Genomic DNA, 144179 nt, shown 5'->3' on the forward strand with positions numbered 1-144179 from the left:
CTTGCTCAAGCAGGAGGCACAGCACACAGCAAAGGGGCAGTACTTCTCCTTCAGTTTCTCCAGCTCTTCTTCTTGGCAAAGGTTCCTCTTGATTTCCAGAAGTAATGTAAAAGTCTGGGTTCTGGGCCAAACATTTTATATTCCATTTCTCTTTGTTCTCTGGTGTCAGAGAGGCTCTGTGCTCAGCCAAATCCAGTTCTGTCCTTTCTGGTGCAGCTGCCTGGCAGGGGGTGGAGACAGCATTATGTAAGGCAGGCCAGGACTATTCAGGTGAAAGGAAATATCCTACAGCTACTCTAAATGCAGCCCAGGTCTATTCAGCCCAGCCCTGACTCATCCAGGAAAGCTCAGACACACCTCAATCCCCCAGTGGCTTTCTACAATGAATGCACTTCCCCAGCCCCTGTCACTACGAAGCCAGACTTCTAATCCACAAGCCAGTAGAGGCATGCAGGATGGCTAAGCTAGAAAATACCTGCCTTCTAAAAGAGGTATTTTCAAACGCAGAATGTAAACACCATCCTTACTGAAAGATGCATTGTTGTATTCTGAGTTCAGTCATACTAAACTTTACCTTCCCATCTGGTCCCAATGGGAAGTTATATTTATAAAATCTTATAAATAATCTCCCGTTCTATCCTATTGGATAGATAACCTTTCAATATTGAAAAACAAAATTCTCTGTAGTTCACTACCAGGACATGTTACACAAATCAGTACATGTCCTACCTTTTACATACACCACCGTGCCCACAGGGGCACCTGGGGCCTACCTTAGGGGTGACTCACAAGTAAGAAAAGGGAAGGCTGGAGACTATTTGCCAATGTCACTGTAGTGGGGCTACATCTAGCCCCGAACAATCGCACAGCTAAATGTGCACAGTTGCATAATGTTCTACTGATTTTTTCAAAGTTCATCCATTTCACTCCATAATTTTCCAATTTTATCATTCTTATTCTTCTCTTATAATTCGAGTCCACACGCTAAGTGTATATGCTGTTTTCGAGTTTTTACTGTTCAATCCATGTCTATCCGGACTTTAAGAATGAGCAGGACTAGAGCATAAATTCATTTCAGGCAGCATTTATTTAAAAAAATACCCAATGCATTTCGGGCTCAACGCCCTTCTTCGGGGGTCTCTGTGAACAAATAAAAATAACCACAATCACTAAATAAGATATCCACTTCAATATGGCATTACCAATTACTGACCCAATTTGATTAAAACTATTGCACGATTCCAGTAAACATTTATACATTTGAAAGGGCTGTGCGCCACAAATCAATACATTACAAGAGTCCCTGAGTATCAGGCGGTATCATTAATTTGCTCCTCCCTGTTTCATTAATTGTCACATTCCCATTTTATGAACAGTCGAAACCTCCCCCTCTCCCAGTTTATCACGTTCAAGTTTCTCACAATGCCTTTCAAATAATCCCTGAAAATGTATCACTGATGTGCCCCTTCGAGACCTTTTCGTGTTCAAAACTCTCTGCATGCACCCTTTCTTGAGTAATGAGCCGTGTAGAGCAGTAGAAAATTATGCAACTGTGCACATTTAGCTGTGCGATTGTTCGGGGCTAGATGTAGCCCCACTACAGTGAAGTTTAACTTTAGTGCCATTAGGGCATGGCACCAGTCTCAATCGGCACGCAAGCCTTAGATAAAAAGAGACAAGTTCGAGAAATTGGATTAAGAGGTGTGCATCCTGTCCCCCCATTTACAGTGCTATTTGCCAATGTCAACATTGCAGTACAGACTGTGCACAGACACTGCAATGGCAGGTCTGAGACCCCTTTTCAAGGATGCTTGTGTGGGTGGCACAATCAGTGCTGCAGGCCCACTAGCAGCATTTGACTTATCATCTCTAGTCACAGACTTATAAGAACCCCATGTGTCTGATCTGAGTCTGGAGTTGCTGTTACATGCATTGTGCTTGGAATGTGTGGGCCAAAAGCACCTAGTAAAAGTCATGCACTATTGAGGAATAACAGTTCTTTGGAAACCAGCTGTAAAACTATCCTTGTGTATGTCAAGGAAGGTCAGACTTGTGTAGAATGCAGTAGCTCAGAATTGCTTGCTTCAAGGACACTGATCTACTAGTGGACACTTTGCACTTGAAAGCATAGACTTCCTCATCAATATAGTATTGTATTGTATTGTATTAGGCATTTGTAAAGCGCGTGGCTACCCGTAGGCGTCCCAGCGCTGGGGAATATGAAGGAAGAAAATGAATAGACAGGTTTTCAGTTGTTTGCGGAATTTTAGATGATCATGCTCCCTCCGTAGGTGGATTGGGAGGGCGTTCCATAATTTTGGATGCATTGAGTGAAAAGAGCTTACCTCCGCTCCTGGCCTTTTTTATTCTGGGGATGGTTGCAAGGTGGAGCTCGTTGAAGCAAAGTGCCCTGTTGGCCCTGTAAGGGGTGATCATGTCCCTGATGATTTGGGGTCCTTGTTTGTTCAGGGGTTTATGTGCAATGCAGAGGGCTTTCAAGTTAATTCTCTGCTGGACTGGTAACCAGTGCAGAAAATGTAGGGCTGGCTTTGCTGAGCAGTGAGCGGGGGTGTTGGTAAGCAGCCTTGCGCCCCAATTCTGAATGATTTGTAGCTTGAAATTGACTTCTTTGGGGGCACCTAAATATAGGGCATTACCATATTCCAGTCTGGATAGGATGAGGGTCTGGGTGACTAGTCTTTTTGCGAGCGGGGGGAGAAGGGGAATGACTTTCTGATTGATTCTGATCAGACCATAACATGAGGCGGCTGTCTTCCTAGCCTGGGTTTTGAAGGTGAGGTTCTTCCCTATCCATATTCCTAGGCTGTTTTGGGGGTAGGTGGTAATCCCATTGAGAGTGGCCAGAGCTTGTTTAGATCGGTGCTCAAACGGTCGCCTAAAATCATGAGTTTGTTCTCTTCGTTAAGCCTCAACTGGGAGAGATCCATCCATTTCACGACTTCCTTCAGGCAGGATTAGAGGTCCTAGGTTTGTTAGCTGGGGTGGCTCAGGGCTACTACCAATTGCGTATCGTCAGCATAGGTCACCATTTGGATTCCGAATGGGGACACTATCTCTGCCAATGGGACCATATAAATATTAAAAGGGTGGGACTAAGAGAGGAGCCCTGGGGTACTCCACACCCTAATGGCAAATGTTGTGACACGTGATTGTCTAGGAAGACCTGGAAGGACCTACCCTCAAGGAAGGTCTGCAGCCATTTTAGGGCTGTCCCAGACACTCCTGCCCTCTTGAGGCGGTTAACCAGGAGGGAGTGGTTGACTGTGTCGAAGGCCACGCTTAGGTCTAAGAGGATGACTGCGGCTGTGCCTCCTGCGCCCAGGATTTTCCTAGTTTCCTCCACCACTGTACCTGGCCGGGACAAAAGCCGGTTTGAGAGGGCTGGAGGACGACATTTTTTTCAAGAAAAGAAGAGAGGACACGATTGATGTGTTTCTCTGTTATTTTGCTGATGCATGGCAGTAGAGAGATGGGTCGAAAGTTGGCCAGATCTGTGGGGTCCAGATTCAGTTTTTTCAGGAGGGTGCGGACCATTGCTTTTTTCCACTCATTGGGAACCGTACCAGAGTTAAGGGAGGTATTAATAAGCTCAGTGGCCAAAGGGGCAATGGTAGATCCCGCCAATGCCAGGATATTGGGGGGAGCAGGGTCTAGGGGCGAGCCACTTTTTAGAGAGGATAATAAGGTAAGGAAGGAGTCGTGGGTGAGGAATGCACTACACGACCACTGACAAGAAAATAAACGGAAACTTTTTGAGGTAAGGGGCTACCCTCGACGCCCGATTTCTATATGTTCCTGGAACATTAATGGATTAGGAAAAAAAATCAAAAACGCGGAAGTAGAATCCTTGTCTACTCACTATCAAATCATATGTTTACAGGAGACATGGGAAACGGACGCTTTCTTTCTACAAAATTACAAAGGATACTACGTACCAGCCATTAGATATTCCAAATTTGGACGTCCTTGTGGGGGTCTGGCAATATTCATTGGGGCTGACTTGCAAACTTTGCATAAACAGCTGGATACAAATAACGCAAATATACAAGCAGTTAAGGTAACATTTGCAACCGGTGAGCAAAAAAGCAGGAATACATTAATAATACTTAACATATATATCCCACCAAACCAGTCATCTCGCAAGAACATAAGCGTCGCAATAGTAACATTTCTACTGGAACAAATAGTACTTGACGCGTCTGTGAATATTCTAGCTACAGGGGACTTTAATATAAACTTGCTGATTCAAATGACACGGGACGATTTTATCTACTCTCAAAATTATGAATGGTCAATCCCTGAACAAGTTTTAGACCTCAGCATAAATACCAAACAAAACCCAATCGGAAAAAAACTACTGATGGACCTGGAAGCCATGGGTCTCCGAGCACTAAATGGCAGGTTCCCAACCGATCAGCCCGCTGGATGGTCATTCCGCAACCATGAATCAAAATCAAGAATAGACTTTACATTACTTTCAATAGACATTTTTGATAAAATTGGTTCCTATAGATTAAAACAAGTTATCGAGAGTGACCACAGCCAGCAAATATTGGAAATTTATTTGGAACTGCCAAAAAACCATACCTATTTAACTACACAAGGTCAGATCTGTACAATTAACCATAGGAAACTCATTTGGAAACCGGATAAAAAATATGTGGTGGAAAAAAAAGCCCAAAAATTGGTACAAGAATGCTTTAAGGATCATCCGAACGAGTCTATACTTATGCATTGGGAACAGTTCACCCAGAAAGTAGTTGAATTGGATGAAAGTACTCCGACCTGCAGGAAATCCAACCAAAGGAGGAAAACAAATAGAGATACTAATATTAATCTTCCGTATACCATTAAAAAAGTTAGGCGAACTCGCAACACACTGAGGAAACAGCTAACTAGGTTACCAGCTAACGAGGAAGTTAGAAACCAACTTAAAAGTGCGAACAGTACTTTGAGGAAATTACTGTGGTCTGAAAAAAACCTAAGGCAGCAGGTCTTGTGGGCAAAACTCTATCACGCAAGTAACCAAGCGAATTCCAGAGAATTTTGGAAAATAATTAATGCCATAAACAGACCTAACAATCATGTGATAGCGTCACCAATATCAGAGGAGGACTGGGTAAAATTCCTAAAAAAGACCTTATATGTCGAAGAAGATCTCTGCTCTCAGGATGTCAATCATAAAGGGATCACTGAGAGGGAACAGGAAATTGATCTGGAGAAAAACTTCACAGAGTGCGAGGTAGCCAATTTAATAAAGAGACAAAAAGACGGAGCACCGGGACCAAACGGTATTCCATTTGCAGTCTATAAAGAGGACCCTGCCCTATGGGCTACCTATCTGACAATGGTATTTAACGAAGTTATCCAATCAGGGCACATACCGGTATCCTGGAGAGGGTCACTAATATCACCAATCTACAAAAAGGGTAATTGGCAACTACCTGAGAACTATCGTTTGATCACTCTCCAGGACACGGATGCCAAGCTATTTGCGGGCCTCTTATTATTATCTCTCTCTAATTGGGTCAAAGAAAAGCTAATATTACCCCCAAATCAAACCGGGTTCATTAAAGGCTTAGGAACCTCTACTAACATTTTAATCCTATCAGTTTTAACGGATAAAGCACTTTTAGCTAAACAGTCCCTCTATTTTTGTTTTGTTGATTTTAGATCGGCCTTCGATCTTGTTAATAGGTCCCTACTATGGAGAAAACTTGTTGATTATGGTATCCCGGGCTCATTACTGACCCTCATCAAACTACTGTACTCTGAAACCTGGGTCAGGGTGCGGCTCGGTGACGGCCGATCACTATCTAAAAAAATACCGGTGACACGTGGTCTCAAGCAGGGTTGTGTCCTTGCACCATTACTTTTTAACTTATTCATAGCCGACCTCTCTGAATCATTGAATGAAGTTAACTCACATCCACCGAGGCTAGCGGGAAAACAAATGTCGAATTTGCTATATGCAGACGACGTGGTGTTGATGAGCCACACAAAAGTAGGACTGCAAAGACTGATTGACCGATCACTCAAGTATGCAAAGGATAACCAAATGGTAATAAATGAGTCAAAAACAAAAATAATGGTAGTCACACGGAGCAGAAGACAAAAAAATAAATGGATGCTGGGACAAACCCAATTAGAACAAGTTGATAGCTATCGGTATCTTGGTGTCCTATTTAACGAGAGCAGAAGTTTTCTCCCCCAAAAGAAGGATATCTCTAAAAAATCATATCTGCCAAACTACTACCAACTCTAACATATGGTGCCGAAGTCCTAAATGGGAAGGATGCGGAGCTAATTAACAATGCAGTGGCAAAAACATATAAAATTCTTTTCAACCTACCATGTAACGCTTCACAGGCACAAATAAGGCTGGAGTTTGGGATAAATAATCAGCTGTATGCCCGGCAAGGCCAAATTTTAAAAGTATGGAACCGGGTAAAAAATGACCAGGTTAATCAATTGTCACAAACATTATGGAAAGAAGTAAGAGACAATAGGAAACTTCAAGCCTGGGTATACTTAAACAAAGCAAAAGAAGATTTTGGATTAACATCAATTTGGGAAAATACTATCACCCAGGAAAGTTTTAAAAAAACAATTTATAAGCTGGTCATTCATTTATCACTGCTAAAAGACAAAGAACTACTTGTAAAAAGAAAACACTCCTGGCCAATTGTAAACGATTATAAGAAAAAACAAGTCCAGAAGTATCTAGAAACTCCTTGGTCTGTCCAAAGTAAGCGAACATTTATTAGTGTGCGCTTTGGTCTATGGCCAGGTTTGTGTCATCTTCCACCGTGGAAGTTAAATGAAGGAAATATGATCTGTAGATTGTGTAAAGGAGGCCAAGAAGATATGTTGCATCTTTTATGTTTGTGTCCTGCTATAGAAGTAGAAAGGAAAGTAATCCTCAGGCGGTTATTCAATGCTAGAGGTGTAAGAACTTGTAGACAAGCTCTAATGGCGTGCTTAAGCACGAACGATCTACTAATGAACTCCGCTTTTGTAAAATTTTTATCTGTGATTACAAAAGGCCTTAAGGCAAATCTTATTTAGAGTTTAGCTTTTTAGAAGATTAGTAAAATTATCTGTTTATGCTCTTAAACTTTTTATTGTTGAAGCTATTTTTTTTTTTTGTTTGTTTTGTTTCTTTTTTCTTTTAAAGTGTACTTTTTTGTAAGATTTTAATTAATCAAACAAATAAACTTAAACTTGAAACTTGAGTCGTGGGTGAGAGGGAGAAATGACCCCTGTTACAATTGGTTACAATGGCCTTTAAAGATTTTTAGAGTATACTGTACTACATCATTATTTGTACACCCCACAGGAGGTCTTCATTAAATGTCACAGCTGTGAAAGTATGAAATATAAAGTTCCACATAAAGCTATCCTGAATGTACGTGTGGGATCCAGAGAGGGTCTAGCGTTTGCTTTTCTTTGGCATTGCCCTCAAGCCAAGGTTTTGTGAATACTTTCTCTCAGATGCAAGGTGCCAGATATATTTCTGAGGTTGGTTTTCTTTCACGGTTAGCACTTCTACAACCAACATTTCTTTATTTTACCCATCCTGGACTCTTATGAGTTTCTGGGTAGTCTGTACAAGATAGCATATGAGTGCTACCAACAAGACTATTTCTAAACAACAAGGATGTTCTATGTCTCTCAAACTAGGTATTTATAGATTAATCAAAGTATGGTCTTCCCAGTCCTGCACAAAAGCTAGCCCTGTTTGACAATAGCTACTATGACCTTGAAATTGGACAGGATAGCACCATACAAAAGCGAACATAACATTTGAAATTCTTCTTTCTACTCACAGCCTGCTCATATGGACGCTTTAGAACCTTTAGAACCTTTCATAGTTAAAACGCAAGCAGTGAAAGCATGGAAACCTTTTGATAACAACTCCAGAAATGTGCCATTGGTCCCAGAGAAGAGAAGTGAGGTGTCTGAAATTACCACGGTATGTATTCTATAAGCACGTCACATGCAGCCATTTTACAAGCATTCGTATTGAACCTAATGCCTATCTTCCTCTTCATGTTTGTTTTTCTTCCTGGTCAAGTTAAGCAATAACAAAAGTAGAAACGAATTAATAACTTAATATCCTCTTGGTAATACTTCCTTTAGGTAAGTTCTAATAAAAAAGAATAACTGAAATGAATGTCAATGAAAAGAGCTCATTCCTATAATTCGGTACATTTCAATGTAGCAATGTGGGAATGTTATGCAGCCAAGGAATATCTTTCCACACAGAAGTGTGCAGTCAATGCTCAGCAAGACCCAGAGGGTCCATGACTTTTGGAGCACCAGAAAGAAGGCACCCAAAAAAAGAAGGAATAACTAAGTTTACAGATGCCACAGGATCGTTAAAGATGTTAATTTGTTCATGAGAAGATCCTAGCATCCAACAGCTTCCCATAGGGAGCAGCAACTCAATCTAACAGAACCATACACCAAGCATTCCACTCCACCATCCCAAAGTTGGAATCATAAAAATATTGCAGCTCTTTTCACAACACAACAAATCCCCTTTCCTTAGTGAAACAAACTAGAACAGCATTCAACATGCATCCATAACGGCATCCATAACGAATTTATTTTACAAAACGTGACATACATACATATGGGGTGACGTTCAGTTATAGTTGTTTAAGGTGCTGCCAATAAGGTCTTCATGATGACATCATGCGAATTTTCAAGCTTTCCAGTCTTCACTACGTTCTAACACAATAGCGCCCATTGCCTTGATTATTGTGCGTGGCTCGGACCGTTTTGATTCTCTTTTTCTTCCAGATTTTTCGTGCGCACAAAATCATTCTGTTCGGACCCACATCCGGATACTCCGTCAAATCTCGTGCGATAGTTAGTCCCTTGACACTCATGCACTTTCTCAATCAACTTCTACAAATCAAACTGCTTGCTGCTTCTCACCGTGGCGCATCCACTCCAGATAAACGTTTGTACAAGGATCTGTGCCTTTAACTGAGAGATGGTGCCTTCCACGTGACACTCAAGGCCATTGTTCTATAGTTCCACAATGCTTTATGGGTTTCTTTCTTTCTTGCATTGATTCTTTATCCCTTAATTAATAAGAATCGTTGCAATTAAAAGATTAAAACACAAGGATAAAAAGAAGCACAGTTCTCAGTTTATTTAGACAAAATGCGACTGAAAAAGAATGTTACTGTGGTTACATATAAACGTCTCTTTTAAGCAGATATCATGTATGCTTAGAAATGATAACGTATTATCATTACATTCCCAAAAATATACAGTGAAAACTAGTAATAAACATTATATTAAATCGTGCAAATATGCAATAAAACGCAGTGTGCACAAACTGAATCATTACATGCCAATGTGCAAATGAGCGATGAGGTGTCATTGGATGATTAAAACCTGTTATCTAAAGTTGACCTAAGTCTAAAAATTTTAAGCAAAAGGTTGCATTGTGCAAATATTCAAAAAGAAACAGTGCATCAGTACTTTAACATATTTCCTATAGGGCCAATTTACAATTGTAATTTGGACACTAAGGGCCAGATGTAGGAAGGCTATTACCGGTCGGTAACGGCCTAAATTAACAAATTTCGGCCGTTACCGACCGGTAATAGGCTTTTCTGATGTAGGGGCTGATAATAAGGATTCAGTAATTTACCGAATCGGTAATTTAAGGAATCGGTAAATTACTGATTTCTTAAATACCGTCTCTGTAAATTACTGAATTCCTAATGTAGGGAGCACTTAAATGAGTGCTTATTCCATGTTAGGATTCGTTATTTACCACCAACTACCACCAACTATAAGTTGGTGGTAACTAACGAAAAAAAAAAAGCAATTTTATACAAATTGCTTCAGTGCCATGTTGGAGACATACATGCCCTTAGGGCATTTATGTCTGCAACATATGCACCCATACACAATTGAGGGGTGCAACAGGGTGTCAAAGTGATACCCTGCCACCCTTCAATGTTTTCCCCCAATTACTGAATCGGTATTTAATTGTCACATATAAGTTGTGTCCACTACACCACTCACTGTCTCTTCACTTTGGGTTAAGACACGTTTCTGTTAAGGCTTGATGACACCAATGATGAGAACAGGGCCATCCTGGTGAGTCCCATTGGTGGTACGCCCGTGAGGTGTCATCTCGCTTTTCCCACTTTTCCTGTCGTCTCTTAAAGTGTTTGTGGGTCTTGTGTTGTTTTAATGTGTGTAGATCAGAGCTGGGCTAATTTTATAAAGGCAATAGACTGAGACAGCTTGTAAATCTCTAAAATTAGAGACTTCCTGGTGTACCTGTTGTTTAACCAGTGATGTCCGCAGATCAGTAGATGAGAACTGCCTTGTAAACTAGGACATTTGTTGTGTGATGATGAAAGCCAGTGTACCAAATTCCAAAGCTTTGCATCCACGTTGGGTACAATGGGCCACATCCTGGAGGTCTCTGGATGTCACATTTATCTATGATTCCGCTTTGCAAACTCAGGAGTACTTGCAGTACGAATTTGTTCATCCAGCTCCTATGACTATGTGCCCTCTTGAGGATTTCCATTGTATCATCTACACTGACGGATCAGTGCAACCGGCGACGGTTTCAAAGCATGCGTATTCAGCGGCCTGCGCAATAGTGGTTGGTACTATGGTCAATGGAGAGTTCAAATCCGATGTCATACATACACAGACATTAGGGGACTGTACCACCCAATTGGTAGAGCTACGTCCTCTGGTGCTTGCACTGGAGTACACTGACCCTTGTGTGACTACTCCTATTCTGAGTGACTCTACTACTGTGTTTAGTCTTACAATGACAATGTATTTATTTGGACTCAGAATGACTATCGTGATTCCAAAGGTATCACGATTAAACACAAAATGCTATGGGTTTGAGTCGCAGAACTTAAAGACCCTCTGCCTCTAGTGTTTGTAATTCATACTCTTGGTCACCAACGCGTTGGGGTACATGCTGGGTGTAACTGTCTTGCTGATGAAGCAGCCAAGACTGCAGTTGCGACATTTGTAGTAGCTGCAGTTATACATTCCAAAGGTAAGATTGACGATAACATCTTGGCAGCTATTGCTGCAACAGAGAAGGGAAGTAATTACTCTAGAGGTTTCCCTTCTAAATACTTTCATCTTTTAAGTCCTGATAAAGTTTCCTATGTGAGAATTAACGACGTTGGTGACAGGTTAATTCCCAACGCGGACCGCAGGCAAGCCTTGATTACAACAGCTCACGAGGGTTTGGCCTCGGCTCACGCCGGTGTGTCAGCTACTGTATCTCTCTTACAACAGCATTACTGGTGGCTCAGATTGTACAAACATATACGTGATTATGTCCTTCATTGTGATATATGCCAGCAGATGAAACCTTAAACTGCTGCGCGCCTGCCCCAGACACAGTTGTACATATCTAATAAACCGCTTGGGTGTGTTTATTTAGTTGACTGCGGTCCTTTCTCCTCTGATACTGCGTATACGTACATCTTAGTTGCAGTTGATTCGTGCACACACTTTGGGTGTGGCCACACCTAAGTGCTAATGCCCGCACTGTCATCCGGGATTTGCGTGTCTTTGTGGAATTTTTGCATGTGGCACCTTTTATTCGGACCAGGGTCCAGCATTCGCCTCTAAGGCTCACAAGGATGCCATGGGTTCATTAGAGGTCCAAGTCAAATTTTCGTCTCCATACAGGCCTGAGGGCAATAGTGTTGTGGAGCAGATGAACTGTGACTTAAACAATCTTTGATAGCTAGGGTTTTAGGTACTGGCAGGAACTGGCTGGCCCATCTCTATAGCGTTCAGCGTGCACTTAATAATATCCCTAGAAAGTCTCCAGGTGGGCGAACCCCATACAAAATGTTCTTTTGCATCAAAATGTTTTTTGCAGACCTTGAGGGTCTAGACATCCTTTGACGTAGATGAACATTCTGCTGTTTTACAGAACCTACAAAAGTCCAGACACAGTCTTGCAAAGGAACACTTGCCCTCCACATCTGATGCTGCTCTTCAGATTCCGGTACTTGGCTGGCTACCCCGAGTCCGTGACCTGGTCCGTGAGAAGGTGGAGAACAAGAAGGAGTTTGGCCCCTCATGTCGTTCACCAGTTCCTGTGCTAGGTGTGCAGGGTACAAGAGCAGTTATTTTACCTCCACTTCCTGGTTTGCAAGGAAAACAGGTACATCTCCATTGACAATGTCAAATTACAGTGAGTGGCCGATTCTTCTTAGTATGACTCGAACGGTCTCTTGTCCAGCAACGCTGAGAAATTCTGTTTTGGCTCTGGCGAGTAACACCAGTCCTGACATTGCCATTGAGATGCATAAAGTAACAAATCCTTTATTGAATCCACAGGCTGGTGATCCCCTTGATGATACTGAGTATACCTATCCCACAGATTTGTCGATGCCTGATTTGCAAACATCTGCAGTTAACCAGTCAAGCTTTTCATTTGACACTGACTCTACTACATCAAATTCCCCATGGAAAATTTCGATTTTTGCTGTTTGGTTTAAAAAAAAAAAATGATACCCCTATGGACTTACATTTGGCTGGTACTTTTTTCTTTTTGTTGGTTCATGTCAATTGGATTTGTGATATATTTATTCAGTTTGGTAAATGGACACTATGTTAAAGAAAGAACTTCAATTATACTAATTGATGGAACTTTGGCAACCCACTTCCTCATCTCAGATTATGAAGAGGGACCCGACTTTTGTTAACAATACAATTTGGCCCATTTTAGATGGGATTGTATGAGATGCTGTTAAATTTCAGATACAGGACCCCACAGAGGTTATAAATGTTCCCAATGTACTACGTGTTTCAATGGAGGATGTGGTTAAACAAAATATATGATCTGATGATTGGGATGTCCAGGGCTTAGAGGCTCTGTTTTCTGATTTGAAATATTATGCTGCTTTTGATGCTGAAGATTTATACTTGAAATCAGCCTACTATGCTGATTTATTTTGCTACCAAAATGATGGCAATCATACATAAAGCAGACACATTTAGAAATGTGGTTAATTCCACATAATGGGAACATTGTCCGGCTCCCATAGAAGGCAGCTCAAAACCACTTTTGAAAAAGTTTACATATTTTACTGATTTTAATCAATCAAATCCTGACTCGTTTTATTTTAAGATGACTAATAAGTCCTATTCCAGAGATAGATCTACCCACACAAAATTACTATATTCTAAGTCCTTTCTTGACCAATCAGCAATAGGGGGCTATGATCTGTGGAGAGATACTATTGATCTGTTTGGGGTACTAAAGGTTAGCAGGTACAGGGCATTGAAGCTTTGCATTGTGCATTCCTCAACCCGAACCATATGTTGTTTTTTAATTCAACTATTTCACAAACCACTTGCTTTGGATTGGCTATGTCTAAAACATTAAATCTTCCTTCTCCTCCGGTTTTGGGAGAATACACTACATGGTACAATCACACGATTTGTCCCTTAGTGAATTACAGTTTCTGTGGCTAAATTCCTCTTTTAACATTTCCAGTTTTGATTCCCAAGGTTGGCTGTTATGGCAAAAAAGGTCTAATTTATGCCAACATAGTTTTCTGGGTCTGGCCCCTGGCTATACACAGGTGAGGGTGGATCCCCGTTTTGAAAGTGGCCATACTGTTACTACCAATTCGGTAGGCAAATTATGTCAAAAATTGGCTCAAACATTCCACTGTAGCATCAGTTAAACTCCATATGTCAAAATTAACTGAAGATGTTGATCTAAATGATTTTGTTAAAGGCCCTGCAGCAGGCAGGTCAAAAAGATGGCTTTTTGGTTTATATGCTATTTACAGCGAAGTTTGGAAACTATCTCAAATAGAAGCAGCTTCTAGATTACGTGCAATCGGCCAGGCTAATTTAGAAAAAGGGCTTGCAGTTGTTGATAACAGCATTAACACCCTTTCTTCCCGAATTTACACATTGGATAATATTGTTTCATCTGTTATTGATATCGTACAGTATGAAGTGTCTGTTTTGTTTCACGGTCAAAATCAATTTTGTTCCATAATGCAATTTGCTTGGACATTACGAACGTTAAAGGCTGGTAAAGTGCTTTGGGACTAGTGAATACCTCCTCTCTATTTTTACCATTTAATCTGACTGTGAAACAATAATTCATGTATATGAAGGATGCTGCGTATTCACTTTTGCATATTGAAAAATTAGAACCATTGCCTTTTTCTGTTGCCGAATATAATTCCGCTGTATGGCTCATTCAAGGGTTAATAACGTTGCCTTTTCCACTATTTAAATTCGATTCATGTATGAAACACTATGCCATAGGCAGATATGAACCTTTGGGTAGTGCTTATCGCCATGAAGTTTGGTTGTCTGACATTCACCTATAGGTGCCTGAGGGAGGGTAAATAAGTTTATTTAAAGGGTGAAGACTGTACTTCAACACCTGACCACTCATTTGTTTGCAGGAACATTCAATTGCATGGCTCTTGCAATTCTGACACACCAAATTTAGCATGCATTTTAAAAGGAAATCCTGTCCAGGCCATAACTCCAACTTTCACGTTGCTAGCAAACGGTAGTTATTTGCTTTTAAATAATGAAGATTGCTGTGGTATGCTGGCAGGGATTCCGTACATTGTGACTGTCTCCCAACATGTAGTTTTTTGCAAAAATGTGCTGTTCCCTCCTCCGCATGGGAAGCTCGATGTCTCCATCTGGACTTCCATTCCGACCTTGAAAGCATAGTTCAACAAAATGAGTCGAATAAGGTCTCTTTTGTCTCAAAAAGAAATCACCCTTACTTCTTCGTGTGAAACATTTATCCTTCATGTGGCAAACACTCGCACCGAAGTGCATGCCCTTTTGAATACTGATCTCCCCCTGCATTTCGGTGCCTTCATCACACTATCTTCAATGCCTCATCGACCACAAGTGTGGCACACTTTTTTAAAACTGTACGGTCTGGCCTTGTGACCTCATTCCAAACTATGGGCCTCATTAGGATGGCAGATGGACCTGCGTCCGTCCGCCACCCCTGAGGTGGAGGGACCGTCCGCAGTGGCAGCGGCGGTCCCTCCGGTGCAATTAGGATGTGACCGCCACCCTGGCTATCACATCCTGTATCTTTTAACCTTGCGGCGGGTGCTGCTTGAAGCAGCAGCCGCCGCAAGGTTAAAAATGCATGTTTCACATTTACATGCACAAAGCTGCAGGCCCCGCGCGGTGCCTGCCGCTTTGTGCATGTAAATGTGGGGGGTACCATAGGTACCCCCCATGTGCACCCCCCACCCCCGTCACCCTGGGGGCCCGCAACGGGCCCCCAAACACCAAAGACCACATGCTTTTCCACGGCGGAAAAGCCGCCGTGGAAAAGCATGTGCCGATGCACATCCTAATTTGGCTGACGGTGTCTTGCAGACACCGCCACCAAATGGTCCTCCAAAACCCTCGGATCGGCGGCGGATGGACCTGCCATCCGCCGCTGGTCCGTACGCCATCCTAATCTGGCGGTGGATGTATTCTGTGGCCGGGGCGGTGAATCCGCATCCTCCGCCGGCCCGGATGATGCAGATTCACCGCCATCCTATTGAGGCCCTATATTTGGTGTGTTGCCGGCATTTTTGCATTCTATTTTTTCCAGCCTCTTCGGCGGTTTACCGTTTATTCTTGCCTTGCTGCCGGTTTACTGCTGTTAATTTGCTTGCTCAAAAATGGCTGCACAATCTGTCAAACGACAACCTGCTCCGGCTGCTCCAGCTTCGTAATCGGATGTTTGAATACTATGGAGTGTTACCGCTGGCTACTCTGAGTGTTGCGTATGGATTATCTTTCCGGTTTCCGTACTTTACATGTGTGCAGCCTATCTTCCATTGCCTGGATTGCAATTTTGAATGGGCTCTGGATTTGTGTCTCTGCAACAAGGTGTCTCCTAACCCGGATTATGATCTAGTAATGGGTCCCTTAGTTGCTCATGAGTTAGACAGTTCTGGTATTGGAATAATAGACTGTGCAGCGGCACATGGAGTCCCAGGTAATTGGAATATATAGACTGCAGCCCATGACTTTCTGGCACGCAGTTATCTCAAACAACACCCGAATAGTCCTCTGATTGTGCTAGAGGCTCCAGCTGTCGAAGACCATGTATGTTCCTTCCCATTATTAAACTGGATGGTTGAAATGTTTTCGGATGAGAACAATGACTTCCTTTTGGAAGCAGTTCCAACGTACTGTGCCTATACGCTTTTGGATTGAAGTGACATAATTCCAGCTTCAACCTCGTACTGGGCTTGTGATTTTTTAATTCATTTTTCACTCTATTCACGTTCTGTACTTTGTACACTATACAGCTCTGGCTTGGTGTTGAGTTAAAAAAGGTTTTTTTGGTTACTAATTCAGAATTTTACTCCCAATTTTCCAGTTTGGCAAATTCTTTACTTGATTCTGTCTCACTGGAACTTGAACTCTGGGTTTTAAATTGCCCCGTTCTGTGCATGTTCCTATCAAGGGAGGGTGTAGTGAAGGCAGGGCCCTGCTTGCCCTCATTGCTATGTTAGCATAGGCTTATTAGAAGTTCAAACGCCATTTTACCTTTTTGCTGCTTTTGCACAAAGCACTACATGTAACTGTTGTTGTAAGTTAGGATACGTGACATTCTTCACATGAGAATGGCTTGTTTTCAAATATCCCTAGACCTACATATCGACCTTAATTAGCACAGTGAGTGCTGAAGCCTCCAAGGTTATCCAATATTAGGTGTTGATCGGATCATGCCCTATACATAACATGCACGCAGCTGCATCTAGCTGAAATTCTCGTGTCTTTAATATCACACTGCATGCATGATTTAGACACTTGGAGAAAATCCGTTTCTAGAGAGAAAGAGAGCTTTTGCAGATCCTGATGTGATTCATCTCTGCAGATCTTGGAGGTATGGGGTTCCCATTAAAGCCTAAGAGACCTATTAATATTATATAAAACATAGCTCCTAGCTAGGGAGGATGGCATACATTATAGGACCTGTTTCCACTATCATTATATTATGATTTCTCCTTTTGTGTTTTATGGAATTGTAACAATGATGATTGCATTATTTTTAATCATATGCCTGCTTATGTTAGCAAAAATACTGCATCTTAAAGTACATCGCAAAATTAAATTTTGAACTTTATTGTGTATCTTTTTTACCCATGTTGTGGACTGGTATGAGAATATAACGAAAGAGTGTCCTTGATTCCCACCATTCCTGAGTGTACCCTAAGTCGCATGTTCTGGGTTGTCTAATCATTGGTACCTTTGCTATAGGACGAAGAGAAACACTGATGCTAGTCGGTTAAGGGGTTCTAGGCACTGAGGTGAGTTTTTGGTCCACCACAGTTCACAGCGGTCGTGTGCTCAGTTCTGTGTAGGAGCTGAATCCCTGCAACAATGGTGCGCTGTAAGGGTGGCATGAATCTAGAAATGTGCCTGTGCCCAGGATGCTGACAACTTAGGATTGCTATTAGAGGTAGATGTTCCACTTGTCACCACTGATATGTTCACAGGTGCCACAGTATAGTTAAAGATGATGATTTACTCAGGCGATGAGCACAAACTCCAACGGCTTCCCTGAGTCAGCAGTAACTGACTCCAAAAGAACCCCACACCAAACGTCCACCCTACCATTCCAAAATTGGCATCATAACAATATTCCAGCTCTACTCTAACCACAACACAAGAATGACCCTAGAATATTTACCCAATCATGTTGAATCATGAAACAGCAACCCAAACTTTATGCCAAAACCTAGCCCTAAGTTGAAGCTCAATTTATTTGCATGATCCAAGGTTACGCTTTATTTATATGACTCTGTCCTGATTAAATAGCAAAGTCCTGGAGGAAAGATGGATCAAACACCTCAGAACAACATAGAGAATCAAATTCAAATGACTCTGTCAAAGTTCAAAGTAATGGCATTGGCACCAACCTAAAAAAAAGTCTTGGTCAGAAATATTCATGTTAAATATTGAGAGTTATTGAGTACTGGAGTATTGGCTTAAGAGGTGAGTTTTCAGATATTTCTCTAACTGGAGGTGTGAATTCCCCAGTGCATAGGCACCATGATGGTGTTTTAGATTCTGGGCAATTTGCAGGACAGAGCTTGGTGACTAGATGTTTCTTCTTCCCGTTCCTCACTTCTAGTCCCGAGATGCTGCTGCTCCTGCAATACTGAGTTTCTAATTGAGGTATTGGTGGTGTGTTGGTTTTGAGGGTCATCTAGATGATGCATATTGATTTGAATGCAATTAAGCTAAGGTTGGAGTAGATGCCCCTGCGTTTGGCAGAATTTTTCCTAGCTGTGCAGGTTACCTGTCCGGAGTCATTTTCAACAGCCAATATTCTACTAATTGTTACTTACTGTCGCTAAGTACAAATTCAGTCTTGCTGGCATTCAGTTTAGGAAATTAATTGGATAGCTGTGTTTTGACAGTGGAGAGGAAGTCGTTTAGCTATTTCAAGTCTTTGCCAGATACGTTGCACAGGTGTGGTGGGTTGTCATCTCCGTATTGTTGGATATTGGTCTTCTTGTCAGCTAGCAAGAATCACAGGGACTGCATGAAAAGGTTAAAGATTACTGGTGGAAGAATGGGGCTTTGGGTTACACTTTCAAGACTGATATTGTGAGTCACTTTAGTAATGTTCTGTAAAAAGTCATTCTGGAGTTGTATAGACTTTTTTATTGTTAATCTGTAATAGGGTTGAGTGGGCTCAATACGCTGGGTTCTGATGTCAGGAACACTCAAGCGGGTTTGTCAGACTTTGAGATTGGTGACTGAGTGGCTTATATCTCTTGCCTTTCCAAAAATTTGCAGATGAGTGATGGTTGGCTGCAAAGGTGAGATATGCTTCAGCTCTTGTGTTAGACCAAGTTTTCCAGACCTTGGGAGCAAAGATTGGTGGACCTCAAACTGCTTTCCTTTTTAGGAAGTCTGATGAGGTCATTCATTGGCTGTAAGAGTAGGAGTACTTCATGCCAGCCTACACTGCCTCCTGGGCACATGATTACATTTGCCTGGACTTATGAGCAGGGTGCATTGTTGGAACTTGGGAACAGGAATTGGTGGTCTATGAACTGATTTCCTTGGTCAGATATCAGAGGAGGTTGATGATTGACTCAAAATTAGTGCGAGTTCGGATTGGTGCTATTGTTAAGATTTGCTGAACCTCTGACACAGTGATTTGTATCATAGAATGCTTTTCATGGCAGTCTGTCAGAGGGGATTACTGGCTGACTGTGTGGATTGATAGGCTCATGGTAGGATGCGATTTCTTCTGGGGTTGGCTGTAGATAACGTGTTTTCTGAAAAAGGTAATGCTCATCATACAAAATTTGAGGAAAGAATGTTTGAGAGGCTACATGTAGCAAAAAGAAGCATGTCAGAGAAAAACAGTTTATATTGCATTATGAAATGCAATAATCAATATAGTAATAATGACCATGCAGACGACTACCATTGTACAAGAAGCTAAATTCAGCCTTTAAAAATATGTTATATTCCACTAAAGAAGGCCAAGCACTGGATTAACTGAGAACGCCTCAAGAAAAAAAAACTGAGAGCAAGGAGCTTCAGAGGGCTCTCATTGGGGCTTCTTTGAGCTTATCAGCATGGACCAACTGGTGTCTAGAGCCCTGCCCAGGCGGTGCCAGGCATTCATGCAGGCTTTTTGGGCATCCCACTGCAGCGTATGTGAGCTTCATCCCGCAGGGAAGCATAAGACTTCTCCTCAGTCTACCACCACCCTGAACTGTATGCGGATGGCGTCTCCGGCTTGTGAGTGGAGCACTGGCCTTGGGGAGGTGGGGTACGGTGGCAGGCCCAGGCATCTACACAGGTTTCACAGAGCTTTCCCTGGACATTTGCAGCACGTTGAGACCCTTATGGGTGAGTAGTCCTGATTAACAAGCATGTGACTTATAGATTGGTGTGTTGGTACCATGAGCAGCTGGGACCTGAACCTTGGCCTTGGGGAGAATGGCCAATGCATTTATGCAGTTATCGTTAAACTTTCAAGTGAGAGCAGACAGTTACTGGGTCTCTGGTACAGGAGGCGGGGTGTGGGGATTAGGCACCATACATTCATGTCAGTTTCATGTGGCTCATTCTGCAAGCTTGTCTGAGCTCAATGCCCCAGAGAACCATGATAGTCCTGCCTATTCTGAAGGCACTCTTCGGAATGCATAAGGAACAAAACTCTTGCCAGTGTCTGAAACCATTGCTACGTAGCCTGTCCCCAGGCATTCTCACCGGTTTACTGGAGCTCTCACTAGGGCACCTTCGTTTTGGTTGGCCCAGAGTTGTTCAGTTCCTGGAGCTCTGGCATGAGGGGTCAGGTCCCAGGCATTCATGCAAGCTACAGAGACCTCTCACCGGGACTTGTTCGAGGAAGTTGTACTCTGCCACTTCTGGGCTAGGGTCCATTGATGCTTGTGTCCTTCTTGGAATCCAGGCCAAGTTAGCTCAGCTATGCTAATCTCCCTGCACCCTTTGGGTCTACCCAAGAAGTGAGTTCTCTTGGTTGTTTAGCTGCCATGAACTGGGGGCTTATGGAGGAGAGGCAATGTGAGTCAGTCACGCCAGCTGGCATTCCAGCCATCTGCTATGCCATCTTCCAACAAGATGGCTCTGGCTAGCCACCAACCAAATGGACCGGGCTAGCTGTCGACCAGTTTGCCCAGGGTAGCAGCCAAACAGATAGCCCAAGCCAGCTGGCAACCAGGTAGACCAGACCAGTTGCCAGCCAGATAGCACACACCAGTTTGCAACCAAATAGCACAGCCAGTGCCAAAGTGCCTAGGCTCACTGGAGTTGGCAGTGAGCGGAGCCTGTCACGCTGTAGTGGGAAGCCAGAACGTCTAAGTCCCAAAGCCATACAGCCAATGTCCATCTTGCCTCCTGGCACATTTTCAAGTCCAATTCAGCTATCTGCTTATCGTCCTGACCTGTAAGGAATGTGCCTCCAACTCATCATCTCCTACTGTGGGGGGAGGTGGAGTCCCACTTACCATGTGACACACACAGTTGACCTCCCTCAGTCCAGCACCCTGTCCTTTCCACTGGTAGCAGATGGATGCTGGTGCAGCTGCCTGCAAACACAAAATCTTTGCTTATATAATGACTTTCAACAGATTGCAGCAAGGCTCTGTAAGTTATGAAATTCTAATCCTGAATCAGGGTGCTTGTGAATGATTCAGCATTAGGGGGCAAAGAAAATGCAGTGCACTAGGGACAGTGAAAGTGACCTCTTCATTCTGAGCTGCAGTCCCCAAGCAAGCAGTATTTACCCCTCAGATGGAGTTTCCAGTCCTTTTTGCACTGTATTCCTAACTAACCGACTCCAAGAAGAACTGATGCTACCACACCAGGGGCCACTACTACCCAAACACAATCCATTTGGGGTGAAGGAGATGCTTCCATTAGATCAGAGGTCTTCAAACTGTTGGGTGCGCCCCCCGAGGGGGGTGTGGATGGGTTGCCAGGGGGGCGCAAATGCCTCTGCAAGTACATGTAAACGAGGATGGCCTGGAAGTGCGGCGATGTTGATTTGCTGTATTTTCCGGCTGTCTTCATTTACTCCGAGACCTTGAAATGAGAACTGAGATCAGAGTGCTGTGGGGGCGGGGGTCAAAGAGGCTGCTAAATAAAGTGTTTTGACAGTCATGTAAGTGTCCCATTATTTTGCCACGTACATGTGCTTACCAAATACTATACAATACAAGGTTGTTATTTTGTCTTCATTTTCACATTTCATTATTTTGTCTAGCTTGTGCTTTTGAAATTGCGTTCAATTTGGAAGGCTCTATGGGTATTTCCAAGTTTAACTTGAATTCTTTATCTGAGTCTCCCACAATCACTCCTGTACAATCAGCAAAAGTTCCTATTTCTGCAAGAAAAGAAAACTTGTTTTATTATTTGCCGGTTAGATTTCCTGCTAAGGATCCGAGATAAAAGGCACAGTTCTCAAAAAGAATTAAACGGGAGCTAATTAAGAAAGGCACATTATACTTGTGTGGTGACAAAATGAACAACTTAGGTGATACACAAACTTTAACATTTGCATAGTCAATAGTTGGTTTATGGTGTCAAATGTACATGGACATATTTTTAAATCACACAGAATATTTGAATTTTGTCCTATACAGAGGTCTTCAAACTGTGGGGCCCGCCTCCTGGGGCGGGCCCCACAGTGATGTTATTTGCTGCATTTCCAGGCTTTCTTCATTTACTCAAGGCCCTTGAAGTGAGAACTGTGATCAGAGTGCAGTGGGCCAAAGAGGTTGCTAAAAAAAAAGTAAAACATATGTGTTTTGTGTTTTCACAGTCATGTAAACGCAGTAAGAACTTAATTGAAAAAAAAATGCAAGTTAAACTAGCTGGTGATAAATCTACTCTTTTAGATTATGAAAACCTCAGTTAGTAACTACGATCACTCCAGATGTCTGTGTGTGTTAAAGCTGAGCGGCACATAATTGATAATACTTGTTTTTGTTAGATGCACTTGTTTTATAAGTCTCATATTTTGAGGTTTATGAGCTATTGAAAAAGTACTCCTGAAATCATCTCACACGCCAGCATGCAGCCATCTACCTTCCGCACCCCCAATCCTTTCCATAAAGTTTTGGAGGGGGGGCCCGATGTCAAAACATTTTGCTTAAGCGGGCTCGGAGCAAAAAAGTTTGAACACCTCTGCATTAGATGGAATTGGGCCCTGTGAGTGACCATGGGAGCTGTGCTTCTGTATACTTGATTTACCTCAACTGCTGCTGGGCAAGAACTGAGCACCCTTTTCCATTCACTTGTAATTATGGAATTCTTATTAGTTTCTTTTCCTTTGCTTAACAATATATATATAACTGCAGCGGGTTGTCACATGTTATGTTATGTTATGTTAAATGTGTTTATATAGCGCATGGCTGCCCTAGCAGCAGGGTGTCCCAGCGCTTGCAGACATGCCATCTGGAGGAGCGCAGTAGGAAAAGAGAGGAATGAACATATTATCAGGCAGCAGAAGGGCTGATCATCCTAAATGGAGGCGAACAACCAGGTTTTAATTTGTTTCAGAAAGAGCCGATGGTCCTGTGTGGCGCGGGCCTCAAGGGGGATGGAGTTCCAAAGAGTCGGGGCCATGGACTTAAAGGACCGACCACCTGCTCTGCTCTTGCGCACCCTAATGGTTCATGCAAGGTGGAGGTCTGCAGAGCGTAAGGCACGTATGGGGACGTAGAAAGAAGAGAGTCCCTGCAATATTTGGGGGCCTTGGCCATGTACGATTTTATGGGTTAGTTAGAGGGTTTTAAATTGGATTCTTTGTTTCACGGGCAGCCAATGCAACCGGCGTAAAATGTGTGAGGTGTGGCAGTGTTTGGGTAGTGCAAAGAGAGTGCGGGCAGCTGCGTTTTGGACCCTTTGAAGTTTTTTAGTGACCGTTAGGTTGGTACCAAGCATTAGGTCATTACAGTAATCCAGATGGGATATGACCAGGGACTGGACTATTACCTGGCAGGTGGGTGGATCGAAGAAGCCCAGAATGGGCTGAGGGAGCGTAGGCGGCCGAAGCAAGTGCCAGCGACCATTTTTGCGTGAGATCCAAAGGAAAGTGAGTTGTCCATTAGGACCCCCAGATTTTTAACTTCCTTCTTCGGGATCGGGGTGAGCCCATCGTCGGGGGCCACCACTGGTCATCCCGCTTCTGTGAGTCAAGGCCAATCATCTGATCGAAGGAGTAGTTGGATGCTAAATCTTAAAGAACCACAGAAACGTCCGGATGCATTGGGTCTGTCCAGGTAGAGAGGTCTCTTAGGCGCTGTAGCAGCATTCTATTCCCCAGATAAGAGACTGAAACTGTGTGTTGGGAATGAGAACCTCACTTGCAGAAATAGTTTGGCCTTGCAGTCCTACATGAGTAAGGGTCGGCTGCGATGGTGTGGGCGGGCAACCTTGGAACATTACAGACAGTCATGCACAGGCTGTCGCCAAATACCTTGGGGTTTCATGCCTGGCACAGTCTGAGCACCTGCCTTTCCAACCAAAGGGAGGCCAGGTATGCCAATGGCATACCTCAATAGCAGGATCATGGGTCCTGTGATGGACCATCGTGTCTAAGTAGGCTTCGGCAACATTTAAATTATGCAGTTTAATTCACACTAATACAGCTTGCTTTGTTCATTATCGTAATACGAGTTGAGTGGCACACTGCTAAAAGTCAAAGGCAACTTTGTGTTTAACCATTAGTGGTTCAGGAGAGAAAGGAGGAAGGCAGTGCCTTCCATTCCCAAATGCTTGATGTACCATCCTAACTCCCCACTCTGCATACCACACAGGCAAGTGGCTTCTACCACAGCAGATCCAGGCAGCTCAACCACAGGCTCACTAGGACAGGCACATAGACTCATAGGCAGGACTGCATGAGTTTCAAACTGTAGCCTGGCCACACGCACCAGGTACCTGGTAATGAGGGAGGGTCATACCAGATGCACTTCGGTTGGTCACCACTCTACCATGGCTGGTGGAAGCCAGATCTCAACCCCTACGTGTTTAACATCCATTGTGTGTGAAGTAGACCTAAAGGAAAGGACCTCTGGCCAGAAAGCACTTTATAAAACAGTTTCCTACTATCTCTAGTAATTGGTCTGCACCATACCTATCTTTATACCTATATTATAGTCAGCCTCCCAATTTTGGTATAGGTTGATTAGTTACCACAGTCTACTTTAGTATGTATGCCAAACCATGTATCTTCCCTGCATACCTCAAATAAGCTTTGCAGTTAAATATCAGCTCTCAAGCTTTCTCCCTGAGCAACCAGTCTTCATGTGTGCCCCAACTTAATTCTTGCGTCTTTTCACCTTCTTCCTCAAAGATTCTCTTTTGAAGCAGGGATGAGGAGTTGTGTGTGCAGTTTCTTGCATCAATATTGCTGAGTGAGCAATGCGTAATTTGAACTGGCTAGTGCTGATTATAAAAACAGCACTCCGCCTATCAGAAACCCTACAGGTCGAGATCCAACAGACAGAAGCTCATTTCAAAGCTACGATAACTGGATATAAAAAAAAGTTGGACGAAATTAATAGAGACCTTGTAGAATACAAAGATAATCTGATGCAAGCAAAACTAACGAAATTCCAAAAAGATCTAAAGAAATTTAAATTTGAAAGTATTTACCCCTACTCTGATCCCAACTACAGTGCACCAAAAAAGGACACTAACAAATCTGACGACTCAGACAGCCACTCATCCAGTGGGAGCCCTACGAGCAACCAGAGCCCAAAACAAAGAGGACGCAGAGGGGGTAGAGGCAGATTTAATTACCCTACACAACAACCGAGATGGCAGAATTATGGACAACCAAACAATGGTCCACCACCTTTGTTTTACCAACAACCCCAGTTCCCGATGATGAACTGGAACCCCTATATGCAACCCCTTTTTCCCCAAAACCACCCTCCCATGCCTTTTTTAGGGAGAGGCGGGCGGGGACGGGGACGGAGCAGAGGGTACACACAAGTGACCTGGGAGGACGAAGACGCAGTGGGGAAACACACCCGCAGCCGGACAGCAACAGCCAGCACAAGTGCAATCTAAGTCTTGTAACAAACCTCTCAAAGAAAGTTCTCACACCAGACGAAACGAAAGTCCTGGAGAGAGGTTTGGGTTTTGTCCCTACTTCACGTCCGGATAAATTTCGACTCCATTGCGAGCTCGCACAGTTCTTTAGGAAACTTAAACTCAAGGCGTTTTTTGAGTCCAAAGAGCAGTCTGAAATCAACGAACAGGAGTTTGACACAACATTCAGACCAAAATCAACCTTCATGCCACCACCACATACTGTACCAGCAGCGATCACGGCTTTTGAACAGGCGGTTACAAAAGATCTGGAAGCCCTTGAAAATCCCAAACGGTTCAACAACTTCTCGGCGGCAGAACATAAAGCCCTTGAGAACTTGAAAAATGACAAAGACATTGTCATTAAACCCGCTGACAAGGGTGGTGGGATTGTCATCCAGGATACTGAGGATTACGACAAAGTCTGTCTAACTCTTCTGAATGACAGGACGAACTATACCCTTCTTACCACAGACCCTACTGCTGAAATGAAAGCACGAATATCTACACTTGTACGAGAGGCTGAGCTGAATGAACATATCTCACCTCATGAGGCGGCATACCTTATGGCAGGGGGTCCAACGATCCCGTATTTTTATACATTGCCAAAAACACACAAAAATGTATCACCGCCACCAGGACGCCCCATAGTGTCTGGTATTGGCTCAGTATTGGAACCTCTATCCACCTTCTGCGACCATTATCTAAAGCCAATAGTGCAAAACTCCAGCACCTACCTTAAGGACACAAAAAGCCTTCTCAGGCTATTGAATGACATCTCTTTTGAACCAGACTCTGTCATTCTGGTCACAATGGACATAGAGAGTCTGTACACCAGTATCCCGCAGGAAGAAACACGACGGGTACTGGCACAAGCACTGGACACAGTGACTTGGGAATACGTCACGCCAAAGGCTTTCATCTTACAATGTGCAAGGATGGCACTTAAAGAAAATTACTTTGAGTATAAAGGGCAACTGTACCTTCAATGCACGGGGACCTCAATGGGCAGCACCTTCGCTCCTAGCGTAGCGGGGTTGTACGTATACGATTTTGAGACCAAACATATCCTACCCACATCCAACCCTTTTGCCTCCTCCATAGGATTATGGAGGAGGTACATTGATGACATTCTCATACTATGGACGGGTACTGAAAACAATCTGATTGAATTCCTGAGCTGGGTCAATACCCTTGACCCTTATCTAAAATTCACTCACAAATACAACAAGGAACAAATAGTTTTCTTGGACGTAGTGATAAAGATCGAGGGAACATCTCTCACCACTGTGACCCATCACAAACCTACGGCAAGGAACAACCTTCTGCAATTCAGCAGCTTCCATCCAAGGCCACTGCGTGAAAACCTGCCCTATGGGCAATACCTCCGTTTAAGAAGAAATTGCAGCAGCACTACAGACTATAAGACACAGGCTAAGGACCTAACTGTCAAACTGAAACAAAGAGGCTACCCTCAAGGAATCCTCAATAAAGGACAGACCAGGGCCCGTAACCAGCCTCGGGAAGCCCTCCTTGAAGAGAATGTGAAAATTGACACTGATGTCCCATTAACTTGTGTTACTACATATAGCACGCTTTCAGACAATGTCAAAAAATCAATAAATAAGAACTGGAGAACTATCACCAGTAGCATTGGTGACTGGGAAAAACCACTTTTTTCCTTCAAAAAGGGCAGAAGTCTCAAGGATGCCCTGGTCCACACTAGGCCTTTAAAATGCCCATCATCACTTACCAGATCCGTCACTGAACCATGGCATTTACCCCCCATTACTGGCCATTTTCCATGCACAGACTGCAGTGTCATTTAACCACCCACACTAAACAGTTAAATCTGGAACCGGGCAAAGTATGGATCCAAAAATCCCATACCAACTGTAACTCCATGAACGTTATATACTTGATTACCTGCCCGTGTGCCAAGAGATATGTGGGCATGACAACCCGGAAAGTCAAGACACGCATTGGCGAACATCGCAGTAATGTTCGCTGTAAGAAAGTAACCACCAAACTTAGCGAACACTTTCTGCAGGCTAATCATACTCCCAATGATATGACCTGGACAGTAATAGAACAGGTCAATAACCCCAGGAACAGAGAGAACATCCTGTTTGAAAAGGAGCAACGCTGGGTCTATAGACTCAATACACATATCCAAGGACTAAATGATCAAATACCTTGGGCTAGCGTTCTGAAACAGTAATATTGACCAGCAGTGACTCTTTTTTCTGATGGGACACCACTCCAGATCATTGTCCTAAATGTGTGATAATAAGAACCTCCTCGTTGCAGCTCCAACAATATAAAAACGATGCACCACTAGTAGTAACTCCTTGGACACACTACCTATGGGGGACGTTTACCTTTATGCCTTATTTATGTGACCTATTATCGGCTAGTGAATCAGCCTAATGAGCCATGACCTTGCACATTAATACCAAAGTCCGCGTTATAAAAACGGACCCAAGGATCAAGAACGGACCAGCTGATCCTTGGAGGCTTGCGTGCCAAGCCTCGTTGTATACACAACCTGTGACTCTATCCCTGTGCGCGCATGCGCACCATGCATGTATTCCAAGCCTCACTTTCACGCAGAAAGACGCGAGCGATCCGCTCGCAGCAACGCGGGGCTTGCTTCCCAAGCCTCGTCTTCGAACAAACGCTTCCTATTGGCAGACGCCTCGACGCCTCCCCCTCTTAGCGCCGGGCTCGCCCCTTGCTCGCGATCCACGAGATCCAGCGGGGGACAGCTAGGTGCCGAGTGGGTGCCGAGCGTTGCGGGCGTAAGACCAACCTTTTGGACATCCTAACAAGCTAAGTGTTTGTGTGTGAAATTCTGCCAGATTCCTTGAACTCTCCGTATGTTTGTGTGTTTTTACCTTGATAGGGTGTGCCATTGTCGCTCCCACCCCCCCCCCTGAATCTATGGGGCGTGGTTCACATTGAGTACAAGTGAGGATTGTTTCGCTTATATTTCCATTATTTCACTATTATTTCACTATTTTGCGTGCCGATTTAAAGCTCCCTAATTCACGGCCAGCGGGGCTACGCATAACGACTACGTAGCTCCGTTTCCTACGCAACACCACGGGGATTACTTCTCCGCCTCCTTACTATAGGTAATGTTATAAATACGGACAGCCGCCTGGCTTCCCACACGGATGGACTTAGCACTGCAAGCCTCCATTTACATTACCTCACAATTGCGCAACGCCTTGTGTCAGATCACTTGACTCTGGCTCTAGTTGAGGCCCATCACCATGGCTCTTGGGCACAACCTTTAGTCTACAACGCAATCCATCACGGCCACGGCCATTGATAGGTTTGTTAGCACGTATCACGCCACACCACAGTCCAATGGCAACAAAACTTGATCAATAATGACTATCTGTTCTTGTTTTTATGTTTTGTGTGTTTTCTGTTTGTCTACTTACAGACTTCTGGGCTCCTCGCAATAGAGGCAAAATCCCCCAGCCTTTTGGTTTGTACTTTTAAACGCACCTCTTTTTACACATAGTGCTACTTTTTAACTTTCACTGCCTACGGCAGGGTAGGCCTTAGCGCGCCTATACCTGCTGAGGTAACACTCGCTTACTGGTCCTGACGAAAGCCCTGTAAATTCACACACTTAAAGGGCAGAAACATGTTGACCTTCCCCTAACAGGGAAACACCAGTATTTCTTTTGGATAGTTTCCCTGCACATAGTCTTTAATTTTATTATGTCAAGTTGACCAGTGAATAAATGATTTTTTGGGACAACCTCTGACATTTCTAACCACACTTTTTTTCACTCTTCACTCTCACAATACCTGCTCCGCAGTCTCCTGGCGTCGTAGCACACTGGGGAGGTACTCGATCTCCCCAGTGGACCCGATGATGAAGCATGTCACCACTAGGGTGAGTGAGGGTTTCCTGAAAAAATCATGTATTTTTTCTTGAAAGTTGGTCCAGTCCTTTGACCAACCACAGCTGGCCTCATATTCTTACGTGCTATCTCCACTATATAAAACGCCTTACTGACGGACACTCTTCCTTTGTTTATGTACTTACTGATTGGGGACTAAGAGTGCCCTTGAACCCTGTCTCTCCTTTTGTTGACGGGTAATTTGAACCACACCTCTGAAACTAGTCTTCCTTGAAAGCCATGGCTAAACACACAGCAACAGAATCAACAGGCATTGGTAAATGCATTAGGTTTCTCCTATGTGATTAATAAGCTGTTTTTGTTGTAAGTTGTAGCTTGCTGAGATGTTGTACAGTATACGGGGAAGAAAGTCTATTAAAGTGTTATAACTTGTTTATGTACAAAGAAGCAATATATTGTGCTGTTACTAGTAGTACATTGTGGGTCAGTAATAGAATTTTGAAAAATTAAATAAAAGAGCAAATGGTAGAATTAATTGATGTAACAGCAATAGTATGTGTTTTGAGGAGTTCTGAAAACTTTTAGACCTGGTGTCACTGCACCTGCTGCACCATTCAAAGCTTGCCCCTAGTGCCTGCAAGACAACTTCATTTGTGTATGCCTGACTAGCAGTAAAATATACCCATATTTGGTGTTTAGAGGAGTTATGACAACTTTTGGTTCTGGTGTCATTGCACCTGCTGCACCATTATGACTGCCTGTTTAGTAGTAAAATAATGCCATAGTTGGTGTTTAGAGGGGTTCCTAGAGCTTTTGGACCCGGTGTCACTGCAATTGCTGCACCATTGAAATCGTGACCCAAGTGCCTGCAAGGTAACTGCACTTGTGACTGCTTATTTAGTAGGTAAATATAGAAGTATGTGGTGTTTAGAGGAGTTCTGACAACTTTTGGCCCTGGTGCCACTACACCTGCAGCACCATTGAAATAATGGCCCTAGCACCTGCTAGATAACTGCACTTGTGACAGCCTGTTTAGTAGACAAATTTAGCAGTATTCTGCGTTTAGTGGGGTCTCTAAAGCTTTTGGCCCAGGCTACTGCACCTGTTGCACCATTCAAATCAAGTTCCTTTTAACTGCAATATAACTGCTGTTGTGTCTGCCTGTATAGTAGTAAAATATACCATTTATTAGGTGTTTAGAGGAGTTCATACAACTTTGGGCCCTGTGCCACTGCACCTGCTGCACCATTCAAATCACAACCCCGTTGTCCCCTAGATAACTGCAATTGGGACTGCCTGTTTGGTAGTAAAATATAGCAATATTAGGTGCTTGGTGGGGTGCCTAGAGAGTCCTAGCACCCGCCGCACCATTTAAATCATGACCTTATTGCCTGCTAGATAACTGCACTTGTGACTGTCTTGTTTAGTAGTAAAACTTAGCAATAATCTGAGTATAGTGGGGTTCCTATAACTTTTGGTTCCAGTGCCACTGCGCCTGCTGCACCATTCAAATCTAGTCCCTTTTAACTGCAAGGCAGCTGCAATTGCCTGTTTATTAGTCATATGTAACAATTTTAAGTGTTTAGAGGAGTTCTGACAACTTTTGGGCCCAGTGCCACTACACCTGCTGCACATTCAAATCATGACGCTAGTGCCTGAAATATAACTACCCTTGGGACTGCCGGTTTAGTTATAAAATATAGCAATAATCGGTGTTTAGTGGTGTGCCTAGAGCTTTTGTTATGTATTTATTTTATTTATGTATAAAGTTTTCTATAGCGCAAACATGATCCCGAAGGCTATCGGAGTACTTTACAAAGAATCGAAGGGAGGACATAAGTCCAATATAGACATCAAGTAAGAATACACAATAGGAATAATCACATAGTTCCCAGACAATCGAATCAGGGTATCCATACAATAAACAGGAATATAGCGGGCTAGGAGGGGGGACACATAATGCTGTAAAGGAGAGCAGCATCAAATGAGGTACAATGGTTGTATCAATGGATCAATTAATTCGAGCAGGAAAAACCTAGACCAAATTAAGGTAAGAATGTGTTCCTTAGGAATCTTTTAGCTTCAAATTTGAAAGCAGTCGTTGAAGAGATTCTGCGTATATCCGGTGGAAGGGAGTTCCATGTCTTTGGGACATCTCTGGAGAAGGCTTGGTGACAAGATCTCTTTTTGTCTGCACTTCTCGAGGTTCTTCCACCACAGGATAATTCAAGCTTTTGCAATAGGTACCTGAGTGTTTTGAAATGCAGAGCTTTGTGCGCCTGAATGGCAATCTTTTTTTATTTTTTTATTGTTCAGTTCATAGCGTCAACACAAGAATTTTACATCTTGCATAAATAACAAAATAATCATTGTGCTGCAGTGAAAACAACACAAAAAACAAGACAATACTGAAAATGAATTGGCTAAACAAAGATACTCAAGATGTAGTTATTAATCCTCCATATGCTGTATCATGGGCTGCCAAATCTGGATCCCTAGTTGTTTTTTCTTCAGTGCCTTAAGTTGATAAAGATTCAAATCTGTATAGAAAGCATTATAAAACTTCGCTCGCCACATTTCATTAGAAGGTGTCTCCGGTTTCAACCACCTTGAAGTGATACATAAGCGAGCTACTGCCATAGCCATAAAAAAAAGAATCTATATGGGTGGTGCAGTTGACATGCATTACCACTTCTACATAGCCCAAGTAGCAACATCTCTTTAGATACCATGACATTTACATTAGTGAGATGCCACAAAAACTGTTCAATTGATGAAAAGAAAGGTGCTAACATATTGCAGTCATAAAATATATGTACTATGTTAGCCTGCAGTATATGACACCTAAAACAGTTCCCTGCTTGGGCATTGCCCCACGTCATCATATGGGCAGGTGTATAATACAGATTAAATAACGTTTTATAATGCTGGGATTGTAGGTTGGCAGTAAAAATAACTGTGGAAGCCAAATCAATGGATTCTTGAACAAACGAGCCAGCAGTACAGAACCTGGTACACCATTTCGCGTCATGTGCTGCGATGTCGTTACGTTGTGTTGCAAGCAAGATGTTATACAGTGTCCCAATCCTGGCATGTTTGGACATAGCTTCAAATAAATCATTAACTGCTATAGGGGTTATTTCATGGTGTTTGGAAAAAAAATCCCTTAACTGCAAATATTTTAAAAAATCGTTCTGCAAGATTACATATTTATCCCTTAACTCCGTAAATGACAGCATGATACCCCCGATTGAAAACATTCCCAACTCATCGAATCCCTTTCTCCCACCATATCTTCATTTTAGCATCCCAAAATATTAGTGGAAGTAATTCTGTGGAATCGAATGGGGTATAATAATTAATTCTATTAAGAGACATGACCGTGCGCACCCATCTCAGTCATTTAAATGCAGCGAGTACGGTCTTAAATCTAGTTTTTTAATAATAACTCTGCTCAAAGATTTAAGCAATAAATGTCCCGAGTAATCCCCTAATAACATCAAGTAAATATTGGGGGTTTCAAACGGCCTTATCTCGTCCCCGGTTACCAAAATATCAATATTTTGTAAAAGACAAGCCCCCTCTAGAGAGTGGTAGCGTCATATATTTTGAGGCCCGCCGGGCCTTCTTCCATCCCCAGATGAACCTATTGGTAATAGATTGTAGTATCATTAATTGCTTATGTGACAGCTCTAGTGGTACTGTCCGAAAGAAATAAAGTACCCGAGGTAGTATACACATCTTCAATACATTCCGTCGCCCAACCAAAGATAAGTGTAAACATTCAACCTTTTCGAGTTGCCTTTTAACCGAGCCTATTATATCCACCCAGTTAACAGCTACAATTTCTTGAAGGGACATCCTAATCTTAATCCCCAAATATCGGGCCTCTTGTGTCACTCGCTTATCGCAGGGGCATAATCCTGGAGTGCAAACGACCTGGATCTTTGAAAGATCTAACTTATACCCAGATGATTTTCCAAACTCAGAAGTCACATGTTCAATTTCCAATAACGCTCTCTCCAGGTCAGATGTAGTTATTGGTATGTGTGGTCAGCATAGGCTAAGACACGCACACAATGATTCCCCACCACCATTGATTGTATATTCTGCGAAGTTTCAAGAATACGCAACAGGGGTTCAATATGCATCGCAAACAATAGCGGTAAACATGGGCATCCTTGCCTAGTGCCACGTGTGATGTATACGTGAGCAGATTCATGACCCATCGCGCAGATCTTCGCCCTAGGTCTCTTATACATAGTCTGGAGAGTGAGCAACAACTGAGGCCCAAACCCCATTTTACGCATAACTGCCCAGAGAAAAGCCCAGGTGACACGATCTAACACTTTTTCAGCGTGTAAGAAGATTAAACCAATATTTTTAGGAAACACTGCAGCATAGTCAAGCACGGCCACAACTCTAGGCAAATGATTGTAAATGTAAATGTATTGCGACTTACATAGCGCACGTATCACCCGAAGGCATCAAGGCGCTTGCCTTGGGAACCCGTCCTGGCTTTTTCCCTGTGAGATAACCCCTACTGGGCATCCCCAAGGTGAAAGCCAGGCATCTGGCAGCGGGTGGGCCGCTGTAGTGGAGATTAAGCAAGCTATTGCCCAGAGTTGCAGCGTGGGACCCCATGATTAGAGTAGGCACCGAGGCGAGAATTATCGAGTCCGTGGACATTTTGGGCTCAGGACCCTGCCGCGTCGGGAATTGAACCCTGGTCCAGGGCCAGACCTCTGCATCAGGGTCTGCCGCTCTAATCAGTGAGCCACACTCCTCCATTAACGGTACCTCTCCCAGGTAATGAACCATGTTGATGGCGGGACACCAAAAAAGGGACGATTTGCACTAACCGGGTTGCTAAAATAGAGTGTACCCTGGCATCGGCATTTATTAACGATATAGACCTATAAGAGCCGGCCAATTCAGTAGGCTTATCTTTCTTCTTAAAAACAACTATATTTGCATCGTCCCAAGATGCAGGGGGGTTGCCTATCTGGGCCGCAATAAAGGTAGCCAACATATCGTCTTTTATTACCGGAAATACGATATACCTCGATATACCTCTAAAGGTAGTTTATCAGGTCCGGCCGCTTTCCCGGGTGCCAAGTCCTCAAGTGCAGACTGTAATTCTATTATAGTGATAGGCGCCTCTAGCTCCTCTATTATCATGTCGCCCACCTCGGGTAAATCTACACTTGACTAGTATTGTTCCATCACCTCTTGGGGTACAGCGTCTTGAGTATACAGTTCCTTGTAATATTGGTGGAATATCTCCATTATACCCTCTATAGAGGCCACTAAGCGACCCTGATTATCCAACAGGCCCTCAATTCTCTGAGACACTTGTCAGCCCCGGAGTCTTTGAGCAAGACATCTGCCCATGGATTCTCCATACTCGTACCATTCAGTTTTATAAATTTTTTACTGGATTGCTATATTCTCCCTCCAGACACCATTAATCTGTGCCTTATAACAAGCAATCTTTGTCTGAGCAGTCTGGCTATCACTATTAGTGCGAATTACTGAAATTAATTCACGTTCAGCCGTTTTTAAATCTAAAATCAAATTCTCTATAAGTTCTTTCTTTTTACGCTGTTGAGTCCAGCCATAGCTAAGCGTTTCCCCCCGAATGCCGGCCTTAAAGCAGTTTCATACCATTGCTTGAAGAGCAGTACCCCTATTATATTCCAGAAATTGTTTGGCCCATAATTGAATATGGCATATATAATCCTCCTCTATTAACAATTTTTTAGAAAAAGTAAATGAACGTTGTGTCCGTACCAAATTAAACGCAGGAGGTCCATAACTACAGGGCCATGATCTGATGTTATACGTGGTGTGACCTGCATCTTGGCCTGGACCATTAAAAATCTAGGTACAAAAATATAGTCTAACCGAACAAACTTATTATGGGGAAAAGAAAAAAAAGTATAACCCGGGTCCCCCGGAATTAACCAATGGCCATGCTGACTCAGTAGTTGATGAAGCGCAAAGAACACTTTTGGTTTCCGACCTTTATAATTAATAAATTGATAATCCCAAGTAAATACCTCGCCATGTATATTAAAATCCCCTGCTAATACCAGGGGGGTATCCCACAGAGCGAGCTCAACATGCAAAAAAATCCCAAATCTGCACTTCATCAAGATTGGACCCATACACCATACAAACTGTAAGTTTGTTACCTCCTATTATGCATTCTACAATAGCCCAAAGGCCAAAATGATGCACCTTAGTTTTTCCAGCCACTACTAGTGCTTGACGGCCCAGAATTGCAACACCTCAATTCATTGTAACTAGTCTAGATGCGGCTAGCAGTGAATATCCCAATTCAGTTAATACTTTCCGGTTCCCCCAGGGTATATGGGTTTCCTGAAGACAAATGATTTCAGGGTTAATTAATTGTATCTCCTCCCTCACCCGTCTCTGTTTCGTCACATTGTTCAGGCCACATAGGTTAAATGTGCAAATCCGTAAATTATTATTAGCCATTATCATCATCATCAAATCGATGGTCGTCGCAAAATTCACAAAATAAGATTACTCTTGAATCCCTACAGCAGCCGCTATGAACTGATTTTTTACCCTTTTCACTCGAACCCCCGTGCCCTCGTCTCATTACCCCCAAAAACCAACACCCCCTCCCGAGAAGCCCTCCCCACCCCACACAACACCATCCCCCATAACTAAGGCAATGGGGCCTAGCGCCCCTTGATGACTTTGAGCATCTCTCTGAAAGCTCAGACCGTCCCATAACTCCAAAAAATTATTACAATAATATTAATGAATCCATCCATCCATAACAATGTAATAGGCCTTTAAGGCAAAAAGACTACAAATATTCTTTAGCGGAGGCCTCGGACGTGAATTAGCGAGTCTGGCCCTTGTTCACTATCTTGAGCGTTGCCGGTTGCAAAAGGAAGGCCTGCAGGCCCCTAGATTGAGATTGTGCAATTAGCTGGCGCAACTATCTGGGCGAACAAAGAATTGTATCCCTTTACCAGACCGCTTTTTTCCGGTCGCGCAAGGTCATACAGAACCTGTCTTGCCAGAAAGTTATTCAGTGAGATTATTATGGCAAGAAGGTGCCCAACCTGTCCTGCTTGCACATTCCTTGCTGGCCGTTGACGAAATGGAAAGCGGCGTGCTCGTTGGACTTCTTGAGCCCAATTCCATTCTTTAACATCCGGAAAAGCCTCCTCGAACAGCTCAATTATAAATTTGCGGACATCCTGACTTTCAAGGCCTTCAGGAACACCAAGGACCCGCAAGTTATTGTGCCCCAATCGATTCTCTAAATCAGCAAGCTTATTATGAACATCCTCCTTGCCGGCCTTAATGTCAGCAACTTCCTCCCTCTGGCTTGTCATTTGATCTTCAAGCACAGACATACGTCCTTCAGCTTCCGTCATGCAATCGGTGAACTCATTGCAGGATTTAGTCAGGCGATGCTTATTATTTTGCAGCTTACGACAAGCTGTGTGTGTCTTTAAATGCTCTGCACGTGCCTCAAGCCTATTGTCGGTGATAGCTCTATAGATTGCTTCGAGTGACACAGGACGCGTTTGTTCCAAAGCAAGACCACCAGTGAATGGCAATCTTTAACTGAATTCGAGCTTCGTAAGGCATCCATTTGAGAGATTTTAGGATTGGGGATGTGCACTCATTTTGATTGATACATGTGACCAGTCTGGATGCAGCATTCAGTGATGCCCTTAGTGGAGCCAGGGTGTATTTGGGAAGACCACAGAGCGTAGCGCTGCCATAGTCTAGTCTCGGCAAGACCAGTGTTTGAACCACCTTCTTGAAATGGTTTGATATTTCGAAGTGTCCCCATCAGGTGATTAGCTCGCTTACACACATTGCTGATATGATTTCTCATATTCAAGTGCTTGTCCAGGGTGATACTGAGAGATTTGGCTGAGAGGAATGCAGTTGAAAGCAGTGAGGTGATTCCACCAAAGGTTTAGCTTGGGGATGTGGTTCAGAGAAGAGATGAGAAGAAATTCAGTTTTGGAGGTGTTGAGTAGCAGATGGTTCTGAGTTAACTCATTTTGAGTAGACGTTAAGGGTAGTGTTGAGTGAGATGATGTTCTCCATGGATGAGATTTTCAAATAAAGTTGTGTGTCGTCCGCATACAATGAGAGCCGATTCGGTACTGTGCCCTTTCAGAAAGCCGGATTGATACTGGTCAAGGAGTTGACAATTCTCTATGTCGGCACAAAGTTGGGATTGTACGCATTTTTCTAGTGGTTTGGCTAGGGTGGGGATGTTGAAGATAGGGCGGAAATATTGAGGTCGGTTGTATCTGCGTTAGTTTTTTTTAATATATAGGTGACATCTGAGCTGCTTTTAGGCAGTTTGGGGTCGTGCCTTGTGATATAGAAGCATTTACAATCCTTGTCCAGGTGGGGATGAGTACATTCTTGATTTCCTTGAAGATGGCTGGGGCAACGGGTCACTGAAGTGGTTAGATAGGTTGATATTCTGAAGAATCTTGATGATGTCTTTTTCACTGAATGCGGTAAAGGTGCCCCATGACGTGTTGTTCTTAGTGTTCAGGCAGATATGTTTGCGATTTTCTAAGAGGCCAAGGGGTGGTGTGGACCCAGAGGATGACAGTAGAGCCTTCTTAGATGCGAGGTCAATGGAGATGAGTCTTGATTTTTCAGTGAAGAAAGCAGCAGGTTTATCGCATGAGGGTGGGCTGCCTCTGGCATCAGGGTGGTTTGGACCTACCACTGATTGCTGTTTGACCAATTCGAAAAGTTTCTTGGGTGCCACTGTACATGCTGCACCATTGGCAGCATGACCCTGTTGTCTGCACGGTAATTGGGCTTGTGACTGCGTGTTTAGTTTTAAATGTTAGCTATAATCTGGGTTTAGGGGGGTCCCTGGAGCGTTGGCCCCGGTGCCACTGCACCTGCTGCGCTACTCAAATTTAGCCCCTTTTAACTACATGGTGACTGCCTTTTTAGTAGTGAAATATAGCAATATTATGTGTTTAGAGGAGTTCTGACAACTTTGGGGCCCAGTGCTACTGCACCTGCTGCACCATTCAAATCATGACCCTGTTTTCTGTAATGTAACTGCACTTGTTGCTGCCTGTTTAGTAGCAAAATATAGAATAGCTCTTGTATAATCACTTTATTTTTAACATGCAATGTTCATTACAACAATTAGAATTTGAACATAATGCCAAATAGATTAAGTTGAAAAAATCTATCCGATAATGCCTAGCAAGTGCAAAGAAAGGTACTGAGGCATGAATAGGAAATACCACAAACATTCTAAGGCCAAAGCATCTACTTTACACAAGTAACTAATAAACAGCAAGCACTCCAGCATACTGTGAACAGCTTTAGTTAGAAGTATCATGAATGCGTGCAGCCAGGGGAAGTTAACAAAAAAAACATTTCCACACAACAGCGAATGCGTACAGTAATTTGGCCAGGTGAGCTGATAAGAGCCCCCTTTTAAGATATATTAAATATAAGGGATTTCACAAGTGTTGTGCAGGCAAAACCTAATAAATACAAGAGATTTCACAAGTACAGCGCTGTGCTGTGCAGGTGAAATCTAAAAATAAGGCAAGTAATTAGTACGGAGTGCCTACAATAATAAATATGGAAACAAGTAAAATAATGGTGGCACCTTGCTTTAGGGTGCCTGGCAAAGAAGCAAATTTAGATCCAGCAAGGCATACCAAAACCTGTTCACTGTCCTCTCATTTACTTACTTGTTCTAACCCAGTGCTTAAAATGTGTGTTCCCTTTAGTTTCTTGACTCCATCCGCAATGATGGTTTTGCTTTAGGGGATGATCAGCAGACATAAACCCTCATATGGACAACACGACGCAATGACTTATTGTTAAAATGACTGACAATAAAATATAAAGGAAATTCTAATATCCACTTTACCTCTCTATTAAAAAAAAAGTATTTGACTATCATATCATTTGCAGCAAAAGGGTAGAATTATTCTAAACACAGTGAGGTTGGCCCATTAAATTTGATTTAAAAAAAATTCCCAATTACTGGTGGTTTATGCCCACAAATTGTTTATCAAAGTTTGTTGCAATTAAAAGCAAAACTACTAAATCTCAGGCTAAACTCTGTAGGTGTTCTTAAATCCATAGATTTAAAATCATTACAGCAAAGAGCTTGGCGCTGTTGGTTGTTTCCTCACATTCTTTTCCTGGGGTCTTACAGTCCAGCCTACGTGGCATAGTCTCCATTTAAGTGGAGCCCCCTATTTTAGCATAAAGTATCTTCTGGGCGCCAGGGTCGGTTTCTCTTACCCATTTTCTTCTGGTGCAGTGGGCATCCCAGGGGTGCTCCTTTCTAGGTTTGGTGGGATCATCATTGGTTTGTGGAACTAAGGTGCAGTACATGTGGAAGTCTCACACCAGGTGTACGGCTGCCATGGTGAGTCTCTGGAGGTCGCAATAGGAGTGGGTGCTTCTAGCACTGGCCCTTTTTCGGGCTCTGGCAAGCAGTTGTCACAGACTGGCTACGTGGTTTTAGTGAGCTTGGTTATATCAGTCCAATGAGTCTCTGTTCAGAACTGCTGAGACCTGCCCAGGGCGGAGAAGTTGGCCGTACTGTGTTGCAGGAGTAGGGCTTCGGCAGTGATAGCACACTTCGTGATGCTATCCAGAGGCACTTAGGCAGTGATGTGATCAGCGCTGAGTTCTTTGGCGTTACGGCTGCCAGGTGCAAACTTCAGGTTTGGAGGCCTCGAAGCAACAGCCTCACTCTCCCAAGTAGTGCTCCCTTACCATTGGTGGGTGTTTTAAATTCTGCACGATCATTCCAGATATTTGATTTAGCCTTTTTGCTGAACCCTATATTTGCTGGCTACAGAACACTGTGTACTTTATCCCAGCTAAGCAGTGGGAAAGTATTCCTCCTTTTAACATGATGAAATTGGTATACACCTGATTCATTTATTTCATTGTCTACTAATACCTAGTATATGGCATCAAATGTACTCAGGGCCGGTAAATCAAATGCTACCATTGAATGGCAGCACGTGTTGTTCTGTCCACTGCAGTGACACTGTAAAGCACAACCCCAAGCCCACCAGTAGCCCAGCTGTGCAATCTGTAATTGAAATTAGACCTGTCAATATTACTCTTTTTGACAGGTCTAACACTTCCATTTAAATATTTATGAGTCACCCCAAATTACACCTTTTTGCATAGGGCATGGAGCATGGCATTTAAAAGTAGGGCATGTAAAAGGTTAATGTCAAACGTCCTTACAGTAAAAATAGCCTTCAAGGTATTTTCACAGTAAAAGGGCGGGCTGTTATATTTGCCTACCAAACAACTACAAATGTAATTTCTGGACTTATGATAATATATATTACAAGCCCAATGTTCTGGTGAAGTTGGATTTGTAATAGCTGTTTATGAAAGATTTATTTTAGAAACTCACCTGTGCCCTGCCTGAAGTTCCTGGAAGCTAAATCTACATTCTGCTCTCCAGTATTTATGTTATGTTATGTGAAGTGTATTTTTATTGTGCACGCTCACCAATGAAGGTACCCTGGTGCTTTGACAGGTTTGTGAGGCTAGCCTCAGGGGGACCTACTCAAAGAGCTAGATCTTTAGATAGCTGCTAAATTCAAGAAGGGAGGAAGAGGCTCTAATGTGGTGTTGGAAGTTGTTACACACTTTAGGAGAAATGTGGAAGAATGCACAATGTCCTGATCTTTTTTCTATGTATGGGCATGTGCTAGTGAGAGTCCAGATGAGCAGAGGTACCTGGATGGTTGATGAAACTGCACATGGCTGTTCATGTAGGCTGGGCCTGTGTTGTGTACTGCTTTGTATGTGTGTGTGAGGAGCTTGTAATGTGCGCATCAGTGGAGTTCACTCACGTGTGGTGTGATGTAAGACTGGCTAGGAGGTTGAAGAGCAAACTTTCTTCTAAGTCCTAAGGTAAACGATGACCGGGCCCAGGCAACTCTTTGTATCCGACCCACGCTCCTTCGCGTTTGGCCATATTTTTTTTACTGTGACCCGGTCTCATGCGACTATATGGCCACGGTTGGCACTTTGATCTTTTAGGTGCTAGATTTTCCTTAAAACGTAAACAATTAGTATTATTCCAGTTCTACTGATTGCACTTTTAGAATTTTGTTGTCCAATAATATATTCAAATGTCTATTTTTCTAAATTGATGTGGAATTTTTTGTGTTGCATTTTCACTTCATTACTATTTGTGTGATGCATAACTTCATTTCACGTTGCCTCTAATCTAAGCCTGACTACATTTGTGCCACACTACCAGAGGGTTAAGCACAAGATAATTTAGTGACTTTTTGTGTTTCAGCCTGGCAGGAATTGTGGCTGTTGCTTGAGCAGGATTAACCAACAACTCAGTTTTTCATAGCCAGCAGATTCATTTTATATTCTCTCTTGCTCAGACAGGACTCCTTTGTTCTTAAGACAAGTGAGAAAATCCTCCTCCAGATTGGATTTCAGATGATGTTCCCTCATATTTTGAAAGCTGGTAGATACCAGTCCTGATTCAACAGCAGTACTCTTGGTAGTCTGGGCACACCCTGAATCAGCAAAAAACCTTTATTGGATTTCTGAACATCTCTTTCCCCTTTTTAGTGTCTGAGTTCCCTCTGTCAAGTTTGCAGATTGTCAGAAATATACTTCAGCTGTCTTGGAAAGTAACATCACCTCTATCCCGTGGCACATGAACAAAATGAAACCAACAGGAAAGAGTCTCTCTGGTTCTGGAAGTCAAAAATCTCCAGTACGACAGGCAGGAGACTGTAGCCGACGAGAGTTTCACAAGACCTGCTACACCTTTGGCAAAGGACCCCTGAACAGGATATGCTGTTGTGGAGAAGAAGGTAGTTGGCACTGCCATGAAGTTAGGCCAACCAGCAACTTGGGTGGATAGATAAGCAAGTTGGTCCTGGTCTTCCCTCATTTGGGTCCACTAGAATGCATGCACATGTCCGGGCACACTTGTAAACAGTGCTAGTGCTCAGTGACAGTGTTTCACAGCAGCAGGGCTTTGGGTGAATCGATGTCAATCCACTATAAACTCAGGAGTTTTGTGATGCTGAAAAGGGCCTCCACTAGGCAAGACCAATCCCCTGAAGTTTGCCCCAAGGATACAGGGTGTTGGAATGGCCAGGTGAGGGGTAGAGTAATGGAAATAGAAAAAGCTGGGACATGAGGTCTGAAAAGGCAAGAACATGCGAGCTCAAATTTTAAAAAGTATATGTTCCTATCCCTTCCACTTTCTTTAAAAAAACATAGAATCCCAATTATTTAGTTTACCTGGGTTATGGGTCATGTATATCTCACTTCCAGAGGTTTCCAAATCTAAGCACCACATGAGACTGTGAATTAGTATTTCATTACTGCTGATAGCATTCCCTTCCTGGTAAAGCAAGCTCCGCATGCAGAACACCATGTTTATCCATGCACCATTAATTTCTTTTGACAATTAGACAGCATGAGCGATACTGAGGTCACAGTCAATGAGGAAAAGAAACGTTACTCAAGTGCATGCTTCTGTTGTAGGACAAATCAATCCAAGCATAAGGACCAACTGTTGGGAGAATGAAAGAAACAAGGGTGCAACGACGTGCCTGCGTGGAATACCAAAAGCAGCTGGTATTGCCGATTGAACTCTCCAAAAGCTCTCCCTTTCAACATGCAGAGACTGGCTGGCTCGATGTAATACAATGCAAGAGAGAGAAGCTCCACCTCTCCAATGACTTCTTTGATCAGAGGTCCCTTTGACCACCAGAGACTACGCTCGGTGAGCCCCTCGAAAACATGCACCCTCTGAATAAGATTTTCTTTCAATACTGAGCAGGAAGCAGCAGACGCGACCTTGTTTTGACCCCGTTGATTCCCGTGTGATTGTCTCAAGGTCTCTGAGAAGTATTGTTGTCAAATTACTTGACGACAAATTGGAAACCAGCAACAAAATGGAAATAAACAGATGAATGGTGAACAGATGCTTGAATACTCTCACGGTATTCCTTGAAATAATGTAGACCAAGAAAACATGATTATCTGCTCAATACAGTGGGACAGTGGGCTGTCTTTTGTATGGTGCAGGTGGAAAGACCTAGTCAGACCGTTTTGCCTTCTCCCCTCCTACTTTCAGAATTTCGTTTTTGTTGGCCTTAGTACAGTGTGCCCTTTACCAATTCTAACCAGTGTTAGAGTACTTGTTCACTCCTATAAACAAAATAAAATCGGCTTACACCAATTGACACATTTAATTTACTTCTAAGTCCCTAGTAAAGTGGTATTATATGTTCCCATGGCCATCTGTAAATTAAATGCTTCTAGAAATTATGCAAAAACAACAGGTGATGGACCGAATGTGGATCAATGTCACACACTCAACCCAGTCCAAAGATCTGGGCCCAAATCCATCGTTTTTTTGCACTCCACACCACCCTGGGTTAGACAATGGCGATATGCAAATCAGCTCTGACCCTGTGCCCCATGGGAACAGTCCAGTCCGAACTACAAAAGCCATGTCCTTCACAGAACGGAATCAAGCATCCGAGGACCGGACCGGTTTCGAGGTAACACCTCTCATCAGCCCGGCTAGCTTGACTCCAGTGGTGTGGAGTCCCTGGGACCCACGTCTGGGCATCCCCAGCGCACTTAGGGCGGTATTTGCAAAAACAACAGGTGATGGACCGAATGTGGATCAATGTCACACACTTAACCCAGTCCAAAGATCTGGGCCCAAAGCCATCGTTTTTTTGCACTCCACACCACCCCGGGTTAGACAATGGCGATATGCAAATCAGCTCTGACCCTGTGCCCCATGGGAACAGTCCAGTCTGAACTACAAAAGCCATGTCCTTCCCAGAACGGAATCAAGCATCCGGGGACCGGACCGGTTTCGAGGTAACACCTCTCATCAGCCCGGCTAGCTTGACTCCAGTGGTGTGGAGTGCCTGGGACCCACGTCTGGGCATCCCCAGCGCACTTAGGGCAGAATTTGCAAAAACAACAGGTGATGGACCGAATGTGGATCAATGTCATACACTCAACCCAGGTCCGGTCCTCGGATGCTTGATTCCGTTCTGGGAAGGACATGGCTTTTGTAGTCAGGGTCAGAGCTGATTTGCATATCGCCATTGTCTAACCCGGGGTGGTGTGGAGTGCAAAATAACGATGGATTTGGGCCCAGATCTTCGGACTGGGGTGAGTGTGTGACATTGATCCACATTCGGTCCATCACCTGTTCTGTCTAGAAATTATGCAGCACTTTTTGAGCCACATACTTAAGCAGCCCTTTACAACTTGTCTCATGTGAGCCATTGCAGCCTGTGTGAAGTTTAAACTGCCAATTTGGCCTGGCCAAATAACCATTTTGCCAGGCTTAAACCTTCCTTCCAATACATATAAGATGCCCCTAAGGTAGACGCTAAACTGCCCAAAGGGCATGGTGCATTGTATTGAAAAAGTTAATCATCTACTTTTAAGTTTTATATGTCCTGATAGTGAAAAACTTCTAAATTAATATTTCTCTACTGTGAGGCCTACCTCCATTAAGGGATATCATTGGGTTACCTTATTACATTTATTAAATGCTAGCTTTTGATTTGGAGCAGGTGCAAATGTCATGTTATTCTAGAATATCTGTATAAATTCAGTAAAGTGGTGAACCAAAAAATAATCCCCCATTGCTCTATTTGTTTTTTTGTGTGTTTGTTTTAGGCGTGCCATTTATCCAAAACCATTTTTTAAAATATTTTTATTAATCAACAAGTCAGCATATACAACAAGCAGCAGGGAAGATTACATATGTCCCATATAATGTAAAGATTGAACAGTAAAATATTTTCTTAATCACAAATAAAGAAACAAAAGACAATTAGTTCTCCCATGACCTCAATCATAATTTGTATGTCGTATGTCTATACAATAGAATATGTCCCCATATAGATTATAATGTGTTCAAGACATGAGTACCCCTTGCATTCGCCAAAGCATATTCCATTGCGTATATTTCCTTCATCAACATCCACCATTCACTTATATTTGAAGGGTTCGGACGGATCCAGACTCAAGCAATCACTAATCTGGCTATTATCAACAAAATCAGTAATAGCCGATTCTGCCTATGATTAAAGTGTTCGGGTCCCAACATAATATCTCTAACAGTAGGGGGAAAATCTATCCCTAACTTTTGAGAACAAATTGGACCCACCTGTTGCCAGAAATTATCAAGTTTGGGGCACGTTACCAACATATGTGTTAGATTTGCTGCGAAAAGATCACATCTCGGGCATTTTTCTTGAATACTGGATGATCCTGTAACATCCCATTTAGCTCTTTTCTCAGGTGCATAATAAAGGATACACCCAGTACGCAACTGTTGCGTTTGTAAATTAGTTGCATGTACAGATTTCTTAACTACCCTTAAACTTTGTTCTATATTGTTTGCCGTGACCTCCTCCCCCAATATTAACCTCCACTTTTCAGCTAATTTATCACCATCACCTCTTCTGAAACTGATGAAATCTTTATACATGTGGCTAATACTAGATTTAGTTTTTATTCTGATAAAAATAATCCCATATCTCTGACTTGATTATATTCGTCAATTTTAAATGTGTCAAAAGATAGTTCTTGATCTGTAAATATTTTAAAAACATATGCCCCGGTAACTTAAACAGAAGTTGCAGATTTTCAAAAGAGGCAAAACCACCATAATTATACAAGTCCCCGAGTGTTAGGATCCCAAAATAAGCCCATCGCTCAATGGTAGTAAGCATGGGCGAATTTTGCGTATCTGGCGTTCGCGAATTTTGCGAATTTGCGAACTCGCAATCCGCAAAATTCGCGAATTCTAGCGAATTTGCAGATTTTTTTTTGTGTTCGCAAGGGTTTCTGCCAGTTCGCGAGGGTTTGGTACCAGTTCGCAATCGCGAACTTACTTGTTGGCTCGCAATGGTCGCGACTATGTTGTTTCTACATCTGGTTCATCATCACAGGTTCCCAGCACCCTCTGTTTCACCACTGTCACCCTTTGTTTCACCCATGCCACCCTCTCTTACATTAATGCCACCCTCTGGTTCATCATCACTGTAGATTATGGGGGGGAAAGCAAGCACAACTGCCCTGCTTCAACTGACATGAATTAATTTGGGGTTAGTTTATTAATGTGTCACTGTTTTAAAATTCCAGGTCTGGCACCTGCTTCCTTATCAGTAATTTGCTTTCTGTTGCAGTGCAATTTTTTTTTCCAGGACCTTTGTGGCCTACTTGTAGCTATTCTATGAGCCTGCTGTGAGGGTCAGAGCAGGGTCATACAATTGTTGCAACTAGCAACTGAACTCTGGAGGGGCCCCAGTCAGGAAGCACTACAGGGAATGGTTACTAATGATGAGTTTGAACTCTTGCACCTGCTGAGTGCTTTCAGTTTTGCAAAACTCGTTTTTCTGCAATTTCGCGGAATTCGTGGGGCGCGAACACGCGCGAGATCGGATTCGGAAGCCACGAATTCGTGCGAATATGCGATTTGTTTTTTTGCAGCGTGTTAGTTCGCAAGGTTTTGTGCGTTTTCGCGAGCCGCTTGTAGCGCATGACGCGAAGTTACCCTCGCGGTCATACAAGGGCGTGGCCATCTTGTTTGCATGACGTATTTCCGTTTCCGGGCACGAAGTGTAATCTCGCAAAGTGTGCGGCTCGACAGTACAATTTCGCAAGTGTTCGCGAGGAAAATCTCGCGCGAACTTACCTTCGCGGTCGTGAACGGGCGCGGCCATCTTGTTTCTCATTCATTGCTATGGTTCTGGGCATGCTTTTTGTATCCTCTCTAAATCTCTGCCATCCTTTGCTTGTTTCAAGTTTTTTTTAATCTATTTTACTTATTATCTATCTCTCTATTTATCTAGCCCTATATTTTTGTGTTTACTGCTACTTTTGGTTAATTTTAAACTACTTTTTTAAACTCTTTTCTTTTCTTCTCTTCCCTATTCTATTTTCTTTATTCCTTTCCGGCCAGACCATGGTGAAGGGAGCCGGGAAGCATCCCGAGAAGGGGAAGAGTCCCACACCCCGTGCCCGGCTCCCGTGCGGGCGTTTGAGGGGGGAGCAGGTCGTACCCCGGGAGATCTTTAGCCCGGAGGAGGTGGCCGCACTCATTTTTTATGTTCAGCGCCGCCTCCCCAGGACCATCATGGCATGAAGCAGGATCGGTGTCGGGTAGGAGATCCAGGAACACCGGAAGCGGTTGGAGAAGGTGTGCCGGGCCATGTACGACCACTCTTGGGTCCGGCGCACCTACAACCAGGCCACCCACCGCTGGACGGATGTCCTGGACCGTGAACGAGATCTGCTCGACCTGCGTGGCCTTGAGATCCCCGGGCTTGGTGAGTAGTAGTAGCTATTTTTTTACTACTCTGTTTTCTCCTGCTGTGTGTTATTATATTGCACATTTTTGTTTTTTACCAAGAGCAATAATGCTGCTCATTACATTGTAGGTAAATTATATTTCAAAATCTTCTGTGCATTTCAGGTGCACTGCTCTCCTTCTCAGTAGTGTTGCTACTATGCTTATTTGTTTTCGATTTTGTGTTCATTTAATTTTATGTATGAGTGTAATTTAAAGAACTGCGTAATGCTACACACTAAGGTTCAGATTTTTAATTACCGGCGCATCCCTGCAAAGTAGCAGGGATGCGCCAGAAAATGTGCGCCACGCCACCATCACCCATGGTGCGCCGTATTTACAATGCGGCGCACCATGGGCCCAAAACGTCATCAAAGCATTACGCATCTGTGCCGTAAAGGCGGCGCATTGCTGGAGTTGCGTCGCAACGATGGCGCAGCTCCATCAATGCTCTGGGGTGCCCTATCTCCCCAATGCTGCGTCAAGCCGTACGTCTGCTTCAAGCAGGCGCAGGGTTTCAGTCACGCATCATTGTCGTTAAAGTGAGTGATTGAAATCTTGTAGATTTCCCTCAGCCACTTTTAGGATGCGTTCCTGCGAAGGAACGCCCTCCCTTGCGCCGGAACGCCCCCTGATGGAGCAGGGCTTTACCACGTGATGCATCTCCCATATGCATTACGTTGTTAATATACGCCGCACCATTGTGCCTCTTTTGTGCTGCCGCTGCGTCACAAAAGTCACGCAACAATGGAGCAAAAGAGCCGCAAGGGGCTTCTAAATCAGCCCCTACAGACTCAAGTCCAGTCCTTCCTTTGTACACATGGCGATAAGAAGAAATAGTGGTGGTGGATTGATAGTTTGAGTGTTTTAATGACTGGTTAATGTAGTAGGAAACTTTAGTGTTGTCGCTGATCTGCAATCACGATGGACTTTGTCTGTCACTTCGCGTGCTGCGGACTGCTGCCTGCCAATCATAGGCAAACCTTTTTAGTACTTTGTTTAGTGAGTTACATACTAAGTTTCCAATTCGACGGTCCGCAAATCAAGCAATACTAATAACGTAGTAGACCACATGAGATTGGTCAATAATATATCCAGTGGAATAGTTGTCTATTTGCTATTTTGCCAAAATATTTTGTTTGTTCTTTTGAAATGTTTGATTTGGTTGACAAATATCATCCATGTTTTCTGTTTTTCTTTCTTTCATATTGTACATCAGCTCCCCCGAGGGGCAAGAGGAGGACACAGGAGGAGGAGGAGGGTGCTGTTCAGGATGCAGGCCAGGATCGGGCAGGCGAGGGCTCCTTTGCTTGCCCCAGTAAGAGTACTTATTTTTTCCTAGCGTTCCTCATTCGATTTTTTCTAAATCGTCTTTGATCTTCTTGTACACTGGATCTAAATTCTTATCCTGCCTCGACTATGACTCTGTGTGGTATTACTAGATTATTGTGTAGCTAACTAAGATTGAACATTTGGCAATTCCATTTGACTCCTATTCTAGTCATCAATAGCTCTATGCACTGAGTGCAGTCCTCTGGGATTGTCCATAATGTCTTTTCAAGTCTTCTAAATGTTTATGCTTTGACAATTGCCAACAATAAAAAGGTGAATGACCACCAAGAAAGAATAAGATACTACTTTACTTTTGGCTTCGATAGGAGGACAATCCATTCTACTACTGATGCAGGGACAAATCTGCACAAACAGAACTATGGACACTAAATAATGCATTGCTTAGCTTATCAATTATAATGGGTGCTGTTAGACTTTCCACATACCTCAGTGATAACAGACTTTGTAGTTGAACCCCCAATCTCCTTACTGACTAGATAGTGTGGCAGAGTCATTTAGCTCCCAAAGTCACCGATGATTGATCCCCAATGATGTCAGAGGCACGGACTCATGCTTGCAAAACTTCCAAAACCTTTAGCTCATCCACTCTAGTCTGGAGGACCAAAATCTACAGAGTTCTATTTAAGTTTAAAAGCTTTATTAAAAGTAAACACATTTATTAAAATCAAGTTTGTCATAAAAGTAAACGTTTAACTGAAAATGGAAAAGTGCTTAGTGCTGACGGTTAATTGGACACATTTCTTGTGGTCGAGCCGAGCTCTCACCTGGTTTGAACTTGATCCTGCTCGTGTTCTTAGAAGTCAAGCTTCTGTCTGTTAGGAGAAAACGTGGTGCGTGTTAAAAATAAAAAGCAAGCATTCATCAGTTGTGCCAAAAAGTGCAGCAAGACAACAGCCTTCCCTGGAAAAAGGGACATTTTTACTTTAGAGTAGACAGTCACAAATTATTAAATTGTATTCTGTTTTTTTCACATTTCTTTCTTCCTCCTAGACCAAATATTATATAGTAGTGAGTGGTGTATTCTAACATTATTAAATGTACTTTGTAGGTGGAACATCTGGAGGTGGTGGTGGCATTGGACGAGGACAACTCTGGGGAGGAGGCGGTGGAAGTGCCAGACAATTCTGTGAGGGATAACACGGTGGTGGCGGGCAGAGGTAAGCTATATATTCCTTACTTATTGAGATTGAAGACTGCAGAGTGTGCTTTCTGCACAGGTGTATTATAAATCAACCAGGTAGTGGCCTCCTCTAAATGTACTTCGACTTAGCTGTGAAGTTTTTGGCGAGAAGAATCCCAATCAGATCTGAGATGAACTTGATGGATGGGATGAACGAAAAGCGAAATAAGGGTGTAAGTAAGTGTGGAAGGACGAGAAATGTAATGATGACTGGCAAAGAAGGATGATATGTGTTTACTTGGTCCCCGAGGTGGCTGGGAAGGAAAGAATATGGTATGGTGCATGGCTGGGTGAATGATGAAGCAAGGATGGGTGGAAGAAGAACAGCCTGGGTGGGTGAAACAGAAACTGTATGTGTGCATATACTTTGAATGGATGGATGCCTGGATCATGGTACTATCTGACTCTTAGATAGCATATGTGTATCTAGAGAGAGTAGACGGTCACTGGATGAACTAAGTGTTACTTTGAAGAGCATGTAACACCTCACCCGCACGTCCGTTCCAGTGTAGGAAAGGCAAGGAAAAGAAGTTGTAATTTTGTCCAAATACTACCATGAATAGTAGCAGTAGTTTGTATTGCAACTGCAAGCACAGCATATATCCGGTTATTACGGTGGACACTCCCTACCTCTCTTAATAACTTTAGTTTAGTAGTAGTACGTCATTCATGTGTGGGGGTATCACTGTTCACTCAATAATAAGCAAAGCACCTAAAGTCATCCCATATGTCATCAAATACATCCCATGTGAAGTGATAGATAATCAGATTATTTAGCTTCTTCATTTTCCTTTTCTAATACTCATTTGCACTATAGGGTGAAAGCTAAATTAATTAAGCAGTAGCCCTTTTAACAGAGTATTCTCAGTGCTACCCGTAATAGAAAAGTAAGAGCTTCACCACCTGCATGTACTGGACCGGTACAGTAACGCAAGTCTGTCTCACTCATCATGGTGTGCGTCTGTTTTTCTCGGGTGCAAGTTCACTGCGCTGGCATTATGCCGGCTTGCATAAGATAACGTACCAATTTTCCTAAACAAAAGAGAAGAAGAAGAATAAGACTGGTGTACTGTCATAGTTGACTGTAATGGAAGTCCATAGTGCTCGTAGAATTTGTTCCTTAAACTCCCACTAATGTTAGAGCAAGGATGAAGAAGTCGGAGGTTACATAGATACTGTCCTCAATAGTTATGTACTGTGCTTTCAATTTGCTACTTGTACTGTGACACAACTTTCTGCTCAATCATTTTGTGTTAATCTTAAGGAGCATTGGTTACAGACTATGTCTTTCTTTCTTCATATAGTTGCTCCTTCCATATCCAACAGACCATCAAGGAGGTGGGAGCTGGCTTGAATGGCCCGGCAACGGAGGCTGGATGCCACTGTCGCTGAATATCGGCCGCTGGTGGCCCTGGAGGAGGAGGAGACGCAGTCTGGTACTACAACAACATCCACTGGGACAGCTGCATCCTCCTCCGTGCCCCCACGGGCTGTCAGCCAGCGCAGTGCTCCAGCGGTACGGAGCCGGGCTACCAAAGCCAAACGCGACCGCCGAGCAGCAAAGACAGCAGCTGCCCCCCCACAGGATTTGCAGGGCACGCCGGTGCCGCTTATGCCTCAGAGTGTCCTACCTGGAGCAGGAGGTCCTAAGCTATAAGAACTTGGTGGAGGGCCTCTGCTTCGACCATGCTACCCTCCCCAAGGAGCATGATGGCCTGGCTGCTAAAGTCAACAGCACCCTGCCGTAGTGTCCCTTGCCCCTTTTTTAGAGATTTTTGGGGGGTGGGAATTGGGAGTTGGGTTTTTTGGGGACTTTTGAAGGACAATCGTTGGGGTTAGGGAGGGTCTTGCGGGAGAATTTTTTGTTAGGGCTATAAAAATATACTTTTTGAAACTTTATCTGACCATACCTGTTTTTTACTGCTTTTGAGTCTGGTGGGTGGGGGTTTAACAGTAAGTTTGTTTTCCTGAATAGTCCTAGGACTTTAGTAGTACTACCGTCAATCTCTTGTCTCTCCTAATACTCCATTATACTGCCTCCAACCAAACGCTTATCTTACCTGTAATTTGTGCTTGAAAGTAGGGCTAGGCCCAGGGCTGGCTCCACGGGAAATGGCGATTAAGGTTGGCAATCCAGGGTGGATGAAATTTCCTCCTCATTGCGGTGGTACTAGTGGTGTGACACAGTGGCAGTTGCATGGCTATGGAAAAAAAGAAAATAAAACCTGGTTTGTCCTTACTGTAGCATTACAACGGTACGATAGAGAATATAGCAGGTGACAGTACACTAGACTAGAACAGTGCCACAATGTAGCCTAACAAATGGTAAAGTATTGATAGTATAACTTGTACTTGTGTAGGATTTCTTTGACATTGGCTACTACTAAAAGAAATAGTACTGAAGCTGAGTAAGTCTAGAATATATCCTCGGATTACTATTGATGTCATTTAGTCACACATCAAGCAAAACCACACAACCCGGGGGAAGAGGGTTAGGGTTTGTAAAATGGATGGGAATGGGGGTTTCTTTTTGGGTAGGTTTTGTTGAGAAAAAAAAAAATCTAGAATATATCCTTGGATTCCTTCACCAGCCTGTTGCTATGACCTTATCCTCCCCAGCAAGTGTGTGGAATTATTGATGTCATTTATTCACACATCAAGCAAAACCACACAGCCCGGGGGAAGAGGTTTAGGGTTTGTAAAATGGATGGGAATGGGGGTTTCTTTTTGGGTAGGTTTTGTTGAGAGAAAAAAAAAGCACAGCATGGACAAACAATAATTGAACATAAAGAAATTTTTGGGTACAAAGCTAACCATAAATCTTTTACGTGACATAAAGGAAGTGCATGCACTACTGAATGCATTGTTACTGAAAAGTAAGTAGTACTTTCGACAACCGTGAATGACAGAATGCGACAGTACAGGGCTACATTAAATTAGGTTTAAAAAATAGCTGAAGTAAAACCTATAGAATGGCTGTAGGGATCAATTTAGAAGCAGAGAGAGATCCAAGAAATGCAGTCACACTCATAGAAGAAAAGAATGGATACTGTATCTGTCTGTATGTTGTTGTAGTTGTCCTCCTGTTGAATTTGGTAAGTAAGTTGCATGCAGCAAACAATTCCTCTTATTAGCGGCACTCCTCCATTCCAGCTGACGCTTCGTCCATCAATGTTGGTGACCAGAAGACACCCAGTCCACTGCCTGCCTGGCGGATGCTGAATTGCGGCTCGCTAATGTGAAGCCTGACTCCATCCTTTTTTCCCCATTGCACAGACTGAAACCCGGCCTGTACTTATTGAACAAAAAACAGCACTGATAAATAAATATAAGGTATGTACGCTGTGTAGTGCAAAAAGTCACACTTTAATTTTCCTAATAGACAGTACAATATTTTTGAAAGTGCGTACTCTGTCTGAGTCACCTTTTGAAGGATAAATAAGTATGGGCAAATTAATTTAGCGGATCTTTCCCTTCAAGCTAGGTGTACTGTAAACTGTGTTTTAGAACAAAATTAGACCTTCCCAGCAGTGCTCCCACCCAGACCCTTACTAAAGCCAGTCGCAAAAATGTAGAAGACCCCCAATCAGATCTCAAAAAACGAGGCCTAGCAGAAAACTGGTGACAAAACGTACTTCGAAAGTAAAAGTAGGCCCAAATACCCCCTTACCCACCGTGGATTGTATTCAAACCACTTGCAAGCAAGCAAAAGTATCCATAGCCAGCATCGCTCCAAGACTCGAAAACCCCCCCACCCAAACACATGCAATAGAAATACGGCTAACCCTAACGAGCCCTAAGTTAAGAATAGTGGCAGAGGCTTTCTTTTACTATGGCAAATCCCCCCTTTCCCACCATGGATTTTCTTCAAATGACTTGCAACCAAAATTACACATTCTCACGAGTGCTCTAAGACCCCAGAACTCAGTTGCAAAAATCTAAAACACCCCGAAACACATGCAATCCTGCTGCTAGGGCTAACCCTAACGAACCCTAAGTTACAAAAAGTGCCAAAAGGCTTTTCCTTATGGATTTTGTCCCAACCACTTCTATCCGGTATTAGACCTTCCCAGGAATGCCCCAAGACCCGCCAACCCACCCGCCAAAAAGCACAACACCCCCAAACAGCCAAAAAGGAAAATCTCATACTTACAATATTTCTCGGCCTTCGGTCCAAACGCGCTGTGCAGCTAGGCCATAACTCCAGTTTTCCACCACGGATTTCCTGAAAAGCAAATGCAAATAAGATTAGACTGTCCCAGTAGTGCTCCCAGACCTCAAAACTCACCCACAAACACCCGTAACCCCCCCAAAGAGCACCTTAAAGGCAAGCAAGTCAACAAAAACACACAAAAATTTCCGCCTCCGATTTGGTCCAAACCACTTTTATCCGGTATTAAAGCTTCCCAGCAATGGCCCCAGAGCCATCAACCCAGGAGAAAACTAGTAGAAGACCTCCAAACAGCCAAAAAGCAAAAGTACAAAAATGGGGACTTAGTCATTTTTTTGCCAATTTCCCAAATCACTCCACGCGCGCTCTGCAGCTAGGCCCTAACACCCCTCTGCCACCATGGATTTGCTTCAAACCTCTTGCAAACTAAAGTATCCATAGCCAGCAGTGCTCCCAGACCCCGAAACCCACCCACAAACACCAGGAAGCCCCCCAAACAGGCCCCCGAACACGCTACATTGAGCAAAATGTCAGAAATAGCACAAAAAAAAATCAGCGTGGATTTTGTCCCAACCACTTCTATCCGGTATTAGACCTTCCCAGGAATGCCCCAAGACCCGCCAACCCACCCGCCAAAAAGCACAACACCCCCAAACAGCCAAAAAGGAAAATGTCGTACTTACAATATTTCTCGGCCTTCGGTCCAAACACGCTGTGCAGCTAGGCCATAACTCCAGTTTTCCACCACGGATTTTCTGAAAAGCAAATGCAATCAAGATTAGACTGTCCCAGCAGTGCTCCCAGACCCCAAATCTCACCCACAAACACCCGGAACCCCCCCAAAGAGCACCTCAAAGGCCAGCAATGGCCCCAGAGCTGTCAACTCACCCGCAAAGAAGTAGAACACCCCCACAAGTGCTGAGTCTTTCTTCATTGGGCGTAATCCAGCCCTCTGCTTTGATGGAAATAGGAGTCTGGAGGAGGAGGATAGAGGAGCATGTTCTTCTGTACTTGTGAACCTGAGGAATGCAGACTGCGGCACCTTCAAATCAATAAGCAAACAAGTGAAGACAGTTCTGCTGATGGGCTTGTTTTTGTGATTAGGTGATTAAAGTTTGAATTATATTAACTGTGCACAACAAAGAAAGACAGACACACAGGAATAAAAGTGAATAAGGATGAAAAAGAAAGTTATAGATTCATTGTCTCATTTTCAGGGCTCGGTGTCAGGGTCCAGGAATAAGAATAAGGCTTCGTCATCATACTCTGCGAATTCAGGCAGGGTGAGCTCAGTGTCACCTAACAGAGAAGAAATTCCCTCATCTACATTGCTGTCCACCTCGTCTTCATCGGGCGTGCTTTCTCGTACTTTGTAATCTGGTTTTATGAGGTGCTGATTCATCTTGATCATTGTTAACCTCTCCACATTTTTTGTGAGAGGCGGCTCCGTTTGGGAGTTACAATGCCACCAGCAGCACTGAAAACACGTTCAGAAGACACGCTTGCGAGTGGGCAAGACAAGTAGTTTAAAGCCAGGTTGGAAAGCTGTGGCCACAATTCTTTTTTTCCCATGCCAATACGCCAATGGGTCAGCATTAACATGGACCTCTGTTGAGTCATTCAGATAGTCCTGCACCATCGACTCAAGGTCCTCCTCCAAGGTTCCTCCACTTTGCTTAGCTGTTGCTGTGACCTTTTGAGAACCAAACCCAAGCCAAGTTAGCCAATCCTCTTCTGCATCCAATGTTACTGTTGTGTCTGGTGCAGATGATCCGGTTGCCGGTGTCTTTAACGGCTGAGAGGTCACTTGTGCCACAGCCACAGGTGCAGAAGTGGATTGTTTTGACTGGGGATGGCCTGCTGATGCTGATGTACTGCCTTTTCCTTCAATGAGCTGCCGTTCTCTTTCAAACCTCTTGGCTGACAAGACTAGCCAACGTTTGTACTTTGTAACATCTTCATCAGCAAAAGGAAAGAATGCTCGGCCTGCCAGCGCCTTTTTGTAGCGTGGATCCAGAATAGTAGCACAAATGTAATGCTGTTCTGAGTGGATCATTTTAAGACGTTCATCACCTTATAGGCGCTCTAATAATTTCTCCGACAAAACAAAAGGGTCTTGGTTTTTTTCATTTGTTTGAAAGACAGAAGACACCGCCTTCAGTTGGTGCTCCAGCATGTACAACAATGGGATAGCTTTTCCCAAATTACAGTCCTCCTTGCTGACTGCACGCGTGAAGACCTCAAAAGGACGAAGCATGTGTGTCAGGCTTTTAACTATTTCCCATTGCGCCGCATCCATCCTCAGGTCCTTGTGAGCTGTACCCTGTTTTAAGAAATAGTGATCGAGTACTGTATACTGCTCATACAGACGCTCAAGCATGTAGAAGGTTGAGTTCCAACGTGTTGCCACCTCCTGGATGAGTGCTTTCACTGGCATTCGACGTTCATGTAGCAGGCTCCTCAGATGCTTCCGGGCCTTAAAAGAATGGCTGAAATGGTTGCACATTTTTCGGCAGGTGTCCACTACCTCGTACGCTGGACTGTCTTTATCACTCAAGAATTTTTTAACAACCAGGTTTATACAGTGCGCCAAACACGGCACTCTGAAATAGCGACCCAGCTCCATGGCCTTAACTACATTGGCGCCATTATCCGTGGAAACATAACCAATCTGGCGTTTTTTTGGGGACAGCCAGTGAAGGACCTTTGTGTTAAACTCATCCAAAATGTTTTGTGCTGTGTGACGTTTCTCCAAACAAACATGGCTAGTGTTGCATGTTTCCGAGCAGCTATAAAAACTTGGTCCGGGTCAGCACCTGCGTTTAGCTTTGCTTTAACCCCTGAAAAAGAGACCCAGTGTGCAGTGATGCACATGTAATCAGCGCCTGCGCCACTGGTCCACATGTCTGTTGTCAGATGTATAGTGTGAACAGCACTTTTCTGCAAAGCTGCCCCAATCACCTCTAGCACATCTTCATGTAGTGCTGGAACCGCAACTCTGGCAAAATAGAACCGGCTAGGAACCTTCCATTTAGGGCAGAGCGCTGCCACTAATTCTAGAAAATCAACCCCTTCTACAAAAGAAAAAGGGAGAAGGTCCAGAGCTAGCATTTTAGCCAGCTTAGTGTTATACAGACGCGTCAGTGGGTGGTTGCGTTCATATTGCGCTTCTGTAAATAACATCTTTTTAATGTTGCCCTGGACCAAGCATTTACGGGATGATGATGATGATATCTTCGACCCAGTTACGCTCACTGACGAACTTTTTCGCATTGGTGTCTCACTCTCCCCCACACTCTTAGTGTGGCTCACATGGGGTGTGCTGCTGACAGGGGTACTGGGTGTAAGTGAAGTGTTTGACACGTCTTCTTCCTCCTCGTCATCATCAGATGAAAAATCAACGTTTTCATTACGTGCAATTCGGGCTTCCTTGATCGCCTGTAGGTGCGCAAACCATTGGACAGTGTGCTGTCTCTTAAGATGACCTCTCTGGCCTCCGGTACCATAGTTGGTACCAAACTTACCACGATTAACTGCAACCTTACAAATGCTACAAATGGCGAAGTTTTCCCTTTTTGGGAAAACACTAAAGAAGTCCCAAGCTGGGGACTTGAATTGTCTGTGGGGACCGGAGGAGGCGGCGATACTGGTGGCGGTGGTCTTGCTGCTAATGCCAGATGAAGTGGAGGATGTGGATTGCCAAACTTTAGTACGTTGTGCAATTTCACCACCACTAATTGAGGTCGAGGTGGATGGAGGTCCCTTCTGGCGAGGAAGAAATATGGAAGAGGTACGTGTTGGTGTACTAGTTAACTCCAATGATTGTTGTGTTTCCATTGCCTCCTCGTCGACATCATCATCACGCTCAGCAGCTTCTCGGGCTAGAGTCAAAATGTCTCTTTGCTGCATGCCCGCTGGGGCTGCAGTGACCTTTATGATGACTGGGTCGTCGTCGTGAGAGCCTTCATCAGCAGCAGTATCCGCCACTTCTTGTTGAGCCTCATCACACTCCATAACTATGAGTTTTTCGACGACCTTCCTTTTACGCTTATGTACCTTTGTCAGATCATGGTGTGCCTCACTCTTAGACGGCCGTCTTGGGTCCCAATTTTCATCCATATCATCCGAAGAAGGTGGGCTTGAAGAAGATGTAGACACCCCCCTTGATCTTTTCTTTGCTAGGGATGTGGAAGACAATGAATGATCATCAGGAGGAGTGGCTTCCTCAAATGATACCTCAGCTTGATTGTCAATTTCCTGATGTGCCCCTACTTCGGGAGGAACAACTATTGTGGGCACTTGTGACCCTCCATGCACCTCTGCTTGCGCATCTCCTTGCTCTGCCTCTCCTTCCACATGTACCTGGGCTTGTACTTGCACATGTGGTTGTTGTTGCGACTGTGGTTGTTAAACACTTGTCAGATGAGTTACAACAACCTGTGTTGATTCAGGGACATTGCTGCTACTTTCTTGCGATGAGCCAACATCACTGGTCGATGGTGATTGAAGAAGTACACTGACTGCCTCTGCAGCACTCAAGGGCTTGGACTTAAGTTGGCGTGGTGGTGGTGGTGGCGGCACTGAGCCCAATGGAGCGGGGGTGCTGCTCCAAGCTTGGTCCCCAGCAGATCCCGCTGCTGCTGCTGCAGGCGTACTTTTTTTTTTACTCCCAAATAACGTGGCGGGCGGCACACCAGCCTCCTTGGTAACTTGCTTCTTCTGCTCCTTACTGGCAACTTTCTTGCTAGTGGAGCTACGGGGAACTTTTTTTGGGGCCATCTTCTTCAGAGCAGGTCAGAACAGCAGGCCGCAGTTGCATGAGTTGCAGAGTTGTCTGTGGCCAGACGTGAAGTCGCGAGACGTTATGCTGCACACACACACCGCTGCAGGACTTCTTCCTGGCACTGGTGGTTCTCTTGAGTCTTGTGCACCTAAAAGCAATGGAAGACAGAGGAACATCAGTTCAGTTATACACCCCAAAAAAATCGAAAAAACACAGACAAATCAGCACAATCCCATGCCCTCCATGATGTTTAAATTCAAGACACCCCACAGAAAGACTAGGCCCATGCAACACTCACTACCCCTGGTGAAAAGGCCACAACAACAGCCCAAAAAAACAAAAATCACAGAAAAATCAGCACAATCCCAAGCCCTCCATGATGTTTAAATTCAAGACAACCCACAGAAAGACTAGGCCTATGCACCACTCAGTACCCCTGGGCATAAAGGTTGAAAGCTAGGCAAAATGGTTGTAGACCTAACAACACTGCCTGCATTCAAAATGGCCCCCTCCCTCCCAGCACATGGCCTGCCTGTACCAGCACTCAAAATGGCCCCCACGCACATGGCCTGTCCCCATGAACACCCCAAAAAATCGAAAAACACAGAAAAATCAGCACAATCCCAAACCATCCAGGCCCTCCATGATGTTTAAATTCAAGACACCCCACAGAAAGACTAGGCCCATGCAACACTCACTACCCCTGGTGAAAAGGCCACAACAACAGGCCAAAAAAACGAAAATCACAGAAAAATCAGCACAATCCCAAACCATCCAGGCCCTCCATGATGTTTAAATTCAAGACACCCCACAGAAAGACTAGGTCCATGCAATACTCACTACCCCTGGTGAAAAGGCCACAACAACAGGCCAAAAAAACGAAAATCACAGAAAAATCAGCACAATCCCAAGCCATCCAGCCCCTTCGTGATGTTTAAATTCAAAACACCCCATAGAAAGACTCAGTCCACCCACCACTAAGTACCCCTGGGCAAAAGGCCCCAAAACAGCCCAAAAATCGAAAATTCCAAAATTGTAGTTGCAGCAACTGTAATGCCCCAAACAAACTTACTTGTGAAATTTCTAATCCAAAAGTGATCCAAAGAAAGTCAAAAAGGCCTCAAATCCAAATATCCAGCAGCATCCACAAAAAGAAATCCTTCCAGCTCCAGATCCAATTGAAAAGTGAGCAGGAGATGGACAAAGCACTGGGAGGAGCCTGCTGGACAGGAACAGGAAGTTGAAGACTGTGGGGCACTTCCTTCCTCCCACCCCCCCCTCGCCCAAATGGACTCCTCGCAAAAAAAGTGCAGGCAAATGTCAATCTGAGGAGTTATTCAGATAAAAATCATTTCCAGAAGGTTTATGCTGCTTGCTGGTGGATTTCTTGTGCAGAATTGCAAATTTTGTATTTTCGCGAGTGCGAGATTGTTGCTGCTCGCCGCATCTACAAAGTCGCAATTGCGAAGTCCCGCGATACGTGATCACGGCGTACTCGCGTTGACAAACTCTCGCTGTGCAAGTTGGCAAACCGCGATGACGTAATCGCGCTCGCCAAATTCCCGCGGGATCCCCCAGCAAGATCCAAAATGGCGCAGCACTCGCAAAATATCGAGAAAAACAACTCGGCAAACGCTGAATGACGGTAAGTAAACGCCGCGCGCCGCAAAATTGTATCACCAAGAAAAAAAAATCCGCTGCGTGCGAATTTGTGGATTTTTGGTAAATTCGCGAGCGTTCGCGGATTGAGAATTTACCGAAAATCCGCAAAATCCGCGAGCGTAACGGATTTTACACCCATGCTTAAATGGTAGTATCTTGAAAAATCTCCAGAAAAATCTGATTGCCCCACAAAGGGAGTTTGTTGTGATAGTATGATAAGTCATATTTATTTAAGATAGCTTTCCATATGCACATAGTATCCCGTAAAGTCTTAAATTAAATGCGCTTGAAGTAGTTTGGATCAGTAATGTTATACAGATACATCGAACTATTCTCTGCCAAAAGCAATTGGTGAAAAAAAGTAGTGCATGAAGGAATTAACAGGCTCCGAATATTACCCGTGAATGCAGACCAAAAATACATCTTAAAATCTGGAAAGTCTATTCCCCCCCGATCAAAGGGGCATTTAAGTAAATCAATTGCTCTCCCTGCCCTCATATAGCCCCAAATAAAGCTACTAAAAAGACCATCTAATCTTTTAAAGAAACTGTTAGGGACCCATAAAGGAATAGACCTAAAAAAATACAAACATTTTGGAAGTACTTTCATTTTAATAATGTTAGCCCGGCCTATAATACTAATAGGAAGTTTATGCTATTTTATCAGCAAGATGGCCGCGTTCTTTATTAAAGACTCATAATTTAATGACATTATTTGATTAATCTGTGAGGATAGTCTTACCCCCAATTATGTAGCACCAGAGCATACACCACATATGGGTTCCCTAGATGTGAAGTTTAAAAGTGCCTGAGTTTTATGGGTGTTGAGTTTATAGCCAGCTATTGCACCAAGCCCAGCTGCTTCCTTTAAAATTTCCTCCATTGCTTTTTTTAGTTCTGTCATGAAAAATGCTATGTTGTCCGCATAAGCGATTATATTTAGTGAGCTTGAACCCTGTCGTAATGGTATAATTTGAGGATTAGACTGTAACGAAAAAATAAATGGATCGATATAAAGGGCAAGTAAAAGGGAGGAGAGTGGGCATCCTTGTCGCGTACCACGGAAAATTGGAAAAACATCTGATTGTATCCCTGCATACATTAATTTTGCTTTGTGGTTTATCATATAACGCCTGAATCCACTGTTTAAAAATATTCTTTATCTCCACTTTTGCCAACACAGCCCATAAAAACTCCCAATTAACCCTGTCAAATGCCTTTTCAACAAAAATATGCATAATACGCTTAAATAAAGGGACTTTCAGCTACCTCTCTTCATCCATTGCTCTGCTGGTGTCATTCACATTTTGCTTCAACCCACTATAGCATACAGCATGGGGCAGTGGGTCAATTTACTTAAGCCACTGGATATCTTCCCTTATGTGACTGCATTTTTGCTCTTTCACAAGGAGCACATCCACACACAAGCTAGTTCCTTTCAGTGCCTGCGTTGTTTTTACTTCATAATTACTAATGTTGCCGTTGTGTTTAGAGCCTGATTTGACAATAGGATGCTTGTGATGTGAACACAAGGGACATTCCATGTTTATCAGATTACATCTCCTGCCAGAGCTTTTGTAAATTACTTTTGAGTGTCTTGCTTTTCTGACTGCTGCTATTTCACAGCATACCAAACTGTGTGTCCCCTTGAAACTGTTCTGTATTAAATTATAGTCTTTTTCCTATTTCCCTTTCTCTCCTTTTTCTCGCCATCTTTTTTCTATTCGCGTCTTTCCTTCTTTCTTTACTTTTTACACTTTTCCTTCTTTTTCCTTTTTCTTTTTCTTTTCTTTTTGACTTCTTTCCTTCCTTTTATGTCCTTCTGTCATTTTCCTCCTTTCCATCTTCCCCAATTTCTTTCTTGTTTCTTTCTTTCTATCATTCTTTCCTTCCTTTTTCCCTTCTTTCATTTTTTTCATTAATTCATTCCTTTTTTCCTCTCTTTATTACTTTCACTCTTTCTTTTCTGCCTTACATTCTTTCTGTCTTTCCTTCTTGCCTTCTTGCTTGCTTTCTTTTGCTGTAAGCAGGTATTGGCAATCAAAAAGGAGAATAGCGAGGCTTCACAATCAAGAACAGTTTATGTTTATTTAAACAATAACTGCAGGGAATATCAGGCACTTATCTTACAGTTGTGTGCTATAATTCAACTGCATTAGGTACATGGCATGCTTTATATTGTACAGCGGCTGCAATACAAAGAAGCAGATCTGCCCTTGGGCAGGTAATGTTGGTACAGTTGGAAATAAATGTCATGTTCGATGCTTGGACTCAACCTGATAGAAGGGGTCACAAATACCCTGTGGAGGTCACATTCTGAGATGGTCCAGGTGGTAGAGTGTGTCACTTGTGTGTGTAATCTAGGCTGCTGCTTAGCAGTAGGTATTGTTAGCGCTTTATCTAATAAATGCAACTGCCCAGTTGCTCTGGTATCATGTCCTTGGGCCAAATGCTGGCCCCTGATGAGCCTTGGTTTGTGTTTATGAGCAGGTGCATTTGACTTGTTTCTTAGTCACTACATCCTTAGGCTATATGTGATTTACTGCTGCATTCTTCCAGGTGTGTTTTAGGCTGTTCTCCTATCTGGTGTTTCCATTACAGGAAGAACTAGGGGTGGACATAGGGCAGCTGCGTTATTTTGATCTGATAATCGGTGACTCCGAAACTATAACAAGTGTTTTATTGGGAATTTGCTCTGTGGTGGGCTGCAGTCCAAAATGGGGGACCTTTTTTTATAAATCAATTCCGAGATAACATTTTCTTGCCTGCTTTTTGTCTTCCCTTCTTTCTTTCTTGCTTCTTTCTTGGCTTTTCACTTTCCTTCTTTTCAAAGGCAAGAAGCTTGCAGCCAATTCCAGACTGATTTACTTTTTTTAGGTCTGAATTAGCCAAGACCCCTTGATTTTACTAAAGTTATGTAATAAACATAGGTACTTAAAGAACATTTCAGCCAGACTTCATCCATTATAGACTGGTTGGTGTCATTCACATTATTCTTCCACTCACTACAGCATTCATTAAGGTGCTATGTATCAGTCTACTTCAGCCATTGCCTAATTTCCCTACGAGTCATGGCATGTTTTCCTTTCACAAGAAACACATCTGCACACAAATTAGTTCCCTTCAGTGCCAGGGAGAACTATGGTAATGTATGGTCTTTGGAGACAAACCTTTATTTCCTGTAGCAAATGTTTTTTTTAGATTGATGATGGCCCGGTGCATATTCCCAAATAATAAAGGTTTTTTTGCACATATCATGATGTCCCTAAATGATGCTTGCGCTTCCACATCCCTGCCACTGGAGTCAAGCTATCCTGGCTGATAAAGGCTGAATGCCCAAAACCAGTCCTAGGATGCTTGTTTCCTGTCCAGGGAGGACCTGACCTTGCAGTTTAGGCTGGACTGCTCCCATTGGGCACAAGGTCAAGGCTGATTTGCATAAGGCTGGGTCCAAACTGGAATGGCATGCTGAGCAAAAAAATAATTGATTTGGACCCTGATCTCTGTACTGGGGTGAATGTAAGACATTATTCTGCATTCTGTCCATCAATTGTTGTTTTTGCATTTGGCACCCCGAGTGGGAGGTGTATGTCCAGACATGGGTCCCGTTGCTCTCCATGCCACTGGAATTAAGCTGGCCAGGCTGTTGAGGGCTGAAAGCCAGAAACCGGTCCTAGAATGCTTGTTTTCAGTCCAGGGAGGACCTGGTCTGGCAGTTTGGGGCTGGACTGCTCCCATTGGGCGCAGGGTAAGGCTGATTTGCATAAGGATGTTTCCAAACTGGAATGGCATGGTGAGCAAAATAACTATGGATTTAGACCCTGATCTCTGTACTGGGGTGAATGCATGACAGTGTTCTGCATTCTGTCCATCAATTGTTTTGTGTAAACCTATTGTATGTAAAGGGTCTGAGGGAAGTTTATAGACCAGCCTAAGTTACAATCCCCAATAATAAAGTATACTACAAGAAAACCTAGGGGTCTTGGTTAAGAGAGAAGGATCAATCTCTTATTTGAAGGTAACAATATCTATCCAGTCTATCGAATACCAAGCACCTTTGCTATGAAGCTAGGCATTCAACCAATGAACACAGACCAAAAAGTGAATGTGGGTGAAGCCAGTAAATACATATTGGATTCCCATCAAAGTCTTGTGTGATCAATACTATCATTTGGTCATCCCTTGTGGATGGTGTGTCTCTAGATCATTGAGACGTTTCTACCATACCTACGGTCGAAGTTGGGTTTGGTCCCACAATCACTCCGAGACCATGTAAAGAATGATGTATGATATATGATGGGAACAAGTGCAGTGCAAAAAACAAAAAATGCTGAGGTGGCGAATTTTAAAATAGGATAGAGGACAATAAGAGAAACTTTAATGAGAATTGGCCTCTTCCTAAATAAAAACAGGAACAGTGCATTTAAAGACAGTTTTAAACAAATAACTGCATAGGGGTCAACATGTTTCAGCCTTCAGGGGAAGACCCTAGGCTTTTATCAGGGCCTCTGTTCTTCAATTGATTAATGCTACTGCATGTGTGACGAGGAATGTGACTTTCCTATAAAGAATTGTGATAAAATAATACAAAAATGATATATATGACCGGAACAGTTTTCTCCGTGTCACTCCAAAACTGTCTCACACCTAAAAAACAAAACACCATAAGAGGATGACGGTTAATTGGATGCCAAACTTCCCTCAATCACTGATGCACTTTGAAAATCTTGATTGAACCTTACGTTGTTTGAACTTTCAACTGCTTCCTATTTCAGCTTTCCAGCGTGAAGCCTCTTGAACGCCAACCTTCAACAAAACCGAAGAGGAAGGAAGACATGTCTAGACAACAGCCCAACAATACCACACCTTCACTGGAAAATATAAGGAGGGAAGTAGCAGCAAACATTGAGGTATGAGATATATATTTACAATATATTTACATGCCCTGCCAGTGAAGGAATGTAGGACATCTGTAGCAGTGGTTGTGATATGAGATGCGCCACTGCAGATGTTCTGACTGAACAAATAAGTCCATTATTCCTTGACTTTCTGAACATGGAGATTTCTCTGCAGTGGTAAAAAATTAAGTAGGCTTCTGACAGGACATATCTGTTGTTCATTTTACAGACGATATTTGCTAGTGTTTTAGTGCAAGCTCCGAATTATTTATTTCTGTTTTTACTTTCACCAACTGCTGAAAAAAATAATTTGAATCTTTCATGACTGGTATTTATTAGTGTGAAATAGATCTAAAGTGAAGACAAATGTATTTATTTTCAGTTATGCCACTTAAATTACATAACATAGAGCATATTATCAAGGGGGTTTATCTCCGCTTTTTTGGCTTTAAAAGCCAAGAAAGCGGAGATAAAATTATCTCCCTATTACCTAGCTGTCGCTAACACCAGTTAGCGACAGCTAGTAGGAGATAGCGACCAACTTGGGCCCCACTTTGCATGTCAGTGATATTTATCACTAATGACATGCAAAGTGGGCGTGCCAAGATGTTAGCGACTGGAAACAGTCGCTAACATCGCTATCTCCTATTATCAACTTTTGGAGATATTCGCGCTAAGCGCGAATATCTCCAAAAGCTAACACCTGCCCTGAGCAGTTCTTAGCCATGTTATCCAATGGGAGGTGGATAACATGGCTAAGAGCATTAGCTCGGTAATGCATGAATATCGCTGACTTTTCAGCGATGTTCATGCATTGCGGCCGATTTTTATCGCATTTGCGATAAACCTTGGTAATACCAAGGTTAATTTGCGGTAAAAATCGCCGCAGCTCAGCTGTAAATTTTTGTCTCTAACCAAGCAATAGCGATAATTATCGCTATTGCTTGGTAATATGCCCCATAGTTCCAGAGATTGCCCCCTTCATACGGTATGGTCATGTTTCCAAGTGATTGTTCGTTGGACGAAGGTGAGAGAAATGGCGCTAGAATGGACAGGAAAGCAGTGGTTGGCTACACAACAAGCAAATCCGTTGGGCATCATGCTGAGACCCAAGGCCAAGGCCAAAGGCTGGTGGGTGTTTTATTGACCTGGGCTTCCTAAGAAATCCATCGCGTCCCACGGAAATCACTTCCCTAAGGTGTCTAATTATAAAGCCGAGAGAGCTGTGGGCGCACTGAATGAGACACAATACTGCTGAAGCTTCCCCTGAAGTCTGACAATAAACCTCCTTGAACTTAGATCACTACATCAGATACACTGGATTAGACGAATCCAGAACATAGAGGTCTGCTTTTGCACCTGAGCATGCTGGTGACTAATCTCTTCCTATGTAATTCCATACGTTTATGTAATAAGAATGTACACCTTCCCATAGAGAAATTTGATGATTACGTTTTCTTTCAGTTTATTACAATCCATTAGAGACTTTTTTGTGCCATTCACATTATTCTTCAGCCACTACAGTAGTCATCAACATGCAATGCATCTGCCCGCTTTAGCCATTGCCGGAGTTCACTACGAGTTCCTTTCAGAAGCAACACATGCGCACACAAAGTAGTTCCCTTCAGTGCCAGGTAGTACTATGGTAATGTATTGCTTTTTGAGGTACAAAAAACACTTTTTACCTATAGCAAATTATTTTTTTTAGATTAATGAGGGCCCGGCATATTCCCAAACAAATAAGTTTTGCAAAAACCTTGGCAAAACAAAACAAGAATCGGCAAAAGGATGATGGTTAATGCCAGACCTAGTGGATTTGCCAATGCTTGTTTTTATGGTGATATTTTTATTTTCACATATCATGATGTCAATAAATGACGCTTGTGCTTTTACTTCTTCATGTGGCTGTTCTAGAAGACAGATGAGAGTGTATTAGGCATACCAGATTAAATCCAGAATATGGCTCTAAATAGCATATGCTGTTAGTGCCTGACAGATAGCATCAGTAACTAGCACATGTGGCTCCACCTAGGACAAGAAGATGAACCTGCCCCATGAGGATGTTAATAAGATATGTCACCCAACAGCATAGCATATGAGGTTGTACCAGGGCATAAGATGGCTATACCTGGTCACAATGCTGCACCTCTCTCATAAGACTGTTTCGGTACCTATGCAGGCTAAACAACACATGTGAGGCTTTACTAGAACCTTACCTTGTTTAAACTTTCAACTACTTCCTATTTCAGCTTTCTAGCATGAAGTTTTTAGAACGCCAACTTTCAACGAAACTTAAGAGGGAGGATGACATGTCTAGACAACAGCACTACAATACCACACCTTCACTGGAAAGTATATGGAGGGAAGTAGCAGCAAACATTCAGGTAAGAGATATATATATATATATATTTACAATATATTTACATGCTCTGGCAGTTAAGGAATGTAGGAAATTTGGAACTTGGGTTATGATATGCGATGCAACACGGCAGATCTTCTACCTGATCAAATGACTCCTACCTTCATTGACATTTCAGTTGTACATTGTACATAGTGTATTTGCTAATGTTTTAGTGCAGGCTCCGAATTCTTTATTGTTGTTTTCAGCTTCACCGACTGCTGAAAAACCATTTTGAATGTTTCATGACTGGTATTTAATGGTGTCAAATAGATCTAAAGTGAGTAAACAGGGCATGGATAAGATGGCGTACAGGTAAGACTGTTGTTTCTGTCTCTCTGTCCCCCGCTGATGAACCGCCCATTTTACTGCCAACACTGCTGCACAGATGACCCTCCCAACGGTCCTTACCGGTGGGGGTAGTGATTGAGCCCGTCTAGCCGGTTATAGAGACACTTAGTACCAGGCCGTAGCTGTCTGAAGCAGAGAGGTGTGGGTGTCAACAGCCGGGCCCTGATGGCAGGACTGCGGGTCTTAGCTGACAAGAGAGGCTTCGCCCTGACCCTGCGACTTCTCAGCACTCCACACCAGGGAGAGAGAAGTGGAGGCGTTCCCCAATGGTCCGAAGCATAGAGTTCTGAAACATCTGAGCAAGGTACTCCAGGTTCCTTCCCCACCCCTTTGGCCTGGTTCCTGAAATGGCACAGGCCTCAACGTCGGAGGATCATTGCCTGCCTGTCAGGCTGCCTGCATCCCCTGGTTGGTTCCCAGGGGCACCAGCAGACCGTACGGCTTCTCGCAAGTAAGGAGGTGGAGGTTTCTGGCACCGGTGGGGAGACCCTTTTTCAACTCAACTCACTACTCTACATCGTTGGGACCGGGCACGACTTGAAACAGCCGGGGCCCACCAAAAGAGCACCTTGGAGATAGCGAGTGCTGCTGAGCCTTGTGCTCCACCTGGATTCCTTTTCTTACCAAAGCCTCCTGGACCTAATCGAGAGATTGCCTAATAAGGGTGCCACAGAAGGGAGGACAGTGGACTGGGCCCTATTCCTATGACCCTGAGAACTGTGGAATCGGTGCTCTGACCAGGTGGGCCCAATTCCTGCTTGTTCTGTTCCATCTTTGCTGGGCAGATCTGTTTATATTGATCTACTACTGTACCTTGCTCTGCGATGGAGTCACTGTTGCAGCAATCTCCCTTCGTGAACTAAAAGGATCCTGACAACTTCAGTTGCTTGACTTGGATTGCACATTATACTGGCCGCTGAGAGCTCCTTCAAGGACATTTCATCATTGGCTCTGATGTTTTGGTGGCGCTGGGCCCTACTGTCATCACACTCCCCATTTCTGTATTCTGGCAAATAAATTACATTACCCCTCACGTCGACCTCTGTGCTGTCCCTGTCTTCCTTCTAGACTGTGCACCACGACTACGCTACCCTTCCCTGCATGGCCTGGCTCTCTGACATTGCTGGAGAGATGGCTATGGGCAGGGGTAAAAAGGACTGCTCATTAAAAGAAATGCTTACTAGACCTGGACCCGCATGAAGAGGTGACTCCATGATGCCCTCACAGACCAAAACCACAATGAACATGCAGGATACGGATGCCCTGCTAACTCATTCTTTCTTGGAGGCACTTTTCACTGCTCTCCGAGAAGACCTTCAGACTCTTAAAAACATCTGTCTAATGAAATTATAGAGGTCTGCCGTGATCTAGAGAGCCTGGGAGGTAGAGTTTCTATCCTAGAGGATCATAAAGCTAGTAGAGATGAAGAGATCGAGCAACTCCAACAGGAAATCCTTCACCTGAAAGATCAACTGATAGACCTGCAGGCTCATGCTGAGGACTTGGAAAACAGGTCCAGATGCAATGATATTCCCTTCAGGGGGCGTCCAGACTGGTGTGGAGAGCCCTGATATTGCTCAGTTTGGCACTGACCTCTTCAGACCGATGCTGGTGGAGTCATCAGAACTGGAAATCAAAATTGACAGAGCACACCGAGTGGGCCCTAAACTGCCCACCTCAGCACCACCAGTGGATATCCTAGTTTGTCTTCATGATTTCCAATTAAAAGACCATATCTTCTGTACAGCTAGAGTTCAACACCCGATCCAGTTTAGAGGGCACATCCCAATCCTGTACCAGGACTTAGCTGCTTCTACGCTCCAAAAATGCTGAGATTTCCGTCCAGTAGTGACATATCTCTGGAACAAGGACATTTCTTAGTCTTGGGGGCACCCATTCTGGATTATCTGCAACTAAATGGTGCCCTTCATCAACTCTGTTCTCTTTAAGAGACATGCCAGCTGCTTGGCATCAACAACAACCCTCCTGATGATCCCTGGACATGCAGGCAGCGGTGGGGATCTAAAGTGAATCGGGGTGGGGGTGGGGGAGGGGTGAAAGTCAGAGCCTCTCCAAAGGGACCTGGACTGGATCCAGAGCTAAGCGCTCCAGGGTATGATCTCAGGAGATACCGCGGGGATAGATGAAACTTGAGCTTATCAGTGATCTTCAATTTTATTTTACCGTAGGTGGGTTTGTATGGGGCGGGGCCTCTAGCCCTCCACACATCCCCAACTACCTATTCCCATCTGGGCGTACCCAGAGGACTATATCCATTGGACTAAGTTGTTTCTTTTGCTGTTTATGGGAATTGTTGCCTTTTACGGGACCTATACTCAGCTGTCTCTCCTCGCCTTTAGATTAACTGAGCAGGGCCTCTTACAACATTTCATACATCATGTCTTTGACAACCTGATTGCCCTCCATAGAGGCGTTCAATTAGCACGCTCATTCTTCCCATACCGATGACAAACGAACTGACGATTCTCACCCTTAATGTTAAGGGTTTAAATAATCCTATTAAAAGACGTATTATTCTTTCAAACTTGTCAAACTCCGAAGCACATTTTTGCTCACTTCAGGAAACTCACCTCCTCTCTGGGCATACACACAAACTTCGTTCCAGAGCCGTCCCCCATAAATATTTCTCATCCAACACCACCATAATGGCTGGGGTAGCAATTCTAATATCTAAATCCTTTAGGGAAGTGGTTACCAAACGGGTTGAAATTAAAGGCAGGCTTCTCACATATACGATCAGAATGTGCCCCTGCTTTTTCACTTTGGGGACTATCTATACAGGAATCCTTTCTACGGCGTGCAGTGTCATAGGTAAACAACACACCGGACTGTTTGATCTTATTAGGGGGAGGGGGGGTGTCTTAATCTGGTTCTTGAAAAATGCCTTGGATAGATCGGCATACCGGGATGGGCAGACTGGAGTTCTTTCCGAGGAGGGGCAGCGATGGCTGGGAGATGTTGGCCTCAGGGACATCTGGCACACCGTCATGCCCGATATAAAGGACTTTGCAACCATTATTGATACCTCCGATACTGCTATTTTTATGGTAGGGGAGAATTTAAAAGATGTAATCAGGGGTGAGCTGATTGAGGTTTCCCCTGCCGATAACAAAGCAAGTAAGGATAAAAGAGACTCACTGCCCCGCCAGGCCCGAAAACTCGAGCACATCCACAAGCACACTGGTTCTCCCCGGGTATGGCGCCAATTTGAGGCGGTCCGATCCCAATTAGCAGGCATTGACTTGGACAGGGTGAAATACATGGCTCTCTGTCTCTATCATAACTATTACATTGGGGGGATGAATGCGGACATATCTTGGCCAATAGACTCAGAGTGCAGCTCCAGGCGATGGGAGTCTAGACAGTGGTGGGTCCTTATGGTCATGAATGGTTTGATGATCCACATATTGCTGAGACTTTTAGAGAATTTTATAGTGATCTATACAAGGCACAGCAATTGGCTATAGATGGGTGGGGTACATATCTTTATGAGACTCATACTCCCAAATTGATGGTGGAGCAAGCTACAGACCTTGACTAACCCATCCGAAGAGGAGGTTGTATCAATCATGGCTCGCCATAAACTGCTCAAGTATCCTGGTCCAGATGGCTCCTCTGCCATTTTGTATAAACCATTTTGCCCGTTTCTGGTTCCTCTATTCACTAGGCTATTTAATGCTATTGTTGGCCCGTTCTCAATCCCTTCCTCTATGCTAAACGCGTCTATTGTTGTTATACCAAAGCTAGGGAAAGATAAAGGGTATTCCTATAGACCAATATCCCTGTTACACATAGACCTTAAACCTTTTACTGGCAATCTCACCGGTTGCTTTGGTCCTCTACTGCCGGGCCCCATTTCCCCTGATCAATCAGGTTTTATCCACCCGCCTATGCAGCGATAACACAAATAGAGTATTGCATCTTATTGATAAAGCTTTAAGATTGAACCAGTAGTGTATTCTGCTGGCCATAGATGCTGAAAGGCATTCAACATGGTCCATTGGTAGTATATGGCGGCCACTCTCAAACACTTCAGCTTGGGAGATCGTTTTGTAGCTGATTCCTTAGTAACTATAACCATCTATTACTTACAGTTAGGGTGAATGGATACTCCTCCACTCAATTTTTAATCTCCAGGGGCATGCAACAGGGGTGCCCGCTGTCACTCTTGTTGTTTGCATTATATATGGAGCCATTAGCTCAGAGGATCTGGGATATCCACAGGATTCAGGGTGTTATCTTCTGAGGAAAGGAACATACCATTAGTTTATATGCAGACGATGTTATAGCAACACTGAAAGACCCTTCCACTTTTCTACTTGCCTTCCTTTACAAATTAGATCTATTTAGCCTTGTGGCGGGCCTCAATGTTTGTGTGCATAATTCCCAGGCTCTCAATTTATCACTCTGGACCTCTACACATGAATCCCTACAACAGAGTTATCCCATTCAATGGGCAACAACTTCAAATCCATATCTGGGGATTCACCTTACTACCGTAGCCCACAAGACGGCAGCTCTTAACTATAAAAAGCTTCTCCAACATGTCAAATCATATAGTCTCTCATGGCTGTGCTGCATTGCGGCTCTCAAGATGACATTTCTGCTTTAAATCTTATTTCTCTTCCAGACGCTCCCAGTAGAACCTCCTCCAGAAACAATCCTGATTCTTCACCGGGAGTTTAATCACTTTGTATGGGCAGAGAGGCAACCCCGAATATGGTGCGGGCTGAGCTATAGATCCCCAGGGTAGGGAGGACTGGGCATACAGGGTCTTTCTCTGTACTCTCAAGTGGCCCAGCTTAGGTTATTTTTTGCACACTGAATCTGAAAAGCATTGGCTTTACATTATTAGAGCAGTAGCCAGCCAGTCTTTATGGAAGATACACTTCCTTCATAAATCCGCCCCACCCAGGAGTCTCTACCCCTCTCCTATCTCTAGAGCTTCCATCAAAACTTGTGATTGAGTGGCTGAGCAAAAAGGCCTCACTACATTCCCTTCTCAACTGACACCAATTTTTGACAATCCAGATTTTACTCCTGGAATGGATTCATCAGATTTCACATACTGGACTCAGATGGGCTGTAGATCAATTGGCCATCTGTTTTATACAGAGGGGTCACTCTACTTACGCTCCAACCACACTGTGCCTGAAACTGAGCAACTACATTTTATGCAATTTAGGCACTGGTTGATTCAGACTTCAATATGTCCTGAAGCCAAATGCCTTCTTACTCCTTATGAAAAATGGTTGTTTTCTAAGATGTCTAACACAAGTCTTATTATTAAATTGTGTAGCCTGTTCTGTCCTGCAGCCGGCCAGTCCAAATCCACAACCCAGAAAAGATGGGAGATTGAATTAGGTCACTCCCTAACACAGCGAGAGTGGGGGGACATTTATTATCGCGCCAAAAAAACAGCTCTCGACATAGCAGGGGTTGAAACTGACACCAAGGTTGTCACGTATTGGTAAGTCACTTCTCGTCGTTTACACAAAAGCAATCCAGATTGCAAGCCTGAATGTTGGCATGACTGTGGTTCCTTGGGTACATTAATGCATATACTTTGGGATGGTCCTGCACTCACATCCTATTGGACACATATATTAGATGATATCAACACTCATTCCAATACACAACCCCTGCCATTTTACTGCTTATGTGATATTAGGCCTACCTAATGCACTTACCTTCCCTCTTAAATTCCAGTGAGGCAGAAAAAATTGGCCTTGCCTTAGGTGCACCTCACAAAATATTTTGTCACACTGGTGCACTGAAGTATCCGGGATGGTAACATTTGTTATGGCACACCTTGGGAATGGAGTGCTTTTCAATCTTTATCAGGCAACCTCTTTCCTGGATCTATGATGGCCCTTTCTGTCCTTATTGTCTTCGGTGTTCCGAGACATCATCTGCCCCAAATATCTATGTTTTCTTTTACTGACTAGGACTCCCCAAAGCCAGTTATGGATATGTCTGTACCCCTTTTCTGAGTGGTTTTATGAGATCGCTACTTCAATCCATTTCTACTGCTTTGGTTCCAGGGGATGGGTGGGGGTACGCGGTATGTTTGGGATTGTTCCAGAGTTTGTAACTAGAAAACTGCTGATAGGCCCTTGGCATTGTACTGCTAAATTTCCTATTTGTGAAAATGAATACAAACAGATTTGAGCCACCATAAAGTGAGGACACTTTTAATTATTTCACCTTATACCACTTAAATTACAAAACATATTTTTATCAGTTTCCAGGGATTGCCCCCTATCATATGGTGTGGCCTTTTTTGTTGGACGAAGGTGAGAGAAATCGCCCAAGGATGGATGGAAGACAGTGGTTGGTTACACCACAAGCAAATCTGTTGGGCCCCATGCTGAGACCCAAGGCCGACAAGGCTGGTTGGTGTTTTATTGACCTGAGCTTCCTAAGAAACCCATTGCGTCCCATGGAAATACCTTCATGTCCCATTGGTCTCCATATAACAATTGGCATGACACGTGGGCACAGGAGAAGACATTACCCTAAGGTGTCTAATTATAAAGCCGAGAGAGCTGTGGGGGCACTGACTGAGACACAATACTGCTGAAGCTGCTCCTGAAGTCTGACAATAAACCTCCTTGAACTGAGATCACTACATCAGATACACTGGTTTAGACGAATGCTTACAGCAATCCCTATCTTTCCCAGAACATAGAGGTTTACTTTAGCACCTGAGCAAGCTGGTATAACGCCATACGTTTATGTAATAGGAAATGTGCATCTTCCAATAGAGAAATCTGTTGGTTAAATTTTTGTTCAGTTTATTCCAATGTTAATCACTTTTTATGTTTTCAGCCAAACACTGGTGGATGCCATTCACATTATTCTTCCACTCACTGTAGCCACTACAACATAAATGTAGGTGCATTGCATCAGCCCACTTCAGTCATTGCCTGACGTCACTAAGAGATATGGCATGTCCTCCCTTCAGAAGGAACACATCTGCACACAAAGTAGTTCCTTTCAGTGCCAGTGAATATAATGGTAATGTATGGTTTTTTGAGTCAAAAACCCTTTGCCTGTGGTCCAAGAATATTTCCAAACAAAAATGTTTTGCAAAAACCATGACAAAACAAGACAAGAATCGGCAAAAGCCTGACGGCCAATACCAGACCTAATGGCTTTGCCATTGCTTGTTTTTTTATGGTGTTGGTTCTGCTTGCCAAAATCATGATGCCAATAAATGTCTCTTGCGCTTCCACCTCAGCATGTGAATATTCTACAAGCTAGATGAGAGTGTACTGGGGCATACACGATAACATCGAGTATACATGGCTGCAAATGGCAAATGCTGTAAAATGCCTGGTAGACAATATCAGTAATGAACACACGAGACTCTACCCAGGACTTGAAGATGAACCTGCCCCATGAGGCTGTAAATGGGATATGTTGCACAGCCTAGCATTTTATCCAACTGCACGTCCTATGAGGTTGTACCAGGGCATATTATTGCTATAGCTGGTCACAATGCTGCTCCTCTCTCATAAGACTGTTTCTGTACATATGCACTCTAGACAACACATGTGAGGCTTTACCTGGCATCAGAAGCTAAATACGTTTTATGAGGTAGTTTTTGGGTACTGAAAACAAACTACATGTATCCAACAAGAATGGTGCCTTGTAATTTGCAGGTATGCCTCTAACATTTCACGAGTGGTCTCACTTCCCTCTACTCCAGTGACTTTGGTGATTGGATGCCAAAGTCCCTTAGTACACTGATGCACTTTGAAAATCTTGATTAGAAACTTACTATGTTTGAACTTTCAACTGCTTCCTATTTCAGCTTTCCAGCGTGAAGCCTCTTGAGCGCCAACCTTCAACAAAACCGAAGAGGAAGGAAGACATGTCTAGACCACAGCCCAACAATACCACACCTTCACAGGAAAGCCTAAGGAGGGAAGCAGCAGCAAACATGGAGGTATGAGATATATATTGACATGCTCTGCCAGTGAAGAAATGTATGATATCTGGAGCAGCTGTTATGGTATGAGATGCACTACTGCAGAACTTGTGACTGAACAAATGACTCCTATCTTCATTGACTTTTTCAACATAGAGGTTTCTCAGCAGTGGTAAAAAAGGTGGTATAAAATGGTATGGACTTTAGACTGGACATTTCTGTTGTACATTGTACAGGCTGTATTTGTAATGTGTTAGTGCAAGCTCTGAATTATTTTTTTTAATTTTCAGTTTCATCGACTGCTGAAAAAATTGTTTGAGTGTTTCATGCCTGGTTAAGAGTGATAGAGATCGAAGCTTAAAAACATATTAATGATCAACCATAATTAAAACTCAAATTTTGAAATTACACATTGCACACATTAGATAGAAATCTTAATGAAAAAGAATTGTAGAGTAGTAGAAGCACCGTAAAAGAGTGCTTTAAAACATAAGAGATAAGTTTACATGCAAATGTATACATTTACATATGAATGAATGAAATAGTTCTTTTATAGCGCATGGCTACCCGGAGGCATCCCTGCGCTTAAGCTACGACACAGGGTCTGAAAGCGAAAGATGGAAACCAGTTAGTAGTTAGTTTCCGGGGAAAAGCCGGGGAAAAGCCATGTTTTTATTTTCTTACCGAATGAAAGATGATTGGATTCCTGACGAAGGGAGAGGGGCATATAGTTCCATAACTTTGAGGTGTTATGGGAAAAAAGGCGTCCCCCAGAGCGAGCCTTATTGATTCTGTTGACTTCTGCCAGATTAAGATCATTGGAGTGGAGATTTCTGGGCATTTTGTATGGTTTGATCAGGTTAGTAAGGATAGGGGGGCCTTTGCCTTGCAGACTTTTATGGGCAATACAGAGGGCCTTAAAGTGTGGAAGAGAAAAACTAAGCCTAGTGTCATGGAAGAGCACTATGGGGAAATACCGTGAGGTAGAAAATCTGGTGGTATCGATACTAAACAATGTTTGTGTTAGAAACTTGAAATTTTAGAGAATGATATTAGAAATATAGATTATGAAAATGTTGAAACAAATTTAATATCTTACAATCAGAAAATGTGAGTTTTCATACAATTGATAAATTTTGTAGTAATCAAACATACCTAAGCATACATAAGGCATTATAATGATAGTAGATGACTTCTAATACGGGATAACGAGAATTATTATGAATTTATATCATTTAGTAATAATCGCAAATGAATTAGATGAAGTAAAATGTGAAGTCAAGTTAAAGGCTTTGTGTTAGGACATGTCTAGCTGTGACCTTTAGTCTATAGTTTTAACAATGGCTTAGTGACTATGGATGATGTTGCTTTTTTTCGTACAACTGCACATTCTGTGTTCTCTGCCTAATTTCATTCCCATGGGAATGGTTAAACCATGAACTGAGTTACCTAAGACGCTGTACGTTGCTATTATGTTTTCTTTTGACATCCGATGTGAACTTGTGAATCTGTCCGTTCTCATGACAAACATGGGAAACTTTGCGATGTTTCTATTCTTTAGATGACTTAATGTGCATCCTAGATTATTGATGGTCTTTTGATGGAGGTGTGACACCACATGGCATGGATATTTCATTATGAACTTTTAAAAGAAGAAACCCGAAAGTTTGGGCGACACACTCTATTTTGCTTATGGGTTGCGATGCATAGCACACTCTATTCTTTCATGTATCCCCTACGCTGACTGAACTCTGAGGATATTTGAATTATTTTCCATTGGATTATGGCTTGAAGCTTCAGTCAGTTGAAGATGGATTGAGAACTTTTCTTGCTCGAACTTGAACTCAAACACAACTTTCCCTTTTCTTGGCTTTATGGACAATGCCCCTAGATACTTTTAGATCATGCTTTCCCCGGATCAGAGTAGGTTATTACTGTTAGTTGAAGAACCATCTTACTTTCTTATGGGTAGCAGGAATTTGTACCTCTGTAAGTAGTTTAAAGCTATTGCTGCATAAATGTTGAGTTCTCCTATTAAAATTGTCATATGTCTAACTGAAAGATCCTTGCAAGTCCACAGTTCTCAAAGCTTTAAATACCTGGGAACATATTACACAACGAAAGAATAGGGAAAACATCCAAGGTAGATACAAAAGGGAAACAGATCCTTAAGCAGAAGCTAAATGGGATGCTCAACAGAAATTATGGAGAGAGATATCATACCTGGTATTGGAGTATATCCAGTACTAGAAGCAAATGATGAAACGTCAGTGAAAAGAGAAGAGAAAATGAAACATTTGGACTCAGATAGGAAGGGTCAAGAGAAAGAAGATGAAGAGGATGATCTTTTAAATGAGATGTTAGTAAATCACCCTCCTCCTTAAAATGACGCCCCAAGTAGAGATGTAGTACCAACGAGCACCTCTCTTAAACCAAATGCTCCAGTAATGTCTGAGACACCGAGACAGGAGATAGGTTTACCCCCTGACATTAGGAGAGCCGAAATACCAAATATTGTTAAATGAATGGATTTCAACTCACCAGATGCTTTGTCTATGCCTGTGACAATAGGACCAGTTGTGCCTATTTACAAATCTGGATCAGCAATTTATAGGGTTCATCACCTGTCTGTATCCACTGGATTAAATGGTGCATGGGGAGTGGTGCGTAATTCCATGGAGTTTAAAAGAAACTCAGTGGGACTAAGCTCCGCTCCGTGCCCCCAATAATGTTTTCAAAAAGGAAAAAAACTGCACTTACCTTGTCTTCTATGTCATCTGCAGGCTGCCCTCCTCGACGCGTTGTCTCATTTCTCCTCTCTCTCCTCCTTGCCGTCCTCCTCCTCCCCCTACGTTTTACGTCTTGTGCATGCGCAGTTCAAGCAAGATGTAAAACGTAGGGGAGGAGGAGGACGGCAAGGAGGAGAGCCTGGATTCCCAGGAAACACAGCAGCTACTAGGAGGGTTGCCAGCAGGTGACATAGAAGACAAGGTAAGTGTGTTTTAAAAAATGTTTTGGGGCTGTGGTGCAGGGGGTACTCTGCTCGGCCATGGAGTCAGAGTTTTACCAAAACTTCGCGTTCCCAGTGGAGCGCAGAGTTGGTAAAACTCTGCAAAATTCCCTGGCGGTTCAGATGCAGACTGATAATCATGTGAACACAGATGTCGCACAGAATCAGATTTCGACAGAGTCAGTGCAGAGGAAGATGCATAGCATTCCAACTAGCATTTTTAGCCCAAAGCGAATGGAATTAATTGACATGAGTAATAATGTTAATGATCGAATGTTACAAAGGGGGTTTCCATTTTCAGAATCCAATATTTCTAATGTTAAGCCTGGATTGAGTACAAATATCATGAATGGGTCTCAGAATGAGAGTAATGCAGGAGACTTGGTGGAGATAACTCTGCAAGAGTTTGATCAATTGCTCAGAGAGGCTATCGCCACCCAGCCTCAGGGATGTGGGATAAATGGCTGTGTGGTGCATAAACTACGACCAGTGTAAGATGTCTCTAGGAGGTGGGAGAGTTGGACCACACAAATGTATGTTTTCTGAATCTGCAATAAAAACACAATTTACAAAAAAACAATTGCTCAGAGAAAACGACATTGCTAATAATCAGAATTCCATTTCATTCCTGACTTTAGTTCTTAGTTCAGTTGTTTCTTCAGAATTAGTTGTAGGTCCTAGCTCAACCATAATTGCTGCAATTGAGAAAAAGGTTTGCTTGGATGTGAGCAGGCTGAAAGTTGAATTAGAGGAATTAATTCAAGGTACATTGTATCTTTCAATATTCGAAGCTGATAAAGAAAAGGAACTTCTGTTCAATTGTAAGGACATTACAAGAAGGGCAAGGTCAGCACACACAAGATTGACTGAATTGGTACAGAAATATAAAATACATTTTCGAACTTCAAAACGTTTTCAGAGATCATATAGGATAGATATAACTGACAAAGACATTGAAAATATGAGAGAACCAGGATGAAGATAAAGCAATTAATGGTTCAGATTTGAAAATGGTAAGATTGAGAAAAATGGGAAGCTAGATGGTCAAATTGGAAGGAAGTTAAGAAAGTACAGGAACAACCATGTCTGCTTGGGTTAGAAGGCTATATTGGAGATATACATTTGCTCTCTATGAAAGAAGTACCAGGATGAGCTATGTTCATGTGCCCTGGAGTAGATTAGACATTTTGTCTTTCAGAAATGATTTGACAAGAATCAGAGAAAAGCTAGTGGAATGTTATAGGCCAGTTGAAAGTTTTGTGAAGATTTCAAAGATTTTGTGGATTGATTTGAACACATTGTTTGAAATTGTGGTTCCTGCAGATTTGTGAGAAGAGTGCACAATCACAGTGAATGGCCGGAAGAAGAACCTCCAAGGTATCCTAGAAAAGGAGCTCCATCACCAGAAGCAATGAAAAAATATCATCAAGCAATAACTTCTTTGAAAAAAGAGTCTATCCTAAAGGGATTGATTGGTTGTAAACTGACAGAATGACTCAGGAATTGAGAGAGTCAGTACATGCTTATTATGAAAGATTGGTGCAGATTTTCAAACAGTATAAAGGTGAAGAGACAACAGGATGCAGGACAGTTTGTTTACAAATTTGTCATGGGATTGAGACAAGAATTAAGCAGCAGATTCTTTGTTGGCAAAGCAAATTAGTAGATTGCATTATTCAACTTGCAAACTACTGTGCAGATAATATTGAAATGAGATGCAAAAAGCTTAAAGAGAACCTGAATACAGCTCAGATAAAATCAATTCAGACAGTCCAGAAGCGACAGGATTTGAGAATACAGGACAGGTACAGAGGCACTATAATAGAGTACCTATGATGAAGGGAGTTAATGATTTTCAGCAGTAAACTTTTTGTGTCACAAAGCAGGGGACATGGTGGTTCCTTTAGATCCGAAAAGTTATCACAGTTGAAAAAGAAAAATCCATATCACACATGCAGATAGCTTGGACATTCGAGAGGCGAGTGTAGGGAATGATGAACAATGTGGGGAATCAGATGCAAAATGTGGATTGTGCACAGTTCCAAGGGTATAACATGGGTCAGTCACCACATGTGAGGGACAGAGAAGTCAAAACTCTGCTTGCCACAAGCTTCAATGCCACAATAGAATGCCCAGGTACAAAGCTATAACATGAACAAAGAATTCATATCAGAACAAAAATGTGGCACAGAAATGTTTCATTTATTTGAATGACACTGATCAGGATATGTTATCATGATGGTGCCAGGGGGGGAGGAGGACTGCATGCTTGGCACAGCTCTAGAAGTATACCAAAGTGGCCCGATGTGGATGAAGAAGTGGATGGAAATCCAATCTCATTCCTTGTTGACACTGGTGCTACCAGCTCTACAGTAAGAACTGCAGAGGTCCCAAACGTTCGCCTCTCAGGAGAAAGAATCCAAGTTGTTGGAGTAATGAATAAAAAGATGTCCACCCCAATTTCAAAACCAGTTAGAGATAAAATAGGGTTATTTGAAAACAAAACATCGGTTTGTGGTATGTGATACAAGTCCAGAGAACTTACTGGGACAAGACTTGTTGTGTAAACTGAATTGTTCCATCTACTGAACTCCTCATGTTATAGCATTCCATACAAATGATGAGGATGTGGTGTTCAAACCGGCTCACCAGAAAACTGCTGGGCAGATGTATCCTCTCATGATGGGTGAGGATTTGCCCAATGAACAGAGAGATACTATTTTGGCTGTAGTCTGGGACTTCACTGGTAAAGATATCAGACTGATCAAAGGTGTTGATCCAGTTAAAAGAACAGTAAAGCCAAATGTCGAATTTCTGAGAACGCCACTATATAATTTGTCACCAGAACCAATTGCTGGAATTACTCCTGTAAATGACTCAATGATTGAGCAAGGAATCTTGAAAGAAGTAATGGGGATGCCATATAACTAATCGATTATGGGCCTATAGAAGCGAAATTTCAAGTACCAAATTGTGCAGCATTTGTGCAAGGTTCATGCCATAGTAATTCCTTGTTTTCCCGTGGTACCGATTGCAGCTGTGATTTAATTCCAAATTCCTTGCGCAGCTAAATGGTTGTCAGTGATCGATTTGTGCAAACAATTCATTTTGATCTAATTGCATGAAGATAGTCAATTGTTATTCTTATTCCGGTTGGGCAGTCGTGTTTTGGTATGGTGTCAAGTTCTGCAAGGGTATACGGAAAATCTGTCAGTTTTAAACCATATCCTAAAAAAGAATCTTGAGTCTTTGGTGATCATTCTGTGCTAGTACAGTACATAGATGAATTGCTAGTGGCGTCTACCACAAAAGAAACATTCTGAATAGACACAATTTTGTCAATGAATGCTTTAGCCACATTAAGAAGGGAGTGAGAAAGGTGTCACAGGAAAGGATTCCTGCAATTTCGAATAAGAATACTCCAGTCACGCAAATGAAAGTGCGATTTTTGGGGACATTGTGGGATATTGCCGCCAATTAATCTCCAATTTTTCTCTTACAGCTAAAACTTTACAGAAGTTGACGCACAAGGATGTGTCAGATCGGGTACCTTGGGATAACAACTGTATGTCAGCATTCAGTGAGTTGCGAGAATGCCTTTGTTAGGCACCAGCTTTGGGAATGCTTGATTACAACAAGGGCTTTGTGCTGTTTTGCAATGAAAGAGAAGGTTGCACACTTACAGTATTGACACAAATGCACAGAAGCAACCATAAGCCAATTGCCTACTTTTTAGCATCTCTTGATCCCATGCAGCTGCATTGCCTGGATATTTGAAAGCAGTTACCTCAACTTGTGCGAGTCTTGATCAGTGTGAGAGTGTTGTTATGGGACATCCGTTGACAGTGTTTGTATCTCACTCAGTAGACATACTATTAACTTGTACTCAAACTCACTATCGGAAAAAAAGTCACTTGACAAAATATGAGCAGATTTTGTTGGGTGCAGATAATGTTATGTTGAAAAGATGCATGGTACTAAATCCAGTAATTTGGATGCCCTTACCTGGAAATGAGTGTGTGATGGATGAAGTGGAACGTGATTGTCTGGATGTAACCGAACTGTCTACTAAATCATGTTCATTGACATTTCTGATGTTCCTATACCTGAATCCGATCATGTGTTGTTTGTTGCACGGTTGGAGGAATTGTGGAAGCATCATGGTTGCAAGGAGTGTTTTCTGCTCCTGTGGCGGAACTTATAGCTCTGGCAAGGGTGTGCATCCTTCAAGAACAGTTGAGAGTGACTATTTATACCGATAGTCAGTATGCTTTGGAGTCGTATATGGCTTTTGGCACTAGTAGTCAATAGAAATGGAGAAGTCACTACAATTGCCTGCCCAAATTGCTGTTGCGAAATGGGTCGCACACTGTTAGGGAACTGACTTTGTGACTGTGGAATGATAAGCAAATGGGATGTCATGCTACAGTGCTCTGAATGCACACACATTCAATGAGGACATTCAGATAAATCCATCAGATACCACAGAGTGTTCCATAATGTTGTCAGCCTTAGATACAGGGGAGGAAGTGAGAAAGTTACAGGATGAGATCTCAGAATCAGAACAGCACGTTTGGTTGTGAGCAGGGTGTACCAAAAGAGAGAATGATGTGTGGATTTTTGCACATGTAAGGAGAGATGCAATGGTACGATTATTCCAAAAAGTATGGTAAAATCCCAGATTCAGAGTAACTGAAGAAACTTTGTGCCACAGGTGTATAGTCAGCAACAAAATCCAGGAATATAAACACAGGTCATTATGAGCCACATTGGAAAATCAGCTGGTCTTTTCAACCGGACGCAAATGGATTTAATTGAAATGCTACTTTGCAACGGTCTAAGATTTTGTTTGTACTTTTTAAAATGGGTTGAAGCTTACCCCACTCACACATGACAGTAGCAAATTGACTGTTGAGACAACTGATTCCACGTTTTGGATTTCCGACCACTCTGGAATCAGACCAAGGGACTCATTTTAACAATGGGGTCCTTAAAATGTGCTGCATTGCAAGTTGAGCAGAAGCTGCATTGCAGTTACCCTTCAGACACTTCAGGGCCGGTGGAACAAATAAATGGAACTTTAAAATCCTGATTGGTGAAGGTTTGTGATTCGACATCTCTGAAACGGCCTCATGCATTGCTCCTTGTGTTGTGCTATTGCCAGCAATTACCTGTGGCCGTCATGGGTGGCAAATTGCCCAACCGCCACGTACACCAAAAGGTATAGGAACACCACTGAAAGACTTCTGCAAAAGTCTTGCTGTTGTGGTACATTCTGTTTCTTAGCAGGTCAGAGAGGCAGTTTAAGCAGTACAATTAGAATAGCGCCATGACCTTAGTCCAGGCAATTGGGTAATGGTGAAACAAACATGCGAAAAACGTATTTGGAACCTCAACGGAAAGTACTGTATGACGTCATCCGAAGTACATATACATCAGTGAAGAGTGGTGGTATTTCCAACTGGGTGCAAGCAGCTCATACACACAATGTTCCAGGTCCCTTTAATTATGCCACAATGCCTATTACGCATATGCCAGAGGTGGAGGTGAGGCACAGGGATCAGATCAGCCAAATTGTTGGAGATTTGCAAGCAGCGGGGACTTCAGCGCTCACTTTGCCTGAGGGGAGTCGGAAAGAGTCAATTGCTCCATCCAAAGGGTGGCCATCAGGTGAGTTGGCTTCAAAAGAAGCAAGCTCCAACGAAGGGCACACTGCAGCAAAGAGGCAAGTGATATCTGGAGATTGCTGCCCCAGAAGAAGTGATATCTTGAGATGCCTAACCACAGAATGAGGACCCCCTACAATTCCTGAAAGCTTTGAAACATCAGAGATAAATGACACTGATGATGAGCAAAACACTGCAGTAAGAAGGTCAAACAAGCATTTACAATGCAATGGTTTCGCCTTTGGAAAAGTTTGAGCTATTGGCATTGTAAATGACAAAATGTGTATTTATGTGTTGGTTTTGAAAACAGATAAATAAATGCCATTGTCAATTACATTACCATTAGCTTAATCTCTCGCAAATGTGAGACCTATTGCATTTCATTTCTCTGCCTGTGCAAGAAAAGTGTGGGGTGCAGGATGAGATACAACAGGATGCATAAATCCGGTGGGGTGGTGAGCACTGGTCAGGGCTGAGGTGCATTGATGGAGCTGTGTGCACCGAGAGCAGTGGGGAGGTGGGGAGGGGGAAAGGCAGACTTCCATGTTAGACGAGGCCTCCTGGACTGCGGCGGCGGTGGTGGTCTGGAGCAGCAGGAGCCTCACACAGCAAACGGCGAGAGTCCACATGGCAGCGTTTAGACACCCGCACTCCTCCCCTCCGGAGCCCCTCCTAAACTTGTTACCTGATGAATCTCTCAATACAGCATCACAGAGCTATGCTTCAGAGGTCGATAAGCTAGGGCTCTGGTGTTCTACTTGCTATCAAAGGCCCTGGTAAACTAACTTCCAACACCCCAAACATGTATCATAAGCATCTCTGGTGCTGCTGTCCCACTTGTCCTCAAAGGCTTTGGCTAAAATAGATCCCAGCACCCCAAAGCCGTTTTATAAGCATCACGCTGCGAGAGCATCATAAGGGCATACTACATATAGCCATACACTAGGGTGCTGCTGCTCCCGCACCTCATCAGCGTCTCTCAGTAGAGCATCATAAGGTTATACTCCATAGACCCATACGCTAGGGCGCTGCTGCTCCCACACCTCATCAGCGTCTCTCAGTAGAGCATCATAAGGTTATACTTTATGGAGTTAGGGCCTACAGAACTGGGTAAGATTCTCCACAAGAGGCCTCAAGAACTGGACAGAATATGTAGGAGGTCTCCAGAACTGGACCCAATACTAAGATGTGAACTCCAGAACTGGATACAATTCCTAAGATCTGGCCTCCAGAGCTGGACACAGGGCCTGCAGAACTGGGTACGATTCTCCACAAGAGTCCTCACGAACTGCACACAATAGGTAAGATATGCCTTGCAAAACTGGACAAAATATGCAAGAGGCCTCAAGAACTGGACACAATACCCAGGATCTGGCCTCCAGAACTGGACATAATACGTAAGATGTGGCTCACAGAACTGGCACAATATGTGAGAGACCTACAGAACTGAACACAGTACGTAAGAGGTCCCCAGAACTGGACACAAGACTTAGATTTGGCCGCCAGAACTGGAAACACTACTCAAGCTACCGCCTCCAGAAGTGAACACAATTCGTAAGACAACATACGTATAATTGTATACACTGCCCCAGAAGAGGCCAGCAGAACTGGACACAATTTCTAGGGTGTGGCCGGGAAGGCATGGACACACCGCCCCAGAACAGGCCTCCAGAACTGGACACAATACTTCAACTGTACAACACACCCCCGAGGGTACCTCTACAAGTGACACCAAACTCCAGATGTGTTCAGATGTGCCCTGCAGAGCAGATCTAATGGTCCAGCTGAGGCCTCTGGAACTGGACACAATCCTCATGTGTTCTCTCCAGATGTGGAAAAATGAACTTCTTCTCATATTTGATATGTTGCCTCGTAATCCGGAAGGAGCGCTCACCAGGAGGCCTTCTAGACTGGTGGCAATAATTCAGACCCCCCCCCCACACAAGTAAACAAACAGCCCAACATGTACCCACATATATTACCCCACATGTGCCCATCTGCTCTTGCGCCCAATCAGGCACACCTTAACACACTGGACACACTATTCCAGATGATGAATATGGAACAGGACCCCGAAGTAACCTCCGAAGTGGACCCCGTGTTCTACAATCGGCCACCTGGGCTTGCAAAATGGACACAATTGTCTGTGCACGCGGCACATTTAGAGTTTTTTGTTGGCACAATCTGCATACGATAATCTTTAGTGGGAGTTCATTTCTGCATAGCGCATAGAGCTAACTGAACCACCTTCCAGGCGCATTTGCGCATTCTTCCCACTCCAATTCCCACACCCTTCTGGAAACTGGGGTGTGCCAGCTGCCCGGCGATGGACTCCCTGCCGCACAGTTCCATGCAGACCCTGGCACCCGCGGCACCAGTCCTCGCGAGATAGCTCCGGGGGTTCAGCGCCTGCAGTGAGCGCTACGTGCATCGCGCCAGAGCAAGATCCAGCGAGGAGGCAGAAAAGTGTTCAGCTCCTCTGTGGTCTGGGAGGGAGCACGAGGCACGTCATGGGTCCATTGGGAGTCGGATAGCTCAGTTGGCTGACTACCAGTTGCAGCGGTAACGTATGTGAACGTTGCTCCCTACTTGAGAAGTTCTGTTACTCCATTCTCACCCACTGGGAAGCACCTTGTGTGTTTAAATACCCAATAAAAGTTGCACAACTTTTATAGTTTAATAGTGCATACACAATCGCACAGCGCTGCGTGAAATACACAATAAATGCATGAATAACAAGCATTAAGCATGGGCACACGGACAGCGGGAGGGGGGGCGGGAACGGGCAAACTAAGGGGCATAGGAACAGGCAGTGTGAAGGAAATGACTGGGCGAAATTTGCACATTAGGGCTTAGGAAGGGGCTGGCAGTGGCACAGATAGGGGGCAAGGCAAGAGCACTGCGCAGCTATGTTTAAAGGGGTGAGAAGGTCTGGGACAGGGAGATAGTTGGAAGCAGTGTACCAAGAAAAGAAACAGCCGGGTCACGGGTGTGGATTACGAGAAAATATGGATTGATCATGCAGAGGCAAGAGTAGGTAATGGTATGCAGGGAGGGAGCGAGGAAATGTTGGGGAGCAGCCTGTTGAAAAACGTATGAGTAACATTTTAAAAGGCTACGTAGAGTGTACAGTGTGTGAAGACTGAGGTGGAGCACTGTAAAAGGAGCACACACAGTGTGCAGCGGAAGAGTGGGTGGAGTGTGTATGGAAAACAGACGCCTGGGTCAGGGGGCAGGGTGGGGTGCCAAGGGAGAGTCCACTCATTGTGCAGCTGTGACTATGTGAGAGTTGTGCTGCGCAGGGAGTGAAGAGGGGTGTGGTGTGTAGAGCGCACGGTGGGGCGCAGTGCACATGGAGTGGGCGGTGTTTTGGGGAGGTAGGGGCATAATAGGCCAGTTTGTTCAGGGAAGAGAGAGGGTTAACGGCTGGCTGACATCTGTATGGAAAAGGAGGGGGCGACCTCGGGTGCTACAGCGTGGACGCGCACCCAGGCCGTGCACAGGGACGGACAGAGGGGATGGGGGACAGCTCTCAAAGCTCCAGGCCCAGCAACGCCACAATAAACAGAAGGAAAGGGAGTGCTGTCACAAGGAGCCCTTCACTTCCGGTCTTGGTGCGTCTCTCCGCAGCCCGGATGGAATGCCAGGAATCTATGTCCCGGGACAATGGAGGACCCAAGCGGGGAGGGAACTGCTATCCTCATTATACAATCTCATGCTTTACTCCTCGGCTTCTCCCTCTAAAAAATTGAACATAAACAACGAGCTGTACACCACAATGGAACTGCCTCCCCTCCCCAAGCAAAAGTTTAAACAACAGATAATATCGCAGTGACGTAACACAGACTCCCCCACATACCTTTTGACTTGGATCAGTCCTTTACAAGTGGGCGGGATACTCCGGAGCCCGAAGGGAGCCTGTAGCCAGTCACAGGTGGAGGTGTTGGGGATCCGAGGTTCATCAGCATTCAACTTTAAGGACTCCCGGGGAACGGTTCACGCGTTAAAAATACAGCAACAGAACATAACTTAACTAGGAAAGCAAGAGCAGACTACCGGAGAGCTGCGGAGGGAGGGGGGGAGCGGGACTAAGGAGAGCTGCGGGCGGAGGGAGGGGGGGGAACGGGACTAAGGAGAGCTGCGGGCGGGGGGGGAGCGAAACTAAGGAGAGCTGCGGAGGGAGGGGGGGAGCGGGACTAAGGAGAGCTGCGGGCGGAGGGAGGGGGGAGCGGGACTGGAACAGCAACAGGTCGTTTCGCGATTCGGGGGCGTGTTTGCGTGCTCTCCCCTTCCCATTGGCTGGAAGGTAAAATTCCAGCCAATGGGAAGAGGAGAGGGCGTGACTTAAAAAAATTCACGGAAACGCCCCCGGATCGCGTTCCGAGGGGAAAGAATGATTGACAGCCAATGTCTTCCAATGGCTAGCCTCCATTTATGGAGCTAGCCAATGGAAGAAGGGGCGGATTCAAGTCCCCCATATAGTAAACAATAGCTTTCAACTGGGAGGGGCACTGCTTCGCAGTGCCCCCGCCAAGGTCGAAACCTAAAAAATAGGAAAGCGTATTTTTATTAGCAGAAAGGAAGCACAGGTGTGGCACATATTATTTTGCTGGCTCTGAAAATCTTTGTGCCTTGGCTGAAACTTTTTCCAAATGTTTAAGACCTATTGAAATGTTTCTGCCATAATCAGAGAACAATTGCAGCCCAGACAGCGAGTTAAACTGCAAGGTGGCTCAGCGAGTTAAGAAGCAAGATGGCTTAGCAAATTAAAAGCTTACCCTTCACATTTGGGGGACTCTGCATAATGCCCTACATCAGCACAGCCATAACCTAGTGTGTACCAATTGTATACCTCATCAATCCCTTGTTACATTTCCCAACGGAGAAATACATAGTGGAAATTAAATCCTTTGTTATTGACACTTTTTCGTGAAGCTTGTGCGGGGTTTTTTTTCTCACTATAATTTGGTATAGCGTGCACATTTTCTACATGATCACTCCACTGCAAGCAAAACAAATAAGTAAAAAAAAAAAAAAGATTGTCAGTTACAACGCCAATAGCTCTAACTTTAACAAATGCGAGATCGAATGCATCGCAAATGCTTGTTCTTTTCAGAAGTGTATACATGCCAATACCTTTTTTTGCCGGACCGAAGAATATTTTGACTAACAATACATATACACCTGCACACACGCACTCTCACCGAGACCACTTACTTGACATGGCTGCAGTAACATTCATGCTGAGTGAGACGTGTGCACCGCTGGTAGTGCTGGAGTTGAGAAACTAGTGAATAAGTGCCCACTGCCCACCCCGCCTGCAACGGCCGCCGGGAATTGAAGTTCTGCAAAGATGTTGGTTAGTAATTGACATCGGAGGAATATGCTGTTGCAGTTACCAGCGTGGTCCGTATAGGAGCGCGTGTGCGGTGAGCTGAATTTGACCCCCTTTAATGAACCCCAGGCTAAAAGCATAAGACGACTGATGTTTTCTCCTATCCCCCGCCCGGCTTGAATGAGCAGAGGTGGATGTGCAGGAGTAGGTAGAGCCTGCCCTCACTCTGTATTCTAGAGCACGCTTCTCGGCACTGGGATGCTTGGCTAGATCTAAGCAGGAGGTTAAACTATATTGTACACCGGTCTGTCGCTGCTTGTGACCTCCCCCCTCTTCGAGTCGTGGGGCAGCCCCAAAGGAGCCTCGCTGTCCGTCGTCCTCGCATGAGCACGTTCTCTTTGCATGACGCTGCATGTTTATTCAAAGCTTTGTCAGGCAGGCGGCCGTGCACTTCCATTCTGTGCATTGTTCTCTGCAGGGGATGATGCTCGCCGTTTATGCTGAGTTTTTAAGAGCGCGAGCAGCGGGCTCTCCGGTGAATCGGTGGCTGCCGCTGCCAGTGTGACCCGGATACCTCAATGGTTTTCCCGCTCTCGCCCACCCTCCTTGGCTGCTGTCTCTCGCGCGTGCATAGACCTACCGCACTCGGGCTGGGACTTTGACAGGCATGGAGATAGTGTGACCCGCGGGACAGGACGATGCAGGAGCCCCCCGGATCCCTGGCGATGGACGGGTATTCCAGCAATGTGCCCGCCTTCCTCACCAAACTCTGGACCTGCAAGAGCAGACTACCGGAGAGCTGCGGGCGGAGGGAGGGGGGGAGCGGGACTAAGGAGAGCTGCGGGCGGGGGGAGGGGGGGAACGGGACTAAGGCGAGCTGCGAGCAGGGGGGGGAGCGAAACTAAGGAGAGCTACGGAGGGAGGGGGGGAGCGGGACTAAGGAGAGCTGCGGGCGGAGGGAGGGGGGGAGCGGGACTGGAACAGCAACAGGTCGTTTCGCGATTCGGGGGCGTGTTTGCGTGCTCTCCCCTTCCCATTGGCTGGAAGGTAAAATTCCAGCCAACGGGGAAGAGGAGAGGGCGTGACTTAAAAAAAGTCACGGAAACGCCCCCGATTCGCGTTCCGAGGGGAAAGAATGATTGACAGCCAAAGTCTTCCAATGGCTAGCCTCCATTTATGGAGCTAGCCAATGGAAGAAGGGGCGGATTCAAGTCCCCCATATAGTAAACGATAGCTTTCGACTGGGAGGGGCACTGCTTCGCAGTGCCCCCGCCAAGGTCGAAACCTAAAAAAGTAAAGGTCCCCTTTCCTAGGTGCACAGCACCTGAGTGGACTTACTTAGCTGCTAATGAGTGGAAACAGAGTGCTACAAGTTTTGCTTTAACAATACCAGTTCACCTGAACCTCCCTGAAGTGAACTGTGTTGTTGATTTGAACTTTGATTTGGAAGTGCCTGATGAAGGCCTGCCACAGATTTTCCTGAATGTACTCATCAATGAACAAGAAATTAGATTTTTCCCATACTTGAGAAGATTTGAAGCCTAGAAGTTAGTGCCTAAAAAGACGCTGCCTCGAATAGCTCTACGCATTGCTGCTAGTTTTAAATACTATTTGGCTTACGGTCTGAATCTTGAGTGATGATGCAATCCAAGGGGGGGGGGATTTCTACCAAACACAGGAGTGTATATACACAATATTGCTTACATTGTGGATAACATGCAAAGTGTGCATTAATGTTTGGCCAGCCAAACATTCACGCGCACTTACAAAGTGTGCTCGCCACACCGCTGTCGTCAGTGTACCCCACCCACCTCACAAAACTTCCTCAGCATGGAAACATAAAATGATAATAAACCCATGTTATTATAATTTTATTTTTCCTTTGTTGCAGTGCTGAAAGTCAGTGGGGCGACGCTCCGCTGCCTTAGCGGAGGAGTCACTCCTGTAGCGCACTCTATTCTTTCATATATTTCCTATGCTGACTAAACTTTGAGGATACCTGAATTGTTTTCCTTTGGATTATGGCTTGATGCTACAGTCGGAAGCAGATGGTTTAATAACCTTTCTTGTGAAAATTGAACTCAAATTGAACTTTCCCTTCTCTTAGCTTCATAGACAATGCCCCTTAAGACTTTTAGATCATCCTTTCCCCGGATCAGAGTAGGTTTTTACAGTTAGTTGGAAACCATCCTACTATCTTATGGGTAGCAGGGCTTTGTACTTCTGTAAGTGATTTCAAGCTATTTCTGCGCAAATGATGAGTACTCTTATTAAAACTGATATTTTTCTAACTGAAATGCTAAAGAGATTACTTTTTTGTTTAACATATTTTATTGGTTTACAACATAACAGTCAGGCAACTTATGCTCATTTCCCTCAAGACCCATCCAACACCTCCATGGTAACAATAGGTTTTCATAGGAAACCAAGTACTCCGCCATGTTCCTGGTCTTGCTGCGATGAACGTCTTAACAGTTTGCTCACAGTTACCATATATTTCCTATTCAAGATCGCAATAAACAGTTCCAACCATTAATTGTGCTAATGCCCTACCTAACCCCCCTCCCTCTTCCCCTCCCCCACCTACCGCCCCCCCTCCTTTCCGCCCCCTCCCCTCCCCTGTCACCGGTGTGTTCCATATATCTGCAGATGTGTTACGCATGGGGTGTGTGACCTATAAGCAGGATTCCCCCATTGGGTATTTCATTGGGTGTCTTTTGACTGTTGATCCGTCAGGGATTGAACTAGTTCCCCCCATGCCCTTGCTGTTTCGAATGCTTTCTCATTGTTCATGCATTGCGCCTGCTTAAGCCAAATAGTGTCCTCCACACCAGTCCACTTGAGCAGCTCTGCCCTCCACCTCTTACTGCTGGGACCCTCGCTGGTTTCCAGTGCATTGTTATTTCTCTTTTCGCCAACACCAGTCCCATATCTACAAATGTGCTCATCACCTTAGTTTTGTGGGTATGTGGGAACCAATGTAGTATGCACGTGGCCATGTCAAAGTCTAAATCGCACTCCGTAACTAAATTCAAGAGATCTCCCACTTCGCTCCAATAGTCCCCCAGCCTCTGGCACTCCCACAACATGTGCTCTAACTCCACCCCTACTCCAGCACACCTAGGACATACCGGATTATCGGCGTTAATGTATCTCATAATCTTACTAGGCGTCAAATATGCCCTATGTATTATAAAAAATGTATCCGCTGAAATCGTGCGTTTCTGGTACTTTTCCAAGCCCTGCGCAAAATTTGTCCCCATACAGTTTCTATAATGGGTTTCCCAATGCCCTCTTCCCATTTTAGTCTTAATGTATCCAGTGGAGCCAGTCCCTCATTCAACATTCTCGCATATATGCACGTAACTGCCTTAAATGTGCCCGCCGCCATCACCACATACTGACACGCCATTGTTGTTGTAGGCTCCACCAATACCCCCCCTCCAATGCTTTTGCAGCACCCGCATCAGGGCAGCGTGCACCAAGAATCCTCCCCTAGGGAGATCATATCGCTCCTGCAGCGCCTGATAGGGGAGCAATGTGCAATCTTCATATAAGTCCCCAAGCACTTGGATACCCGTTTGTTCCCATTCCTGCAAGGACGACCAGTCTCCACCATGGGGCAATGCTGTAGCCATCCTAAGTGGAATTTCAGGGGCATATGGGTGTGAGACACCTGCTCGCCGCTGACTCCGATTCTAGCACAACCTCAGCGTTTTCTCCTCCAAGGTGAGACCCCTGAGGTCCAACCGCTGCTGTGGAATGATGAAATATAGGATATGCCTTGGTATGCCTCTGCCCCTCAGGTTCTCTGGTCCCCTAAACTCCGTTGCAACCGCTTGTGGGAAGACCTGGAGCTGCGCTGCTATGTAGTAGAATTCCAGATCAGGGACCGCCAGCCCGCCCTCTGCTTTCGGCCTCATTAGTGTCTTTTGCGCTACTCTGCATCTTCCCGATCTCCAGAGGAACCCCACCACCATGGACATCAATAGCTTGAACAACGAGCACGGCACCCACACAGGTAATGTTCTAAACAAGTACAACAACCTAGGATGTGCCACCATTTTCAGCAGGGCTATCCTCCCCATCACGGACAATGGCAGATTACTCCAGAATGCCATGCTTCCCTTCAGCGCTCGTATACACCTCCCTATGTTTCCGTCCAGGAGAGCATCCTCCTTGTGCTATATATGCACACCAAGATAGGCCAAACAAGACAGTTCCCACCGCATGGCCCGCGGCATCTCAGGTGCCATTTTCCCTGGTCGTACTCAAAACAAGCAAGTCTTAGTCCAATTCACTTTTAATTCAGAAATGCAGCCACAATCTACAAGCAACCGTGTCGCCCCCGCTAGCGCACTCCCCTCGTCCGCCAAGAACATCAACAAATCATCCGCATATAGCAAAATATATTGTTGCTCCCCTCTAAATGTCAGGCCCTCATACCATAGTCCTAGCCGGGCGCCCACTGCAAGAGGTTCTATAGCCAAAGCAAATAGCAGGGGGGACAGTGGACAGCCCTGCCGAGTCCCACGGGCCACTACATATCGGGGCAAAATCATTGTCCCCACCTTCACTTTCGCCACCGCCGATGTATACAACACTGTTATCCATCCCATGAAGGCGTCTCCCAATCCAAAACACCTCATTGTTTTGTAAAGAAAGGGCCATTCCAAGCTATCAAAAGTATTTTCTATGTCTACTAACAGTATTGTTGCCATGGGCGAATCAATGCGGGCATCCCCATAACCCTCACCAACCTCCGTATATTTGTGGTGGTATTTCTAGATGGGATAAACCTGGCTTGATCCTCATGGATCAAGCTGGTCATATGCTGCAGCAAGCGCGAAGCCAGGATTTGACTTAGAATTTTATAATCCGTGGGCAACATTGACAACGGGCGATATGCAGCCGTATCCGTACCTTTCCGTCCCGGCTTTAGCAGTGGAACAATAAGTGCCTCTCGCATCGACATCAGCAGTTGGCCTAGCTCTCAGGCTTCACCATAGACCTCCAGCAGTTTTGGTGCCAGCAAGTCTATATACTGCGAGTAAAACTCTATTGTCAGTCCGTCCACCCCTGGGGTTTTATTACGTGCCATATTCTTGACTGCACTTCGAACCTCCTCAACTGTTATATCTCTACTTAGGTGCTTCGCCTCTTCCTCCTCCAGCGTTGGCAACAGCAGACTCCTCAAAAAGGAATCTATATCCTCCTCTCCTGCCTCAAACTTACTCTAATACAATGTCTCATAGTTCTCCTGAGTCATAATCTCTCTCTGCTTATATACCGCGCCCCCATCCCCCGTCACCAGTGCCAGTATCGGAGAACCCCACGGAATCGGGTTAGCCAGCCATACCAGCAACATACCCGCTTTATCCCCCTCCGCATGGGTCTTCTCAACATAATTCCTATAATCAAAACAGCGCAATCTTTCTACCTCCGTGGCCACTGCTTTCTTAGCTTCCTCCACTTCTGTTTGCACTTCCGGCCTCTCTGGTCTCGCTTGTTCTGCCAACCTCAATTTAAGTCCTGCAACAGGGCCTTCCGCACTCCAGCATATTTGCTAATACAGAGTCCCCTTCCCACCACCTTAAATGCATCCCACTCCACTGCTCTGGTAGAAGCTGCGCCTGCATTTTCAGCAAAGTAGTGCATTATCCCTTACCCCACTTGTCTCTGGAACACTGGGTCCTCTAATCTTTCGGGGCACAATCTCCAAGTTAGGATGTCAGATCTCTCCCTCGCCCAGTGCATAGTGACCAACAACGGGTTGTGGTCAGACAGTGTCCTAGTAAGGTACTCGGAGTGCGTTATAGTGGACACTACAATTTTTTAGCATAATAGCGCGTCGAGTCAAACATGAATTTCGTGAAGCGCTGAAAAAAAAAAATAATCTCTGTCCTGCGGATGGTGCGACCTCCACACATCCACCAAGTTCCACCTGGTCTGCCAATCCAACCTGTATTTGGATAGTTTGTGGACAGGGGAATCCAGCAAGGGAGGGTGTGACCTATCTCGAGAGGGATCTGCTATTGAGTTAAAGTCTCCCCCCAGCACTATCGGGCCTGCCAAATAATGCGCCAACACACCAGACAATCGATCCAGGAAGCATGCCTGGTCCACATTTGGTGCATAAATACTACAGAACGCTACATCCCTGCCATATAAATGCCCTTCAACCACCACAAATCTACCCTCAGTCATCTGAAAGGGAACCCCCGCCCTGATCCAGACCAGTGCCCCCCTCGCAAATGCTGAATATGAGGTACTAAAAACCCGCCCTCTCCACCTACGCTGCAATGCCAGTCCCACTGCCTAAGTTAGGTGTGTTTATTGAAGCAATGCTACATGTATACCTCTCCTAACTAAATATGCATGAACCTTGTGGCGCCTTGTCATCGTGTGGAGTACCCGTACATTCCATGTGCTGCAACGCAAATCAGGTATTGCCCCCATTGCCTACCACAATCGGTCCTCCCCTCCTTGCAAAAAGCTGAACACACCGGTGAACATCAAGCCCCACCCCTTCCCCAAACCCCCACTCCTCCCCCCAAGAACAGGACCTAGAACAGAACCGCTAGTCCCCATCCAAACCATTCCAACTGGAAACCCACACCTAAGTCTATCATTAGTCACTGTAGGCATGCCTTATGTGCTGTGGGGGGGGCCCAACGCCAACGGGTGACCACCTGTGTCCAAATAGTAACCCCGCCCCATCCCTCAAACAATCACAGCTAACCCGTCAGACCCTTTGCACCTTACTATGCATCCTCTGGTTATTTCTTATAGAGGTGCTGTCCCACCCCAACTAAGATTCATGAAAGACTCCACAGGCCCTCGTCCCAACAGCCTTCCCTACTTGACACAGGCTCTACAAGCAAGTCTCCATCTTTGACCCACAACTCCTCCCACCCTTTACTGTAGAGTGGACCATCATTCATCCAGGAGTCCATCCGCCGTTGCCGGGGTAACCTGCGGCATTTTAACACTCTCTACCTCCGAATACTCTGCATCCGACTGCGCCTTGTCCTTTTCAGAGTCTGTACTCTCAGGTGACTGCAACACCGGTTCTCCAGACAATGCCATTACCGCGTCCAGCACCTCCTGTCTCTCCAGCTCAGTTTGTGCCTGCAATGGTTTCCGCCAATCCTGTCGCTTGCGTCGGAGGCGCTGCGATTGGCGCTGGGGGAGGCCCACATGGGACTCCCAGGGGTGCCGCTCCATGTGGTCTGTCCCAGCTCTGTAAGTTTCCAGCCACGCCCATGCATCTTCCGGAGTGTCATGAAAATGTGTGCCACCATCCAGCATTATTTCCGCTGGAAATAACAGTGCGTACTTAATACCTTTCAACCGCAGTTCTTTTTTAATTGTCAGGAAGGATCCGCGTCGGCGCTGGATTTCCCACATGTAATCCGGAAATATTTTCACTTTACTATTGTGAATTTGATAAGGCCCATCTGTTCACGCTTTCTGGAGCAAGAGATCCCTGTCCTTATAGTGTAGGAGCCTAGCTACCACCGGGCGGGAGGGAAGTCCCGGAAGCGGCGGTTTAGCCGGTACTCTGTGTGCACGTTCCAGTGTGTAAAAGGGTGATAGCTTCTCCTCCGCCACGACTGTGCTCAGCCAATTTTCCAGGTACCGCACCATGTCTGTCCCCTCCACTTTTTCGGGCAGACCCACTACTCGGATGTTATTCCTTCTATTCCGACTTTCCGCGTCCTCCGCCCATTGCTCCCACTCCAAAATAGCAGTCCAGTGCAGCGGCTCCGGCTGTCCCTAAAGCCGGGGTCCCCTCCGTCTGCTGGCTCTTTACCCCCGCCCCACCACAGCTCGCAGGCCGCGGCCGTCCCCACGGCCCCACGAAAGCCTCCGTGGCCCGGGGCCACAGTTTAGGCTGCCCCTCGCTCACAGCGGCAGGATTGAGGATGTCTCAGGTCTGCCACGCGGCGCCCAGCAGCCGCTTTCAGCCGGTCGCCGTGCCGCTTCAATGGTGCCACCTCCAGGGACCAGGGCCACAGGCCTTGTGCCATCTCCGCCCGCTCGCCACTTCCTGCACCCACGATGCCCGGCTCTTCAGTTCAGGGTCTCCGTGAGCTCCACCACACTGGTTAGGCCTCACCTCCCTGGGCCCAGCAGGTTCGAAGTCACCACCGTTCAGCCGCAAGTCACCCAGCAGCCACTCCTCTCTGCACGTCCCGCTGCCAATGGCGCCATCTCTGGGGGTCAGGGCCATAGGCTCCGCACTCTCCCCGCTTGCCTGGTACTGTCCGCGAACCGCCCTCTCGTCCCGTACTCGTGATCCCGGGAATCTCAGGCCACGATCTCCCAGTGCTCCACGATGAGCAGTCCTCCAGCCAGTCCTTCCGTGCACTAGCGCGCCGAACCCTGCCGCGCTCCTCCCTTCCAGTGGGCAGTTCTTTGCGGCCTCTGTGGCAGAGTCAATCGTCTTTCAGCGGGATCGCCACCATTTTAGGCTCATCCACTGCCTGCACTCTTAGGTCAAAATTATGCCCAAAACTCGCAGCCCAAGACCCGACCGTCGTCAGGCAGGAGCCGGGGCAGGTCCGCACCTCTCTGTTGCCCCTCGGTGATTACGGGCAATCCAGGGACTTGATCAAATGCAGGATTATGTGGGGTGATGTGTTTTATCTAGGAACCCGATTCAATATTGTGACTTTATGCCCCTATACGGCTATAATCAATAATATCCCTATAATGGCATAATAATCAGAACCAAATTTCAGTAAATCGCCCCTGCAGTCCAAGACACGGCAGAAACTACTTCCTTAGATTCCTAGAGAGCACACCGAGTTCTTTCGACACACCAAACCTCCAGCAACCTGGGAAAGCCCCGCTTGCTTTGTTTTTATTTGTAATAGAACTCCTGCGAGCACTGTAAGAACGGCCAGTTCTTAGTGACATCTTTATTGACGTCTTATGTCCAAACCTTACGTCAAACTCGGCACCTTTCAGGTATAAATATACCAACGATGCCTTAAGCAAACACACTGTGGTGATTCTGGAGCAGAGCAGCTAATCTACTTTCCGAGAGCCCAGAAGAAGCGAGAAGCCCACGGACGCTGCCCCTCCTCTTTGACGCGCTGAAAAAGACGCTGTCTTTTCTCCTGCCGAGAAAATCCAGCTCCGGCGTTTCCAGCCTACCCTTGCGGGTGACTGGAATATCGAGTCCTGAGAGGGAGATACCATACCTCCTACATTCTATTCCCAAGGTACAGTGCTGATTAAACCCTTAGAGAGAATTCTTGAACAGATCCTTGGCAACAAACGTACTTAACTTAAATTGCTACTTACTTACTCCTTCCCTCGTATTAGGCTTAGGACAGGTACACCGGGGTAGGCGTATTTTAGAAGCACCAGTTGAGCACGTTAGCCTATGTATATATGTATATATATTTTATCCATTTTAAAGTGTCTTATGGCTAAGAAAACATATCAATGCTTTTACAGTATTATTTCATAATACTCCTTTTACTGTACGTACTTTACTTTACAATAAGTATTGCAATTGTGGCAATTCATTTCTCTTGCATGAGAAGGAAGACTGCTCAATAAATAATACCTTTTATTGAAAACGCCCGTCTCTCTATTCTCTGCACCCTGGTGAAATTAAATATGCACAACTGACTGAGTGAAATAGCTGTCTATTGTTTCACACGACTCTAGAGATTGACTCTTATTCTGAGGGAGCAAAGTTGTCATGTTTATGCGGTTGTCGGAAGCTGAATCCCTTCTTGTCTGAGCCAGGAAAGCTGATCACTTCCTATTCAGTAAAGAAAGTTTCCAGTGACCTCTGAGCTAGTTGGCGCAAACCTAAATTAAGTCTAACATAGTCAGTAGAGACCTAGAAGACCTCAGTCCTACGTCTACACTGCTGTTTATGTTATTCCAATGCGCAGGGCCTATAGGGAAAATAGGAACTACACTACAGGGGATGGAAGTGGCGCCCATGCAGCCACATCCATCGGCCTCCAAGCAACGCCCCCATGCTAAAGAGATTACTTAGACTAATTAATTTTGATTCTTTAATGTAATCTCTTTCAAGCTCTAAATTCAATTGAGACTTTCATTTGTGTCTATGTTTCTTCACTGAAACTGTGCAATTCGGTGGGATTTGGTCCTAAACTGATATTTGATAGTGAGGTTTGAGGAATTTTAGAATCACCCCTCCTATTGTCAGAAAAAGATTCATCCAGAAAATGTATGTCTTTGGGTAATTGACCAGAAGTTTAGAGATACAGAACTACATGAGAACTCACTGTAATTGTAGGAAGGCCCAGTGCAATTAGGTTGGAAACAGAAGAAAATATAAAATGCTCCAACAATAGTATCAAATAGATCTTAAGTGAAGACACATTTAATTAGTTTATCTTATGCCACCCCACCTAAACATGAGCAAACACATTAAGAGCATTGCGAAGAGTGCATTCTACAACATAAAACTAGTCAACAAAATTAAACCCTTCATACCTCCCAATGACCTTAAACATGCCACACAATCTTTGGTTCTGTCCAGATTGCACTACAGGAATGCAACCCTCACAGGCACGGCAAAATCTCACTTAGCTCCCCTCAGAACAACTCTAAATGCAGCTGCCAGGATGGTGACCGGAGTGAAGAAATACAACCACATCTCTCTCTCGCTAAGAGAACTAAAATGGCTACCAATTGAAGCACGTTCTAACTTTAGAACTGCATGTCTCACACACAAAGCTCTTTATACCGGTAAACCTGCCGACCTAGCCACCAAACTCAAAAAGGCAGGCCAGACGAGGAATCTCAGGAGCACTAACACACTACTCCTCATTCCTCCCTAAACTCGCACCAAAAAAAACCCTAACACTCTCCTTCGCTGGAAATGCGCCTAAAATCTGGAAATTCATATCAGGACTAACCCCTCATTCATAAACTTAAAAAAACAACTCAAACTCCTCAACCAAACTCTTCTGAATTGATAGCTTCCACCCGATTCCTCTGCACAGGAATCTCGCCCAGTGATGAATATAGACACTTCCACAAGAAGGCATTTACAATCCCCTTCAAGCCTTAACAGGAGTCTTAGAACAAGCAAATTGGCTTCACTAATGTGTTTCCCCTTTGTGATGACAGGTGTATCTGTCCAGGCAGACTGCTTTGGGACATATGATAAAAGTACATTGCACATGTACATCAGAATGTGATAGCCCTACTTGGTACATTAGACTGAGCCACAGCATGGGAGACTAAACCTGGTACACAAAGCTATGCCTCGTACATGCTGGGACTGTCTGATGCTTAATATCAGTATCTGACACAAAAGGGAACACCTAGACACCTGATGTACCTGCCACATGATGATGTAATTGCACTTGATCAACAAGCAAGGACGCGATCCCAATGCATGGCACACTAGGCTGCACCTGGACATTGTAATGATTAAACCCTGGCCACAATGTTTCCAGCCCTCTGCTGGCTGGACTGAGTATGTGAGGCTGGGCCTGGCACATGGGGCGGAATCTTTCCTAGAACAATGTGACATCTGGCCATAAGCAGCTGCACCTGTAATGTGAGGCATGTAGTGTTAGCTGTCTCTTCCTCAATGATTTTTAGTAATATATGTCACTCTCCATTATTGTTTCCTATTTCAGCTTCCCAGAATGGAGTCATTAGAACGCCAAGCTCCAAGCCAACTGATGAGGGAAGATAATGTGTCTTTCAAAAAACTCGACATTATTCCACCACCTTCACTGGAAAACTTGAGGAGGGAAGCAGTAGCAAACTTCGAGGTATGAGATACATGTTTACATGCTCTGCCATTGTAGGGAATTTAGAGCAACGCGTGAGATGTGAGCTGCGCCCTTGAATCTCTCGTGCCTGAATGAATGAGTGAGTCCTATTTCCGTTTACTTTAGAGCTTTCTCTACAGAGCTGAAGAATGGAGGATGATTCAGAAAAGACATTTATTTCTGTTGTAGATTTTTCAGATATCCTTGATAATGTTCTAGCACAAGCTCCGCATTATTTATTTAGTTTTCTGTTTCACCGAATGCTGAACACAAGTATGAATGTTTCATAAGTGGTCTTTCATGTCAACTAGTTCTAGATTATAGACACATCTAAGGAGATATGTTGCTGTTGTAGCGTGTTCAAACAAAATTTACACTTAAATACTCATTACAGTTAAGGTAAAGACCATACTCCCAACATTGATGAAAAATGCAATGAAGAAAACAGTGAATTGATTTGTGTTAAAATTAATGCATGAATAAATGTTTTAAGAAATTATTTTGAAGAGCCCATAATGAAACAAACACTGGTAAAGCTAGTAGGTTGAACGTTGCTATGGCGAATGCACAACTAACGCACTGATGCAAGGATATATACCTAGCCACGTCACGAGTACGCACAAACACATGATTATATGATTCTATCGAATATCAACCCACAGAATATGGTGCTACAAGAATATCGATGACAGAATATCAGTAGGTAAGTGCATACAGAGAAGTATAGGCTTACTATTCCTAACGCCAAATGTATGTTCCTTGAATATATGTGTACTGTGTAGATACATATATGTTCAGTCAGGTATAGAACATCCAGACCTGTTGATATTTCTTTCGATATTTTGTTCTCAATATTGTGGTCTGAGTATTCACAGATACACAGACTCACACCCACCCTGAATATATATTATGAGAAAATATCTGAAACTCAACATATTTAATTTGTAAAATGTAATATTTTTTTAAACAATGGACATATGTGTAACTAAAGCCCCTTAGTCCCAGGTAGACATTGTGGGAAACCCTTATCGACATAGGCCTACCACAGGAAATTGTAGCACTAAGGTAACCTGGGTTCACACAAGGGCAACTCACTGACCCAATTTTTGTAAGCAGTGGTGTGCGCCAAGGATGTGTACTGGCACCAACACTTTCTTCCCTTTTTCAGAAATAATGTTGTGCAATTTTTGACAGAGTACCGGATGGACACTCCCTTGTTAGGGGGGCAAAAAATAGTGACCCTCATCTTTGCGGACAACACATTGCTGGTGTCTAAAACACCCGGGGGTCACAACTGCTTATAAACCACTTCTAAAATTTCATTGACACAAAAGACCTAGTAATAAATATAAGCAAAGCCAAGTTCATGGCATTGAATCCCCACAAGTCTTACATGGGTCGGCCCTCTCTGGGGGGAACGCAGCTTGAGAGAATCAATGCCTTTGAATTCTTAGGTTTAAAATTGGCCGACAGCCTGTCATGGAAACCCCATATAGCACAAGAAAAAGATGCAGTAGCTTCCATATGACAAAACATAGCCAGGGGAATCATAACACGGCGAACACCAACATGAATGCCACAACACTTGCCCAGCTCAAGTGTAATGAAGACAAGTCGGAGGTTCTGTTCTATGGCTCCTTTCCCGAAAACTTCAGAGACCTCCTATGGCCACCAGATTTGCCTGTCCCAATTCTATGGGTAGCCCAGCTAAGAACTTGGGGGTCTGGTTTGGGAATGATCTTAAGTTTGAGGACCATATTAAAATACTTACGGGCATTTGCTTCACCACTCTTAAAGCCTTACGCAGGTTTTTTTCCCCTCCTCCCGAGAGAGGCCGAAGAGATGGTGTCACGTGCTCTAATACTTTCAAGGCTTGATTATGCGAATGCCCTGTTTAGTGGCTTACCTGCTTATCTGATCCAACGGCTTCAGGTTATCAAAAATACGGCCGCACGACTTCTGTTTCAGCTCCCCAGGAGATCTAGCGTCCGCCCTTACTTACCCAGTCTTCATTGGCTTCCGGTTGCCCACCGAATTTTGTTTAAATCACTGGTTCTCTCCTTTCGTGCGACCCATCAGCTTGGCCCTGTGTATTTGAGGAAAAGGTTTACCTTATATGTTCCGAACCGCTGCCTCTCTCGGCCAACCAGTGCCAAATGACCGTGCCTAGATTTAGGTACACTAGATTAGGAGGCCAGTCTATCTCTGTCAGGGGCCTCTAGGGCCTGGAATGCTCTTCCTCTGCATCTTAGGGTTGCCCCGACCGTTGCTGCTTTCAAGAAAGGGCTGAAAACTCATTTGTTCCATATGATCCTTTAACTGTCAGCTCTTTTTTTCCCCACTACTTTCTGCAGCCTCACTCTCCGCGCCAGGATACTTGCTAATAACGGAGCGCGATATAAAAGCTTTTATAACATATAACATAACATAACAAACCAGTGGTGAAGAGTTACCCCTCAGAAACGAGATAGTGTGAATCAGAAGCAGTTCATGTGAACATCTCTATGTACAATTGAGGGTCGCTTAGCCGAATCCAATAGCGCCATATTGACAGCAACGTACTGGTATCATAGAAACTGCCCCACAAAGATGGCACAAAAGTGTTTTGCCATAGACCATGCCATAAGAGTTATGCCCACATGTAACTGAAATTGGGCAGACCACATTAATTTGCCCCTCAGGTAGGTCTGCTGCTGAATGCCCATAAGCCGCTGAATCACAATAACTATGGGTGATAATACATTTGGGTGAGGGGGGTATGATGCACTCTGGAGAGAACATGTACCGAATACCGCATGAAAGCCCACCATCTCTCACCTCCTCTAGGCATCGTTGAAAGGGCTGTCTATCTGATGTGAGACTGCGGCGGACCAGGGGCACCAGCAGATGCTGCCGTCCCTCTCGGCGCGGGTGTGGAGAAGGACCCTCAAAGGAATCTATGAAAGTGCCTTAACGAGAACCTGTCAACAGGAGCTAGGGAAACGGGAAAGAGACTAAAAGGCAAATGCAATTTACATACTGCTGGACAAAACTGCTCTGGTCTCGCACCACATATGGCTGCTCCTGAAACACACCGCTCGAGACAACATATCCAAAGCCAGCCACTTCTTCTTTGTAGCGGCCGTCTAGGCTGCTTTCACCTCGGGCATGCATTATTCATGGCCGCCCAGAGAATCGAGCTTAAAGTTATTTGAATTTAGATGAATCCCCGGTGTGGGAGATGGCAACATGTGAATTGTAAAATAAAGTGTGAGGTGTGCGGGGGTGAAGTCACGCGAGCCTTTGGAGTAAATGAGCCCGCATATTGAGAGTCGTCAGGCGTACACTGTGAATGGGGAGGGGGAGGGGCAGTGAATAGAGGCACGCGGGATGGCAAAGAGCCAAACAAAACAAGAAGTATTCTGCATGTGGTGCAAATGACCAGCTGCTGGAGAATACTGACCACCTAGCATTATGTCAGATTGGCTCACTTGCACTTTCAAGCGGTCTTTCTAAGCTCACGTGATCTCCGGTATTAAGTGCTCTGTGACATCGAGCACTACAATTCTTCTGACCCCGTCAATGCTTTCTGAAGCAGGAATGCTATAGATCACACAATGAGGATGCAAAGCTTTGTTAACAAGCATTGGCCGTACGGCCGTGAAAGGCACACGGCCGCGCGGCAGCGAAAGTGAAAGTGATCGCGATCAAGGGTGCAAACAGCAGTTGTGTGCCGGCGCATTCGTGCATACTGGATCAAAGAATCCGCGACAGCTGTGTACATCAAGCGAGCTCTTGTGCGCGTGCTAGCAAGCTGATCGCAGGCATGTAGCATTTTTCAGAGCCCCACTAAATGTCTCGCCCATGCGCTGGCTCAGGCGAGACCTAAAAAAATGTCTTCAAAACACAAGCAGCTAATCTGGGCTTTGAGAAAAGAGCATTGTTCCTCATTTAGCAAATTGGTTGCACCTGCTTTGCATGTTTACAATGCTAAAGTGGTGAGCTCTGTGATGTATGGTTCAGAATTATGGGGCCTGGAGCGAACGGAGGAGTTGACTAGCATAGAAAATGAATTCCTTATGAGTCTTGGGATGCTGCCTCAGAATACCCCCTGCATTCCTTTATGTTGGACATGGGTAGGCTCTTTATCCTGCAAAAGCTAAGTTGCGCCCTCTGACGTTTTGGCTTAGGACTAAATCAGCTCCCGAATGATTGCCTTATGTCTCTGCTCTAGAGGATGTAAGATGCAGGGACACTTTTAACACAATTAGTTGGTTGAGAGGTGTTAAAGGTTTGTTATTGGATATTGGGCTGGGGGATATCTGGGAAGTTAACGATTCCTCCATGCTCCCTCGGAAAAAAAGCCAAGTAAAGGAACTTTACTAAGAGTGGGTAACCCAAGGTGAGCTTCGTATTGGGCTTTAGGGGAAACTCACTCTAGTCTTTATGACCCATAAACTTTAACGATTGCTAGTGAGCTACCTAGACCTTATAGAAATCCAGAGGGATAGTAAATTATATATCCAGTTTAGGTTTGGCATTTTGCCCTTGCACAATTTTACTGGAAAATGGAATAGTGGTCTTGTGCCAACAAGTTGTTGTCCTGTTTGTGAAACTTCCAAGTAAACTCTAGCTCATGCAATGTTTGCTTGCCCACTGTATGCAATACCAAGGAAAGACTGTCTGTGCCCAATTTGTAAACATTTGGGAACTGACAATCACAAGAATGCATTGCAAATTCTGAAATCCGATGCCAGGCTTCTGTTTGCATGCAGGGTGGCTAGATGTTTGGGCCAGATGTGGGGCAATAGGAAAAGAGCACAGAGGGTGAACTATAGTTGACTGCATACAATGGTTTGAATGGGCTGGATGTTCCCTGAAATCGGAGGAATGGTGGGTATGTGAAACAAACTTTTATATATTACATTGTATAGTATTTCACCATTTTTATTGTATATTTGACTGACGGTCATTTTTATATAATCTTGTCGACCAGTTCTATAGTTTAGGGGCATATTAACAACAAGCAGCGATATTTATCGCTAAATAGGCTTAGCGACGATTTTTTTATCGCTGCCTATCGCTGGATATGTTAGTGGATAAAACATGCTATTAGCAAAGTTTTTCTCCATTGTGCTAAAATATCCAGCGATAGCGACGAAATGCGTGAATATTGCTGAGAATGCAGGGATATTCACGTATTAGCGACAAAATGCTCTTAGCCATGTTATCCACCTCCCATTGGATAACATGGCTAAGAACTGGTATGAGCAGGCATTAGTTTTTGGCGATAGCGAGAATATTTCCATCGCTACGCCTGCCTTGCTAATAGGCAATAGCGACGTTAGCGACTGCTTTCAGTCGCTAGCAGGTTGGGTACGCCCACTTTGCATGTCATTAGCGATAATTATCGCTGACATGCAAAGCGGTCCCAAACCGCTCGCTATCGCCTAAAAGCTGTCGCTAACATCAGTTAGCGACAGCTTGCTAATAGAGCAATAGAATTATCGCCGCTCAGGGCCGAAAACGGCTGCTAAACCGGCGATAATTGCCTATCGCCACCCTTGGTAATATGCCCCTAGGTTTGTGGTACTAGGGCAGAAATAAACTTTAGCACAGAGAGGCTGAAAACACAAGCTGTGTGTAACGTATTCGGGAAAGAGTCCCATCACAATTTGGTGCAGAAAAATTAGCCATTTCTGCAAGTATAGAGTCTTGTTGCAGCAATTTGATACAGGGAGCACTGGGAATAGGCTAGTAACCCCTGCTGGAGGGAACATGGAAAGAGTGGCCTAGAGAAAGCCAGTGGCCCCAAGGAATAGATCCTGGAAAATATAAAAACAAGGGGGTACCTGGTAGCACCTAGTAGCAGAGCTTGGGATCGAAAATATAGAGAATGACCTAATGGCTCATCAGACAGAGACAGGAGTGAGGAGCCTGAAAGTACATAGGAAGGCCCTGTGCAGCCCTGATCGAGGTAGGTCAGCAGCACGGAAAGTGAGTGCTAGAGACCGGATACCTCAGGTTCATAACAGGGCAATGCTTGCTAAGGGATGTTGGAGTCACCAGCACCCTTGCACAACAGAAGACTAATTGCATAATGCATGCTGAGTGGGGCCTGGAATGAAGGACACACATGTCAAGGCAGAGTGGCGCCATGGGAATGAAGAGCAAATTAATGTTGTTGCAGTTGTTGCTGAATAATGTTACTAACTTTATTTATGTTCTTTGTTATTCCTTAATTTACTGTCACCCCAATAAGTTGCCAGAAACTCACCCTTCCTCCCACCAACTCCACGTCTACACTCCTGACTGCTTCTGGATTTGCATTTATTCACCTTTGCTTTCTAGTCATTTCTTATTTAATTACGTAATTTGTGGACGGTAGACAGGTCTTTCTTAGCACACAGTATAACTTATAACATCCATGTATCACTTAAAACCTAGGCCCAGGTCTTAACACTGATTTAAACTGATTATGGTACTTTGGCTTTGCTAAGTAGGTTGTATTTTGTATCAATCCTCCAAAGTACTTGTGGAAATGGCAGAACGACAGTAGAGGGAGAAGAGCGTGGCCAACCATTTTTCCCAGGGCATTCCAAGTATGCGGCTGTGATTTTTGTGTGAAATTGTGGGCATTTTTCGAAATTTGCCAAATGTTTTGAAAGTTTTTCTAATTGCGTGCAAATTGTGTATCACTGTCTGTATTTGCATGGAACAAGAAAGCATAAAGAAGCATCAATAAAGCAGGAGGAAATTCAACCAGATTATGCAGAGTTTCGCCAATGACCGGAAAGAAGCACGTTGCGCTGCTCACGCTGTGATTTAGCGCGATGAGCACATTTTGCTCTGAAAAATCTGCAAGTGTGCCACAGTGTGCCACAGGGTGCAGCTACTCGAGTTAAATTTGCTGGCACTCAAGAATTTTCTATTCAAGCTGCAGCCTTGTAGCCAGGAACAGACAGGTCTGGCCGCTTTCGAAAAATTCACTGGATGTCCTCCTAGTGACTCAAAATTGTTGCGCCAGTGGATGCCAAATCTCACTTGCACTCATCAATTTACTGTTTTGGTGTGCGTTTCGAGAAAAAATTCTGTCCAATTTCACTGGCAGAACAGAATATTTTACTCCCAACTTATAATTGCAAGAGTTAAAGCATCTACATATTTCAATTAGCTGGGTTCCTAAACATTCAATAACTTTATAGGTACCCTATCTCAAATCCTAATCCTAAAACAGCTGTGACCTTCCATTTATTTGGGCAGGTCCTCGCGCTGGATACTCTATGTTGCGTGTCGCTCTAGATGCCTTTTCCTCACTATATTCTGTGCTACAGATAACTGTTGTCCATATTTCTTTCTCCTCTGATTGTCTAATCTTGTTTAAACTTGTTGTATTCTGCATTTGATGTCATTACTTGCCACCACTCCCCGTGTCGCTGTTTGTTTTTCCTGCTGTTTTGGCTGATCCTTTTCCCTCCCGCTTCCCACATTCCAAGACTTACTTAATGGAGGCCACAGCTTGGCTGCGCAGCAGGCATGCCAAAGACAAAGTCATCTGTGCCTGTCCTTGCCTGGACCACACTCCTCACCAGGAACCCTGGTTCTCCCGCCATCCTAAGCTACACTGTCATCAAGCTCTGAGCCCTGGACCCCGCAACAACCGCTGCTGCCGCACTGCCCCTCAATCTACAGTTGGTCCTTTTGCCTGCTGCACTGCTTCTTTGCCTGCAATACTGGAACACCTGCTTGTACGGCTACCACTACCATGTCTGCCAGCACATCTCCACTGCCTCCTGCTCAATGCTCAATCTATCTGCAGACAAGTCACCAAGATCTGGGACACTATCTCCTCCCTCACCCGACATCATCTTCCTCACTTAGACCTGTCTCACTCAGCATCTACAAGGTAACACATTGAGACCGCATCAATAAACACAGAGGGGAGACTGCCATCATCCACAAGGAAACATTCCACTGCACCACCACAGGCAACACCAACCCGAGCATGGAGCACCTCAACTTCCAACTACACACTTGAACAGCAAAACCACCATCAGAGGTATGCTCGCCTAAAACCCCCAGGACCTCGCCATCCCTGACTTCATCACCCCACTTGCCATCAACACCAAGCACTACATCATCTTCAAAGACTTCAATTTCCACCTCGACAACCCTGACAACACCAACACTGCCAACCTCCTGGAAATCATGAACAGCCTTGGCCTCACTCAACTAGTCACCAACTCCACGTACATTGCAGGATACACTCTTGACCAAAACTTCACTGCAAGGGACAGAGTCAAGAACAACCATGTCACAGAACACATCTGCACAGACCCCGCCATTGTACACTTCACCAGCACAGGTCCTCCGCAGCACTAGCAAACCACCCAGCAACTCTCACCAAAGATGGAACAATGTAACAGAAAGCCAATAGACTGATGTCCTCATCTCCTCCCACCAGGACACCTCAACCAACTGGAATAGGCTGTCAAACACTTCTACGCTTGGACCACCAATTGCACCAACAGAGTTGCTCTCATCAAGCCCACAAAACTGAAGAAATCTTCCAAATAGGCCTGCTGGTACACTGCGTAACTAAGAACTACTAAACAAAACTGTGAGCAACTCAAGAGAATATGGCTTACTAACAATGATGCCACAGACCGACCATCCCACAAAACCTTGCTCAATCAATACCACCAACTCCTCAAAATGATGAAGAGAAATGCCCTTGCCAATCGATTTGAGGCCACTGCCAAGTGCAGTAAAGAATTATTCATCATTGTCAGAGATTTTTCCAACCCGTTAGCCTCCGAGAACATCATCAACCCTACCTAGGAATTCTCTAACAGCCTGACTGACTTCGTCTCCATGACAAGATCTCTAACATCAACAAAAACCTCAAGCCCCAACCTCCTACTGCCAACATCCTCAACCTCAATGCTCCCAAAGAGGCAAACCTCAACCACTGGCTAACCACCTGGAACCAGCTCACCACTCAAAGCACCACCAACATTATGACCTGCGTCCGCTCAGGAGCATCCACGGACCCTACCACCACCACATCTTCAACTTTGAGGGGAGGTCGATCAGCAATGAACTCACCACCATCCTCAACACTCACCACCATCCTTTACACATCCACTGCCACAGTCACCTTACTTGAAGATTGGAAAGCACTAGACTCAAACCCCTTCTCAAAAAACATCCGCCAACCCCAGAGAACTTAAAACCTTCCTTCCCATCACTCTTCTCACCTTCCTCACCAACTTCCTCAAAGAAGCCATCAACCACCAATTCACAAAACACCTGGAGAACAACCTTCTGGATATCTCCCAATCCAGATTCCATGCGGACCACAGCACTGTAACCTTCCTCATCGCCGCCACGGACAACATCAGAGCCCTCCTTGACAGAGTGGAAATGAGAGCTCTGATCCTCCTCGACCTCTCAGCAGCCTTTGACTCCATGTTCCCCCACACCCTTATTAAGAAACACCACCACATCAGAATCCAAGAAGACATCCCCAGATTGATTGCCTCATTCTTCACCGGAAGGACCCATAGAATCCACCTTCCTCCCTACGTCTCCGGGCACAAGAACACCATTTGCGGCATCCCCAAGGGTCATCCCTCAACCCCGCCCTGTTCAACACCTACATGACGCCCCTGGCAGACATTGTCAGAGCCCATGGACTTAACATCTTTTCCTATGCTGAGGAACACCCAGTTCATCCTCTCACCATGAGAGCCAACTTCCACAGATGTATGACTAACATCGCCAACTGGATGAAAGACAGCTGCCTGAAATTCAACACAGACAAAAGTGAAGTACTAATCTTTGTGAACAACATCTCACTGTAGAACGTCTCCTGGTGGTCCAAAGGACTAGGTCCCTCACTCACACCAATAGACAGTGCCCACAACCTCGGCATCCTACTGGACAGCAAGCTATCAAGAAAAAACAGATTGACCCAGTCTCCTCCAACTCTGATTCTTCACTCTTTGCATGATCCGCAAGATCATCAAATGGCTCCCCATCAAAATCAGACGTACCATCATTAAAGCCCTTGTCACCAGCCAGCTGGATTACGGCAATGCAGTCTATGCAGGAATCGCCTCAATCCTCCTGAAGAGACTACAGAACATACAGAACTCTGTGGCCAGACACATCCTCGACCTCCCCAAGTGGACCCACATCACCCCCACCTCAGAAAGCTCCACTAGCTACCCATTCGCAAGAGATGCCTCCCTTCACCTTGCTCACACCTCACAGCCAGGGCCTGGAATGACCTCACTCTCCCTTAATGTAGGAATTCAGGAAAGGACTCAAGGCTTGGCTGTTTTGAGCTTGAGGCTTTTTCAGCAATATCCTCAGTGCCTGGATACCCTCACTGGTGATTAGTCAAGCTTTACAAATCTTGTTTGATTGATTGTTCATTCTATTTATTTCCACCCGTACATCTTTTTGTTACTTCTGCAGTCATAGCAGTTTCTTTCTCATTACATCAAGTAACATACGCTCTGGTAAAATATATGCAATTGCAAGCAAGCGATATTTTATTTTATATTGCACAGTTACTTAAAACCATTTAAAATACATCTTAAAAAGAAAGGCAGACCTAAAAAATTCATTTGTATACGAAACTTTCAAAATCAGTATATAAAAACTCAATATATATATTAATATTTGCATCTGTGAATAAAAACAGCAAGCATATACCAGTGTGTCCACAATAGTGACTTGCTTGAATAAGTTAAGATATTATAGTTATTAAAATGATGTCCTAGCCGTCTGGTTTGTGGGGCAAGTTGGCTTATTGGTCTAAGGTGACTTTCATCATGCCTGACCCTTCATTTTCCGAAAGCCTGTTTGGAAGCTTGGCCATGTATTTCCCAAACTTGGCCAGGTCTGTTGGAAGGGTACATTGTATTTTTAAATTGCACAGACCAGCCATGTTGTAAGACGTTTTTACAATTTGTTTTTAAGCAGCTGACAAAGGTGCACCCATAGGAAGGGGTACCAAAGAGAAAATATCATTCAAGGTGCTTTTAAAAACAAAAAAACATGTTTTATTGGTTGTGTGGGTTTCTGATAGCAAAACTGTAAGAAAGTTCTTCACTTCTATAGAAAAGCAATTGCACCTTTAATCTGTAATATTCCATTCACACTGATTATGACCTGGTCTGGAAAAATCCCTTATGTAGTTAGATTCTAGTTATCTTATAAGTGCATATGACTTTTCAGATTTGAAGCATTCTCACACTTGAGTCAGTGACAGTACATTCAAATGGTATACACATTTCCAACTGGAGTCCAGACTCTTCACATTTGATAAATACTCTGTGTTCCATCAGGGACATTAAATGGTGTCCCTACAGAGGAATATGTGTTTCTCTTGAAACCACCTGCAATACCCTCCTCCTTTCAAACTGCAGTCCATGGTATACACATTTCCAACTGGAGTCCAGACTCTTCACATTTGATAAATACTCTGTGTTCCATCAGGGGCATTAAATGGTGTCCTTACAGAGGAATATGTGTTTCTTATTCAAACCACCTGCAATACCCTCCTCCTTTCAAACTGCAGTCTAAGATACACTCTGTGGTGTCTGAGCCCTGTAGAAGTAATATGCAAGGTAATAGCTGGTACATTGGTTATCGTTTAAAGTTCAGAAGCTGACTTCTGGGCTTTTCAGTGCATGGCACAGGGAACGGCTTGGAAAGTTTGCAGTAAAAGTCTGCCTGGTGGAGGGTTTAGCCGTGCACACCTTCTTGGGTGGCGTGAGATCCATGGTCCTCATCAGCAACCCTGGAGGCAGCTACATTAGAGCAGTAGCTTCTTCCTGCCGGCGGGTGCATCTTGGGGTCTTACGTATGGGTCTCCAGTATTTAGATATACTGCATAGAATCAGCATGGATCCTAAGTGGCAAGTGGGAGCAACAACCATATTGTAAGGATCTTCACATTTCTGAACATGCGAGAGCAGAGATGACACTAGTGTCGCTTACAGGAGAAGGCCAAACCAAGTGACAGAATTTCTTCCTGCTCTGAACTTCCTCTTTCTGCAGTTCACTTACAGATTGTTTCCTTATATAAGGGAAATAAGCTTAATTGCTCATTGTGCTGCAACAGAGTTTTTAAAGTCGTCCTTTTTTCTATCTAGTGGAGTTTTTCTTCTCCAAGCACCATTTCTTCAAATTCAACTGCCATTTATACTCGGATCCTTCTCAGCTCCACTGTCACTTCAGTATTGGACTGTTTTGTGTCTGGTCCAGCTTCATTCTACTTTGAGCACTACATCATTATCTGGAGTTAGTTCGCCTCCAGACAATGATATGGCCCATTCTATATAATACCTGCTTTCTTCACATATTATTCTACTGTGAAAAAACAAAGTGGCTACAGAAAGGAGTCAGCCTCTGGTAAGCCAAATTAAGGGTCTCTAATCAACTCAGCCATCCTGCCTCTGACAAGCAGTTCTTGGGCAATTGATCCTGTTTTAGCAAATATCATGCAGAAACAAACCTAGGAGCTTCAACAGTTTTGTGTTGAGAAATATACATTTCATAAAGCCATTACCTTAACTGATTATGGCAGTCCTACCGCAAACTCAACTACTGCACAATTTTCAGGGGATCTGACTAAATTAATTAATGTCTTGACTCTCTTAATTGCATTTTGCAAGTCATATCACATGTTTTGCCCATGAGCAGTCTAAAGTGGGATACTTGAATGGGTCTTTTTCTGGTAATGCCCTGACCAGGCCATGCCCAGGATGCTCATTCGGACAATTACACTGCCTTCACGGCCAATTTTCAACAGATTTTTAAATGGCCGATAGAGGATTTTCCTCTTAGGGTGCCCTTTGTGAGGTACAGCAAGACATACTAACCTATCAGACATGCTTCTGTCAACTTACTGCGAGAACAAAGTGGTCACAGCAAAGCCTCAAACATTTCAAAGAAGCAGAGCTTCTGGACATTATGTACCACCCCTTGTAACAGAACCCATAAGAAAGACCAATATCAAGCCAATGGAATGTAACCTCAGTCAGGAAGAACCAGTGAAGATTAGAAAGGCTAGGGTCCCACTGACTGAAGCACAGAAAGGCAGGTAAAAATGGACTGGAAAGTGCTTAAGTTGTGCACTCTGTTTTCATTTAGTTAGACTAGTCCCAGAAAAACCTCAAAGAACTTTGAGAAACACCAAAGCTTCTCTTTTTGTAGGAGGTGAGGATGGGGACAATTCTGGTAGTGGGCTCTTTCTGTTCAAAATAGTTTTTCAAATAGAAGGTGGTGTAGTGATCCTAGTTCCACAGTTCCTGGAATTTGGAGCCTCATGTGTGTAGTGTTATGATATAAGGGTTGTCCCAACAGTACTGGGACCAGGGTAATCAATAGTACATATACAGGGGTCCCAGTTGACACAATGTGAAGAACACAAAATCACAGTTCATACAAACAATATAAACAATGAAGGACTTCCTGAAAGAGTTACTCTGAGAAATGTTATTTAATACACATCCTCATTTGCAAGTTAATTGCCAGTACTTTTAACTAACAAGAACTTAGACTTATTCTTATTGCCCAAGAGAGGCGTGGGAAGGAAGGATAGGTGAGAGGAGGGAGTGTGATCAGGGTAGTGCAGAAATCAGAACAGTTTCAAAAGAAATAACGAGTGGTCTCATGTACATTCAGAGTTAAGTACCACACTGACATATATACATTGTCATTCAAGTATTTTATACAATTGAAGTATTCCTATCCCATTATAAGCTACCACAGCCAATCATGATCTGTTGTTGATGGATAGGGGCAAGCAAGGGCGTGTCCTTTTCTTGGTAGAGTGACACAATACTTACATAAATTGGGCACTCAGGCTTTGTCTCTCTCTTCACAGTTTTGCAAAACCATTCCTATGACTAAGGTTTCCCATCCAAGACGTTTGAAAGGGACAGGGGTAGCTTTTCTAGCTACTGTACTTGATAGGTACCAGGCCTGCACATATGTCTTTCAGAAACCTAGGGCCTGCTTGCTTCCTACTCACAAGGAGGATGACTGATCTATACCAACTCTACCAGAAACCCCATCCTTTTGGTTAAATATATTTCCTATCAGAAAAGGAAAGAATTTTGAAGGAATATCAAAAGGAAATCTGAAGAATGGTCTCCTAATTCGCTTCATGTGATAAGAAGGGGTTACAATAGACTTTATCCCTGAGGAAAACACTTGATCATCGACCTTGTATTATTACAAAGAGTTAAATCAGATGACAGTTGGAAATGGCCCTTCCTGCAGGGTCATCCATAAACCTTTTACTTTCCTACTTCTACTTTTGTCTGAATTTGCTTTTGTTGGCCTTAGGACTGTGCACTATACCACTGCTAACCAGTGCTAAAGTGCATATTCTCTCTCCTCTACACATGGTAATATTGGCTCATACCCAATTGGCATATTTATTTACTTAGAGGTCCCTAGTAAAGTGGTACTAATAAGTGCCAGGAGCCTGTAAAATAAATGCTGCTTGTGGGCCTGCAGTATTGACTGTGCCACTCACTTGGGTAGCCCTTTAAACATGTCTCAGACCTTCGATTGTAGTGCCTTTGTGTGCAGTTTAAACTGCCATTTAGACCAGGCAAAATAAGCCTTTTTCCAGGCCCAAACCTTCCTTTTTAATGCACATAAGTCACTCCTGGGGTAGGCCCTGGACAGCCCAGAGTGTAGGCTGCTATGTATTTAAAAAGCATATACTTTTAAGTTTTACATGTCCTGGTAGTGCAAAACTCCTAAGTTTGTTTTTCACTACTTCAAGGCCTATATCTCCCATAGGATGACATTGGGATCACCTTATTACATTTTATAAGTGCAATTTACGAATGGAAAAATATAATTGGTTCAAGTGTGATCTCTCTGCAATCCTAATTTATGATAAAGTCAGATTTTAAATAACAATTCTAAAAATGGCACTTTTAGAAAGTTGGAATTGTCTTGCTTTAGACATTTAGACATTTGGTGCCTGCTGCCTGCCTGTGGTCACATGACTGGGTGTAGTTGGGCTTTGTGTATACCTCCAAGTCAGCCACAAACAAGGGAAGCTTAGGTGTGACTGAGTGGGCCATCACTGGCAGGGTGGGAGGGAATAGCTGGGTCCAACATCACATGTACCTGAAAAGGCTGCGCCTTGTCTCCACACAAAGAGCTGCATACTCCCTGTAATTAGTCAGGAGCAAGTGGAGAGAGAGCAGAGCATCTGTGCAATACAAAGGTATGCCTCTAGAAGCTTCTCCCCACTTCAAAGGCACATCTGTGTATAAAAGAAGGACCTCTGACACCACCGCTTCAGTACACTTCTGGACTGGTGGATACTCTGTCAGGAAGAAGGACTGCTGTGCTGCTGAAGAACTGCCATTCTGTTAGACTGCCCTCTACTGGACTACCTGCTTTGCTGTGCTGACCTGCTGCCCTCCTGACTGGGTGAGAAGGTCTGGCCCTGAATATCTTACACCCAGAACCCAGAGTCACTCTAAGGGCTAGTTGTCTGGCTTCCCACGAAAGCGCATCCACACCACAGTCCTGTTCTCACATCTCTTGTCGACAGCAGCTTCGACTTTGGTGCCAGGCTCTACATTGCAGCTATCTGAAACCGAAGCATCGCTAGCTGCTTGTCACCCCCAAAACAGGACTTTACATCACAAGCCTCATCTACAGAATACCGAATTACGACATAACAGAACCTCACGCCTCAGCCTTGGCGCATCCCACGAGGAGCACATTGCTACGGCTGCGAGTCACATCTTCTGCAAAGCTCCACAATCAGGATTTATGGTACTCTTTTCAGTGGGCCTAACTGGGTCCCTGTAGCCTGCTTGCACTCCATTGTTTATGGTCTGAGCTTGTGACTTTGTCCCGGTCTGGCGTGACCAGATACCCACAATAGTTCTTTGTGCTGTTTTGTGCTATTTTTCACTATAGAATTTAAAATTCAATATCTCCAGTTTTACTAATTGGATTTTTGTAGTTTTGGTCTTGTTTTATTTATTAAACACTACTCTATTATTCTAACTCTGTTTTGGGCCCCTCTTATAGTGTGTTTTCACTGTCCTACTGTTTGAAGGGTTGCACATATACTTTACACATCACCTCTAAGTCAAGCCTGACTGCTCTATGCCAAGCTACAAAGGGGGGAGCACAGATTAACTTAGGGTTTGCTTTTGTCTAACCCTGACAATGATGGTGGTTGCAGTTTGACCAGGGCTTACACCCCAGTAAACCGGTAACCCAGTTTTGTACAATGACCATCAAGGACATATATCCGTATTTGTTTATAAAGGATGTTCAGGAGTCTGTGAGATGTGCTACTATTTGTACCATATACGACCATCTAGGGACTCACTACATCTTATGAAATAGACACATTTGGGGATTTTGAGTATCCGGTGGTGCCATTTGGGGTGTGATGCCCCAGGTTTTCCAAAGAATCATTCATCATGATTTTTCTAATACCATGAAAGATTATATAGGGTATATTTGAAAGATCTATTCATGGACTCTAGGCATCTGAAAGAATGTTATAGACATGTTGTCTTACATTCACTATGGAGACGTATGAGTTCAAGATGGAAAACATATACTACCTAGGTTATAGACCCTCAGTAAATGGAGTTAGAATGGATCTTAATAAAATTGCAGCTATTTGTAAATGCCTTCTAAAAATCACTGTTTAAAAAACCTAGAGCTTTCTTCGTTTAGCCAACATTTATTGACAATTTACCAATAAGTTTGCCCATTAAACTTGTCAGAAATCAAATATTCAGAAGAAAGGAAAACTGTAAACAGGATTCTGTTGATCTGAGCACCCTAATAAGGCATACCGAAGTTTAAAGGCAACATGTATTCAGTCTCCTACTCTCAGACAGCCAGATCCTTTTAAATGGTTTAAAGAAGAGACCAACACCCTTAACAGAGTGGTTGTCACCGGGTTTTTGCAACAACGAGACGTTTATGGCTTGGATCACACAATGAGCTATTTCTCTCATCTTTGTACTGCTTATGAGCACAACTATTCTATATTTGAGAAGGAATCCTCTAGAAGGAAGTAATGTACCGAGGGATTAGGAGTGCCAAATATTATATGCGCGGGTCACTGCAAGCTACAATTTGTATCCACCTTTCAGTGTAGGATTAGTTGTTAGGCCTGGAAGAGCTTATTTTTTCACAATATGGCGTTCTTGTATCATACATTCCAGAATCAAATAATGTCACATAAGATGCCCTCTCCTGTCAATACTAAAAGGAAACTTCCACATCGAAAACACCATTACTTTTTCCAAATCAGGTTATTAAAGTATTGTATTAGTTGTAATCAAGAAAGAGAAATGCACAGCTGAAATGGATCCAGATACACTAGAGGAAATGATATAAAAACACAATTTTCCAACCAACAAGATCTCTTTTTTGTACAATAAGCTCTTTTTGTTCCCACTACCTAACTATAAAGAGAAGTTTCATAAAGTCAGCAGAGGCAGGACAGAGGGAGCCCAAGGACCCTTGATCTGATTATTTTACCTCTCTAGTTGCCTTCCACAAAACCTGATGTCATGAAATATGTACAGGCTTGCCTTGTTTGTACTTAAGGCACATCTATGTATACCCCACCATTTGGGTTATCTACAGCCATTACATGATTCATTGCCAGATTCATGGCACGTTAGCCACACTGCCTTTAACATGAACGTGCCTCCATTAAATGAATATCATGTCATCATGGCCACAGTGGATACATTTTATAAAATGGCACTGTTTTTCACCATTCTAAACTATTCTTTCTACCACTGTGCTTTCTCATCAGTTTGTAAAAGACGTGTGTTGTTTACATGGGTTGCCTAATGTCATAATTATGCACAGAGTTTACCAATAAATGATAAGAGCATTATCGTTGGTTTACCACCTTCAATCCTATGACATGGCTAAAAAGACAAATATCACACAATATTTATGATAATATTGCAACCCAACCCAAGATAATTGGTTTTCTGACTCTGTAACATCAGAATTATTTTTAGGTATAATAATGCCATCCACCGATCCTGCCATCAAATTCTCCCCTTTTTTGTTTGCAAGGATTTCATACTTGCATATTTGGGATACCACTTAGCTCACACTAATGGTTTTATATCCTGCAGTTTTTTTTATCATCCCAAAGAACAGACACCTCATACAAAATGAGCTATAACAAGGCAAGACGATCATGAAAGATAACCACAGAAGAGCTACCCCAGAATTGCATAAAGTGAAAAAGGTGACATTAGCTTCAAGATGCCTACCAAACCACATGGGCCAAGTAAGCTAAGGCATATATTTTGAGGACCCTTTTCACTAAACTAGTCAATCATGTTGCATTGCAATTTCATCTTCCTTGAACTTGTAAAATACATGCTTACTGTCATGTTTCTCAGATTAAACTATTCCTGGCAGATTATTTTGATTGTGGTCCTAATTCTCCTTCCTCAGTAATGATTGTTGGACTGAATATGAAGTGCAATACATTTATTATTCGAATAATAATGGGGCTGCACAACTTAAAAAGTCCACAAGGCAGGAAGTATATGAAAATATTTCTTTTTTATTTTGTCAAGTTGTTTCAGTTAAATATCAGTTGCATCAGAAATCAGCCAAAGCGTTTCGCTCCCACACTGGGAGCTTCCTCAGGGCAGGAAGAGTAACTTCAATCAGTTTCTTACGCCGAAAAAATAGAGTGCAATTGTAGAAAGTGCAAGTGCAGATAAAAATGGCGGAATAGATGATACTGGAACCTGGTGTTGTTCCGTGGGTCCTTAGGGTCTTACGGAACCAGTTGGTGTTCTTATAGTCAAAAAACAATGGCGAGGAAAGGATCCTGTAATCACCAATTCCATGCCTCTTATTGTCCAACTAAAGATTCCAAATAAGGGTTAGAACTGATACTCAGGACATCCAATATTTTTCCTCTTGAAGATTCCTTTCACACCGGGACCCCCAGACGGCTCTAATATAAGGGCCGGGGTTGGATCCAAGTGGAGCGCTTGCGATAACAAGCACAGCTCGTAGGTCTCCCGTTCTCAGTCCATGGGAGAGAGCAACTGTAGTGGAGATGTATAATCTCTCTAGTCCATCAATCCAGACAAATCAAGTAGGGCGCAGTGTAGCGTGGCGCATGGGTCCCGAGCACATTTATTATTCTTGCTTCTATGGAGGACGTCTTTAGTACCATATGGATAGGAAAGTCCATTCTCTTAGTGACCGCTCATGAGTTGTTGCTTCTGATGTCTGTACTCTAATCTTTGTGTGCATTGTTGATGGTGCTCATGGGGGGAGCAGCTTCCTCCCACCAATGAGCATTTTGATACTGTTCCAAGTGTTCAGAGGCAGTGCATGGATTAGGCGTGGACAAAAACTGCTGTGGCCTTCCTGAAGGCTTGTTACCTACCAGACCACGTGGGGCGTTGAAGTTCCATCACTGACCAATTTAAAATTGCTGACACTATTTTTAACAAAAGGATAATTCCAATCTAAGATAGCTGAATTGCTTCCTTCAATAAACCTCCTGTTCCCAAAGTTGCCTTCTTGTTTTCACCTTATGTAAGGGAATCAGTTGAAGTGTCCCTTGCATCACAATGCAGTCAAGAACTATTATTTGGTGAGTTTGTCACCCTCACTTTCTATTCTTGTCCCTTTTTTCTACTTTTGGAGTCTTCTTCTTCGAAAATCTTTACAGCTTCCGTTCCGGTTTGTTGTTAGATCCTTTATAACTCCTCTGTTGCTTCAGTGTTGGCAGTTTAGTGTATGTCCTATCTTCATTCTACCATCAGCATTAAATCCTTATCTGGGTTTTTATCCCATAGGACTTTTTTCTCCCTGAATGATCCATTCTGTATGGCACCCACCTTTTAAACATATACGTCTCCATTGGAAAAAAAAGGGGAAACAAAAGGGAAGACAGAAGGGAGTCGCTCACATCCCAAGCAAGTGAAATGCAGAGTCTGAGACTGCCTCAGGTGTTATTATCTTCACAATGCATTGGGAGAGACTCAGGTTGTGCTGGAAGTTGGAGGGCTCCACATGGCTGTGCCAGAGCTCAGCTATCATTGCTTGCTAGTGCAAAAGGCTGTGCAAAGTACTGTACACCGCATCAGAGAAGGAAACATGGATTTTACTGCTACAGAGTTAGGTGTGGGAAATGTTGCACCTTTGTTGGGAATTGTTTATGGATTAACACCAATGAGAGACAAGAACTATTTTTTAAACTTCATGATTGAGCCATTGTAACAGAACAATGGAAGTTCGGAGCTAAAGAAGAAAGGCTTCCCTGTCTTCCTAGCCACATATGTGTAGGAAGCAGTACTATCTGTTTGTCTCCAGGACTGGGAGAGCCAGAGCCCTGATGCAGCGGCCTCCATCTTCGAACATAAGAAAGAAATACAGGCATCTGATTGGAACAATATACTGACTAACTCAAAGAGGCTCATTAGAAGACTACCTATGCTTCATTTAAAGCAATGGACCGAAAATTATCTTCAGTCCTATGAGTAGGAAAAAAATAAACAAAAAGCAGCAGAATATAAAACTAGGGAATAGTTGCTGGCTAGTGTTTATGCTGCAGTATGAGGCAGAGCATTTACATCATCTTCTGTACTGGAAAATAATGAGGACAAACAGAGTGACACAATGTCATAGATTTCACTTTGCAGAGAATACACGTCTTCTTTTGAAAATTACATTCTTGTATAGAGAATTGATGGATCCATGACTCAGGATGCCGGCCACTGAATCAAACTGTGATCTGGAGAGCTAGAAGTAGATCTGACTATTGTTCCATCACTTATCTCTATGTGCTAATACCATACACAAAATCTGTGTCCTCTTTGGGTTCTAACGTGGGGCCAACAGCAATAAGACTTCAGTCAGTTCACTTAGGAATTTTCCTACTGAAAGGTTATCAGATGGTCGTAGCCATCATATTGTCCCCAAAAAACTTTTTCTCTCCTGGAATTCCGCTCCTCTCCCAAACAGACATTATTTGTCCTTAGAGCACTACCCACTTTTATCTTCTCGTTTCACTCCTTTCCTCAACATTTTTACCTGCATGTATTTTGTGGCATTAAAGACAATATGGACGCATGGAAATATAAGTAAAACACAATTCAACTGACTGCCAATTAGGCTATGATAAACATGAGAATTAAATGTAATTCTGCCACAGAAATCTGTAATATAATTTCAAAAATCCTCCAAAACCGATGATGATTCATCCGTAATTGCAAATCTGTAGCTTTTGTAATATCAGGTTAAACTTTGCCCAATTCTTTAAAATCAGCTACATCAAACCTGGAAGCTACAAAAAACTCCCTGTTTATGCATGGTGGGCCTTGGTTTTATATTCCCCTGAAAAGGCGGGGATTAATCTCTATTGGTTCTTATAGTCTGATTTTGTTACCATACATTTATTTTAAAGCAATTACGTATCATGAAAAATAATATTATAATCCGATGCTGATCCTTTGATATTGCAGTTGAATTTATTCTTGTAAATTAACATTGAAATAATCCTGAATAATTTTATTATAGTTATTTTTTTGCAACTCATTATATAAATCTGAACCTTAAACTTTTCATAGGGGAGCATTTTTGTAGGTACGGTAAATTATTTATTTTAGTTTTCATGGTAATTGTGTCAAATTAGTTTTTTGGTATTAAACTTCATTTTTCTATATCCTGGTAATCTCTCATAGTACTAGTACCCAATCCCAGAGTTGATATATGCTAGCACTACCTGGTACATAATGCTAGTATCTGGCACAAGGGCTCCACCTAGGACAAGATTATAGTGTATCTGTTCCAAGAGGCTCTAAATTACCCATGATGCATAAGCAAGGACACGATCCAAATGCTCGGCACACTAGGTTGTACTTGCCATAATAATAATTGTACCTGGCCACAATGGTGCATCTCTAACACTCTAACATGAGTGTGTTTCCAGGCCTATACTAGCTATACAAAGCACATGAGGCTGTACTTGCCATAAGGGCTGAATCTTTCTCAGAAGGCTGCTCATGTTCGTTGAAAGCTGCATGTATTCAACAAGGTGGTACCTGGCATAAGCAGTTGCATCTGAAATGTGTGGCATTGTCTGCGAGGCATGGGGTGTCATGTGCCTCTACCCCGGTAGTTTTGATTAATATATGATACTCGCCCCTACTTCCATTGACATACTTCATAAATCGTGACACGAACCTAAACTGGTTCTTGACCTTTTAATTGTTTCCTGTCAGATTTTCAGCATGGACTCATTTGAACGCCAAGCTCCAAATAAAGTGAAGAGTGAGGATGACGTCTCTAGACAGAATCCTGAGACTACACCACAATCGCATGAACATGTCCGGAGGGAATCAGTATCTAATATTGAGGTATGAGATACATTTGTGCATGCTTTTTCACCGAAGGAATGCAGGAAATCCAGAGCAACAATTGAGATATGAGAGGCACCTCTGCAGCGCTTATGACTGAATTAATATGTCATGTTTTAATTTACTTTGTGAAGGTGGAGATTTCTCCGAGAGTGCTTCAGACAGGGCATTTCTGTTGAGCGTTTTACAGATTTTCTTGCAAATGTTTTAGCACACTTAAAGAATGGGGAAATCCAGAATGAGTGTTGACTGGTCTTTAAGGATGTCAAATAGATCAAGGTTATGGACACATTAAAGTCGATATTTGAAAAGTTGAGAGATGTTCAAACTTGAATGTATAAAATCGCTACGTGTGATTACTGGAGATTACGCAACAAAAGGTAGCCCTTTATTGCCAAGGCTGTTTAATCTGTTCATAACAAACCTCTACAACTGAAGTAGTTCCACCCTATGGAAAATTAGGCCCTAGGTTTGGTGGAATCAAAAGGCCAACCAATGGGATCACAGGGAATCCGAGTGGTCAGATCTTATGATGAAGCATGACATCCTACCGGGTGTTTGAGGACACTAAGAACATTAGTGCCCTCACACACCTGGTAGGGTGCCATGCCTCATCCTAGGTATCAGAGATCTTTTGATCCGAAAAAACTGTTGAGTGCATTTTGGTGATTTTCAAAACTAGGGTGGTGACAAATTGAGAGTAGAAGGGTCTAAGATAACCAAGGTGATATTTGTGGGGTAGTGGTCCCTTGACCCAATGCAAATAATGGTGCTATCCTGAGGTCACAATGTAGCCTGATAGCTAAAAGTGAGATCCATGCTGGACTTGGTATTTTATTTGTCAACCGTGTTTTAATGGGTTCACAGTCTAAACATTGGTACTGCAGACTTGAAATTAACACCTTGCATGCTGAGCTCGTCATGAGCTACAGTGCTCCGGTGCTCATGATGAGCTGAGCTCGTCATGGCCTTTAGAACGCTTGCACGCTGGGCTAATTCCCCTGCTGTGCTGAGCGTTCTAAAGAAACGGGTGCGGCCGTGACAAGCTCAGCTCGTCATGAGCACAGGAGCACTGTAGCTCATGACGAGCTCAGCTCGTCACGAGCATGGGAGCGCTGCAGGGGAATGTGTCGAGCAGCGAAGGGGTTAACAACGGTGGCTAAACGTTTCTTTGTCCAAGGGGGAATTTTGCATTTAAATGTAGATCAACTATAAGTGTGTAAAACTGGGTCCAGCTAACTCTATTTTTTAAACCTTTCAGGACCACTGACACAGCTGAGCATTAGTATACAACACTATTTTTGTCTTATAGCTCTTTCAAGTCCGCTGGAACAATATTGCAAGTCTAATTTCATGGAAATAACTGAACACATTTTCTTTAAGCCAAGCAACAGCATTTCTCTGAGTAAAGTTATACTTTCATTCTAAGACTGCCATACATTCCTGCAGGGTTTCTTTCAGTAGAAGAGAACAAAGATTCCTATGAGCCTTACAATGGGACCTGCTGCTTTTTGACTTCCGCTTTTAGGGTACCTTACCTTCAGGGGTTTTAATAAAACCAAAATATCACACATATTGTAGTAAACATGGGAAATGTCTACCAAGCGTTGAGTAGATATGTGACACTGAGCAAAATTTATTAGCAAAATAATTACTTTTTTCATCCCTCCCATTTAACTTTGACCCCCTTCTTGGATCAGCATTATGCCCGATATTCCTGCACCAGAATGAATGTGCTAAGAGCTTGCCAAACGTAATTCATTACAGAGCCCGCTGGTAATAAAACATGTAATTGTTTTCGCCTCTCCTTTTAACTTTGTCCCCTCACTTTTGTGTAATCTGCATGAAAAGTGCCATAACCCACAGGAAAGTTGACATTCTGCACATCTTCCAAATATTATATTAATTCATCAAATGATACCATAGGTATTGGCAAATTAAACTAGCACATTTAACGCCCCTTTTTAAAAGTGTCCCCTTGATAAATATACAAAAATTTAAAAATTCAAAGAAAAAGCAGATCATCTGCTGCATTTCAAGCACATTTTTCGAAGAGCATAATGGCTATGGGCTGTCACAATGTATCAAAAATTTAAATTATCCCCACCCTGATCATCTCTGTAAATTTAAATTTCTTGAAATGTATTTATTGAGTGTATTTGCCCCAGCCACACTAACGGACAACTCTTCAGTAAACTGTCACTATGCCAAGTTTGGGGAAATCTTATTCAGCTTTTTTTTCTGCTGGTTACTATGTGCCATCCCTTGAAAAAGACCCATCAGGAAGACTAATATCAAAGCAATGGAACGAAATTTCAGTCAGGAGAATCAGCGCTGACTGGAAAGGCTAGGGGCCCACTGACTGAAGCACAGAAAGACAGGAGAAGATGGACTGGAATGTGCCTATGTAGTGCAGTCTCATTTCAGTTAATTAGAGAAATCAGAGCGAGGCGTCAAAGAGCTTTGAGAAACACTTACGCCTGTCTTGTATAAGGGATGGGGAAAATTCTGGTAGGAGGCTCTTTCTCTTCAAACTAACTTTTCAGAAGATCTTAGGGATCCAGTGTTACTGGAGTTTTGGAGCCTTCTGTATGTAGTGGGACAGGAAAAATAATATTTCATTATTTTCTAGGAATGCACCCAAACTAGTAGAGATGATGGACATTACGCCTATCGCATTAGGACCAGTAAGTAATATGTCCCCACCTGGAACCATTGTTATTTGATCACAAACAGAAACATTTTATAATTCAATAGCTTCAACTAATTACTCTGTGTTCCTTGATTTTCCTGGAACAGAGTGACACAATCCTTACATAAATTGGACACTGAGACTTTGTCTCATCTTCTCAGTTTCGCAAAACCATTGCTATGATTCAGTTGTCGCATCCAAGACATTTGAAAGGGCCAAGGATAGCCTTTCTAGCTACTGTACTTGATAGTTACCAGGCCTACAAAGATGTCTTCCAGAAACCAATAGCATGTTTGTTTCCTTCTCACAAGGAGGATGACCGGGCTATGCCAATGATTCTAGAATCTCCCATCTTTCCGTTAAAAACACTGTCTCAGAAAATGAAAGGAACCTTGAAGGAATATCAAAAGGAAATCTGAAGAATGGTCTCATTACTCGCGCCATGTGTTAAGCAGGGGCTACAATAGTCTTGCCTGAGAAAAATGCTTGATTATCAACCCTATGTTATTACAAAGAGTTGAATAAGATGTCTTTTGGACATTCCTTCTTGCAGGGTCATCCCCAAACCTTTTGCCTTCCTCCTCCTACTTTGCAGAGTTATTTTTCGTTAGCCTTAGGACTCTGTGCACTTTACCACTGCTCACCAATGCTAAATTCAATGTCCTTTCTCCTCTACACATTGTAATATTGGCTTTTACCCAATTGCATATTTAATTTACTTATAAGCCCCTAGTAAAGTGGTACTATAAATGCTCTGGACCTGTAAATTAAATGCTACTTGTGGGCCTGCACTACTGAATGTGTCACCCACTTAAGTAGCTGTTAGAAATGGGGTTTCTGGTTCTCTAGGGTATGTATCGAAGCCAGGAAGAACCCATCACTCTTGTCAGGACAGTGGAGTTACACACCAAAGATAACCCCTGCTCACCTCCTTAGTAGCTTGGCAGAGCAGTCAGGCTTATCTCAGAGGCAATGTGTAAAAGTGTTTGCGCAACACACACACATACACACCAGTGACACGCTAGGCACACCATAAAAGAGACTCCACACAAGCTTATATTAAAATATCCTTTGTATTATACATAAAACACATTAGACCTCAAACACATAAATCACTTTGCCAATGAGGTAATTGTCATGATATCACATAGATCATAAATCACTTTGCCCCAAGGCAACGGTCATAACATAATAGGTAGTGTACTAAAGTAATTGCTCATTGGTTACACACATTAGAAACATCATTTGTGCAAAACCCCACCTTACATCATCACTGTGCACACTATGCAGTTTTTGAAAAATACTAGTACTTGTTATTGTGTTACTTCAAGGAATAAACAAGACATAAATTACCAACCTGGCTCACTTAGAGGAGCACCGAGACCATCAAAAATGCTCCCCTCCTTGCTTGGATCCAGCAGACACGTGGGGGATCAATAAAACACTGATACTCTCCTCAGGAGCAGTGCTTACCACGCTATGGGCCGTATGAGTCCCAAAAGGGTCCCCGATGCAGAGTGATCAAACATAAAGTAATCCAAATGCGCTGAGTGGCAACAGTAAACTGCAGGTGCTGGTTTTTCTTGCCAAGAAGTTCAGCCTGCACTTGGCAACTCCTGGCTCCTTGAAATAAGGAGAAATCAGCCACATGCTGGGAAAGGGACACAATAAAGTGCTCTTGCCGGCTTTCTTATTGCTAAAATGGTCTTCTGCTACAGGCTGGAGCAGCACTGCAGGCTGTCCTACCCCACACACATTAGGGTCAGTGGTCCTCATGCAGCTTCTCCAGCTCTCCTCCCAGGCAGGTCCTTTTAAGATATAGCACAGATCTTTCCTGAAGTCTTTTATAGCCTTGAGACTTCCAACAGGAGGCCAGCACAAACAAGCCTTTGAGACTCTTCACAAGCAGGTTACCCCAGCTGTGCAAAAAGAGTAAGTCATTTTCCTCTACCATGGACCGAGGCAATAACTGCAGGCCACCCCACCCCTCACACAGAAAAGGTAGCGCTTCTCCTTTCGCTCTTCTTGGCAGGGTCCTCTTGTTCTTTTTAAATAAGCTAAAGCCTTGGGGCTTTAGGTCTAATACTTTTATCCAAAATTGTCATTGTTCTCTTTGTGGCAAGGGTCTTTGAACCCATTCCAAACCAGCCCTGTCCTCCCTGGTGCAATATGACCATAGGGGACAGAGACAGCATTGCGAAGAGGAGACACAGCTATTCAGAAGCAAGGAAAACTCACACCCCTCTAAATGCAGCCCAGCGATGTGTCATCCATGAAAGGCAGTACAAACCTCTAACCCCCAGTGAATGTCTAGAGTGAATGCACATCCCCAGGTCCTATCATTCCAACACCAGATTATGAATATGCAAACAAACAGAGGTACACAAGATGGTACAGTAAGAAAATATCCACTTTATAAAAGTGCCATTTTCAAACACAAAATTTAAAAATCACCTTTACCAAAAGGTGCATTAATACATTCTGAGTTCATAGAGCCTAAACTCCATTTCTCTAGCTTGTCCCTTTGGAAAGTTATACTTGTAAGATGTTACAAAGAAAATTCTATGTTAGCCTATAGGACAGATAGCCTTTCAACGGTGAAACTCATAGGATTTCACTATCAGGACCTGTCATACACCAGTATATGTCCTACCTTTCACATACACTGCACCTTGCCAATGGGGTACCTTGGGCCTACCCCAGGGGTGCCTTACATTTTAGAAAAGGGAAGGTTGGGGCCTGGCAAGTGGGTGCACTTGCCAGGACAACATGGTAGTCTACAACTGCACATGCAGATACTAAAGTGGCAGGTCTGAGACACATTTTCAGGGCTTCTCATGCAGGTGGCACAACCAGTGCTACAAGCCCACAAGATGGGCTTCTCCAAGGCAAAAATTGACACGCCATTGCAGCACACACTAACACAGAGAATTGTTTTCCCAAGATAGCTGATCGGCTGATCTTAAGTAGGATCCAAGATACAAAATCGAAAAACCTCCTTTGGATGTGCCAAATACTATCCTTGCTTAAGGGCCAAATGCTGAAACTAAATACAGAATGATCCATTAACAAAGAAAGTTCACACATATTCTAGAAAAGTAGCTGGATCCAGCAGTTGTCACGTGTCCACAACGTTCCCAGTCCTGAGGAAGACCCTCTTTTAAACACACCACCGGCCCACCGTTAACATCGAAACTCGTTGGCTTAAAAGAGCGTTGTAAAGAGCTGTCATTTAATGTATACATTTGTGCATATATGTGTGTACTATCAAGATGGAATTCATAATTCCATGTGCATAATATCCTCTGACCAACTTTCAAAATAGGGCCAAGTAGTACCAGTTTGGACTGCAGATAAGAGGGTGAAAATTGAGACTTGCCCCAGTAATATGACAGTGTTGGACAGTAGACACTTGATTCTGTATGTTTATGTTTTATGATCAAATCCTTTATAAGTTTAAATCATTAATGTGACGTATTGTATTTTGGTTTGTACAAGTCTTCGTTTCAAATCAATGTGGTCATAAATGTAACCCTTTTTGAGGGTGTGTAAAATAGTACATGTACAATGTGTGTCTGGTTTATCACAAAAAATGAATGAAATACGAAACATGATACCTTGTATATTCCTGCTTATTTATTTATTCTAAGATCAACGTTATGATTAATTCTATTGGCGTGATCCAATTCTTTGTGTACTCCATTGAAGTAATTTCTAAATTAGAAAAAGTCAAGTCATGGAGAAACAAGTTATTGGTTTTTCCTAGCTAAATATTATTAGATTCATGGTCTTGGGGATAACCTTTTTATGATAAAGTGTAAGCCCACTAGTAGCATTTGATTTCATTACAAGAACGGAGGCTACATTATGCATTATTCCTTCAATGCAGTCCAAGCAGTTGCCTACATCACTATATTAAAAGGTTCCAGAATAGAACAATAGCAACACATAAAAAGCACGAGGCATCAACAATCTGCCTCTTTTAAATGCGGCTCCAAGCAGATAAGTTTATTTTCCTTCATTACCATTATTCATTTTAACTCTATTTTGAAGTTCCCTGGTGTGTGGCTTAACTCCACCCCCCCTTCCTACAGCCTCTATACCGATTTCCAATTTACAGAGATCTCCCTACACCGAATGTCTGACAAAATATCGAAAACTAGAATATCGATGTACAAAAATATCGGAACAAAATTATCGATGTCAAAAATATCGGGATCCTATACTTAACTATATATCTACAAAAATATCGATTTTTTAATATCGATATACAAAAACATTGTTTATTGTGATATCGACTACATTAATATCGGAATACAAAAATATCGCAATCTGCAAAAAATAATGACATTTACAAAAATATCGACATCAAATATATTGTGCATATAAATATCGGATTATAAACTATATCGACTTTTTAAAAGCATTTCTTTACATAATTAATTAACGCTTTATATGTTTTCACATCAAAAAAAACATACAACACTTTAATTTATACTATAGACACACTATAAATTCATATAATATTTAATATTGGTATAATTATGTCACCTACACATATAAAAATATTCTATGCTACTTTGTATACTTTTATAATTATTGTTGGTTTTTCAATTCTAATACTAATTAATCACAACTGAAATTCAAATCTACTAACTAACCAATCACAACCCTAATTTTTTAAACGAACCAATAGTAAAGTAATTACTACTGACACTCCCCTATATAAGCAATGAAAACGTAAGCACAAACTACTTGCCAAAAGTCACAGAAGGAGATTCATCTCTATCCGAATTGCTGCACAACAACTAGAAGAACCAGACTATCAACCTACTATTACATCTTCTAAGTAAGTAAATAAAATAGATAGTGCATTATTTGCTAATTGTATTTACTTACCTGCTAAATACCCAGTGCCCCTTTGCTATTCATACTACTTAACATGCTAAATAATGATATAAAAATATTTTTTTTAGATACTACCACTACTGATAATTCTACTCCAAATAATTGTGAACAAAACATAGGAATACAGATTCTGAAAACTATGTAAGTAATTTGACATTGTTTCATTATGTGCACATTAATCTAAACACACAGAAATAATGACTTTTGCACACCATCTTTTTATTTTTCTGTAGATTCTACTACTGAAAACTGCACTACTACTGAACTAAGGACATCAGTACTATATCTACAATACTTTTTACTAAGTAAGTAAATAAAATAGAAACTGCTTTATTTGCTAGTAATACTTAATTACCTGCTAAATACCCAGTACCCCTTTGCTAATCATTGAAGTTAACATGCTAAATAATTATCTACAACTATTTGTTTAAGATACTACGAGAACTGAATATTCTACTCAAAATAACTGTGAACTAAGCATAGGAATACAGATTCAAAAATATATGTAAGTAATTTTACATTGTTTCATTATGTGCACATAAATCTAAACACACAGAAATAATCATTTGTCCCCCACATATTTATTTTTTTCTATAGATTATACTACTAAAATCTGCACTACTACTGAACTAAGAACATCAGAACTATTTCTACAAGACTTTTTCCTAAGTAAGTACATAAAATAGAAACTGCATAATTTGGTACTACTAATTATTTACCTGCTAAATACCCAGTGGCCCTTTGCTATTCATACTACTTAACATGCTAAATAATAAAATAATATTATTTTTTTAGATACTACGACAACTGAATATTCTGCTCAAACTAACTGTGAACAAAGCATAGGAATACAGAATCGAATAACTATGTAAGTTAGGTCACATTGTTTAATTATGTGCTCAAAAATCTAAACACACAAAAATAATCAGTTGTGCTCAACATATTTTTTTTTCTCTGTAGATTTGACTACTGAAAACTGCACTACTAATTAACTAAGGACCTCAGTACTATTTCTAAAATACATTTTAGTAAGTAAGTATTATGCAACTGCAATAAATGTGGAAAAACAATACAAACATTTATAACTGTTCTAATAAATTTCAATGATATATTGTTTATTTACAGAGCAAACACAGTGAATAGATATACAGACAACATACAGAACTTCACATTCTAAACAATAGTAATACAAATCACTAAGTAAGTATATTAAATAACATATTTACCACATGTTTAAAAAACACCTACCAACATGGTGATTAAACTAACTCATATGTTCCTTATTTTTTAAAGATAACACTACAAACTATTCTCCAGAAGCTGAAGAAACAATTATACTGCCAAATACCAACCACAAAAAATATGTAAGTATCTTCACAATGTGAATCATGAAGATACACTTTTGTAGTAAAAATGAGCTCTAAAATTGCAAATTTACCTAAACATTAATTAATAATATACTACTTTCATGTTTCTCATAACAGCTACAACAACATCACAACCATTTATCCTCAACTAAAGAAGCAAGAAACTCCTAAGTTTTGCTGTACATTCTAAAACACGTAAGTATAAACATTCCTACTTATCACTAACATAGATAATTTATCACATTTAAATTGACATTAACTATTATATATATATTTTATAGATATACAAAGTACAAAATGACCGAAGGAGCCGAATTTGTGACCAGCCAAAAAGGAAAATTATTACTATGCTACATGGGTTACACGTACACACAGGAAAAACAATATGGCATGAAAGTGAATTGGAAATGTTGTAAATATTATTCGAACAAGTGCTATGGCAGAGCAACAACAAGAGAAGCTACAGTACTATATACTAGGGAACATAATCATCCACCTAATATTACAGAAATAGAAGTTAGAACAGCTATGGAAAGTATAAAAGAAGCTAGTACCGGATCCCAAAAGCAAACTAATGTCATTTTAAAAGAAGCCATTCCTAAAATTCCCAAAACAGCCACAACCCAAATGCCAAATATCCTATCATTAAAAAGAACTATAGCACGAACCAAAAAAGCTACAACTTCTTCAACACCATCTCCCAGAACATATCAGGATATAAATTTTACTGCAAACGAAATAATAACTTTAAATAAACAACCATTTATAGTTTATGACAACGAAAGCAATGAGAATAGGCTTATAATTTTTGGTACCAGTATGAATTTAGTGAAACTGCAGCAAAGCCAATATTGGATGATGGATGGGACATTTAACATCTGTCCCAAACCATTCTTCCAATTATACACAATACATGGCCTCTACCACAACTGCAACATCCCTTTGTTATATGCACTATTGCCTAACAAAAACAATTCTACATATATGGAATTATTAAATGTCATAAAACAAAAAACGAATGATTTCTCTCCTGAAAAAATCATTCTTGATTTTGAGCATGCAATGCTCTCAACTATTCTAAAAATCCACCCCCATACCTCCATTCAAGGCTGCTATTATCATTTCAACCAGTGTTTATGGCGACACCTTCAAAAAACTACCCTAAGTGTTGAATATGCTACAAATTCATCATTTGCTTTTCAAATCAAAAAACTAATTGCACTTGCCTATGTCCCTACAACAGATGTAGCTGAACATTACAACATTATTATAGACAGTCCATTCTACAAACAAAACGAAGCTAGATTAAGTCCTTTTCTTGATTACTTTGAAGACACCTGGGTAGGCAGACTCCACAGATCTGGCCACAGAAGGAATCCAAAATTCCTCATTCCCTGGTAGAACGTGTACAATAGTACCCTTAACGGGGAGTCAAAAACTAACAATGCCGTGGAAGGTTGGCACAATGCATTTGTCCAATCAACTGGCAGAACCAAACCTACTCTCGAAAAATTCATAAAATGCCTACAGAAAGAACAGAGCTATCAAGAATTTAGAATGGACCAATCTGTAACCGAACTTGTCCCTAAAACATCCAAGCAAAATAAACAAATGCACAAGTACCTGGAAGAACAAGTTAAACTTTACCCTAATACGAAAGGCATAGAATACCTAAACATCATAATTTCTAATTCTAATTTAAAATATTTCTAAAGCGCAGCGTACACCATGCGGTTTCTTGGCGCTAGTGGGCAGGATCGGCAACTGAGGGAAAAGACAAGAGTGATAGGAATGAAGAGCTAAGCGGGGAAAGCCTGATTGAAGAAGAAGGTTTTTAAATCTTTGCGAAAGGAGAGGTACTGGGTAGCAGAACGGAGATGGTCAGGGAGGGAGTTCCAAAATGTTGGAGCCAAGGTGGAGAAGTTGGCCCCACCCCACTTTTTACGTGTGAAGCGGGGGATCTGAAGAAGGGACTTAGAGGAAGACCGGAGCTCTCTTGTGGGAACATAGGGTTTTATTAAAGAAGAGATAAAGGCGGGGGCAGTGCCCTGGCGGGCCTGGAAGACCATGCAGCCAGTCTTGAAAAGGGAGCGTTCTTTTACGGGAAGCCAGTGAAGCTCCCTAAGAAGGGGGGTGGAATGGGGATAGCGTGGGAGGCCGTAAACCAGCCGGGCCGCCTGGTTCTGGATCGACTGGAGTCTTCGCAGGCTGTAAGCTGGAATGCCATGATAGAGGGCGTTGGCATAATCCAGCCTTGATATCACCAGGGCGGCCATGATAATCTTGAGTGCCTGAGGGAAGAAGAAGCGGGAAACAGAGTGGATGGTGCGGAGAGTGAGGAAACAAGAGGAGACCACGGAGCTGATTTGTGAGTGGAGAGTGAGCTGATTATTCATTTTGACACCCAGTGTTTTGACCGTGGTTGAGGGGGAAGGTGCGGGCCCAAGAGAGGGGGGCCAGAAGAGAGAGTTCCAGGGGCTGGATGAACCACCGGTGAGAACCAATTCGGTTTTATCCGGGTTCAGCTTGAGGTGGTTGTGGTTCATCCAGTCCCTGATGAATGTCATTGTAGACTGGAAGTTAGAGACAGAAAGGGGAGAGGAGGACAGATCGAAGATGAGCTGGAGATCATCCGCGTAGTTGTACACGGTGACCTCCAGCTGCTGGAGCGCGAAGATAAGAGGGAAGATATAGAGATTGAAAAGTAGGGGGGAGAGAGAGGATCCCTGGGGAACACCACAAGTGACAGGGAGGGGAGTGGTAGAGAAGTCGCCTAGCCGCACTGCCTGGGTGCGGTCCCTCAGAAAGGAGGAGAGCCAAACCAGGGCTGATCCCCCGATTCCAGCCGCCCTGACACGGGACAGTAAGATGGTATGGTCCACCGTGTCAAAGGCGGCGGACAAGTCAAGGAGGACCAGTGCCTGGTGTTTGTTATCATCCATACCCTTTCTGAGGTTGTCTAGGACTGAGACCACAACCGATTCGGTCGAATGTCTGGGACGGAAACCGGCCTGGCGAGATGCCAGCCCCCCATTGGTCTCAATATGGGCGCTGAGTACCGCGGTGACGTGGCGTTCCATCACCTTGCCCAAGAAGGGCAGCAGGGAGATGGGGCGATAGTTGGCCGAGATGGAAGGGTCCGCGCCAGGTTTCTTCAAGATGGGTACTATAGTGGCTGCCTTTAGCGCGGGGGTCACTACACCCTGTGCTAGGGAGCTGTTGAGGAAGGCGATGGGGGGTTCAGAACAGCAGGAGTAAATTTGCTGCAGGATAGGTGCCGGGCAGACATCCGCCGGAGACCCCGACTTCACTTTGGGAAGAATCTCCAGAAATGATTCCTGAGTAAGGGGGGGAATAGAGGTGAGAGGGCATTGAACGGTGGGGGGGGAAGGGTCAACAAATGCAGGTGAGGGTGGTGGAATGTTGGCCTTGATGGTAACGATCTTATCCAGGAAATAGGTGTTGAGTTGATCACAAAGAAGCTGGGAGGGAGGGATTTGGGGTGAGGTTCGATCTGAGAATGCCAGGTCATTCACTTTGCCAAAAATTTCCCTGGGTTTATTTTCAGCGGACGTTATTTTTGCAGAGAAATGGGTGGTTTTTGCGGCGAGGATTGCTGTTTTATATTTGGCCAGTGATGTGAGGAAGTGAGTTTTTGATAAAGGACAGTAATTTTTCCTCCATTGCCTCTCCGCCCGTCGGACGCTCAGTTTAAGCTCTTTTAGGTGGTGGTTAAACCATCTGTTGGAATCCTTAGGTCGACGGATGGAAATGCGACGTAGGGGAGCCACTGAATCACAGCCACCAGCCAGCCAGGTGTTTATGGCCTTGGCTTGAGAGGTAGATGATAAGCCAGAGAGGGTGGGAGTGGAGTTTTGAAGCAGGGAGGTCAGGGAGGGAAAATCCAGTCTGTTCCAGTTCTGCGCCCAGGTGTTTTTGGCATGCGGAGTTTTTGATACCGGGTTACGGGGAATGGAGAGGGAGATGAGGGCATGGTCGGACCAGGGGCAGGGAGAGACTGCCGCCGAAGCCACTGGGAGGTTGAGGGACCAGACCTGGTCGAGTATGTGCCCATGGGAGTGAGTAGGGACAGTTATATGCGGTGCAAAGTTGAGAGACATGAGAGATTCTGTGAATTCTTTTGAGGCCGTACACTCATGTGGGTCTGAGGGCCAGTAATTGAAGTCTCCCAGCACCAAGACCGAGGCGTAGTTGACCACCAAGTTGGCCAACAGGTCTTGAAATGCCGGTAGGAATGAGGGCGAAGGCTGATGAGGGCGGTACATTAAGAGGCAAGTAATAGGAGGGGTGGATAAAAGAGAATGGACTACCAAAAAGTCAGCAGGGGGGATAGGGGGAAAGGGAAGTGATTGAAAGTTCAATTCCGACCGAGCGATTAAGGCGACCCCACCACCAGCCCTGCCTGCTGGGCGGTCGGCACGTAAGGCCACATAGGAGGGGGGTAGGGTGGCCAGGAGAACAGGGATGGAGGAATCACAATACCAGGTTTCGGTCAGGAGCAGTAGGTCAGGTTTCTCTGAATCGAGTAGGACGAACAGCTCGTGGTGGTGCTTGACCGCTGACCTGGTGTTGAGTAGGAATACAGACAAAGGCGGAGTGATGGGGTGAGGGTCGAGTGGGGGGGGACAAGGTGACGGGGGGGTATGCGACGGAGGGTGTGGTGTCGTGGGGGAGGAAGAGGAAGAAGCGAGGCCTAATGAGGAGACGAGCCTGCGGGTGGGATCGGGAAGTGGCCAGTGGCCTTGGAGGGCGATGAGTTCCTTTGAGGAATAAGACATCATTTTGGCATGGTGTCGTGCCCCTAGCCCCGTCCAGCCGCGGACGGGCGCAGACGGGCTTGCCTTAAGCGCGCCTTTGGCGCGCAAACGTCGCGCCCGCTGCGCTCGTCCGCTGCGCTTCCTGCCAAGACACATGCTTTATGCCGGTGGGTCGGGAGGTTGGAGGGGGCATGGCCAGCCGAGGGGGCGTGTCTCGCCTCGCCCTCGGGAATGGCGGCTGAAGGAAGGGAGTTGTTGCAGCGAGTAGCGCTGTTTCTGGGAAGCCAAAGATGCAGGTAGGTGGGGATGACAGTTAAAAAACACAGTATTACATCACAAATGATTTAAAAGTAGTTTGTCCCCGCTCCCGGCTTTTCGCCTCAGGAGCCAATCAACAATGCAGCGCCTAGCGTCGGCGCGCTCTATTTGTAGGTTTGGCGGGGGCGTGGCCAGCCGAGGGGGCGTGTCTCGCCTCGCCCTCGGGAATGGCGGCTGAAGGTAGGGAGTCGTTGCAGCGAGTAGCGCTGTTTCTGGGAAGCCAAAGATGCAGGTAGGTGGGGATGACAGTTAAAAAACACAGTTTTACATCACAAATGATTTAAAAGTAGTTTGTCCCCGCTCCCGGCTTTTCGCCTCAGGAGCCAATCGTCAATGCAGCGCCTAGCGTCGGCGCGCTCTATTTGTAGGTTTGGCAGGGGGCGTGGCCAGCCGAGGGGGCGTGTCTTGCCTCGCCCTCGGGAATGGTGGCTGAAGGAAGGGAGTCGTTGCAGCGAGTAGCGCTGTTTCTGGGAAGCCAAAGATGCAGGTAGGTGGGGATGACAGTTAAAAAACAACGTATTACATCACAAATGATTTAAAAATAGCCAAAACACTACTGTAAATAATTCTGAAACTGTTATAAAACACCAAAAGTAGCACCTAAGTATGCAAAAATATGTAACGTGAGCTTCTAAAGTATTTAATGTATGCAATATATAATGATATTATTTTAATATATGCACACATTAAAACAAAATAACAAGTTAAAAACAATTCCATAATAAATATGACATTACCCACCCACAAAAATAATAGAAAGCAAAGACTTACCAATTATGTTGTCAATCCAATAACGTCCTTCACCACCAAAGTAATCCAGGTAGTGCAAAAGTAACCCAAAAACAAAATGTAAAAATACAACTGTTCCAAAATTAAGAAATCCACGCGGTCCTTAGCCATCGAACTACCATAAAAAACCCGAAAAAGTAGAAAAAAAGAAAGAATCGCTCCGGAAAACCCGAAAAATGTAAAGAAGTGTTTGTAAATCAGTGTTGGATGAAAAAAACAAACACTTCCTTAAAAAAAAACGGAACTTCCGATGTAGAGTACACCTATGAAAAAAACATAGAAAACAGACATTCCCACCCACAATAATTAGCTAATAATTACATACCAACATAATAACATTGATGATTTAATGTTAGATATACCCTAAAAGTCATAAATTAACTCTATAAATAATTAGTTAACTAACTAACACGACGTGTATATACCATACGTAAATATCTGTTTTCAAAATCTAAAACATAACTCCCTCACATTCAACAACACTAAATATAAGGTCACTAGTCTAAAAACATCATAATAATACACATATAAAATGAACCTTACCTGCAGCGACGTGAAGTGTCTCCCAACCGCGATCAGCCCTTCTTCCAAATAACCCAAAACGACCTAACCCGGTTACAAAAGAAAGCACCAAAAAGCAATAAAATAGTCCCAAGTGTAAAATATAATATCTATACAGAACCAAATGTGTTAAAAAAATGTATTAATTTATGTTATGTACATTTTTTTAATCCTACAAAGAAATCATAAACAAAAATGTACATGAATGTAATAATTAAATATGATGAAAACAATAATGTTTATGTTAACAATGTAAAAAAATGTAAGTACATTGTCACAAAATGAAAAAATTTAAAAAAGAGGAAAAAATGTTTTTTTTATATTATAAAAATTTGATCTTCACAAATGAAGCAGAAAAAAGCTTAACAGAAAAATATTTGTGATATTTATATTTATTTTCTGACATAACAATATGTAAAAGAGATAATAAAGAATGTTAATTTCATTAAAAAAAATAGAAAAATAATAATGGTTCTGTATAGTTGTTTTTTTTAAGTGTGTTTATAAAATTATTTTTCAAATGAAATGTAAATAAAAAAAATTTATTATGAATTTATTTTATTTGTTAAAACTTTAATAAAATAAAAGTTTATACAATCATGGTGAATAATTTGTATTATTATCTTACTAAAAAGTATCAATGTTATTAAAATTTTTTAACTGTATATTAAATGTGAGTATATGTTGGACTCTAATAATGTAATGATTCATATACCAAATCCAGTGTACATTAAATTAGAGTAGGTGTTGCACACTAATAACATAAGAATTAATATTCCTACTGCATTCTACATAAAATGTTAATATGTGCTGTACACTAATTAATTAGAATAGATTATTCCAACTGTAGTCTACAGTAAATTTGAGTTGGTGTAATGTTATATATGTATAATTTCCTTTAATTTATTAAATGTAAAATAATTATATTTTTATCCTGTAGAACTAGGTACCAAAAACACAAAATTGACCCTGAACCCTACAAATACTCCTTTACCCAAAATCAGAACACTGACCCAGAACCCCAAAAATATTCCTTTACCTAAAAACTGAAAACTGACCCAGAACCCAACAATGACCCCTTTACCCACAAACTGAAAACTGACCCTGAACACAACAAATACCCCTTTACCCAAAAACTAAAAACTGATCCTGAACCCAACAAATACCCCTTTACCCAAAAACTAAAAACTGACCCTGAACCCAACAAATACCCCTTTACCCAAAAAATAAAAACTGACCCTGAACCCTAAAAAACTACCCCTTTACCCAAAAACTAAAAACTGACCCAGAACCCTAAAAATATGCCTTTACCCAAAAACTGAAAACTGACCCTGAACCCAACAAATACCCCTTTACCCAAAAACTGAAAACTGACCCTGAACCCAACAAATACCCCTTTACCCAAAAACTAAAAACTGACCCTTAACTCAACAAATACCCCTTTACCCAAAAACTGAAAACTGACCCAGAACCCAACAAATACCCCTTTACCCAAAAACTGAAAACTGACCCTTAACTCAACAAATACCCCTTTACCCAAAAACTGAAAACTGACCCAGAACCCAACAAATAGCCCTTTACCCAAAAACTGAAAACTGACCCTGAACCCAACAAATACCCCTTTATCCAAAAACTGAAAACTGACCCAGAACCCAACAAATACCCCTTAACCCAAAAACTAAAAACTAACCCTAAACCCAACAAAAACCCCTGTCCCCAAAAACTAAAAACTGACCCTGAACCCAACAAACAGCCCTTTACCAAAAAACTAAAAACTGACCCTGAACCCATAAAATACCCCTTTACCCAAAAACTGAAAACTGACCCTGAACCCAACAAACTACCCCTTTACCCAAAAACTGAAAACTGACACTGAACCCAACAAATACCCCTTTAACCAAAAACTGAAAACTGACCCTGAACCCAACAAATACCCCTTTAACCAAAAACTTAAAACTGACCCTGAACCCAATAAATACCCCTTTTCCCAAAAACTGAAAACTGACCCTGAACCCAACTAATACCCCTTAACCTAAAAACAATTAATCAGAAAATAATTATATGTAGTATATGATCTTCATTCATTAATAAATTAGTTCACATTAATTACCAATTAACTAAAAAATAGAAATATACATAAACATTTAATAATAAATTAATTATTATGACATTACTTCACACCCTTATCCCCTATAAACCCCAAAAACAACTCATAAACCTATATATTAATGTAAAAAAATTTTAAAAAATTAAATTAAAAATAACCCAAAACTTAATATATGTAGACATAATTAAAGTCATTATTATAATAAACTAATTATTATCATTTAATTGTCAATTAATTAGTTATTCATAATATGGACTATGAGTTCTTAATAAATTCAGTAATTAAATTTAATTATATCCCAATTAGGTTTAATTTAGGAATATTGCTTAACATATATTATTTATAGATTTATTATGAAATTACTTCCCACACTTATCCCCTATAAACCCAATAACCCGCTCATAAACCATGAAATGTTGTAATAACAATTTTTTTTAGATCATTGTTAAAATCCTAAACAACAATTTATATCTGTAAAAAAAAGTAAGTACATTATTATAATTTATTATTTACAATTAATTAATTACCAATTAATTAGTAATTAATAATTTGGACTATATAATCTTAATTAATTAACTAATTAATTATAAATAATTACCAATTAGGTATAATGTTGGAATATTGTATAACATTTATTAATTAATTAATTAATTATTAAATTACTTCCCACCCTTATCCCCTATAAACCCAATAACCCGCTCCTAAACCTTGAAATGTTTTTTTAAAAAATTAATTTTTATAAATTTAAAAATACAAAATAAACATGTATCTACATTAAATTATTTAAGTATATAATTATGATTTCTTAATTAATAATAATTAATTACCAATTAATTAGTAATTAATAATATAGACTATATGATCTTAATTAATTAACTAATTAATTATAAATAATTAACAATTAGGTATAATTTAGTATTATTTAATGACATATATTAATTAATTATTAATAAATTACTTCCCACCCTTATCCCCTATAAACCCAATAACCCGCTCCTAAACCTAGATATGTTTTTTTAAATAATTTATTTTTAATTGTTTTATTTATAATAATACACCTTTTTTAATACATTTTATATACAATTATTTTACTTTTTCCTATACTATTGATTATTTCCATTACTACACGATATTTTTTTTTAACGATATTTTGTCACACAATATTTTTATTTTCGATATTTTTTAATACTTACCTATTCCTATATTTTTGTATCCGATATTTTTGCTTAGCTATATTTTTGACCTTCGATATTTTTACTTCAATATTTTGTCTTTCCGATATTTTTTTTTCGATATTTTGTCTGATTACCCCCTACACCCCCTTCCCCAGTCCCTTCCTTGCGTGACTGAGCAGATTAACTTGCCTTTTCTTTCAGCTTATGTACTATCCCTAATGTTTCAATATATTTAAGTATTTTTGGATGTTTAATCAAACCTTAATATTAAGTTTTTTGTGTCAATTTCATCCTTGTTCTACTTCCTGTCACCTCAAACTCCCAAGGTGTCCCTAGCGGCACAACTTATGTCAAATGTTAAAGGCTTATGTATAGCGCAACAATTTACCAGAAGAGGTCTCAGGGCGCTTGGCAAAAAGAAGGCATCAACCTTGAGGGAAACAGAAATGGTTGTGAGGGGAATTAATTAGGAAAGAGCCAGGTTTTCAGACTCTCAGACTTATCTGGGAGTCCTTAGCAGCACAACCTATCTGCGTGTCCT

Source organism: Lissotriton vulgaris, chromosome 5, assembly GCF_964263255.1.
Source record: "Lissotriton vulgaris chromosome 5, aLisVul1.2, whole genome shotgun sequence".
NCBI lineage: Eukaryota > Metazoa > Chordata > Amphibia > Caudata > Salamandridae > Lissotriton > Lissotriton vulgaris.